The 144179-nt window shown below is 37.5% G+C and overlaps 1 protein-coding gene across 15 annotated transcripts; it reads left to right on the top strand.

Annotated features, from left to right (window-relative positions):
* The first annotated feature begins 49054 nt into the window (after window positions 1-49054).
* LOC144287740 (uncharacterized) lies at window positions 49055-109391 on the top strand. 15 transcript variants are annotated; one of them, XM_077855006.1, is made up of 7 exons: window positions 49055-49377; window positions 56323-56438; window positions 64606-64679; window positions 67440-67502; window positions 68038-68103; window positions 81839-81983; window positions 99591-100187. In XM_077855006.1, exons 2-6 carry the CDS (start codon window positions 56325-56327, stop codon window positions 81846-81848), a joined length of 327 nt encoding a protein of 108 aa, XP_077711132.1. In that variant the 5' UTR covers window positions 49055-49377; window positions 56323-56324; the 3' UTR covers window positions 81849-81983; window positions 99591-100187. The 15 variants fall into 15 exon arrangements, 14 of the variants coding, with proteins under 14 accessions (XP_077711132.1, XP_077711131.1, XP_077711127.1 ...); XM_077855005.1 differs by having other exon boundaries at window positions 67437-67502; XM_077855001.1 differs by lacking the exon at window positions 68038-68103 and adding an exon at window positions 54612-54764.
* The last annotated feature ends 34788 nt before the right edge of the window (window positions 109392-144179 follow it).

Below are 144179 nucleotides of genomic sequence, written 5' to 3'. Positions count from 1 at the left end.
ACAACAGCCAACAACTTCATTCAGAGAATTCCAGTATCTTCGTTTGTATCAGACTGCAGTTCAACATTTCCTGTTACACTTTTCCTAGTTTCCAAAGATAGTAATTTTCAGTATGCCCAGATCTCTTTGCATGATACTTTTGTTGTAAACTTTTCAAAATAGATTAAGTGGCATGTTTTTTAATTGGTAAGTTTCAGTCTTAAAATATAAAAATGAATGATTAAATGGGGAGAGAGAGCAGAAGGGAAGAAAGTGGAGGGAGGGAAAGAAATGGGGGAACAATCTTACCTGTTGCCCATTTAGTCCATTGTCCTCCTGGGGGCAGTGGTGGAGAAGAGAATAGGAGGCAATTAAGAAACATTGTTTCGGATTCTTTTAGCCTTTATGTAACTAGCACCTGAGCAACCTCTACCCCTTATCTTATTCATTAAAGAGAAACCATTTGTCATCAAAGCTTTTTCATTGTCTCCTTACCACAACACTTTGTTGGATCATCCCCAAATTTCTGAATCTTTTCAAGATTAGAGATCAAACCTTTTATTACTGAACCATGACCATTCCTTGGCATGGTGCAGCAATGGCTTCTACAGCATCATTTTCTATCTAGATTAATATAATTACATTTTACCCTCCCAACATTCTGTTTCAAGATTGTAAACTATTTTGACAGCTTTTACCAATAAGCATTTTTGTGATTTAGTTTTCTAGAAAAGTATTTCCTGTGCCTAAATTGTTCATGTGAGCCATTCCCACCCTTGAACTTTCTAAAACAACTTCACAGCTTTGCATGTAATTATATTCTTCCATGTAAAATTTTAAGACATATTAAACAATTGCTAGCTCCTGGAACAAACAAAACAAAACAAAACAAAACAAAACAAAACAAAACAATAACAAAAAAACAAAGAACAGTCCCACGTGTTGGGGGAAATAAATATCAGACCAACAAACCAAAATTTACTGCACTGTTGTTAAGTGTCAGATTGGAATACATTGAGAAATTTGCCTAATTTTTCACATTTATACTTAAAGGGTAGGATAAGTGAAAATCCAAGTATGGAGTTGTTGACAACAAGGACATAAAATTAAAGGTAGAATTTTTCAGTGAAAATAATATATATGATATTTTGGGTCACTATGACCATTGCAAAAAAGAGCAGAAAGTCTAAAATATTACTTAAGACTTTAATTTTCAAATATTTTCATATATTGCTCTCATTACAAAAATATTAATAGTGCACTACTGAGAGTCTAGAAGACAGAAAAATATTAAGAGGATATTGAAATTAGCATTAATTCCACTCTTTGGCTATAATTACCATTAATATTGCAACTTATATCCTACAAACATGTTTGATATACATATATTTTATGTGTTTTAGCCTAGTCTTCATATAAATAATGTATTGTGAACATTTTTTTCTTATAAAAAGCAAATCTGTGAAATGTAATGTTTAATGGCCACCTAGACTTGATCATATAAATAATTCCACAGACCATTTATTTTAATGCTCCTTTGTTGAGTATGTGCTTCTCCTTAGTAATTAACTATTATAAATAATACTTTGCTGAACATTTATGTCTATCTGTACACACATCTGGTTTTGAATGGCTCTATGTATTTTGTCATCATTCAACCCCACAAATAGAATTGTTTTGCCAAAAGGTACTAGCATTTAAAGATTCAAGGCTACTAAACTAAAAAAGATACTCATACTTTAAGGTCTTTTAGCCAGTATTGTACAACTTCCCTCCAGAGAAAGTGGGGTGAGCAGCAGAGGGAAAGGGAGAAAGAGAATCTCAACTGATTCCTGCTAAGTGTGAAGCCTGATTTGGGGCTTGAATCCCAAGACCCATGAGATGACCTAAATATAATAATTTATATTATTATTAAATAAAAATATTCATCATTCAAACCAGATAATGTCACATTGAGATTATTAATTTGTTCTTTTAAAATATGAAAACAATCTTTGGGCTAAAATTTGAACATTTTATTTTAAATATTTTATTTATTCATGAGAGACACAGAGAGAGAGAGGCAGAGAAACAGGCAGAGGGAGAAGCAGACTCCCTGCAGGGAGCCCGATGTAGAACTCGTTTCCAGGACCCTGAGATCACAACCTGAGCCAAAGGCAAATGCTCAACCACTGAGCCACCTAGGCATCCCTGAAAATATTTTTATCTCAAATTATATCTGACATGGAAACTGGTAATTAGATGTTAGAATAAGATTATTCTATTAGATAATTAGAAGAAGAGGAGGAAGAGCAAGAGGAAGGGAAGATAGGGGATGAAAGGAGGGGCAGGGGGAGGAAAAAGGGACACTGAAATCTTTTTGAGTTCCCACCATTGAGTCACCAACATCTTCCCCTCCTTTCCTAAACTCTACCTACCTCTGCAAAAATGGTATTCGCAGACAGAAAGGGGAATTACTCCTTTAGGGAACATTTTCAATTAAATGTCTAGCAAGTGAAGCAAATACAACACAAACCTAAGGATTATCAAGGGTCATCTCAACCATCTCCAGACAACTGCAGAATGCTGTAGTTACTAACACATCTGCACTACTCTGCTTCACGATCATGATGAACCCACATACACATTTGCTGACGAATCACAATCTGAGGTAATTGCAAACATTGTAAAAAGTTACTGCCATGGAGCTTAGTTTGGGAGACTACTCTTATGCTCCTGACTGTTGTTTTTATATTCTGTGTTTAGAAAACATTTGGCAGTTCCTCACTTTCACGCACGCACGCATGCACACACACACATCTCTGTGTGCGTGCGTGTGTGTGTGCGTGTGTGTGTGTGTATCTTTGAGGAAGAATAAGAATGACACAGATATTGTACATAGAACCTTTGGGTTCTAAGGATTTGGCTGTTAAAAGACTCTAACCTACCTCTTACCCAATTGGATCAACTGTATAAACAATCATAAGTTGTAATTGTTTGCATCTAAAGCATTGCCGAAGATATTTTAAGTTACAGAACTCATAGAAGTGTAAGTTACTGACAACATTTCCATTAGCGTTTGGAAAATATCCAACTATCAAAGCACACAGTAGTCACAGATAAGCAGATATGGCCAGGAGAGCTTTTCTTTCCATTGTCCACACAATGCTGTTAATTGATGTTTGTCTGACTATTTCTGCCTCACCCAGGGTTGAGGTGTGGAAATAAAATAAGGTTGTGTTCATGACCTCCTTTTAATTCAAGGTTTCAGACACTAAGGCTTTCAAAACCCCTACATTTTATTGGCTTTTTAAGACTTAGAGATGATAACCTTTTTTTTTTTTTTTTTTGGACTTTGTAGATATGGCAAACTCTAAAAAAAAAGGAAGTCAAATAATCCACAACAAGGATTAAAATCAAGAAAAATAGCCATTTCTGAGCTTGAAAATGTGCCTCTGCTGACAAACAACAAAAAAGGAGTAGAAAACCCTACGACCCTTACAACTACTCCTTAACTTTTTCCCCATGTTTCTCCAAGATTCACAGTTTAGACACTAAAGAAGATAAATGATGAGTGAGTGGTATCAGGTGTCCTTCAATATTTTCAGCAATGCCCTGGGGTTCCATTTGGATTTTGGTGTACTCAGCAGCTAGGTGAGCTGGGCTAAGCACTTACTGAATTGTAGTTTAGGTGCTAGAGAAATAATCAGTATCTGCATAGCCTATCTCTTGGGCAATACTTGTTAACCAAATGTATTTTCTTTAAGCATCTAATAGTGAATCCAAACAGCACTAAAAGAAACAAAAGGAATGAGGTAATTTCTTTCGACCTTTCCTCTATAGATTTATTTAAAATTGCTTTATACACATTTCAAATTTTCACAGAACTAACTAGAAGTGATCTGGGTGCCCTGGTTTTCCAATACTTCTGTCCCAAAATATCAAAATTGTAATGATGAAGTGCAAAATAAATGCAATAGAAACAGTGAAAAATGACAGTCATTTCCCAAGTAATAATTCACTCAAAGGGACCCGCTTATGTCATAAGCTGGGAAAGTAAAGCCTGAGTTATTTATACTTAGCAGAATTTTAAGAGTCAACTATCACAATTTATCCAACTCATGGGTATCGGTTGTCTTTTCTGTGTCTATCTATCTTGAAAATTGGTAACCAAGGGAAAAACAAACAAACATACAGATTATTCTTTCGAAGGTTCTTATACTTTGTGAGTGATAAGCAAAAGCTGTTGTATTGTGTACTAAAATCAAAGCTATATGAATATACTTTAAATATGATCAAGGAAAGTACCTAAGCAAAGAAAAAATCATGTTGGTTTCTGTAATCAATTCATATACGTTGTACTTTTTTTATCAGATAGTTTTCCTGATATGATAGTTTTGTTACTTTCTTGTAACTACTTCTCTAAACTGAAGGAAATGTTATTAAATATTTCAGGATTTTTTTTTCCTAGACACTTGTCCTAAGGAGGACACTACATAGTGGAAACATCAGTTAGTGGGGCTCCATGTTTTAGACTGGTTGTAGACTCCCGTGGGGAGGCCATCAATGGCGATGAGGTGAACCCCATCTCTGTAACACGTCAGCCTGCTCTCAGCCACCACCCTGACTCCCGTATTGGTCCATTTGGCTTCTTACATCCACTCTCTTCATAGTCGGATAATCTCAGCCTTAAATTGCTGTGTTTGGAGTCGAAGAAGTTGTCTCCATGCCTTCTAAATAGATCTGATCATCACAATCTAATCTGTTCAAAGGGAAGGAAGATCTCTGGGAATCCTCCCCCAGTAGAATCATGATTCAACTTTCTCTCTTACACCTACTAATCCTGATAGCAATATTAACAATAACAAAATACCTCCTGTTGTGAATGTAAATTCTAGCTCACTATCTCATCTTGTTTCTTATCTATGAGCAGCCCAATAGAAGGCTTTCAAATGCATAAAACCTCTAATGCTTTTCATTGTTACCAAATATATATAGAGTCTTCTACTCCAGTATTTTCACAAAGAGTACTCCCCTAGCAAATATGCTTTGTCCTTTGCCTTGTTTTCTTTCTGTTTCTTCTATGTCCCTTCACTCACTCTGGAAATAATTCAACATGGAGATAGCATTTTTCTTAGCATAAGCGCAAATCCTCAGGATTACAGTGTCCTTACATTCTTGACAAAAACGAAAATTTCTCTATACCCATTCAAACTACCAAACTGAGATCATTGGAGATAGCCATAGAAGAAGCATTTTAAGTAAATACCCAAATGTCATCCTTTGATTTCTCTTGAATGAGAAATGTGGAACAAATTAAAGAGTATATTCTAATCTAGGACTTTATTGATTTTTCCAGTTTTCATTCCTAATTCACCTACTGCAAATATCTGTCTGATCATAATTTGCCTGCAATCATGTGTTTGGGGGATAGGGAACAACCCAGTGGATAAAGTTTTACAGAAGCAGTTAATCAATTATCACAATAAATGTCTGATATACTGCCATCATCCCCATCATGGCTTGGGCTCCACGGATACCCTAAGCCATCCCAGTATCTCAAGTGTGAAAGGGATACAATATTTAAATATACTATTAAATAAAGCATTTTGGATTAAAAAAAAATAAAATAAAATGCAAGTAAAACATGAGAACTGTTTTGTAGTTTTGTTTTGTTTTGTTTTGTTTTCAGAGAGAGAACATGCATGTACACATGTGCAAGGAGGGCTGGCAGGTGGTACAGAGGGAGAGAGAGAGAGACTCTTAAGCAGGCTCCACACCCAGCTGGGAGCCTGATGTCTCATGGCCCTGGGATCATGACCTAGTTCCCAAAACCAAGAGTAGGATGCTTAACCGACTGAGCCACTGTACTGTATTTTAGACTAGATAATTGATTCCCTAGTATATCAATCATTTAAAACTGTGTTATTTTGCCACGTGTTCACTAATGCTGAACTGGTGCTATATAAAATGAATTTGTCACTGGAAAACAGTATTAACCATTGCTTCTCAATTACAGTTTGTACTCAAAGTAACTTTTAAAATACCCTTTTTATCTTTAATTTAAGCCAGTTCCTTTGTGTGGTTAAAAAAAAAATATAGCCAGGAACTATATTCAAAACACAATGCAGTCTACCCTGATAAACTACTGCTTTATTGAGTACATTCAATTCATAGAATCAATTCTATACATCAGGTAGATTTATCACTTTTGTAATAAATAGTGCTATATTGATTATCCATTGTAATGATGTCAGTATACTTTATTATGCAGTCAGTGGCTTAACACTAGTATAATTCAAGTTTAGCCTTTTATATATTTTTTGCATTTTCCATTTCTTAGGACATTTGTGTGTTTTCAATAATATACTGTCTGTGTGGTTCCAACTCTAAATCATAACCATAATCTACTTCTCTCTTTAGGGTGCAAAGATGCTGGATCATTGGTATTCCTGGGACTACTTTTGATATGCTGAATGATCAGACATTAGGATTTCCTTCAAAAGTTGTTATAAGACTACCAGGGAAGTACCAGATTCTTGGTCACTTCCTATGTAACCTTGTACAAGTGCCCATCTCCCAAGGACAGGGCTGCCTTCGGTGAGGGTACTACCTGAGCAGATGGACAGTCTTGGGCTGACAGGGATCCCATACCTATTTTAAGTTTCTGCTGTTGCCATCCTATTTTTTTTTTAATTTTTTGAACAGAGATTCTTGCATCTCAGCTTGCACTGAGTCTCGTAAATTATGCAGCCAGTCCTGAATAAGGGTGTCATAAAAATTGGACAAAATATATAATGTATAAGAATACCAAAACCATCGAGTATAATTTCTTGTGTCCTCATAAAAGCACTTAGAGAAATACTTAAATACAAGGAATAGGCAAATTGTTCACCATTGAGCCATATTTCAAGGTCCAGCTAAAGAAAATCACTCTAATTTTAAAGTTGTTTTATGATTCTTAAGTTGAAAGCTGTTAGCAGTAAGCACTTTAGTTTTGAAAAGAAAATCGTAATAGCTAATTTTAGCAGAAAAAGGATTTTTTTTCTCTCAACTTATTTTCCATGTGACAATTAAGATTTAATCTGCTAAGGCATCTATTATAGGCAAAGAACGAACTTCCTTCCTATGTGTGTAAAATGGTTTGATTATGGACCATCTTTGGGAGAATTGAGTAAATACACACTGAAGTCATTATTGCATTGTGTAGTGCAGTTGAAGAATCCAGTTAAGGTAGTACTTGAAGTCTCAGGAGCAATATCCTAAAAGTGAGACAGGATGTCTCCCAAACAGCCCACCTATGTTTCAGGCACTCAGCTCCATGGTAATGCCAAGCACCAGGTAGTAAACGTGTGCACCATTGCTGCTCCTTAGGCAGTTCTCTCTCCTCACCCTTAATGGAATGTGGATCCCACCAATAGCTGCTTCCTAGAGCTGCCTTTCCAGACTCTAATTCTATTCTGGTTCCTCTTCTTATTTATTTATTTATTTGTTTTGTTTTTGTTTTTTGTTTTTTTTGTTTGTTTTTTGTTTTTTTTTTTTTTTTGGTTCCTCTTCTTAGAGGAGCCTAGGTCACAGGCACATGGCTTCAAGAGAGGCTGGGAAATTGAGGTTAGGGCTTCTACATGATGTAAGAAAGAGTCATGAAGCAGAAAATAGTGATCTGCTATAATCATGAAAACTGTCTAGTAGAGAGGAAATTACTTCTTAACCCAGTGGTTCCTAACTGGGGATATTTTTGTCCCAGGGACCATTTGACAATAACGAAAGATATGTTTAGCTTTCACAATTTGCGGGGGTAGGGGAGAGGAAGGGCCATCATGGGACCATCAACTGGCATATGGAGGATAGAGATGTGATGAAATGTCCTACATACACAGATTCGCTCCCCACAACAGGAGAGTATCCAGCCCAAGACATCAATAGTGTTACTGTTGAGAGACCTTGCTTTAATTTGTCTTTCCCCAGGATTTACCATGGATTTCTTACATCGTAACAACTGGGGGTGAAACCCAAGAATCTGTATCATTTTAAGTTCTTCAGGTGACACTGAAGTATCTAGGTTTTGAGTTCAGCACAGAGCTCCTCAACGTAGGGCACATGTGTGTGTTCAATCTAGAATAATAAGTAGTAATATTTATCTCTGTCAAACTATAAATTCTTTATCTGATTAATCTTTGTCAATGACTAATCTATATCCTCTAGAATAACAGATTGCACCCAGTGGTACCCAAAGGATTTTTATTTCTTGGGTGAGGAAACTAAGTTGCGTAGCTACTATGTGACAAACATTGTGCTAAATTTAGTTTTTACATAATAATCCCACCTAAATCCACAACAAAATTCTGCTTTAGACTACCTATTTGTAAATGAAAAAAAAAAGGTGAAGAAACAGATAATTTTATAAGTGGACCATATTTGCAATGATGGGACTGATATTTAAATCAGTTCTTGTAGAATCCCCAGTGTTTTGTTTTGTTTTGCCTATTCATTTATTCCTGTTTTCCATTGATTCCAGAAGAATTTTTAAATATTGAAGAAGAAAACAGTTGTCAGGTTGCATGGGAATCTCATTTGGAGAGGCAGAAAAATGAATAGGCCCTTTTCAATTTATTGTGGAAAAATCATGGAATTATGAGGTATGAAGGGTTCTTCTAGAAACTGAAATTAACTCCAGCCTGGGGGAGTGTGGAGGGGTTGAGGAAAGCCCTAGGGGAGGAGAGGCTGTCTGCACTGATTTAGAGCCAGAAGAGTAGCCAGCAGAGAGCACAAGGGAGGGCACCACTAAGTAGGTGTAAGATGATAACTTCTAAGGGATTGTATTTGTCCCTGCAAAGTGATGCTTTTAAATGTCAAATGTCATACAGACAGAAAATAGATCAGTCAATTTAAGAAATGGTAGAATAAAGCAACTGTCCAATTTAGGCAGAAGATAGAGTAAGTATTAATCAAGCAGTAGTAACAGGTGGGATTTGGAGTCTGAACACGAGGTTAATAGAAAAGGCAGTAGGCTAAGATGGTGCCCAGGTTCTTAGTCACCTGGATGGATGGTGATAAGATTCACTGCTAGTAGGATCAACCTCTGCATAGTGAAAGGGAAAGATGAGTTTGCCTTCCAGAGCATTGTGTGACTATCAAGTGAATACAGGCCCCCTCTTGGGGCTTTCTCTTGGATTTATTTCCTTTATTCTGGAGTGTTACTCTAATATTTATTCCAAATACAGTCTTTATGTTTCCAAGTCTGAGTCTTTTATGCTGAAAGATATTTGTTGTTGTTGTTGCTGTTTTTTACTTTTTCATTTAAATATGACTTTAACATCATATAAAACGTTGAACTCCACATTCTTTCCCTTCAGAGTTTGAGAATATCCCCATCTTGAATATAGTATCGCTGTTCACATAGCCAATGCCAGTTTGATTCCTAGTTTTTTTTGCATACAAATCACATACAAAGGATTGCATTTTCATTCTGGAAGATCCCAGGTTCATTTCATTTGTGTCTGATTGTTTTAAAAATTCATTCAAATGGGTTGAGGTGTGTTTTTGTTTTTGCCTTTCATATGTAGTGCTATGGGCCCATTCAATTTCTGACTATTTAAATACTAGGAAAACGTCAGTTTTTAAAATATTTGTTCTTCTAAAAACTATTATTTTCTTCTGAGATTCTGATTATAAAAATGTCAAAATATCTTCTTTCATCCACCATATCCTATTAGATTTTAAATTTTACTGTTCATCTGTCTTCTGGGAGTCTTTTTCAACCTACTTTCCCAGTGCCTTACTCACTTATTAACTTAGCCCGTTTTGTTATTTATCCCACTTACAGATTTCTTTACTTTAAGTAGCATACTTACGATATCCGGAATCTTCATGAATATTTGTTCCTGTTCTTCATGAATATTTGTCCCTGTTTCATTTTTTTTCGATTTCTATTTCTATTCATTCAAAGATATTATTATTATAGGCTTCTACTATTCAATTTGCAATCACTCTGGTCTGTTACTTGTGCTACCTCCCAAAAGGTCATCCATTTTGGTTTCTCTTTTATGTTATATGTACATTCCATAGATACTTCAATAATTTTTCTTTCAAACTCATATTCTTTTGGAGTATTTACTGCTATTTCTGGTTTTGGATACCCATAGAGGTGATCAAGTTCCAGGATCTAAAAATAGACTCTGGCCAGACTATAGACATGGAAGTGTCCTTTGTGCAAGACAGCTTCCGTTGTGACATCAAGGAGTCAGCTATTCTGTGTCTCCTCTGGCTGCAAATACACATATAATCCATATGGCTCATATGAACATCTCATCTCTGTCCTAGATGCTTCTTTTTTTAAAGAGATGCCTTCTGTATTTCAGAAAAGAAGATGCATGTTACCTTTTCATGTCCAAATGAGTTTGCATATCAATTTATCTTGCCTTCTCTTTTTGACACTAGATCTTGGCTATTATATTACTGCTTTGGAGGTGATAGGTCTGGAAAATTTCCTCTCAGGTCAAGATCAAGGGGGAACGTGGGACAACGGCTGTCACTAGAACCCCTTTTGCACATTGCTGCTATCCTCCTACTTAAGAACGCTCCTTCATCCATAGCACACTCTGGACCCCTTTCATCTTTGGCCTCTTAGAACTTCTTCATAGAATTTCATAAAGGATCTTAACAAGACTCACCTATGCCTCCTCCCATGTCTGTGGTCGTTCCAGAGAGAATTCAAGAAGCAACTGGGTTTATCACCTTTTCCAGAACTGAATTTTTTTTAAGATTTTATTTATTTATTCATGAAAGACACACACAGAGAGAGAGAGAGAGAGAGAGAGGCAGAGACACAGGCAGAGGGAGAAGTAGGCTCCATGCAAGGAGCCTCATATGGGACTCGATCCCGGGTCTCCAGGATTATATCCTGGGCTGAAGGTGGCACTAAACCACTGAGCCACCCGGACTGCCCAGAACTGAATATTCATATCATCTGTCTGATTGCTTGCTCTCCTACAATGTTGGTCTCACTCTGTGGTCTGCCTGATATTTCAAGAAACCCTCTTAAATAAGGGTATTTAAATGTTTCTCTTTGTAAATGCTATTCTCCATTGGAGATGGGATAATTACATGTGATAATTATACTTGAAGTTCTTGGAAACAATTATCCAAACCACTCTATTGTTTTACTTGAAATGACTAAAAAACTTTATGCAAAAAGATTTATTGGTAATGTTCTCTGCAAAAATATTGCAGTTGGAATGAACTTCTCAAAGAACAGGGTTATTCACTTTTACATGCCTAGCGTCTAACCTAGGTCCTAGGATGTGATTGATACAAGATGTACTCTCCAATAATGTCCATTTTATTGAAATGCTGGAAAACAAAGGGGAGTGGTGCTTGGTTTCAGGACTGGGTTTAAGTCCTTGCTGATGAACTAAGCCAGATGTTTGCTTTGCTAAACCTTAATTGTCCTAAGATAAAAGGGTAACTGACTTTAAAAACAGGATGCATTAATGTATATATATAGTTCTTAATAAGTACAGTTATCAATGCTTAATAAATTTTCATCATATGGTAGCCCTTATTTCTGTAATAGTAAGTATTGATTTATTTCAATATATGTACATTCACAAATCTGATTCTCCATGTACTATATGAATCTCTGACCTGGCTTACAAAATTCCACAATCATCTAATTGATCCTGAATACTGCTGCCAAATCCCTCTTTCTTAGAACCACTTTGATCATTTCGCATTTCTATTCAAAGGATGGTGTCATTTCCTATTATACCTAGTCACAATTTTTCTGCTCAGTTTTCATGACTCACCATGATGTGGCTTCATCCTACATATCACTGCTAGTCAAGATTCTTTGGTTACAAGAAAACAAAAAGGAAAGGAAAAAATGAAAAGAAAAGAAACAAGAAAACCACTTGAGAAATTCCAAGCAAGGTTGGTAGGAATAAAAATTTTCATAGTTCAATAGCCCATATGATGAACCCAAGATTTAAACCACTATGCTCAGTGAGAATATTACTGGGAGGAGGCTGGGAAGCAAACCTCTTTTTCTATTCTCAACCAATGACAAACCATCTGCCTTTTCTGCTTCAGAAATTCTTCTACTAGGGAATGGCAATGCATGAACTCCAATGTCAAATCAACATGACTTCATAAAGCCAACAATTCCCAACAACTAGTTAAAGCCTCTTCATCTTTTTAGATATGTCAACTGGACATGGCATCTACCTCTGATCCAGTGTGCTGAAGAAGTGGCAAAGTTAGGGAAGTAGCAGTGGGGTGGAGTGTGCTTTCCAGGCAATGGTTGCTAAGAGCATCTCTACAAAGTTTATAAGTTATCTTTTTATTACAGATTATCTCTATGCACATTTTTTGTGAAGTATCCAGTATAAGTTTCCAGGATACACCCTCTGTGCTGTTCAGTCATGTCTATCCTATAATCAGGAACCACACACATTCCAATCCTCATTGTATTTTCTCCTGATACCCAGGTCTTAACAAACAAGTAACACCTCCCTTTTCTCTTTTACTTCTACGAGCTTGCAAGGGTCTTAGACTAGGCTTAGATGTAGGCTTGCTAAGTTGAGTAGATGAGCAAATGAATAACACCAGCCAGGATTGTTCCACTTTCCACTGACTCATTTCTGTGCTTCCAGAAATATTTCTGTCTACTCCATAAAATTTTTTAAGCCATTCTGTCATAGACTTCCTGTTTTTGATATGTGTTAATTAGATCTTCTTTGAGTGTTATACATTATAGTTTATATCTAAACTTCCATTACCTCTTGAAATCTCTTATAAAACTAAGATTGTGGTTTATATAAATAAGCATCTGTTAGACCAGGCCAATATTGGTCAAAACCAGACCAAACTAATTTACAAAAACCGGATCTGCTTTTATATTTTATGCAGGAATAATGATATGAAAATCATTGACAAAATCATAATTTTCTAAGTTATAACAGTCATTGATCATTGTTCATTATTCACAAAACAACAACTTGATAATAACATTTGTTTTTGCTTTTATTTAAAAATGATCTTAATCAAGTGAAATTGAAGAATTATACAGAAATTAGAAAATGACCTGGATTATCACTTCAGTTTTTAGTCAACATAAGAATGTGAAAGTAGGACTTCAGTGAGCTCCATTTGATATATCACTATCAAGGAATTTGTTAATATACATCAAAGCCTTAAACCATATTGTTGCCCTAGCTATTAAGGAAGAAGAAAGAGCTCTAAGAGCTCATGTTTTTAAGTACCTAAAAAGAAATTGAAAAGAAGAGGTGTTTTTTTTTTTTAAGATTTTATTTATTTATTTGACAAAGAGAGAAAGAGAGAGTACAAATAAGGGGAGCAGCAGGCAGAAGGAGAGAGAGAAACAGAGTCCCTGCTGAACAGAAAGCCTGATGTGGAGCTCAATCCCAGGACCCTGGGATTATGACCTGAGCTGAAGGCAGATACTTAACTGACTGAGCCACTCTGGCTCCCCAGGAAGGGTTTTTAAAAAATATTTGTTTATTTGAGAGAGAGAGAGAGAGAGAGACAGCATGAGAGGGAGAGGCAGAGGGAGAGAGAATCTCAAGCAGACTCCATGCTCCACACTGAGCCTGATGCAGTGCTCCATTTCATGGCCCTGAGATTATGACTTGAGCTGAGAACAAGAGTCAGACACAACTAACTGTGCCACCCAGGTGCCCCTGAAGAGGTTATGAGGCATGTACTCACAAGTCTGTAGCAATCAGAGCAGCAGCAATGCTTACTGAGCACCAACTATTTGACATGTACTACATTAATTGCTTCATATAGATAATCTATTTTATCATCATAGCTATGTAAGGATTTACTAAATTTTACCCCATGAAACTAAGGCTGAAGCAGTTTGAATAGTTTGTCCAAGGACACAGCCAATTAGTAGTAGATTTTTATTTAAAGGCATTTGGACTTTATAATCCATGTTAGCTCCAGGCAAAGCTGACAATTGAAGGTTCATGATGAAACCAAATAGTTTTTTTTTTTTTTTTAGTAGAACATAGTTGACTTTGAGTATACTTATTTTTCAAAATATAAAAGTTAAAACTATTATGTTGAACCCATAGTAATTTTGAATATAGTTTATTGAGAAGATACTAAAAGAAAAATCATTATATATTTTACAAATACCAAATGTGGGAAGATATTATTTTTAAATGATTTTCTCTCCCTCTATTTTCTTTTATTGTATAAAACTTTTATTGAACTTAATGGTTCAGGGGGTGGGGCAAGATGGCAGAAGAGTAGTGTCCCCAAGTCACCTGTCCCCACCAACTTACCTAGATAACTTTCAAATCGTCCTGAAAACCTACGAATTTGATCTGAGATTTAAAGAGAGAACAGTTGAAATGCTACAGAGAGAAGGGTTTTCACTTCTAACAAGGTAGGAAGGCAGAAAAAAAAAATAAATTAATTAAAAAATAAATAAATAAAAAAGAATCCAGTTGGGGAGGGCCCCCGTGAGGAGCCGGGCTAAGGCCAGGTGGCAAGAGCCTCAGGGACAGGAAAGCCCAGTCCCAGAGAAGCAGGAACTTTAAAAATCCACGCAAGATTCTTCCAGGATATAAAGGTGCTTGCAGGGAAACAGGGCAGAACCGCAGGAGGGGCAGTGGAGTCTCCAGGCTCCTGGGGTCACTAACAGAAGAAGTGCACCCAGGAGAGCAGCCACACACCACAGGCCGAGCTCGGTAAAGGGCTGGAGCCGCCAGGTGAGGCCTCGGGGAGAAGCTCAGGCATTGGCTCCAGACAGAGAGGGCTGCACCCTGCTGCCTTTGGGCAGCACAGGCCCTGGACCCCAGGGCACCGGGGGACACAGCCCAGGATCCTGTCCTCCCCCCAGGACAGGCAGAGGCTGGGAGGGCACAGGACAGCGAGGGCCATCCTGCCGCCGGGGGCCCTGGAGCTGTGCAGGACAGAGCCCCTGCCAACCAGGAGAATCTAGGCCAGTGCGGACTGTGAGCTGTGGTAGTTACTACTGGAGCTGACTCCAGAGCTGGAGAGCTGCCCCCACCAGTGCAGTTGTTTCTCCTGGTGTCACCCTGTGCCTGGGATGGAGCAGGGCCACCAGGGAACAAGGGCCTCACAGGATAAACAGCTCCCACTGAGCCACGCACACACCTGAGAATCAGTACAGCAGGCCCCTCTCCCAGACGACCAACTGGAAGGACAGGGGAAGAGCAAGTTATTGGTGGAGCAGTGCTAGAAAGCTCCCAGGGAAGTAGAGGGATTTGCAGTACGTAGAACCAGAGGGTACCCCTCCCTGTTTTTTGTTTGTTTGTTTTGTTTTTTCCTTCCTTTTCCAAGTACAATTTGTTTTTAGCCACTCTGTACTGTGCAAAATGACTAGAAAGAAGAACTCACCACAAAAGAAAGAATCAGAAACAGTACTCTCTGCCAGAGTTACAGAATATGGATTACGATTCGATGTCAGAAAGCCAATTCAGAAGCACAATTATAAAGCTACTGGTGGCTCTGGAAAAAAAGCATAAAGGATTTAAGAGACTTCATGACTGTAGAATTAAATACTAATCAGGCCAAAATTAAAAATCAATGAAATGAAATGCAATCCAAACCAGAGGTCCTAATGATGAGGGTTAATGAGGTAGAAGAAAGAGTGAATGATATAGAAGACAAGTTAATGGCAAGGAAGGAAGCTGAGGAAAAAAGAGAAAAACAAAAACCATAAGGAAAATTTAAGGGAAATAAATGACGGCCTCAGAAGGAAAAATCTAAGTTTAATTGGGGTTCCAGAGGGCACCAAAAGGGACAGAGGACCAGAAAGCATATTTGAACAAATCATAGCTGAGAACTTCCCTAATTTGGTGAGGGAAACAGGCATTCAGATCCAGGAGATAGAGAGATCCCCCCTAAAATCAATTAAAAAGTTCAACATTTAATAGTGAAATGTTAGACATTTAGTAGTGAAACTTGCAAATTCCAAAGATAAAGAGAAAATCCTTAAAGCAGCAAGAGACAAAAGATCCCTAACTCATATGGGGAGAAATATTAGATTAACAGCAGACCTCTCCACAAAGACCTGGCAGGCCAGAAAGGGCTGGTAGGATATATTCAGGGTCTTAAATGAGAAGAACCTGCAGCCAAGAATACTTTATCCAGCAAGGCTCTCATTCAGAATAGAAGGAGAGATAAAGAGCTTCTATGATAGGCAGAAACTGAAAGAATATGTGACCACCAAACCAGCTCTGCAAGAAATACTAAGGGGGACTCTGTAAAAGAAAGAGGATGCCCAAAGAAATAAGGCACAAAAACAGGGACTGAATAGGTATTATGATGACACTAAATTCATATACTTCAAAAGTAACTCTGAACATGGGCTTAATGATCCCATCAAAAGACGCAGGGTTTCAGACTGGATAAAAAAGCAATACCCATCTATTTTCTGTCTAAAGGAGACTCATTTTAGACCTAAGGACACCTCCAGCCTGAAAATGAAAGGGCGGAGAACCATTTATCATTCAAACGGTCCTCAAAAGAAAGCTGGGGTAGCAATTTTCATGTCAGATAAATTAAAGTTTATCCCAAAGACTGTAGTAAGGGATGAAGAGGGACACTATATCATACTTAAAGGATCTATCCAACAAGAGGACCTAACAATCATGAATATTTATGCTCCTAATGTGGGAGCTGCCAAGTATATCAATCAATTAATAACCAAAGTAAAGACATACTTAGACAATACACTAACACTGGGAGACTTCAACATTGCACTTTCTGCAAATGACAGATTTTCTAAGCACAACATCTCCAAAGAAAAAGAGCTGTAAATGATACACTGGATCAGATGGATTTCACAAATATTTACAGAACTTTACATCCAAACCCAACTGAATACACATTCTTCTGAAGTGCACATGGAACTTTCTCCAGAATAGACCACATACTGGGTTACAAATCAGCTCTTAACCAATACCAAAAGATTGGGATTGTCCCCAGACCATAATGCTTTGAAACTCTAACTCAATCACAAGAAGAAATTTGGAAGAAATTTAAACATGTGGAGGTTAAAGACCATCCTGCTAAAAGATGAAAGGGTCAACCAGGAAATTAGAGAAGAATTAAAAAGATTCATGGAAACTAATGAGAATGAAGATTCAATCATTCAAAATCTTTGGGATACAACAAAAGCAGTCCTGAGAGGGAAACACATTGAAATACAAGCATCCCTCAAAAATTGGAAAAAACTCAAATACACAAGCTAAACTTTCACCTAAAGTAACTGGAGAAAGAACAGCAAATAAAACCTACACCAAGCAGAAGAGTTAATAAAGATTCGAGCAGAACTCAATGAAATAGAGACCAGAAGAACAGTGGAACAGATCAACAAAACCAGGAGTTGGTTCTTTGAAAGAATTAGTAAGATAGATAAAGCATTAGCCAGCCTTATTAAAACAAAAAAGACTCAAATTAATAAAATCACAAATGAAAAAGGAGAGATCACCACCAATACCAATGAAATACAAACGATTTTAAAAACATATTATGAGCAGCTATACACCAATAAATTAGGCAATCAAGAAGAAATGGATGCATTTCTGGAAAACTACAAATTACCAAAACTGGAACAGGAAGAAATAGAAAACCTGAACAGGCCAATAACTAGGGAGGATATTGAAGCAGTCATCAAAATCTCGCAAGACACAAAAGTCCAGGGTCAGATGACTTCCTAGGGGAATTCTATAAAACTTTTAAAGAAGAAAACTATTCTACTAAAGCTTTTCTGAAAGATAGAAAGTGATGGAATACTTTCATTCTATGAGGCCAGCATTACCTTAATTCCAAAACCAGACAAAGACCCCACCAAAAAGGAGAATTATAGACCAATACCTATGATGAACCCCGATGCAGAAATTCTCACCAAGATACTAGCCAATAGGATACAATAGCACATTAAGATTATTCACCATGACCAAGTAGGACTTATCCCCAGGACACAAGGCTGGTTCAACACTTGTAAAGCAATCAATGTGATAGATCATATCAACAAGAGAAAAAAACAAGAACTATATGATCCTCTCAATAGATGCAGAGAAAGCATTTGACAAAATATAGCACTCATTCCTGATCAAACTCTTCAGAGTGTGGGGATAGAAGGAATGTTCCTCAGTATCTTAAAAGCCATTTACAAAAAGCCCACAGCAAATATCATTCTCAATGGGGAAACACTGGTAGCCTTCCCCCTAAGATCAAGAACACAACAGGAATGTCCACTCTCACCACTACTATTCAACATAGTACTAGAAGTCCTACCCTCAGCAATCAGGCAACAAAAAGAAATAAAAGGCATTCAAATTGGCAAAGAAGACATCAGACTCTCCCTCTTCACAGATGACATGATACTGTACATAGAAAACCCAAAAGATGCCACCCCAAGGTTTCTAGAACTCATACAGCAATTCGGCAGTGTGGCAGGTTACAAAATCAATGCCCAGAAATCAATGGCATTTCTATACACTAACAATGAGACTGAAGAAAGAGAAATTAAGTAGTCAATCCCATTTACAATTGCACCCAAAAGCATAAGATACCTAGGAATAAACCTAACCAAAGAGGTAAAGGATCTACACCCTAAAAACTATAGAACACTTCTGAAAGAAATTGAGGAAGACACAAAGAGATGGAAAAATATTCCATGCTCATGGATTGGAAGAATTAATATTGTGAAAACATCAATGCTACCCAGGGCAATTTACACATTTAATGCAATCCCTATCAAAATACCATGGACTTGGAACAAATCATCTTAAGATTTCTGTGGAATCAGAAAAGACCCCAAATAGCCAGGGGAATATTGAAAAAGGAAAACAGAGCCAGAGGCATCATAATGCTGGATTTCAGGTTGTACTACAAAGCTGTGGTCATCAAGACAGTGTGCTACTGGCACAAAAACAGGCACGTAGATCAATGGGACAGAATAGAGAATCCTGAAATGGGCCCTCAACTCTATGGTCAACTAATATTTGACAAAGCAGGAAAGACTATACACTGGAAAAAAAAGTCAGTCTCTTCAATAAATGGTGCTGGGAAAATTGGACAGCCACATGCAGCAGAATGAAACTAGACCACTCTCTTACACCAGACACAAAGATAAACTCAAAATGGATGAAAGATCTAAATATGAGACAAGAATCCATCAAAATCCTAGAGGAGAACACAGGCAACACCCTTTTTGAACTTGGCCACAGCAACTTCTTGCAAGATACATCTATGAAGGCAAGGGAAACAAAAGCTAAAATGAACTATTGGGACATGATCAAGATAAAAAGCTTCTGCACAGCAAAAGAAAGAGTCAACAAAACTAAAAGACAACCTACAGAATGGGAGAAGATATTTGCAAATGACCTTTCAGATAAAGGGCTAGTATCCAAGATCTATAAAGAACTTATTAAACTCAACACCAAAGGAACAAACAATCCAATCATGAAATGGGCAAAATACATGGACAGAAATCTCACAGAGGAAGACATAGACATGGCCAACACGCACATGAGGAAATGCTCCGCATCACTTGTCATCAGGGAAATACAAATGAAAACCACAATGAGATCCCACCTCACACCAGTGAGAATGGGGAAAATTAACAAGACAGGAAACAACAAATGTTGGAGAGGATGTGGAGAAAGGGGAACCCTCTTGCACTGTTAGTGAGAATGTGAACTGGTGCAGCTACTCTGGAAAACTGTGTGGAGGTTCCTCAAAGAGTTAAAAATAGACTTGCCCTACAACCTAGCAATTGCACTGCTGGGGATTTACCCCAAAGATACATATGCAGTGAAATGCTGGGGCACCTGCACCCCAATGTTAATAGCAGCCATGTCCACAATAGCCAAACTGTGGAAGGAGCCTCGGTGTCCATCGAAAGATGAATGGATAAAGAGGGTGTGGTCTATATATGCAATGAAATATTACTCAGCCATTAGCAACGACAAATACTGGGATCCCTGGGTGGCTCAGCAGTTTGGCACCTGCCTTTGGTCCAGGGTGCGATTCTGGAGTCCCCGGATTGAGTCCCACGTCGGGCTCCCTCCTCCTGTAGACACAGGAGGCAGAGACTTGCCTCTCTCTCTCTTTCTCTCTATGTGTATCATGAATAAATAGTAAATAAATCTTTAGAAAGAAAGAAAGAAAGAAAGAAAGAAAGAAAGAAAGAAAGAAAGAAAGAAAGAAAGAAAAGAAAGAAAGAAACGACAAATACCCACCATTTGTTTCTACGTGGATGGACCTGGAGGGTATTATGCTTAGTGAAGTAAGTCAACAGGAGAAGGACAAACATTATATGGTCATTCTTTTTGGGCAATATAAAAAAATAGTGAAACAGAATAAAGGAGAAAGGAGAAAAAATGAGTGGGAAATATCAGTGAGGGTGACAGAACACGAGAGACTCCTAACTCTGGGAAATGAACAAGGGGTAGTGGAAAGGGAGGTGGGTGGGGGGATGGGGTGACTGGGTGATGGGCACTGAGGGGGGCACTTGATGAAATGAGCACTGGGTGATATGCTATATGTTGGCAAAATGAACTCCAATAAAAAATATATATATTTATACAAAAAAAATAAAGTCAAGCTAGTCAGCTTCAAATATCTTTAAAAAAACTTAATGGCTCATAGAACCATAAACTCTGAATCTTTATTGTACTTATTGGATAATTTTTCTGTTGTTTTAGAGGAATTTCTTAATGCAAAAATGTCCTTTGAATTCTGACTTCAAATAACTGCAGTGTGTCACATCATAGATGACTCAAAACTTTTGCTGAGCCCAATGAAGTGTAGAGTCCCTTGCAATGGTGAGAAAGATGCATGGTATTGTGCTGTCTTATGTTTTCTCCTTTTTTCTTAATGACTAAAGAAGTTGAAAAGACTAACTTGGCAACCTGAAAATATTCCTTCATTCATCTGATTCTCTTCTGGCTAGTATGGCATTTCCAGTTTGACTTTATAGCTTAACCTAAATATTATCTTTCTCTGCTTGGAGTAGGATGGAGTGAGGTCTATGACTTCTCTTGAGTGTCCTGTCAAAATAAGAGGAATAAAGAAAAAAAGAAAGAAGAAACATACTCATCTCTCTATTCTTTCAATTTCCCTTCTGTGATTCCAAACTTAGTCAAGCAAGTTTATGCAGATATTGCTAAATGTCTAAAAGGAAATTTAAAGAACTTTGCTATATATTTTATTTTAAATCAACAAATGAAGGAAAGACTATTCAAAGGCAAAGCGATTATGTAACCTAGGGTAAGATTTTTCAGATAGCACTTCTCAAACATTAAGGTGCAAAAACTCCCCTAGGTCTTCTTACAAAAAAAAATAAAATCTGAATTCATAGGTCTGACATGAAGTTTGAAATCCTGAATTTCAGACAAGTGTCCAGGAGATATGGTCGATGTGTGATCCACTTTTTCAGTAGAAAACATTTAGCTGGAATTACCTGATCACTGCGGTATTTTAAAAGCAGAAGTTATAGCTATAAGAACGGAAGTAAATTTTCATTTTGACAAAGTAAATGTCCCCTTCTTCTGCTCCTGGACTGTCACTTTGTGTTGACTGTTAAATCAAGGATGATAAGAATAAGCAACTCTTTATAGATAGAGGGTTTTGTTTTGTTTTGTTTTGTTTTTAAGTTACCAGTTTTACTTCAAGATCTTTTAATTTTAAGAAATTCAGGCACCTAGTTATACTTTTATCACATTGAAGTAGGAACTAGAGTTCTCTCAACTCTCAGGTACCCATGGATGAGGCAGGGGATGTGAAAGCTTCACAGACATTATATAAGCAGGAGAGTCTTAAACTGTATGTATTATATACCTTGTAGAATTCTCATATAATTCCTCATGTGCCATGCCTGTGTACTATCCTCTCTCTGAGTATGGGCAGGAGCTTTAACTTGCTTCTAACCAAGACGGTTTGGTGAAGATGGGAGGGGAGCTCGTTCTCCTGATCGATGACCTTCTATGGCAAAGTTGAGAGGATTTTGGAACTCTTCCAAAGCCCTTAATCAGTGGACTTTATGTTAATCAAAAAGGAGATTATCCTGGATGGCTCTGGCTTAATCGGGCGAGTCCTTCAAAAGGCAGTCAAAAGGTCAAAGACCAAACAAGAAAGATACTCTACTACTGGCCTTGAAGAGGTAAAATGCATTGTGTGAGGAGAGCCACACAGCAGAGAATGGTGGATGTCTATGGAAGCTGAAGGCCTCAATCCTATAGCCACAAAAAAAATCAATTCTGCCAATTGCCAGTAAGCTAAGAAGAGGACACCATGTATCAGATGAGATCACAGTCACAAAAGACACCTTGATTGTAGCCTCGTGAGGCTGTGGGCTGAAATCTCATTTGAACCTCACCCAGACACTGACCTCAGAAGCTATATGATGATCAATGTTGGCTGTTTTAACCACTAAGCTTGGGGTAATGTCTTCTCAGCAATAGAAAACTAACACAAACATCATAATACCTTCTTATTTAAGTTCCATTGTGATATTACACGCTGGCCACAGAAGCTGTCAACATACCAACATGCATGTGACCTGAACCTCACTCTATCCAACACTCCTCTCGACCTTAGACTTTTCAACCAATACATCAGGTTTGGTTATAGTCCATGACTAGCAATACTTTTATTCTTGTGGAATATTAATCTTCTTACCTGTAGAATGAAGGTGATGAGATAGATATATTCTACAGCCTTGCTGTGGGTTGTGTCAGGAGGGGCTCCAGCATTCTACCTGCCAGGGTGAGAGTCCCTATCCTAGATTCTGCACTAGCCAGTTGGCAATACTCCCTACACATTTCTTTCTTATGCTCTTAGATGCGTCACCAATATCTGCTGGGGTATATCATCTCAATTCACCACTTTATGCTAACTATCCCAGTTTTTTTTTTTTAAGATTTTATTTATTTATTTATTCATGAGAGACACAGAGAGGGAGAGACAGAGAAATAGACAGAGGGAGAAGTAGGCTCCATGCAGGGATCCCGATGTGGGACTTGATTCCAGGACTCCAGGATCATGCCCTGGGCCGAAGGCAGGCACTAAACTGCTTAGCCACCCAGGCTGCCCACTTTTGACTACAAGATGTTAAGGCTATCCCTGGTCTCCGGTTCTAATGTCCAGACAGACTTGTAGTCAGTGTGGAGACTTCTTCCAAGGACTTTACTCCTCTCCTCTTCTTTTTATTTATTTTCTTTTCTTCCCTTCTCCATCCATCCCTCCTTTTGACACTCTCTTTTCGCTCTCCTACACACCCCTGTCTCCCATTCATCTCCCCTGTCTTCTTTCCTCCCTCCCTGCATCCCTCCCCCTCCTCTCTCTTTCCCTCCTTCTACATACATATATATGCATATAATTACCTGAAGAGTGTGCTCGTCCATAAATATGATCAATAAAGGTGACTTTCCCTTCTCAGTTCATCCCTTATGGTAGTTGTGGGAATTTAATTAAATTGCCTATGTGATGGTAACTGGAACACAGAAAACTCTCAATTTCTTGGTTTCTTTAACCTCTAAATGAGATATGCTAACTAGCTAGTGGAATCAATTAATTAAGGATAGTCATGGAGATTCTGTTATGGCAAAGTTCCATGGTGGATATACAAATATATTCAACTATAGTCTACCATTGAGATCAAAGTTTGTTTATGTGAAATGAATTGGTAACCAAACTCATTCACACATACGTTCTTCCCCCCCCCCCCAAACTGTGTGTATTTATGCAGCTTGACAGCCTGAAGACTTGCTTGAAATTTAGAAATGGTTTGTGCCTAAACCATTTTTCTTGCCTTCTCAGAAATATTTTTCATATATGACTATATCAGCATAGGCCTTAAAAGACAGATTGTTCCCATCCTACACTATAAATTGCATGGGGTTGTAAGGGTGATGTTCTTTTTTTTTTTTTTTAAGATTTTATTTATTTATTCATGAGAGACACAGAGAGGCAGAGACACAGGCAGAGGGAGAAGCAGGCTCCATGCAGGGAGCCTAATATGGGACTCAATCCCGGGACTCAAGATTATATTCTGAGCTGAAGGCAGATGCTCAACCGCTGACCCACCCAGACGTCCCGTCAGGGTGATATTCTTGCCTACACTTTTCTGAGTTTTCCCAAGAGCACCTCAGCCTTTTCATTGTCATCTACACTGACAAATACACTTTCCGTTGTTCTGTTCATCCAAAAGGTCAGATATTTGGTCATTTGACAAATATTATTTGAGTGGCTTTAGATGTCAGGCATTATTCTAGACCTAGGGACATGGCATGGCATAAAATGGCACCGAGGTCCATGGCTGTAAGCTTAGCCACAAGGAGGGCTTCAACCCTAGGAAATCATTTAAAGAAGGTACACTATATGCAGGAGATGGGAGAGAAGGACAGGAGACCAGGGGAATTTTTAGAAATGAAGAGGTATATAAACAATACTATTACTTGTAAAAGCCAGCACACTGAAAAAACAAATACACAAAAGAAGCATGTATCAGCACCGTGTGTGTACTACTGAAGTTTTGAATAGTTAGCAATAATCATGGTAAATATTTATTTTTTTTTTGTAAATTTGAGTCCTACACACACAATTAAAAGCAACAACAGCATTATAGAAAGTCCCCATTTAAATTCTCAAACTATCTTAGGTAAAACATTTTTTTTTTCCCAAATAAATTTTCTCAAAATGATAGCATGTAACTCTCTGTGAGCCTGAATGGATTTTTTCCAAAAAACTGTCAAGCTGAAGCAGTCATCAATAAGGTCTTGTGGTTTTTTCAGGAGAGATCAAAGGAGACTTTCATAATGCATAAAACATGTATGTTTATAATGTATCATAAACATTAAAATGGATGTGACTACAACACATTTAGCTCCTTAATAAGGCTATATAGCAGACTTTAAGTTAAGCCATTTGGGTTGGTTTTCACTTTTGATTTGAAACATTCTATCTTGGGTTTTGCTACACTGAACATTGTTTTTAATCCAACTGGATTCCTTGATTGGTTTATTTCTTATATGCTCTTTCCATACCGTATTCTGACCTACAGCAAGAACTTTCTAGCTGTAAGAGCACTGAAGAGATTGAGAGATTCTCAATCAATTTACAGAATGCCATCAGCGTCATGGTAATTTTCAATTCTTATGCATGAATCTCATGCCAGACCATAAATATATTTGTTGGAAAGATGTTATTTACTTTTTTTTTTTTTTAGAGTACCATATAAGAATAAAGTTAAAGCATACGAGGTCTTGTAGTCAGGAAATTAATGTTCTTTTGTTCTATCAAAACCACACACACAAACTTGACAGAAATTTCTTATGAGTTACTAATGGAGGTTTAATCCTGACAAGGCTTTATTTGTTCAAGAGTCAGCTCCTGGGTCTGGTTGCTCAAAAAACCAATTATCAGAAAATATCCTCTTGCTGCTGTCATTCGGAGACAGACACTGAGGACAGTTTAGCTTGGTTTCAGGGCAGCTTTCGGGCCACAGCTGCCTGCCAGGCAAGCCAAGGACCACTGGAAACGGCCGGTTGCATATTGACCCTGGGGAATTGAAGTTATTATGAATAGGCTCTTGTTCTCAGAATTCTTGAATGAACGCTTCTCCCAGAGGGACCCCGCAGGGACCCTTGAGGAGGGCAGACCATCTTGAAATCCTGAACTGCTCAGAAGCTCAGCCCTGGGCCTAGTGAGGTCAGGTCAAGAACCAAATGTTAAGGATGGGTATCCGAAATGCCAGAGAACGGCACATTCATCTCAAATCCTCAATTTTGATTCTTTGCATTGTTTTGCTGGCTGTTCTCTTTCATCAATTCTGTACCAAAAATAATCACAGGAACTAAAATCTGTTAGCACTTTAACCTGAGTGTCATGTGGAGACCTTCTTTTGCTGAGTTTTAGCCACCCTACCACTAAAAGTGAGGGAGTGGTTGCTGGTACAGATTTCCTTGGTGCAACAAAATGACCCATGTGCTGAAACTTCCAGCTTTCTATCAGCGGACTCGGGCACAAGACCAACAACTAAACCTCTCTTCGAGGTAATTGTCTCATGGTAATTGTCATTACTGTTAGGTGGGAATTAACGGGGAAGTGGTCAAGGAAAATAGGGATAATTAGCCCAATCAAATGAATTGCACAACAACATTTTTAGAAAAGCATCTCCCATCAATTAGTTGTGCTATTATCTATGATTGATGTGATAATTTTTTTTATTTTAATTAGTAACAACAATTACCAGGAAGGAAAATTATTGATGGCTCCATGGGTTTTAAAGGTCAAGATTAAATAAGCTTGGTTTTAAGTATGATATAAAAGATAAATAGATGTAGTGTGAATACTAGTCAGTCTTTTGTTTATGTACTACACAAATAAAAAGTAAACTTTCTGTAAATATTATCTGGCAGGTAATTGTTTTATATTTTAAATTATAGTGTGAATATATATGTCCATAGTAAAAAAGAAGAAATCAGTTTGTTTATTTATTTAACAAATATTTATGGTGCTTCCTTGCTATGTTCTAAGAAGGATGGTAAATGCCAGAGACACTAGTGTGGGAAGATAATGACAGTCAAAGCCATCATGAGGCTTGAATGCAGGTACCACTCATCTTCTACTGGAACTTCATTATAGTGAAATGCTCAAGATTACTCTGTAGTTTTCAAAATCTGAGAAGTTGATACCTACACACAATAAAAAAATTTGTGATAAAAGGAGTAACAAGCTGATTTACAATTCTCTATTGAAGTAGTTTGGACCCTTGCAACAACATCCCAGTCAGCAGGGTCATACTTTAAACACGGGGATTTTAGTAAGATAGAAGTTCTAGTCATCATATTCATTTCTAGCTTCTCATCTCTCATGATCCTTGTGAGGTCAAGGAACAAGTGCATTAACGTGGTCACTTTGAAAATTTTTTCAGATAGCTCACTAGAGCAGCTCAGTAACAGCTAAGGTTTCCTTATAAAATTCTGGATAAGAACTTGCAGAATTCATGCAAGACTAAGTTCAAGTTGAGCTCAAAATATGACTTAAGGCTTCAAATGTCCTAAATGTAGAATAGTGCTTCTAATAGTGAAGAAGTAGTTAGCATAAAACAGTACTAGTCCTAGGGATCAGGTTAACTGAGGTGGTTGCAAAATCATATGTGCATGTCGTACTGTCCTGTGATTCACTTTCCTTTGCTATGAATTTATTATACTGCAAAATTAACTTCCCAGATAGTTCTAATATTTTGAAATTAAGTAAATGTATAGACCAATATATATATGAATGTAGGTAACTATGTGGGGAGGGTACATGGAGAGGGAAGATGATTGGTAGTTGGTAGGCTGATAGTGTAGAAGTTATAGTAATATTGTCTAGAAAAGGTTAGATAATAAAAATAATCTATATTGTGATTTTAAAATACCACCACATACAGTAAATTTAGACAATTAAAAAATCTAATTTGTTTTTTCTCTTATGAGTTAATTCAAATTATGTGCACAACAATGTAATGAGAAAATTAAATATTGTACGAAAACTGCAATATGGTTAAATGATTCCAAATGGTTAAAGTCAAGATGAGGTTTATTTCATTTATACTTTCTCTCATTCCTCCTTTGTGAAGGTTAACTATAGTACAGTTAATGGAAGAATCATTTGCTGTTATTTATTATGAAATATTTTCCCTTTATGGTTATCCCCTACTTCATAAAAGTTTGTTTTATGCCAATTCGCTCCTATGAAAGGCCTACATTAATTCCTTTATTTGTCGGTTGCCTGGGTGGCTCAGTCAGTTGAGTATCTGACTTTTGATTTCAGGTCAGGTCATGATCTCAGGATTGTGAGATTGCCCCCCAAACCCCACCCCATCCAACCAGCTCTTGGAGCCTGATTAAGATTCTCTTTCTCCCTCTCCCTCTGCCCCTCCCCCAACTCATGTGTGTGCCTGTGCGGACACACTCTCTCTAAAACAATAATGATTCCTTTTTTTTGCTAACTGAAAGAAATCCAAAAAGGATTTTTGCTTTTATAAAAAAGGTGAAAAACAGAGTGTTCAGTCTTTATGGTGAGCCCTCATAGAGCCAGTGCTCACCCCTAGCAGTAAGAATAGCGCTGCCAAGCACCTTTCCCCAGAACTACACTTAGCATCTCAGCATTAAGCTGTCCATCTTCAAACTTTGCCTGTGAGCATCTGGGCATTGTCAGGATGTATTTTGTGTATCCATTTGCAAGATGTTTACTAAGGCATCATAAAAGCCTAGGAAAGGTGATTTTTTTGGGTCTAGGAATGCTCATTTTTCCGTGTAAAGAAACCATAATTTCTCCTTTACTTTCTGCCATTTTGGTTTATTAAAGTTTTCATGGAATGCTCTATTTTCAGATAGTGGGGATACCTGTACTGTTTAATGATTATTGATATTAAAATCAAGTACCAGCTGAATAAGAATGATTTTCAACTTATTCAGAAGATGCTGGAAGATGATTTGCTTTTTGGTAAGAAGTAGAATGTATATTCAGGAAAGAGCTATTTGGGAAAATCCCATGCAAAGTTCTCTTACCTTGTTAGTCTTCTGAGCTTATAAGGATTGTTGATATAACCCCTTCCCACCTCCATATAATGATACTCTGGGATACCATCTTACTTCAACAGAAAATAGGTAGTTTTAACATCACAAATCCTATATACAGATATTTGAGTATTTCAAATCTTAAACTTCCAACAATTTTGTACTTCACACAATGTTACATCTGAATTCAAAACTGAGTTGAAGTATTGGAAATAGTAAGTTGATGTTTATATAAATTTGTTACTTTTACCATTTCAATAATAAATACTATCACAGATTAGTTGTAGGTATTTCTTGATAAGAAATGTGAATGAATTGAATAGAAAATTGTAAATTTATTAACATGAGAATATCATCTGAATATTATCCTATCCCATTGCACTGGCATATTATAAATGGAGAAGACATCGAAGCCTCAGGGAAGGACCCTGCATTTACCATTGGAAGAAATATGAGTCTGTGTTTCTGTTGTTACTCTTTTTCCTCAAAACTTCATTTGCCATGTGATTTTTTTTTAAGATTGTATTTATTTATTCATGAGAGATACAGAAAGAGAGGCAAAGACATAGGCAGAGGAGAGCAGGCCTCCTGTAGAGAGCCCAATGCTGGACTTGATCCCAGGACCCAGGATCAGGACCTGAGCCAAAGGCAGACGCTCAACCACTGACCACCCAAGTGTCTCTTGCCATGTAATTTTAAACTCATAATATACCCTTACAAATACTTAAAGGCTTTTTATCTTTGAAATCTAATGGTATTATGAGTGTTTGTCTCAGAGTTTCTTGCTAGGAGCTAAAATTCTCATGCATGTTGTGGGTCTTTCCAATGTATTGATTCAGGTCTTATTTCTAGAAAGTTTTCTTAGATTGCAATGCCAATACTAGTTCTGTGTCACTGTTTTGTTACTATTTCCCAGGGGTACCAACAATAGAAATCCTTTCCCTCCTTTGGCTCTTTTATTTCTGCTATGTTTTCCTTAAACTTTTGGAATATTTTTTCCTTTATCACATTCTTATTCCCTGGGTTATTTTCCTACTTTTCTTCAAAGATCATTTGAAAGTTATCTTTTGAATATGTTCACTTGAGTGTCTTGAAATTTAGTCATTTTTTAGATAATTTTGTCATTTCTTCTGCATTTCTTTTAAGTTCAATAAATTCTCATTTTTAGTCTCCTTTCCTTTTAGTTTTGAATTTCTATTCAAGGTGCTTTACATGTCCTTGAGTGCATTTAATTTAGTTTGAATTGTAGCCTGACAGTTTTGCTCTGCTTCAAGATGAATTGTTTTGGAGGGCAATTTTCATCATTTGATATGTGTTTGACATAATTTTCTGGTTGTTTCTAATAAACCTTTATGGATTTATTTTTTTCCCCCTGTTCACTTTTGTTATTGGTGCAGTTTATAAGGACTCTGATTCATTGATATACTCTTCTGTTAGCATAAAAAAATCCTGATTCTTAATGGATTTTTTTTTTTTTTTGGTAGTGGTTTTGAGAAGTTGTAAATTTTTTTCATTTGGGTTATTTTGTTCATTGAAGACCATCTATTTTCCTCTTTTGCTTCTTTTCATTTTCATCATTTGGTAAAGAGTGAGTCACCCTTCCCTCTTTGCCTTCTTCTCCCCAGAGACATAGACTTTGAAACCTGCCACTTCCAAAGGCCATCTTTCAAGTGTGTTGCCTGTGGACTGTGATTTGGGTTCTGAAAGCATCCTTATTTCTTCATTGATTTCAAGGTGGGAGGAAATTCATTCTTTTATGCTAGCTTCACTCTGGTTGCTGGCATCCCTTCTCTTCTTGCCACTTTCTCTTGTCCTAATCTTACTTGATGCAGAGCTTGGTGGTGGAACACAGCCACGAGGGCTTGCTCACCTAGCTTCAGGTACCACTGAGGGTGTAGTTTTTGTTATATATAATTTATTTTTATATAAATAAGTATATACAATAAATATAAATATATAAACACACGCCTAGAAAAAAAAAAGATTTTATTTATTTATTCATGAGAGACACACAGAGAGAGAGAGAGGCAGAGACACAGGCAGAGGGAGAAGCAGGCCCCACGCAGGGAGCCCAACCTAGGACTTGATCCGAGTCTCTAGGATCAGGCCCTAGACTGAAGGCGGCGCTAAACTGCTGAGCCACCAGGGCTGCCCTAAACACATGCTTTTGATCAACTCTCATTCTTTTCACCTGTAACTCTCTAGTCATCTTTTTCTTAATTTAAAAAAAAAATAAGGAAAAACTAAAAGTTATCACATAAAATTTATTTGGAAAATAAGAAGAAAATAAAAAATATTTCACCACCCACAAACGATGGAAGCATATCCAATTTAGGATGTTATAAAATACAAAGAAATCTCCTAATGCACACACTTTTTATAACCAGCTTTTTATATTTAACAATATATTTTGAAACATATCTCCTTAAAGTTAAATGGAATCATTTTTATAACACTATATTAGAAAATCCTAATTTTTCAAACTAATTTCTTTTTGGTTGGTTTTGTTTTTCACCCTTGTAAACAATAATGTAAAAAAGGAAACCCTAACCAGCAAGTAATGTGCTTCATTAATCCCAAGAGACAAATTCCTTAAAGTGTTTTGAACACAAATAATCACTTACTAAAAATATTTATTGTACATACATTACCAAATTGCCTTCTGAAAAGTCAACATAATTTATGCTTTCCTATTAGGGAAAAATGATCATTTATTTGTCATGGATCCTAAGGGCACTAAATATTGCGTATTGTAGATTCAATTTACAGATATGTTAGACAAACATTTTATGTATTGGATATCTTAGTTTATGTTTCTTGAATAATTGGATATAACCATTTGTATCCATTATTGGACCTTTTTTTTTCCATTTGTGATTTGTATGCTCATATTTTCAAATTTCTATTAATGTATTTTTTTCCTGATTTTGAAAATGTATACATATTGGGTGGCCTGGGTGGCTCAGTGGTTTAGCGCCACCTTCAGCCCAGGGCGTGATCCTGGAGACCCGGGATGGAGTCCCATGTTGGGCTCCCTGCATGGAGCCTGTTGCTCCCTCTGCCTGTGTCTCTGCCTCTCTCTCTCTCTTTGTCTGTCTGTCTCTCATGAATAAACAAATAAAAAATCTTTAAAAAAAGAAAAAAGAAAAAAAGAAAATGTATACACATTAAATTATATAACTAATATTTTGATCTTTGTTATTCTTTCTTTAGTTTAACACTTTTGAAAAGTTATTATGATGATTTTTCCAGACAGGAGTTTTTAAACAGCAGAATTTATCAATATCCATGTTTTATCCTATGGCACTGTATTTAGATATATTTTTAAAGCAATGTGGTATAAGGGCTAGCAATTGGGAAAAAATGTTTCCTTCCTTCACAGTTTTAATATCAAATCAGGCTACCTCCATGAAATGTGGTTTAAATTAAATAGAATTGTAACTAAAATTATAGAATGCTAACTACAAACTAAGCACTCTGTCTCTAAACAAAGATAGAGAAAGAAGAAAGAAATATGGAGTGATAATCATTCTATTTTTCAATCTCTTCTGTCTTTTTCATTCTGTCTTTTCCAAACGCTTTATGTTTTTTTCAAAAATAGGAAAAACAAGCACATATATCTGTATATTCATATAATATATATGCATGTGTATCTAATACATATGAAAGAATCCCACAGAGGTTCAGAGAGAGAAAACTATGGGGTGAATGCAGGAGGCAGAACCGGAAACAAACGCTCTTTGGCAACTTTTAGATCACCTTCAACATACCCTAAACATATTATCTTCATTTTTGTTAAGCACAGAAAACAAACACTTCCCCCTTTTCCCTCTTCTGCCTGATATCAGTTTATCTTAAAAAGGCATTGCAGGAAATCATGAATGAGAAGATAAAACAGTGGCTTTCAGCTTCCTCAGTAAAACATGAATACTGCCAACATTTTTGTCACCAATAATTCTCCCATAAACATAGGTCTCTCCTCTCATTATGCAGGCTGTCATGCTTTATTGAACCACATAATTTCACCTAATTAAAATAAGCAGTATGTAGTTTCCTCCTCCACTTTTTTCCTTTGGTTGGACAAATGCCAGTAATTATATTTAGAGTACTCTAAGTGGACACCATATTAAATATTCATTTTGTTGCTCCTCTGAACAATCAAATATAGTCCCTGCTGCTCTTTTAAATATTAATATTCATTTTATTTATAAGATCTAAAAAATGTGCACTTTCACAGAGACACAATAAGGTAGGTTCATGTAGATGTTTGTTTTGCTAGCAAAGTGGACATAAGTTGGTTGGCCTCTGTCAAGTTGGTGATGTGACTCTTAACAAAGATCTCACATATAATTAGCTTCTCAATTGTTTAATTTATTTCAACTCATATAAGTTTTTTTTTAGGCAGCCTGTCAGATATGTGAACATTTGTTTTTTCCTTGTGTTGTTTTGTTTTGTTTCCTTCTCCATAAATAAAAAGGTGGGTCTTTGGCCTTGTCAGTGACTGTGATGGACTTGCCTGACAGCTGCCCACTAGAGAGTCCATAAAGATCCTCTAATACGTTCAGCAGACATGGAAGTTGATTCACAGCTGGAGCTGACCTTAGCTGTGGCTAGTCTGATGGAGGATACAACCTAAGAAATTATAAAGGTGGCCTTTTTTGGTGCTTGAAATCAATATGATTGTCTATAGGAGAGAAAATGCAATTTAAAATATGCTCCCTGAGTTGAAAGAGGCAAAGATACATAGCCTAACACCTACTAAGCATTCTTTCACCTTGGCCGTGCACCGAGGTGCATCTAGCTCTGCATAAAGCCTCAGTGGTGTCCTGGGTCACAGGTGAACTCACCACAGGAAAGCACTATTACATGAGAGTTCTTACAGCCAGAGGTTACTCTCCTATTAGAAAGAGATACTCCATGTGAAGTTAGCTTACAACTTAGCATATCAACACCTTTTTATTCCATTTGTTCACTTCTATTAACAGTTCTTACCTTGCAACTGAATTTCATTTTCAGACAGACTTAAGATCACACTGAATCCCATTTGCACAGATGGGTAGGCAGAGAGGAAAAGAGGCAGCCTATGAATCCCAGCAGGTGGAACTGAGCCACAGCCGTCGCCCACGGTGAGAGGCAGCCCGATGCCTGTAACCCACGGATGGATCTTCCTTACCTGGAGGACCACTGCCCTTCCCTCCTCTTTGGAGTGTTGCCTTGGGACAACCATTCCCTTTGAATCATTCCTAGAAGTCCAATAATGATGAACTCGAAGTGTTGGCCAGTGTGTAACGTGTGCTGGGAGACCCACTCACACTTTCCTCTGGCCTTTACAGAAACCATTTCAAGTCAACACAATTTCACAATTTGACCCTTTTATTTGTTGTTCTTTCATATCTATTCTTTTCAACTAAATGCTACTTAGGAAGTAGGTAACATTTCCTAAAGCCATCCTATGAATAGTGGGTTTACGTTCTTTCAGTCTGTATATCTTTTCATTATAACAAAACAGAAGATTCTGCATAGCAGAAGCAATTGCAGAAGATCTTGGTGAATGAACCTAGTATATAACGAAGGCGTCAGTTTTTACAATAGAAGATAAATCTGCTCTCACTCTTCCTCCAACCCCCTTTTCTTTTGGGGGATAACATGCCCACTGTTTTCACACCGTAATGCAAAGCAGACTTTAATGGCAGTTTTGAATCATCCCCAAAGTATTAGCTATTCAGACATTTTCTGTTGTGTCTACTTCTGAAACTGCCAATGGCGTGATGCTGAGATTAATTATTTCCTGCTTCATCTGTTCATAAAACAGCAAGAAACAGGTTTTCTAGCTGACAAAATTCACTTCAACTTATGACGAGTTGCTCAGCCTACAACTTGTATTTTTTTTTTTTTTTGACAATGATAAAGTTAATTTGTTCAAGGGGAGGTAATGCTCTTGTAGACCTGTGTGTGTAATTTTATTTTGTTTTCTGTTTTAAAATTGACTTCAGGTAGTCTTAGTCATGTTTATAATTGTTTCCCTTCCTGAACAGAGCAGGGATGAGAGAGGGAAAATTATTTGGGTTCTAGAAGTGTTAGCATAAGATAACCACAAGATGCTGAGAAATGAAATGTATGCTGAAACTTCTCAATAAAAATTTATTTAATAAAATTCTGCCAAATTGAGGGTACAGTTTTATAATAGCGATTCTAATAATGCTCACTAAAATGAATCTTCAAAGAAGTAAGCACATAGGTTCATGTAAAGACTGGGGTCACTTGAGAAAAAGGACATTGTGGGAGAATCATCTTTTTTTGAGTTTGGATACCAAAATAGTACTTGGGGTTAATGTTTCTTCCACACTTGAGACTTCGGAAGGCCAAAACCTCTATGCATAGGATAGGCAGGTAACAGGCAGTCTCACGTGGAGAAGAAGTTATACTCCTTAATAACCCCTTTGGCTGTCTATAATTAGAGTGTTAGAAGCAGAGATCATCTCATCTATCTTCTCATTAACTCAGTGTACAAGCACATCAGATTTTGCTGTCCACCCTGAAGAACCTTGCTGTGTAGGAGAACTAGGGGCCATATTCGAAGGAGCTATAATTTTGTGCTTTTTTTTCTAATATTTTATTTATTTATTTTTGAGAGACAGAGAAAAACGAGTGGGGGGACAGGGCAGTGGGAGAGGGAGAAGCAAACTCCCTGCTGAGCAAGGAGCCCAACATGGGGCTTGGCTCCATCCAAGGACTCTGGGAACATCACCTGAGCTGAAGGCAGATGCCCAACCAACAGAGCCACCCAGGCACCCCATAATTTTGCTTTTTGAGAAAGGTACAGACCCCTGGAGGAAGATAGATAAACCATCAGTGACAGAGTTAAAATACAACCTGTTAAAGAAAAAAAAAAAGTATATTAATTTTCTTTTGCTGCTATAGGAAATCTGCTTCCTATCAATTCCAGAGATCAAAAGTCTGAAGTTAGTTTCACCTGGCTAAAAACAAGGTGTGAGGAGGGCCGTGTTCCTTTTGGAGGCTCTAGGGAAGAATCTATTTCCTTACCTTTCCAGATTTTTGACATTGCTCATGTCTCTCTCCTGGGACACAGCCTTTTTCTCCTCCTTCACATCCAGCAGGGTGATGTTTTATTTCTGTAACTGCTTCTCAAGCAACTGACCCTCAAGCTCTCCTTCCTCTGCTTTAAGATTTGGCCTACCTGGATAATATAAAGTCATCTGCCTATCTTAGTTCACATAATTAGGAACTCTAATTTTATCTGCAGCCTTAGTGCCCCTTTGCCATGTAATATAGTTTATTCACAGATTCTGGAGATTAGGAGAGTTGAGCCTACACAGCACGTAAACGTGACAGGTCCTCTGCAGTGTCACTCTGACCCTTCCAGGCAAGGATGTGTTTCCCAGGAAACCCACACTGAGATGCTGAGGTTTAGGGTCTGGGGTTTTACCAGAAAGCATGTTCAGAAGGAAGCTTCTCCCTCCAAGGCTGAGGGAAGCAAGATTGGAAGAAAGTAAAGGTAGACTTCCATGTGGTTGGAATAGAGGACAAACAAATTCAAAGATCTTGGGCCTGGAGCCAGGGTGGTGGAGTGTTGACCTGGCACCTTGGCACCCTCCCCAGGTCCCCCTGCAAAGACCAACTGTTGAACACAGACTGGCTCTGGGACAAGCAAATAGCAGTGATTCTCCTCTGCCTGAGATCAAGTCCTGGAACAAGTCTCACCTGTAGTCCACTAGCAGTGGGTACTACTGGGCTGTAATCATATCCCTCTAAGCTGACTATATGGAGGCATTACTGTAGGCAGGACAGGCTACAAATATGGGCCTGATTACTCCCACTCCAGATCATTCACTGGGAGGAAGTTTTAGAATGGGAGAGCTAAGTGGGGAAGACCCAGCAATTGAGCCCATCCAAGGATCCAGAGCAGTGGCTCCAAGGTTTTCCCAGGGAGAAAGGTTGGAAGGCTATCAGAACAGAGAGCTCCTAAGTCCTCACCAAAAGGACTATGTAAAACAAAGGAGGTGGGGGAAGTTCATGTCTAATGGGGCATTTGAAAATGATGGAAATTTTGATGATAAGTTATTAAGATGACACTGGTAAATATATTAGAACAACAAGATAAACCATAGGAAGGTCAGTTTATCAGAGAGAACAGGGTGGGGGGTAGGCGTGGGACCATGGAGCAATCAGCAAACAATTAGTCAGTGTAGGCTAACAGCTGGGCGTGATCCCAAAGGAATCAGCAAACATACCAGAGACTAGAAACAGCCATCAAAGGGGGCAACCTGTATACACTTGTTAATTGGAGCTGCAAATGCCCTAATATTGTAGTCCTTTCTCAGATTAGGTGTTAGAGACCCGGGGGTGCACCAGCACCGGGGCTTCTATGACTCACCCTTAAATAGAAACCTCTTCTAAAACTTCTCATTGTTTATTTTGTTAAATTGTGGTAAAACATGGGATGCCTGGGTGGCTCAGTGGTTGAGTGGCTGCCTTCAGCTCAGGGCATGATCCCAGTTCTGGGATCAAGTCCCACATTGTGCTTCTTGCATGGAGCCTGCTTTTCCCTTTGCCTGTGTCTCTGCCTCTCTCTGTGTGTCTCTCATGAATAATAATAATAATAATAATAATAATAAATCTTTAAAAAATTGTAGTAAAATATATATAACATAAAAGTTACCATTTTAACCACTTTTAAATATATAGTTCAGTGGCATTCATTGTATTTCCATCATTGTGAAAACCTGAAATTTTGGGATCCCTGGGTGGCGCAGCGGTTTGGCGTCTGCCTTTGGCCCAGGGCGCGATCCTGGAGACCTGGGATCGAATCCCACGTCGGGCTCCCGGTGCATGGGGCCTGCTTCTCTCTCTGCCTGTGTCTCTGCCTCTCTCTCTCTCTCTCTGACTATCATAAATAAATAAAAAAAAATTAAAAAAAAAAAAAACCCTGAAATTTTTATAATCAAACTTCAGATTAAAAACCAGTTAGCATGAATCACACACATACACACCTTTTAAGAAATTCAGTTGAGCATTTGGAGTCTCATCCTCCATTCCCAACTACTTTGGATATGCATAAAAATTATATATATAAAACTACATGTGAAATGTTCCTGTACATATATGTATATGTAATGAAAATGCAGTTTTGTACATATTTTTTTTTTTTAATTCCCATAGTATTTTACGCACAGAGACTCTTAGATTATGAGCTAGGAAGATACCATTTCCCATTCAACTCACTCTGGTCTCACTAATAGACTGGCTTTGAGGTCTAAAGTTAACTTTTATTGACAGCTTCCTCTGTTGCTGCCACTTAGAATATAATCCACTTACAAGCCCTGGGAAGTAGATGTGCTTCACAGTAATATTCCATTTAACAGATGAGGAGGCTGAGGCACTGAAGTATATTTTTATTTTTATTTTTTTTAAGATTTTATTGATTTGAGAGAGATCGAGAGTTTGTTGGGGGAGGGGAGGAGCAGAAGGAGAGGGAGAAGCCTACTCTGTTGAGCAGGGAGCCCAATGCAACGCTGGATCCCAGGACCCTGGGATCATGACCTGAAGTGAAGCCAGACACTTCACCGACTAAGGCACCCAGGCACCCCGGCACTGAAGTTTAATTAAGTGGCCTAATGTTGCAGAGTTATGAATGGGCCCATCTAGGATTTGGCATCACTGTCTTAGCTGCTTCTCACCTCATCACCAGTATGCAAGAGCTCCAATGGTGGTGGTATTGTCCTACCTGTCATCTTGTTTGGTTTTTTAATCCCTTTAAATATGGATAACTACTTACCTATTTCATATATATTTCCTTCTAGTTGTTTTTCAGTAATATTCCAAAAATATACTAAAAATGTTATATAATAACACGAATGATGTGAGAAAAGAAAAGTCCTCAGGTTGTCAGTCCTCCAGTGAAGTGTAACTCAATTTTTAAATACTCAGAATGATAATTCAAAATGTTAAAATCTTGTTCCACACTTCAGATATTTAAACCCTTCATTTTTACCTTGGACAGACGGACAAAATTAAATTATAGAAAGTAGGAAAAGTGATTCATTTTCATATTGCCTCCTCTATATTTATTAAAAAAAAAAAACTGTGCAATAACACTTTATCCCTGGTGAGAAGAATTACTGTGTGCTCTTGCTGGGGTTTTGGGGAAAATTATATAGGATGATATAGTATCTCCTTTGAAAAAAAAATGGATATATAAAATATAGTTAGGATCAAGTCTTAAAATATATTTAATTACTGTATTGTTAGGCATACATTACAAGAACCTTCCAATCTATTTCTGATAGTATCAGCCATTCAATGATATATTTTATTTGTATGTATTTGTATATATGTTACATAATCTATTTTGAGGGGTGTGGAATGTCTTTACCATGAGATTAGGCTCTTTATATATAGTTGAATAAATTGAACTTTCACCAATGAAGTCCTTTCAAATGGTTTCTTTTATTGAAAAGAACTCTCCTTTTGCTTTATTTGTACTCTATTCTCACATACCTCATAAGCATTGTAACCATGTCTATATGCTTTAAAAATACTGAGCTTCAGATACCAGAGCTATGGAGTAGGGATAGATGAGAAAGAGAGGAACACAAACCTAAGCAACATGATATAATGTCACTGTGGCAAGATAAAGGGTCTACAGAAGACTAGAGAGGGATAAATATTTTATATATGTTGAGAAGTGATTTTTTTTCCTAATTCAACTGGTACTTCTTGTGGAGTAGGGCCAATGCCAGGTCCTGCTGCTATCTCCTTTAACCAGGGACTGTGGAGAGAATACCCAGTGGGACCTCAGATGATACTTGTTATGTTACTCCTCCAAGGCTGAGTAAGTTCCTCCCATGATTAGATCAAATGATCCAGTGATCTCACCCATAGGTGTGTACCTAAGAGAAATGACAACTTATGACATAAACTTTGACATTATTCATTAGAGCCAAATGGTGGAAACAACTTATATGTCCTTCAACAGGTGAATGGGTGAACAAATGTGGTATGTACATAGTGTAGAATATTAAATCTTATTAAAAAGGAATGAAACATTGACACATACTACAACAGGGATGAACTTTGGTGATATCATTCTAAGTGAAAGAAGTGAGTCACAAAAACCCACTCTATGATTTCATTCATATGAAAGTTCCAAATGGAGAAATCTATAGAGACAGAAAGTAGATGAGCAGTTATCTAAGGCTGGAGGAAGGAAAGGGGGAAAAAGGATGATAGCTAAACGTTTGGAGTTTTTTTCCTCAGGTGATGAAAATGTTCCAAAATGGACTCTGCTGATGATTATAGATATTTGTTAAAAAAAATATGGAAATCTAGGAGTGCATGGGTGGTTCAGTTGGTAAGTCATCCACCTCTTGATTTTGGCTCAGGTCATGATCTCAGGGTCCTGGGATGGAGCTCAGGTCAGGTTCCCTGCTCAACAGGGTGTCTGCTTGAGATTCTCTCTTTCTCCTTCTGCCACTCCTCCCTGCTCATTCACTCTCTTTTTCTCTCTAAAAATAAAAAATATTTCTTAAAAATTGAAAATCTATATTTTAAATGGACCAATTGTATGGTGTGTGAATTATATCATAATAAAGCTATTTAATTGAAAAATGTTATTTCATAATTTATATGTATAATAAATAGATAAGTATCGGCAGTTTTTGGATCCAAATGTTAACATTAGATATCTTTGAGCTTCAGAGTTCCTATTGATTTCTACCCCTCACTCTGTGCTTCCGATATATATCCCATTTTTATACTTATATTTTATATTGTATTGCATTCCAGTAATTAGAAATCTCATGTAAATTGATGATCAAGATCTGACATGATCAAAACTAAGTTTTGATGGGGAAAAAAATGAAACAAGCCTTTTGAGACCACATGGTGGGGAAAAATAGAGGTTATGGTACTACAGCTGTGTACAACATATGCTCTATTTGCAGTTGGCTTTTTCTGGAGGAAAAAAATGCATTATCTGGCTGTATTAACTCTGGCAGTTCTTGCTTTTTACTTGTCTGTACATAAAGCTCAAATGTAGATATTACACTCTAGCATTTGTCGAAAATCACAGGAAGAAGTTACCCATTGTGTGAAAGTATAGAGAATTACAGCTTATAAATAAATACCCTAGTGGATTTTCTTTTGTTTATAGCTATTGTCTTTTCACAGTAAACATGGCTAAATGAAACATAACCACTAGCTGATTACCTACTTTACACAATCTGTAATATTTCTAAAAGCAATCTGAGGACTGAGTATGGAGAAAAAGTGTTACTTTTTACCAGATTTTATCACTAAAAACTGAAGAACAAATATATTAACATGTTGAGTTGAATAGTATAAAATTGCCATTTTGTATGATAAAAACAGAAAACTAGTGGCAATTTCATATGGCTCAACTTAATGTAAATATGATTAATGTGTAGTTTCCCTGAAGGAAATATTTTAGTTTTAGATACTTTCATTTGATTAATATTATTAGGGGGAATGCTGGTCTTTTAATTATTCACCCACAGACATTTTGCTTTTTTTACCCTTCTTTGGCAGTTACTATTTTTTTTTTATGAACAAAATATCATAACCAGCTTGATATAGTCTTACTGTTGCAGGAATTAATCCCTACAAAAGCTAATTAGTTTTTTAAATATAGAAGTACCTAAAATTAATTTTAGCTAGTACTGCTGTATCTCTGACCTCTATCCCAATGTGTAAGGAAGGAAAAGATGTAATTTTCAATATGACTCCTGGTTATTCTCAAACTAATTCCATTTAAATCAACTTATAATTGTTAGATATCCACAGAGTAGAGCTACCATGAAAGATACAGAGACAATTAAAACTCATTGCCAATCATCAGTCCAGCAGAGAATTAGACACGTTAGCACCAAAGATAAATAAAGCACATGTACACAATGCATGTATACAATAAAGTACAATACACAGCAGGAAACAAAGGTTTATTAGAGGTAAATCAATCTGTCCTCAGCACATTGTCGAAGTTAATGAAGATAAGCTGAACTTATTTTTAGGGATCCATCCTTGGGTGGAGCCCAGGAATGAAAATAAGCTATTTAAATAGCAATTGTTGAACTCCAGCCTTCCTTTCTAGTCATTTTACCCTTCATCTTCTTACCCTCTTACCCTTCATTTTGGGTGCTAGGGAGTGGCCGGGGACATTAGTGAGTGTCAACTGGGAAGAAGCTGAGTCAGGTGTACATTTAATATCGATTTGGTGGGACAGTTGTGTTGTTTGCAGTTACTTCCACGTGTAATTAACTCAAGCTAGGCATTCTTGGGTAGAAAACTATTCCTCTGTCACCAGGCACTCACCCACAGTCATGACACAGTTGTCTGATACAGGAGTCCTATGGCAAAATCAGGGTGTCCTCAAACACATACCCTCAAAAGTGTGTGTGGAGTGGCAGGGCAACTTCTTGAAACTTTTAGAGTTGGAATCTAGTCTATGTAACATTCTTTAAAATAGTCTAGGTCATATATGGAAAAAGTTGATAGAATTCCTCAAATTTGATAATCCTATAATTTTTCATAAGAGTAACAAGTTTTTAGACAGAAGGAAATTCTAAGCTATCAATAATCTAAAACATATTTTGATCAATCATGATGAAATACTGAATTACATTTCTACATTCTATAGCAGAAAAGATTATAATATATACTATTATACTTGATATTATAATATATAATGATGTGTTACATATAGCTACGTTATAATATGTATATATTAAATTTATTATATAAAATATTATCATTGGTATTATGGAAATCTGGCAGGTTCATTAATGAAAATATTACAAAATATTGCATGATTTGTGTTTTCTGCAGTTTTCATCAGTTTTAAAAAATGTTAAAATCTTATGATTTATTTTCTCACTTTGACAAATTTTACTTTCTTACCTAAATATTTTACTCCGAGTTTGCTACTCTTTTATCTTCTCTAGGATTCTAAAAATTATAAGAACTTCAGGCTTTTCAAACGTGAATCTGCCTATTGTTTTGAGAAAGTTGGGGAGGAAATTATTTTATGGTAACTCATGGAATAAGTGAAATTTCCAGTAGGAAAGATAAACAGAATGTGGAAATGTGGAAGAAAGGCAGCAAATACGTCATTTCAGGTGAATCACATTTGAGCAAGGGCATGCCTGTAGGAGGTTATTGCATAGTCTGAAGCAATAACTGAAAGACAGAAAAGGGATATGACCAGAGGTGGGGTTAGAGCCAGGTGTTGGAGAATACTGACTACCACTGTGACCTTTAGTCATGCAGCCATGGTGAGTCACTGGAATTCTTTGAACAGATAAGTGACTTGATATTATCTCTATTTTATTAAGAAAAATCTGGCAGCAGTGTGAAAGATGAATAAAGAAAGTAAAAGATTTTATCCAGGGAAAGCATTGCAAAGCAATTGAAATAGTTCATGTAAGAGACGATAAGCATCTGACCCAGAGAGATAGTCATGGGTATAGAGTCAGGCTAAGATTATGAGGCCAGTATAGATTAGCAATTTTCTGGATCGTGTGAAGGGAGCCTGGTAGACAAAGGCCAAATGAGAGCGAGGAGGACTTAAATATAAATTCAAGTGTGTGCAAGTGAGAGAATGAGGGAGAATTGAGACAAGGAACATAATAGTCGGTAGCAGAGTCTCCCGCAAAAGTATAATCAAAGTATGGGGGAGGGGTACCAAATTGAGTAGGAGCCAGGGACATTAAAGGTTCACATTAAGTGTTCACATCTGTGATGGCAAACAGATCAGAGATCTTAGCTGGAGTGGAGATGATTTAGAATAGAAAGATGTTACAGACGGGAGGCTACAGGAGCCTATAGACAAAAATTCTGAAAATGTCTACAATTGGAGAATTGAAAGAATCGCCAGAATTTTTTTTTAAGCTAGCCAAGAATTGTGATTTGCATTAATACTTTTTCCTCCAGCTGCTTAAGTAACGTGTAAAAAATATACATTGAACAAAATCATAAAAAAATAGCTATAGCATAGATAATTTGTGACATGAATGAAAAAATACTTCCCTAGTCTTTAATTTTAGATCAGTAAAAGGTGTTATTTATTGAATACTCACTATGTGCCAGGCATTATTTTAAGACCTTTACTCACACTTATTGGGTCACTCAATTCTCATAACAATCCATAACAGTACAATTTTAAATATTCCCACTTGCAAATGAGGAATCAGCAACACAAAGAGGTAAATTATCCTGTCCAATATGGCAGTGAACAAACCGAGGAACCTGAGTTTCAACACCAGCGTCCTGGCTTCAGAGTCCATTCTTTCCACTATGGCAGCAAGCTACCTCCTAAAACTCAAACATTGGAAAATGTTTTGAGTGATAGATAAAAAACAAACAATCCATTTTCACCAGTAGACCGGAGTCTGAAACTAACCACCCCCCACCCATAGTGTACTCATCATGGCTTTACCATTTCAGGAGACTCTTGCCCCAACAAGTGGCCTGACTGTTCTTTATAGAAACTCCCCATTGACTCTTCAGCAGAAAGATCAGCAGACAGTCCATGTCCCAAGGTTCTTTATATCTCTTGCCTCTGAAGTTCTCACTGTGCTATTGCCACAAATAGTCAAAAGTTGTGTTGTAATTAGCCCCTGCTTTGGAAGACCTGCCTAAAACTAAACCTCAAATTCACACCAGTTTCCACCTTTCCCTCCTGCCTCAGACATGCTGCTAATGGTCTGGGGAGTTGGTGTTCTCTCTCACTGCACTAAGCAATGAGCTTAACTGTCTTATCCTCAGCTTGCTTAGTGATTTTAGGGAACTGGCATTTGATATTAGTGTACTTGTTGCTATAATTCCAGTAAAATGGCAGAAATTCAGAAGCAAGAAGGGACATTCTAAAGAAAGAAATTATAATTTAAAAAAAGAAGTGTTGGGCCGGTGGGATCAAGGGGGATCGGGAGGCACCAACAAAATGGCGGTGGACCCCCCCCACCTTGTTGCCCCCACCTCAGAACTTTCCCACCCCAAGCAGATTGCCCAAGGGCATGTCATCAGGGGGAGCCTGGACCCATGCAGGAAACCTGTACCGTACTTTACCCAGACCCCATATAAGGGCATAGGCAGTTATTGCCCCAGGCCGCTTCCACCAGTAATATGCCTAATACCTATCATCCCATACAGACACCCCACCCTTTACCCCTCCCCTCATAAAAAGCCCGCTTGCTTGCCCTCCCCTGCCGCCTTGCCCTCCCCTGCATGCGACTTCCCTGGCCCACAACTTCCCTGCTCTCTCCCTCCCCTGTGGGCCGCGGAACCTCACCCAAGAGCACGTCCCATTAAAAGCCTGTTTCGACCAACTTTTGCCTGGCCTCTCTATTCCATTTCACTACAGATCCAATTAAACCTGACATTTGGCGCCAAAACCCAGGAGGAGATCAAGGCCCCACGCTGGTAGGGAGCCTCTCTCTTCTCACCGCAGGCTCAATGGCCCCCTGGGGGTACTTTTGACTAAACCTGACATGGTGCGGAAACCTGGGAGGAGATGGAGGCCCTACACTGGTGGGGAGCCCCTCTCTTCTCACCACCAGGACCTTAACTGAACCCAGCGCTGGAAATGCCGGGTAGGTTCCCGGATTCTGGGCCTCCGTCCAGGTGGTCCTGCCTGAGGCCGCGGCCACACCAGGGCACCTCCACTGAGCCACCAGGTGGCTCTGCTCTGGTCCCTGGGGATCAGGAGACATCCTCATCCTCACGGTGACCTCTGTTTCTGTCCATAGCCCTGAGCTGTAAACAGGGATGCCTGTTTTCAGTCTCTGGGTTACCCAGCAAAAATCATGGGAACTGCCCAATCCAAATTTGACCCCCAAACCCCATTGGGCTGCCTACTGGCTAACCTTGAAGTCTTGGGATATTCCCATGATCTGAGGAAACGACGCCTTATCCATTACCGGACTGTAGCCTGGCCTCAATACCAACTAGACAGTCAGTCTCAATGGCCTCTGGAGGGTACTTTCGATTACCAAATTCTTAGGGATCTCGATAACCTTTGCAGACGCCAAGGCAAGTGGCTCGAGGTTCCTTATATACAAGCTTTTTGGGATCTGCGCTCTCGGCCCTTCCTCTGTTCTCAATGTTTGATTACCCAAGTCCTGCTTGCCCGTACCCCACCTCCCAACATACCTCCTACCAATTCCAAGGACCTCAACTCTTCCTCCCCTTCTCCCCTTTAGAAAACCCCTGAAAACCTCACACATCCTCCCACTCACTCGGGGCCAGCGGCTCCTCTACCCCCTCCCTTTCCCTGAACCTAACCCTGTCCCTCCTACTCCTTCCCCTCCGGCTTCCCCATCTCCTCCGACTTCCCCTCCGGCTGCCTCCCAGACTTGGTCTCACCAGTCAGCATTGGGCCTTGTCTGTCCCTTGAGGGAGGTGGCAGGGGTCGAGGAGTGGTCCGCGTTCACGTTCCTTTCTCTTTACAACATCTCTCTCAGATTGAAAAATGGCTGGGCTCTTTTTCTGCCAACCCAGATAACTACATCAAAAAATTGCAATATTTAGGGGCAGCCCCGGTGGCGCAGCGGTTTAGCGCCTCCTGCAGCCTGGGGCGTGGTCCTGGAGGCCCGGGATCGAGTCCCACATCAGGCTCCCTGCATGGAGCCTGCTTCTCCCTCTGCCTCTCTCTCTCTCTCTCTCTCTCTCTCTGTGTGTGTCTCACATTAATAAATAAATAAAATCTAAAAAAAATTATAAGACAAAAAAAGAATTGCAATATTTAGCTCAGGCCTCTGACCTTACATGGCACGACCTCCATGCGGTGCAGAGCGGGACCGCGGTGGGGACACGCCGACCAGACCCTGAAACGGTGAGTCCGGCTTCCCAACTACTGGGTGTGGAGGACGACTGACGGCGCCCAGACTCGGACACCCCCTCACCCACGCCGAGCCCTGGGGTGTGCTCCAGGTAGCGGGTAAGCCCGTGTCCTTCTTGCTGGACACTGGGGAGACCTGTTCTGTCCTGCCCTCCTACTCGGGACCTAGACAACCCTCCCCAGTGATGGTGATGGGAATTGACGGCACCTCCTCCAGTCCTAGGTCAACCCCGCCCCTCACTTGTAGCTTGGACGAGTTCCCTTTTGTTCACTCTTTATCATTCCCTCTTGCCTGGTGCCGCTTCTTGGAAGGGACATTCTCCATAAACTCAGGGCCACTGTACGGCTCTCCCCCTCTCCCACCACCTCTAGCCACCTTATTCTTCCCCTTCTGGTGTTGGAACCCCCCGCATCCTCTGCCCGCCTTCCATTTGTCAATCCCCTGGTCTGGGATACCTCCAAGCCAGTTGTGGTGTCACACCATCAGCCTATAAAAATCAGACTCAAAGGCCAATCTACCTATCCAGCCCTTCCTCAGTTCCCCATTTCCCTGACACACCAACAAGGATTAAAGCCCATCAAAGACCACCTCAAACAACAGGGGCTCCTCATACCTACCAGCTGGCCCTGTAGTACCCCTATTCTCTCGGTAAGGAAGCCCACTGGGGCAGATCGCCTCATTCAGGACCTAAGAGTCATCAATGAGGCCATTATACCCCTTCATCTGGTAGTGCCCAACCTGTACATTCTTCTTTCCAATGTCCCACCCAACACCACTCATTTTTCCATCCTCGTGACATCAAGGACTCCTTCTTCACTGTCCACTCACACCCCGATTCCTACTTTCTCTTTGCCTTTACCTGGGAGGACCCAGACACACACATCTCAGGGCAGTTTATGTGGATGGTCCTCCCTCAGGGCTTTCAAGATAGCCCCCACGTCTTCGGGCAGGCCCCGGCCGAGGACCTCCAACAATGTTCTCTGAAAACTAGTACCCTCCTTCAGTATGTAGACGGCCTCCTTCTCTGCAGCCCTTCCCTCTCTTCTTCAGAGGACGATACCACCACTCTACTGAACTTTTGGGGTCCAGGAGATACAGGGTCAGGCCAGCCAAGGCTCAACTCTGCACTCCAACTGTCACCTACGTGGATATCTCCCTAACTCCCACTTCCAAGTCCTTGACAGAGGACTGCATCCAGCTGCTCCAGGACCTCCAACCCCCTCAAAGCTCCGCCAAAATCCTTTCCTTCCTGGGATTGGTGGTTTTTTCCGACATTGGATACCTAACTTTGCCCTTCTGGCTTGACCCGTATATCAAGCAGCCAAGGAAACCCCCCACAGTCCCCTGACTGACCCCATGACAGTCCAGAACCTGTTTTCCAAACTCAGGGACCAACTAATCTCGGGACCCACTTTAACCCTCCCAGATCCTTCTAGACCATTTCATCTTTTTACCGATGAATGATCTGGGTCTGCTACTGGCCTCCTTGCCCAACTGGCTGGGCCAGCGTACTGGGTGGTAGCCTTTCTATCCAAACAGCTGTACCCCACAACTAAGGGCTGGCAACCCTGTCTCAGAGCCCTGGCAGCAGCTGCCTCCCTCACTAAGGAGGCTCTAAAACTAGCCTTGGGGCCGCCCCTCACTGTTTTTTCCCCACACCAATTAATAGACTGGTTGGCTACAGATCCCTGGCCCATTTGATCCCCTCACGCCTCCAACTCTATCATCTACTGTTCATTGAAAATCCTCAAGTCTCTTTATCCACTCCACCTCTCTTCTACCCACATCTTTTCTGGTTTCTGAACCAATGCACTCCTGCCCACAACTTCTGGACGATCTTACCCCTTCTCATTCAGATCTCTCCGATCAGCCTCTTCCTGATCCCGACGGAGTACTGTTTGTAGATGGGAGTTCCGTCATGGCTCCAGATGGCCAGTGGCATGCTGGATATGCAGTGGTCATTCTGGAGACGATTATTGAGGCAGCTCCCCTTCCTCCAGGAACTACCTCCCAGAAGGCTGAGTTAATTGCCCTCACCAGGGCACTCCATCTCTCCAAGAATTTGTGGGTTAACATCTATACAGATTCTAAATACGCCTACCCAATTGCACACACACATTCTATACTTTGGCAGGAATGGGGGTTCCTGACCACCAAGGGTACACCCATAGTTAATGGACCCCTTATCTCCAAGTTGTTGGAGGCCCTCCACTTCCCTACCAAAGTGGCCATTATACATTGCCAGGGACATCGGACATCCCAGGACGTCGTCTCTCAAGGGAACAACAAAGCTGACACTGTGGCCAGACGAATGGCTAAAGAAACTTCCTCAGCCCCTCTCCTGTTCCTAAACACAGCCCACACACCTTCATAGACAGATGAGGAACTTAACACCCTCAAACAAATTGGGGGCAAACCTGGAGATAAGGGATGGATCTTTCTCTAGAAAAAAAATGCCCTCCCAAACAAACTCCTCCACACCCTGCTTACTGAAATCCATAAGTCTCTACATATAGGACCTAAGGCTTTATATCATTTCCTGTCACCCCTCTTATATTACCCCCACCTCCATAGGACTATTGAGACTGTCCACCATTTGCCTGTAAAACATGCTCCTCTGTTAAGTCACAAGGAGGGATCTGTTGACTGGGACCCAACCACCAACTGAGGGGACACCAACTGGGTGAGGACTGGCAACTTGACTTCACCCATATGCCCCACCATAAAACCTTCTGGTATATTTTAACCTTCGTGGATTACAGGTTGGATCGAAGCTTTCCCCACTGCCCAAGAGACCACTGATGTTGTTGCTGAAATACTCATCGAGCACATCATCCCCAGATTCGGCCTCCCTCGAACCTTACAGTCAGATAACGGGCCGGCTTTCACATCCAGCATCACCCAGCAGGTCTCCGAAAGTCTCAACATCAGCTGGAAACTGCATGTACCCTACCATCTCCAGTCCTCAGGTAAGGTAGAGAGGGCCAATGGCCTTCTTAAGGAACAGCTTATCAAATTAATCCTTGAAACATGCTTGTCATGGCCTTCCCTCCTCCCCCTTGCCCTAACCAGGCTTAGGGCAGCCCCAAGGGGACCCTTGGGACTTAGCCCTTTTGAATTACTGTACAGGCGACCCATTCTACTTACTCATAACCTTCCTTCATCGCCACCCCCTCTCCTCTCCTATCTACCTTACCTGACTCTTGAGAGCCCTTCTCCAGGCCCACGCTGATTCTGTCATTCCTGACCCAGGGCCACTGACTCCTGATATGTTGTGAGGTCTGTCCCCCAGAGATAGTGTTTTACTAAAAGAATTACACCCTAAGACTCTAAAACCCAAGTGGACAGGCCCCCATACAGTAATCCTTACTACTCCAACTGCTGCTAAACTTTTAGGACACCCCTCCTGGGTCCACCTATCTAAACTAAAATGGGTCCTCTCAAGATGAGTGGACAGCCCGACCTCTGGAGCCTACCAAGATGCAGCTTTCATGCCATCCTCCTCCTCCTGACCCTACCCCCCAGCCACCCCACTTCTGATTATTGGTTTTGATGAAGGTTTTATATGACAGAATCCTGGAGCCAGGGAAACCGAAGCTGATCCAGCCTCATTTCTACCACTGATTGCCAACCTTTAGGTTGCCAGGCTAGTGTCAATTTTACTCTCTCCCTCCACCTGACCCTAATCCTAGTTCTGATCCTGTAATCTGTTTCACCTATGATCATACTCATCCTAACTGTGAAAATTATTTGGTCCAAACTAATGGAGGCTGTCTTTATTCTTACTGCAATATCCATCACCTTTGCCAAGGTCCTTTCACCAGTCCTTTTACGGCCCATCGTCAGCCTTGTTGTTTTTATCAACAGTCCGGTAAATATGGGCTAATGGTCCCAGACCCCTGGGACCCCCACTGGGCAATGGGGGTAACGGTGAAACTTTACCAATGGGGTTATTCTTCGTATCCTACCACCTGTCTCCAAATCTATAGATCGTACATAAGAGTCTTATAGAATCAATCCACCCTAAAAAATCAAGCTGACACCATACGTGCACAGGAACACTTACAGACTAACCCAACTCAGGACCAGGATCCCTTCTCCTGGGTAAAGCTTATCCAACAAGGCACTTCCCTTGCCAACCTTTCCAGCATAGGCTATCTGTCCCATTGTTTCATTTGTGCTGCTTTAGGCAAAACTTGTGGCTGCTCCCCTCCCTAATGCATTCAGCTGCTCGAGCCCCACACCCACGACCCCGGCGCCTCACCTCTCTCTCACTGATTTTCCCCTATTTACTGACCCTCTCAACCATCAATTCCCCTTATGTTACTCCACCCCTGACTCATCCCTTTGCAATGCCACTTGGTCAAACGTCACCTCTCATTACGCTCCTATCAGCGGTTTCTTTTGGTGCAATGGTACCCTTTCTGAATCTCTCAATACCTCTGCCTCTCTCCTCTGTCTGTCTCCTTGGTTCTGTGATTAACTATCTATAGTCAGGCAGAAGTAGCTCTCCTGGGCAGCCTGGGTGGCTCAGCAGTTTATCGCTGCCTTCAGCCCAGGGCCTGATCCTGGAGACCCAGGATCGAGTTCCGCGTCATGCTCCCTGCATGGAGCCTGCTTCTCCCTCTGCCTATGTCTCTGCCTCTGTCTCTCATGAATAAATAAATAAATAAATAAATAAATAAATAAATAAATAAAATCTTAAAGAAAAAAATAGCTCTCCTCACAGCCCCCCAGAAAAGCAGAAATGAGTGATCTTTCTCCTACTGGTTGTTGGGGTCTCCCTGGCCTCAACCCTGGTGGCCCCAGGGTTGGGTACAAGGGCCTTAATCCATTCTATAGATTCTTCCAGAGACCTATCTGAAAGGCTTCAAATGGCCATCGAGACCTCAGCAAAATCTCTGGCTTCCCTACAACACCAAATAACCTTGGTGGCCCAGGCAGCTCTTCAGAACCGATGACCCTTGGACCTCCTCACAGCCGGAAAAGGATGAACTTGTATGTTTCTCAATAAAGAATGCTACTACTACATCAATGAAACAGGTGTAGTTGAAACCGATCTCCACACCCTCGCCAAAACTCATTGAGTCTCTCCAAAAACTGTCGACCCAACTACACCCCAATGGTGGCAGACCCCGCTAACCACATGGCTCCTCCCCCTCCTAAGAGCACTCCGAATCATTGGCATACTATTAATGGTGGCCCCTTGCTTTCTCCAATTCATCCAATGAATCCACAAAATATCTCGGGTATCAATCAACTTCTTTTACACCCCTGTGCTCGCCTGCCCATCTCCGACATGTCCCACAACACCCCTATATCAGCAGAAAATAGCCAGATCTGAGTCATTGCCCCATTATAACAAAATAAAAAGATGAGAATGTTGGGCTGGTGAGATTGGGGACCTCAAGATGGCCAACCTGGGGCCGGCATCTTCCCGCCAGGCCTCCTTACAATGCCACCCTGCCCCATCTTCCTGCTGAAAACTTTTATAAACCCCTCTGCGGTTTGCCTGGGCGTGACTTCCCTGACTCAAGCCTCTAAGAGTCATGGAACCTCACCCAGGAGCCCTCGAACTAAAGCACGCTCGAACCTACTGCCTGGCTCTGCTGTTTTTAATTTCTCTGCCATTCATTTGGGAAAAATCTAACAGGAAGCTTCTACTAAAAGGAAAAATTAAGAACAGGACAGATGATACACTGCTCTTGACCACTGAATGAGTGAGGTTTCAAGGAGAAGGGAAATTTCTTTAGGATACTTATCTACTGAATAGGAATTAAGAAGGAAATAAATCAATAGTAAAATTTTTACTAGGATAAATTTGCCCATCACATTTAGATTAGGGCCTTTACACTGTGCTTACTATGAGTTAAAAGTTTCTAATGCTTTGTAAAGGTTAACAAATTTAATCTGCATAGCAACCCTGTGGGGTAGGCTCTATTTAATTCCCATTTTACAGAGAAGGGATAAAGAGGTTATAGAGCCCGCCCAAGATCACATGGCTATTGAGGCATGGAGCCTGGATTTAATAAGGCACCCTCTCTATTAAACACCATTCACTGCACAACTTTCCTAAGTCATGAATATCCATCAAATATTGCTTCAGTTGTAAAGAACTGATACACCGCTCTGGAGTGCATCGATGGCTTCAAACACCAATTTCTTTGAGCTATCTTTTCCACCTTTATAAATATTTGCTATATTCCATCTGGAATATAACTACCATCTTTCAAGATCGAAACAAGTGTTACCTCCCCCAGAACGCTTTTCTGGCTCTTCATATAGAAATACAGAACAAACATTTCCTCCCTGGGTTGGTGCTGTGCCTCTGTATGTGTCCAGCTTAATTGCTTATGGTTTTTTTCTCCCTATACAATTGTAAGCTTTTTGTATCTCCTATCTCTGGTACATAACACATGAGGATTGAATAAAAAATCATCAGTTCCTTTGGGTGGTCTTTTACCCACTGAATTTGAGCACATAGGAGAAAAATACATGCAAGTGCAGTGCAACATGATAAAGCCATGGACATTTTCTTCTCTGTGGGCACTGCTGCCTTGGGCCTCTCCCTATCAAGTCCCAGATTCTTAACATTCCTGCTTCTTCCATACTTCCTACCTCATCTTCTAGGCTTCTGTATTTGGTGTGGCAATTGTATGGTGGAACATATTTCTGATCATATGGCTTATTTGTTTTACCTGCCTCGCCCCAGATTCTGAACTCCAAGCTAAGGGAGCTGGCCTGGTGATCCTGACTGTTCTCTTTATTGTCCAGTTCAGACTGATGTTCTACCTTCAAATGGACTTTGATCTGAATTAATTTTGCCTAAGTGCTGAAGCGAAAAGAGCCTGGAAACCAACCCCTGATAGCTATTAACAATGCAAACATAAAGGTCATATCAGACTTTCTTATGAGCAGAATAAACAAAATAATGAACTCATTAGTAAGGCTTTGTGAAATATTCAAGCTATGAGAACTTTGACATAGAAAGGCCTAAATACATAGTAGAACTAATTCTTTTATTCTGCTTGTGGCATGTTAAAGACCATTCTTAATGGTTATCATGATTAATTTAGCATTCTCTCTGACATTTATTTTTCAGATGTCCTATAGGAAATGAAATAATGAAATAATGAAATATGAAATAATGAAATAATGAAATAATTTTGTATGATCCACAGTAAAGATCCCAGATGCCATAATCTTAATTCAAAAATTTCTGGCTGACAGGTGTTGGGAAAATGATTCTAGACTGTAGTAGAGGGACATTGGATCTAAGTTCTACCTTGCCACTTGGAAAAGCCACTAACTTTTTTCAATCTCAATTTCCTAATCATTACCTCTCTCTATATATGAACATGTATAATCTAATCTGTTTATTATTGTGTGTATTTTTAAAAGTGACACATATTTGCAATATAAAAGGGGTTGTTATTAAACAACCCTGTGTCTTATTTTTTTGACAAAAGCACATGCATTAAATAAGTTAAGAAACATCAAAATGCTTACTTCTACCTCAACCATGATTAGAGTCAGGATTTGTTTCATTGGGTAGGTCTTTCTATGGAAATTAACTCTTGAATTTAACTCATTGACTATTCTCTTAAATTATATACAATTGTATTTACTTGGAGTATATCAGCAACATTAACATTTCTTAATCAAAGAAACTTATAAAAAATGTCAATTAGGTCAAGAAAGAAATCTTTTAAAAAGTGAGCTTGTGTAAACTGTCCAGATATGCTATATTTTATAATTAAAATAAAATAATCTAGTCTAGGGATGCCTGAGTGTCTTCAGTGGTTGAGTGTCTGCCTTCAGATCAGGGCATGATCCCTGGGTCCTGAGATCCAATCCTTTGTCAGGCTTCCCACAGGGAGCTTACTTCTCCCTTTGCCTATGTCTCTGCCTCTCTCTCTCTGTCTCTCATGAATAAATAAATAAAATCTTTTTAAAAAATCATCTAATCTATTGATTTTAATATATTAGCTGCTCTTATGGTTGATCTAAATGAAAATTATGGACTTTAAAATCATTTTTACTTCTCATATACACAGAAGGAAAAGTATTATCAAAGCTTAAATCTTTGACTCTACCTGTAGGTCACAGTTCAAGAAAAAGAGCAAATTTAGTAACTTCATGAATGGAGATAAAGTTAATATATTTATTTCCACCAACGACATTTCTTTTTTCATTTTTGTAGGGAAAAATGAAAGAAGAGAGCAGTAAAAACATAACATTTGATTTAAAAATGCAATTTCTGCTACAAGCCACAGTTTCCACTCAGGAAAGCTTCATCCTCCATGGTATTATGTCCATGGACTTGAACTCCACGGAATTAATCTCTATAACCTATGTGAGTCTTCTTGGAATACAGGAGCCATTCAATTCCTGTTTGATAATTTTCAACATCAGTTAGACGTACAATAACCTGGAGAGTGTTGGGCTTACTCTGATGTAGATAAAATTATATTCTGATTTTATAGCTTCTAAGCATCATTTCCATTTCTATTCAGCTTATATAATTTTTCCATCATCCAAACTCAAGCCTGACTAGACACAGAGATATTTGTTTGCTACAAAATTGGGAGTATTTAATGGGGAATATACAAAGAAATTCATAAGATATTCATTTTATAAATAACTAATAATGGCCATGTGTATCCATCTACAGTGAAAAATATATACATTCTATGGGATTCCAAAAACCTTCATTCAAAATTGTGTCACTACTTCCTAGATATGTAAACTTCACTCATCCTATTGTTTCCTGCCATTTCTTGATCTGTTAATCTGGACAACAAACCTCAACCTTGGAGCACAGTTGTGAAATTTAAATGATATAAGTAAAGTGTCTCATATTTTGCAAGGAAAATGTTAGGCAAGAAACAAATCTCAGTCCCCCTCACTGCTTTCTTCTTTCATTCTAGTCTTTATTCACATGATGCTCTGTGAAGTAGAAGCCAGGACCTGATATTTTGAATTCAAAACTTTTTTCTCAGCCTTCACTCTCCTCAACCTATTTTCAGTTGTTCGACAACTACTGACCCCTCTGTCCATTTTAACAGGTTTGCCTACCTATCTATATTAAAATAAAATTTGCCATTGCAAAAGAGAGAGTGTAGACATTTCAAATAGGCAGTCTTATGCAGCTTGTACCGTCTGTATGATCTTGGACAAGCTATTTCAATTCCAAAGCCTCTTCTTTATTTTTTTCCCCTAGAAAATGAGGATAATTTCTCTCTGGTAGGTTTATAAAACAAACAAACAAAAGATCCTAGTATAGTGTCTGGCACAGCATAGGTATTTAAGTTTTATAAAAGGCAAGATAATAAAAGTGTTGATAAAATCCACCATTCCTGAGTGTCTACTTTCTGGCCTGCATGCTCAGATTAGAATGTTTTAGAATAATCTGAATGAAGCATCTTTAATCAAGATGGAACGTCTAACTGATTTAGGGATAGACTTTGATAAGCCCTTAAGTATTAACTAACAACAGGCATAAAGTTCTGAAGTTCCTTTTCCAGGTCTCAAAGCTCTGATTTTACTCACTGGAGTATTTCACTGATGAAAAAAAAAATCCATTTGGATGAAGAATCTGTCTCTTTGTGAGATAATAAATAGTGATAACATCTCCAATGTCTGAGTAATAAATTTTAACTTATTGGTGATTAGAAAATACCTAGATAGGTGCCAGATCCAGTCAATGTAAGATGTGGCTAGGTTTTCCTGTGATCCTATTCGATATCCCTCCCCAGTTCCATTACTAAACCAGCAGAGCATTTTTTATGTATATATTTTTGGTATGACTTTGAATCTAAGTATTTTTAGAGTTTATTAAAATGCTATCCTATAGGAAGGCTTTTTGTATTTTGAAAAGAAAAGTCTTCCAAAATATTCTTTATCAATTTCAGAAATGGGAAAACTGAAGAACAGGAGCAGCAGATGTAGCTGCCTTTTGAGGACCTCTTCCACCTGCAGAAGCATCCCTTCCATCTACCAACTGATATTTGTGATTCAGCAAATTTGGGTATTAAAAAGGATTTGTAGGATAAATAAAATAATATTTTTACAGAAACCTTATTATTAAAATATGTTTCTAAAATCAAAAAGACAAGAAATAACAAATCTGAGTGAGGTTGGAGAAAAGGGAACCCTCCTGAACTGTTGATGGGAATGCAAGCTGGTGCAGCCACTGGGGAAAACGGTATGGAGGTTCTTCAAAAAATTGAAAATAGAATTACCATATAATTCAGTAATTCCACTACTGGGTATTTATCCAAAGAAAACAAAAACACTAATTTGAAAAGACATATCGATGCTTATGTTTATTGCAGTATTATTTACAATAGCCAAGATATGGAAGCTATCAAAGTGCCCGTCAATAGATAAATGGATAAGGAAAATGTGGTATATCTATTCAATGGAATATTATTCAGTCATAAGAAAGGATGAGGCCTTGTCATTTATGACAACATAGATGGATCCAGAATGTATTAAGCTAAGTGATATAAGTCAGACTGAAAAAGATAAATATCATATGATTTCACTTATATGGGGAATCTAACAACAACAACAACAACAAATGGGTAAACAAAAATCAGAATCAGACCTATAAATGCAGAGAACAAACTGATGGCTGCCAGAAAGGGGTTTAGAGATGGGAAAAGTAAAGGGGGTGGGAGACTGAGGCTTCCAGTTATGGAATGAATAAATCAGGAATTAACCTCACAGCATACGGGATATAGTCAATTATACTGTAATAGTGTTGTATGATGACTCATACATACCCTGGCTCACCTAATTGTGTATGTATATGTACATATGTATATATGTACATACGTATATACGTACATACATATACATACATAATTCTATATACATAAAGAATTAGGTGAGCATATCTTTGAATATCAAATGAAAAGCTAAAACATTTCTAGAAACATAGGGAAAAGAAAAATGAATTCCCAAATGGAATATTCCATTTACAGCCAACCCAAATTGGGGGCTGGGCTTCTTGGATATAATTGCACTATATCCTGAGGACAGCACTGTGCTGCCAAAAGGAGTGGTTTTCCTGCTGATGCCCAGGCAGTTCCTACACCCACAGCTGCTATAATGTGGCACAGCCGGCCTCACCCCTCAGTAGATGCTCCAACAACAACACATTGGTGAAGACTCCATGGAGGGATATCATGCATGTTACCTTGGATGATGAGAACTGTATTCCCATCCTGGAGCACGTTCAGGGAAAGGAGGCTGAAAAGAAACAGAGCAAGCCATGCCTCCAGCCTAACTTATGCACCTAGAGTCCAGATCAGCCAGGGAAATGTGGAGAACAGAGCTACCCTCAGAACATCCCACTGACCCTCTGACAATTTGGGGATGCCTCTCCATGCTGCCATCATCCCCCAGGAATACACACTGTGACTCTGACATGCTGGACTACAGCTTGGGCAGCAAAATGTTTAGAATACTTTGAAGACTCTGCCTTGGGTAGTACTCTGACACTTAGACATCCTTTGAGCCAAAAACAAGTAATGAGATTCTTCAATTAAGCAAATAAAAGAACTTCTCTTAATAAGTTAACAGTGTTATACCTTATTATAGTTTGCAAGAAGATACTAAAAACTTAACAATTTTCAGGAAAAATCCCCCCAAATAAGATCAGAGATGATTTCTTTTCATTATAAGAAATCTATCCACAAAATCATAAGATATGCTTTCCCCAAAACACATTTTGATTTATGCATTCCATATATATAAACATATGTATATTTGTGTGTTTAAAGATAACAATGATAACATTTGAAACATATGAAAGAGCAAAATAAGAAAAGGAAAAATTATCTCTTTAACTGACTTTATGCACTTTCAAAAGAATACATTGATAATCTAAAATAATCAACACTTTTAATACTAACTAGGTTGTTACAAGGTTGTAATTGCCTGTGTGTCTAAAATAGGTCTCAACATCATACCCAATAATGTTGCTCAAGTAGAAACTTCAGATTTATTTGAAGGTATAAAATGCCTATACTTTCTGGTAGCCTTGCACAGCCTTATATAAAACAATTGGCTTTCTGGTAAATCTAAAAAAAATCTAAATATATAACACAATTCAGAGTCATAGAAATATTTATTGGCTTATACCTGGGTACTACTGGAACACTGTATGAATGAAGTGCAAATCAGTTTTGTAACACTTATTATGAAATAATCAATACAGATCTTCCCAGTTAATACATGCTTGTGCTAAGTAAGCAGTGTTGTTTATTCGAATAACTCCAGCAACATTTGGCTTTCCAAACACAGTTAGACAAGAAGCCAAAGCAAGGGAAGGAGAAGGAGGAGAAGGAAGTTCTCTATCCCCACCTCCATTCTTTGATTTTATGAGTCACTGCATACAGCATGCACAACATTTTGTTATGCCTTGCGGTCTACCATTATGTTGCTCAGTTTGTAATACGAGGAGCAAGAAGAGGATGTGTTTGTGAATGTTTCACTTGTAACACAATACCCTGAGTTCTCCCTCTCTCTCTCTCTCTCTCTTAGTAAGTGGGCAGGTATATACACAACATGAAAGTGACTTTATTAAATGGTGCTCCCATGAATCTCTTCCAAAATCAAACACCTCAATTAAGCCCCAGTGTTTCAGGCACAGTGTTTTGAAATGTCTCTTCTTGAATCTCTACCTGTACAGCTGTGCCTCACCTGTGTCTCTGTTACAACATCTGGTGGTTTCTATGCACAGCCTTTGGCAGTAGTGGGCAGGTTAATAGGGAGAGTGTCCTCCCTGAGTAATCACACTGAGAGATGGGTGATGATTTAGCTTGACCCCTCCTCTGATTTTCCTTCAGCAGGAAAATTTTATGCTAGAACAACTTCATGCAAATAAGGCTCATTCTTCATTGGAAGAGTTTTAAAGATGGAAGGGACACAAGGAAAAAAGAATTTCAATGGACTGTTCCCCTAGAATTAAAAAATATCTTTTTTTTTAGAAGATCTTATTTATTTGTTCATTATAGACACAGAGAGAGACAGAGATAGGCAGAGGGAGAAGCAAGCTCTCTGCAGAGAGCCTAATGCAGGACTCGATTCCAGGACCCCAGGATCATGACCTGAGCCAAAGGCAGACACTCACCCACTGAGCCACTCAGGTGCCCCTAAAAAAAAATGTTTAAAGGTCGTTATGCTGAACAACTTGTAAAAACTGGTATAGATAGATAGAAATATCTATCATCTATCTATCTATCTATCTATCTATCTATCTATCTATCTATCATCTATACATATAAATACACACAGAGAAAATATCTTTGAAAATTTAAAAAGTAGGGCAAAAACTATAAAGATACCCATGCATGAAACTTCTCCATGAGGTTGTTCATATCGTAGGTGGCGGTCAGTGGCATTCCCATGCGTGGACTCTGAACCTGAGCATTTCCTTTCATCTTAAGGAGTACTGATGCTTGATAATAGTCTCTCTCCTCCATCCCTCCTCCCATCTTAGTGTATGGAAGCAGCCAACTGGAACTAATGGGAAAATTAAGAATAAAAACCAGAAAACACTGCGATGCATCCCTGGGTACATTTGAGTGACTCAATCCAGGGATGCCCCTGGTAAATCCTGCCTTATTAGGAATATAAATGAACTTGTTGAAGAATGAAGGTAATATATTTAGTTGAGTAGTTTTCATTGGTATACATTTGCCAAGTTTATGGTATTTGAAACCACATTAATCACCTTCGCTGCTTTCTTGCAGTCATAAAGAGGGAAAAGGAGGCAAAAAAGATCCCACAAAAAAAACCCACAAAAGCACCTAACACCTTTTGTTTCCTTAAACACTTAAACTCTTTTCTTCATAAGCAGTTGGAAGCATTCTACAGCAATGTGTAAGCATTGGGATGTCATGCAGACACAGCAATATTTCAAATATCTAGTTTCTTTATAGGGCATGCCATATATCATATCTTTTCAGAGAGAACCAGGACATGAAGTGTCCCATTAAAGAATTAAGTGAGATGGCATTGAACCTCAATTTTTTTCAGCCCATTTCTTCTTGCTCCAAAGGTTAAACATCTAAAGGAACATGAATCAGACTTACGTAATAGCTTGCTCTTACTGCTGCTCTCCTAACAAAAGCATGTTCAGAAACAGGATAAAGGGGGAGAAAACCGTAATGAAGAAAATCTGTGCTGAGAAAAGACCAGAGAGCCAATAAAAAGCCTCCCTTAATTGATGAGCAGCTGCCTCAGCTTTGAAAGCATTTATTCAAGTACTTTTTTTTGGCTCGTGCAGTAAGTTGCGCAGATCTACAGACTCTTCTATTTTCTGTGGTAAATCAAGGTGCAGAGATATTAACCATGAAAAGGATACTAAATCATCCATTTCGCGAATGAAATATGGGAAACAATCCCCTCTTGTTTCAAAGGTTCCAAAAACAGAAAACAGAGTCTGCAGCTTCATTTGAATTGAAAAGGAAGTTCTGGAATTGACCTTGTCATTCCTTTTTGTGAATGCACTTTCCAAGGGTTCTCTCACTGGAGATCTGGAGATCAGATCCCCCTCTCCCTCCCGTAAGAGAGCCTGAAAGCTCTTGGAATTTAAATAAAGACAGTAATGGAACCATTCAATGCTGTTAAAGGCTATAGTTAAGACAAATGATTAAAACGCTGAGTTATTAAATTAAATAATATATTTGTGTTCAGCCACAAAGTTCTAATTCTGTTTTTGTCATGCATCTGGGGTTTAAGATACAGAAACTTTATAATTTTAGTCACATATTCTTCTTAAAATATACATTCCTTAACTGGCTTTCAGAAACTTGCTGATTAAGGCAAGAATGTTGTCGAATATTTCTGAAATAACCAATGTGGTTCTTCGGGAAATTATGTTAAAATTCACCAGTGAGCATTTATGGAATTTTCCATAATATTGTTTGCTTCTGTAGTCAAGAGCCTTTGTCATTATTTGGCTTCCTCTCTTCATTTGATTTTCACTTATTTCCTCTTTTCTCCCTTCCTTCTTCCCTCCTCCCTCTCTTCCTTTTTTCCCCCTCCCTCTTCACTTCCCTCCCTCTCCCTCCTTCTTCCTTCTCTCCCTCTTTCTGTCTTTTCTATCAATCTTTCATTTCCATTCTTCCTACTTGATTTATGCTGCACTTCCTGTCTCTACTAAAATTGCAACTCCCAGAGAAAGGAATCTTTTCTACCTTGTTCACAAGTGTATCTTCAACACCTACAATAGTCTTTGGCTTATAGTAATCCATTGAAAAAATCCATTATTTTCTGAATAAATGGTTGAAGAAAATTTATAGGTAATCTTTCTATGTGCAATTAGAGGCTAAAAGTAGATTATAAAAATCGGAGTTACTTATGGCAATAAATGTAAAACCCACCAAAGCCCCATATTCTACTACCAGATAACTAATTTGGGAAAAGAGGTAAAAAATTTTTCTGAAAACATCTGATAATCTATAAACCTATAAGCATTTTCTAAGTATTATTTAAAATGTTGAGTTTTTAAAAACAATAGTTTTCAGAAACAATCTACGAGTAGAAATAAAACTTATTAGGTACACAAGGATATCAACATTAAAAAGTGTTTTTGCAGCCATTAAAACTATAAAGCAGTTACAATAACGTAGAAAAAGGCTTACTTTTCTTGTTAGGCAAATAAAGCAGACCATAGAATTTTATTTTACTGAATAATTGCAACTATGAATAATTTTTTAAAAGATTTTATTTATTTATTTATGAGAGACACACAGAGAGAGAAGCAGAGACATAGACCAAGGGAGAAGCAGGCTCCTCATAGGGAGCCTGATGTGGGACTCAATCCCCGGACCTGGGATCATGCCCTAAGCCAAAGTCAGACACTCAACTGGTGAGCCACCCAGGCATCCCATGAACAAAAATTTTTATAGAAAAAAGAGAAGACAAATTAATGTAAGCAGGAGTGTTTTTGTATTTTTGCTGTTGCTTTTATGAGACTATGGGATTTTTAGGTATATTTTCCATACTTTACATGTTTGTTTGATTTTTAAAACTTTTAAGTCTGCCTATGAAGTGAACAAATTTATTTAAAAAGATAGAATAGAATAAGTGATAGTTTCAGTGATAGCGCTTGCATACAAGAACAGCTTAAATCCAAGGAGAAGTTGGATTCTCCATGAATTGGAAGAAAATAAAACTTAGATCATTAAATTTTGAGCATAGCCTCTTTGGTATTGCTGGGTTTAAAAGTGGAAGGAAAGTCTTACTGTAACACCATGATTGTCAAATTTAGGGTAGCAGTCTTCAAACTATTGAATTTCTTATTGCTTTCCTTCTTTAGTATTATTTTCTTTTAAAACACAAAAAATTGCATTTTCACATATGAGAGTGTAGAGAACTTGAAAGACTAAGTTTGTGAAGTTTCCAAAGGCAATGCAGATAGTAGAGGTAAAGCAAAACATTAATTCTTGCTGTGAATTCATCCAAAATCTGGGCTCTTGACTATTTTTCTCAAATATTCTTACTCTTAATTCCCAAGCGATGGAGAGGAGGTTTGAGTTGGGGGTGTGCAAATAGAAGAGTTACCTCTCTGTTCTAAGGATATCCTGGAGCTTATTAGGAAAGGCTGGTTTTTTTTTTTTTTTTTTTTTTTTTTAATAGTAGGGCTTGGAGACTAACCACCATGACTTGGCACCGAGATCTGATGACTCTATTCCTCCAGAACAGGCAACCAACATTCATCTTCCAATTAGCTGTTTGTCATCAAGTCTTGATAAGCATGTAAGCTTTTATGTTCCTGTTGAAAGTAACCACGATGTCCAAATATTTATGACCAAATATTTGTAGTTAGTTTTAGCAGTGAATTGGTGTTACCTGTGCTCTAAATTTACCCTAGATCATTGTGATTTTTCTGTAGTTCTACTTGACTGGATTATGTAGTACAGAAAAATGGTAAGAGATGAGTTTGGAAAGAGTATCAAAGGCTCATTCACAAAGGACTATTAGTGCCATTTCAAAATAGTTGGCTATAAACATGGAGAAATCAGCAAAAATGGTGAGTCACAGGCAGTAGGAGGTGAACGAGAAGCAATGCCCATGTTTCATGAGAACTTCTGTGGCTGCATTAGGAAATGTGAGGTACGTAGGAGTGGTCAAAAACCGTAAAGCCCGGGAGGAAGTATAGGGTTTTAAAGGGATGATACAGCCTCTTAGTACGACAGTGTTCTAGTAACAGAATAAAATGTGTCTGCAAGATCCAAGACACTTGCTGAAAGCCATTCGCCCCAGGCCCCTACACTTGGCTTACCAATAGAATGGTTTTCTTATTACTTGACTGCACCTACTTTCTCCTAATATTTTTCTGTTTGGATTTGTATTTCTATATGCCACCTGAAGAGCCATCAAGGAAATTCAATTCTGAAGTTCCTGGATTTCATTCTTTTCATTTTTAAAATGCCTTTTTTAAAAATATTGACTTTGGAGAGAGCAAGAGAGAGAGCACAAAATGCACATTCAGGGTTGGGGGGAAGGACAGAGGGAGAGGGAGAAAGAGAATCTTCAAGCAGACTACCCACTGAGTGTGGGGCCATGAAGGGCTCCATCTCACAACCCTGAGATCATGACCTAAGCTGAAATCAAGAGTCAGAATGCTTAACAAATTGAGCCATGCTGGTGCCCCTAAAATGCTTCTTCTTTCAGGGAAGAAGAAAAAATGAAGGCAGCTTAAAATATGCAAAATGACTGATTTACATTAAATACTTGGATGATACCAGATATTACATAACAGCACCCGCAGATGCATATGGATGTATTTATATATATTGTTGCTAGAAATTTGCAAATTCATCACTGATTGAATCACAGTAGTCTACTTTTCAATACATCTAAAGAGCTTCAATGCTTGTGGAATTAAAGCTCTTATCCAGCCAGTGAAAAAATGCTGTGTGCTACTATCCTGCAATAAAAATCCATGTCTCCAGTTAGACCAGTGTACCCCAGTCTACCACACAAGCCACACTTATCATTCTTTCCCCTTTGCTGTCCCTCCAGGTCTACATGTTCCGTATAATCCCTAACTTCTTAAGCATTCTTAGTTCTAATATCCTAGTTTACATGTTTCTCTACCACATATTTTGACACCCGCAGACCATCACAAAACAACTTTAATGTGTCTCTCATTGTACTTTCAAAATTTACAGGATGAAAAGTTCTTCCTGTGTCCCTGGATGAAAATTCAGTCTGTCTCCTGTCTCTCCTCAATGACTCTTGTGTGGTGAGAGTTATTTTGTTGCCTTAAGAAGCATTCACAAAAATCTCAGATTGATTCTTAAACTTCCATTCCCATAAAACGGTCAGACATATAAGTTTTTTCAAAGTGGAAGCCACTGCACTTCTCTCGCCCCCTTCAGATTGTGCTGGCTACCTGCAGCCTGAGGAGGACCTGTACTTGGCTTCTCTGTCCCTCCTCATCTTCTCCCTCCTCACTCACTGTGTACTATTTCTCACAACTAACATATTACAGGCTATGCTCAGAGGACAGAAAGGGAGGGCAAGAAAATCTTACTTCACAGAAGGAGCTGCTGAAGGCTGACTTTTAGGGGTAACAGCGTGTATATATGGCAGCCTCCTCTTCTGATGGCTACTTGGGGTGCTGAGAAGTCCTTGTTCCCTTTTGCCAGGACCATGTCACCTGCTGCTTTTAATGCAGTCAGTGTAGGATTCTCCAGTTCATCATCTACTCCCTTCTCATTCTCTAGGGATCCTGTGATGCCTTAGCAGCTCTGGGATGAGGTCTGCATGCCCTTTGAGATAGTCCTATGTAGCAGAATTTAAGATGACTTCATTCTGGATCTCTCTTAGGTTGATGAGGACCACAGATTCTGTGTCCCAGAAAACTCCAGTGGAACAGAGCAATCCCAGTGGAGCAGCAACCTTTTATTTATGTTTACTGTCATGTCCAAGGATGTTGCTTGTTTTTGAGATTCTCAGGCAGAAATGCAAATTCCACCTGCGATGGTTAGGTTTATGTGTCAACTTAGCTAGGCTGTAGTACCCAGTCATCCAATCATTCAACCACAGGAATTTAACTATTCCTGTGAGGCTATTTTGTAGCTATGTTTAACATCTGGAATCAATTAACTTTAAGTAAAGGAGATGATCCTTGACAAGGTGGGTGGGCCCCATCCAAAGTGGGAGCTAAGTCTTCCCATAAAAGAAGATATTCTGCCTCAATAGTGGAGCATCAGCTTCTGTTTGAGTTTTCAGCTTGGAAGACTACCCTGTAGATTTCAGAATATTCAGTCTCAGCACGATCATGTGAGCCACGCCCTCAAAATACCTTTATCTATCTATCTATCCATCTATCTATCTATCATCAATCCTATAGGAGACCCTGACTTAAACACCATCCTCTCCTGTCCCCAACTGTAGGAGACAGGATTTAAGCTTTACAAATGATCCTACTGAAGCCTCTTTCACTTGACTTGAATTAAAAGATGTGAAACCCACCCACCCATACTCCTTGAGAGGCTCTGCAGGAGCAACAAGCAATTCCTTTCAGAGAATCCTCCCCAAATTCCCATAATTCTTTCGTATCTTATTATGAGTACCTATGAATTGAGTCCTGGACCCTTAGAAAAATTTCGATATGATCAGATACCTACTTCTTTTATCAGATATGTACCATTTAGTATCTTAGTAAAAACTTGCTTATTCTTTTTTTTTTAAGATTTTATTTATTTATTCGTAGAGACGCAGAGAGAGAGAGAGAGAGGCAGAGACACAGGCAGAGGGAGAAGCAGGCTCCACGCAGAGAGCCCGACGTGGAACTCGATCCAGGGTCCCCAGGATCACGCCCTGGGCTGCAGGCAGCACCAAACCGCTGTGCCACCGGGGCTGCCCTGCTTATTCTTAAATAGAATATCTAATTCACATGAATACATGACACAGAAGCATTGAGACAGATGTTATGATGCAGCCAACCACGCATCTGCCATACAACTATGGCACAGTCCTAGCTTTCCAGGACCTTATAGTGCATTTGGCGGAGACAAAATTCACAAACACTTTGTGATTCTTAAATAGGAGTTAAGGAACAAAAGTTTAAGTGGCCTAAAGTGATTGTTGGTGGCCAGTGAAAAGATGATTCTCATTTGGAATGATGGAGAGGAGGGGAAGAGGAAAAGCATTTCAGTTGTGCAGAACAGCAGAAGTAAATGTATGGATGGGTGAGATGTAAGTTTAGAATGGGGGAAAAAACAGTGAGATGGGAATAAATGCTGCCTTATGAGAAATAGTTCTCATATAAGGAATATAAGGTTAGAATGATATTTTGAAAGTCAAATCCAAAAGAAGTCAGAGAAGCACCTAATTGATGTATGATAAATTAGGGAGCTATATGCAAGAGGAGGCCTGGTAGGTTAGGGGAGAGTTTGGAGAATGGAATAAATATGTGAAGGGCTGTAAGCAGCTAGAATTCTGTTGCAAAGATTCAGCTATGTTGACAGCAGGCAGGCAGTGAGTGCTGGAGCACAGGAGCTGAAGGACACTTGAATGGATCATGGGTCCCAACTCTCTGTATTATTATTGCAAGATTATGACATGGCCTGTTCACAAAACACAGCAGTTAGTGTTAGAGCTGCAACTGCACACAGTTAAGCAGATTTCTAACGTGTGTTATTTCCCCATGGTTTTAATTGAAATATATCTGTTTGGAATAGTTTCTAACTAATCTTCTGACATAAGATGTTATTCTCCCAACTGTCATCCAAAGGTGTTGATGTTATACACACTCATCCAAAAAAAAAATGCTAAAGGTCATATCTATGATAAATATGGTGAGCAAGCATAGGTCTTTTTTATTCACCTATGCCAACTTGGAGACATTTTGTTCTCAGTTCAGTTTTCTTTTATTTAAACATCTATGAATTAGCTAAAACAATATACTGCTGCCATTAAGAAAGAAAGTAGAGCATAGCACCTGAATATAACACTAGGTGGTAATTCTATCTTTTTTTTCCTATTTTCTCAGCAGGACTGTTCCATCCTTTGTGAATTTTTGGCAGTCAAAATATCAAGTTCTAAGAAGGAAGAACAAGTGAGTACTTTGCTTTAAGAAGTGCTTTTGAAATGGGTATTTAAGGTTTCTGAGAAGTTATTTACAGGAGTAGATTGGATAAAATAGCAACATACAACACAGAAGTGGCAGCAACAGCAGCTTCCTTTCTCACTCTCAGTGGTGGGGAAGCACTTACGATAATTGCTAGACAAGTGGTAAACTCGGTTGGAAAGATGAGATTGATTTCCACTCCACCCCACCCTCGATGTGTTATGTTTTTGTAATTATATCATGTCTTTAATATTTCTTTTAGGTGGAACGAAAATTTTTAATACTATTTTTTAAGATTCCAAAGGAAAAAAAAATCATAAAGACAATGTATTTTGAGACATAATATTGATGTAACAAACTTGGCCATTCAACAAATGTGCTTAATAGAGTTGAACATTATTTATGGAGTAACTATAGATTAGCGATTTGTTTAATAAAGCAATAAAAATTTACACATAATATGCCTAGTGATTATAGAAGATCTCCCTCTTTCACAACTAAAAACATGTTTGTGCTCTTAAAGGCAAGGTTCTACTGGAGATCCTACCCTTCTCATTTTGACTGGCTTTTGGTTCACTTTAGGGACTAGGTAAGAGCTGTTTTGACCCTTACCTTTATGTTCTGGCATTCCTGATGATATTGAAATTATAATAGTTTGAGAGATAACATTGAATTTTTATAAATGACAGTTTAGAAGGTAAGTGTTCAGTTTTGATACCAAAGCTACGCAGTTGTAAGTTGTGGAACCATTGGAACCAGAAGCAATCCGCCATCTGGAATTTGCACAGTGTTGGCATGGTTTGCCAATGGTGCTTCATTTAAAAGGTTTGGATGTAGAGACAAGTACACACATTATCATACTCATTATTTTAGCTCATGTGGGATCAGAGGCTTACAATGTAAGCCTTCTTTGGCAGATAGGCTTTTCAGGACATGAATACCCTTCTATAGTTCAGGCATGTCAGGTACAATAATGTACCTCTCATCATGGGATATTCCTTCAGCTCTCCTAACTATAGAAATCTGGAATAATCACCCATCTATACTCCCAAGACCTTTAATTGGAGACATTTTAACATTTTTACCTAATGTGTTAGAGAAATAGCTCTTAGGAAACCAGTGCCCCTGTTGAGAGCAACTGGGAAGAAAACTGTCATCTCAAAACAAAGAAACAAAGCATTTGTTGATTTGTGAACTTATACTTTAGTAACATTTTTACTGAAATATGTTGGGAAAATTTTCTGTTGAACCAGAGTAATGGGGCCCCCCCCAAAATGGCATGGCTAATATATGTCCTAATGCTTGTGTGCTGGAATTCTACTATAAGCTTCTCCTCTTTCAAATGTTGGAAGTTTAACACAGGTTGCCTCTGACCTCCCCAGTAGGGCTGGAAAAAAATGTGAGAAATTCAGTGAACCCACTTAACATGTAGCACAACCCAAGAGAAACAAATTACAGGGATTAAAATAAATGGTGATATGTTTGATGTGCTCAGAGCAGCATGGCAAAGATAAAGCCAAAGAGAAATGGTGGGGTTGCTACTGGATGGGGAAAAGTATTGATGTGGAACTTGAGCTTGAAATAAAAGCAAGGCAACACTGGAAGTCTCTCCTTTATTGTATAAGGAAGCTGTGGGCATGGGAGAGGATGGTAGAGGTGAATTCATGGTATGCCTGACAAAAGAGATAGAGGTTGCAACAGCCTGAAATGCCTCAATAAAATGAAAGAAGTAACTAAGAGTAGCATTATGGAGGCACTGAAAATCCAAAACCTAGAACATTTTGAGGTCTGGACAAAAGTTTGCAGTTGTGGATGCATTTTGGATCACATAACTGAGTAGAAATGCAAACATCTCTATGGATTGGTGAAAGCATGACCAAGTGATTGTGTCAGCAACGTGGCTAAATGACCACCACTGAACCAGTTAAAACCTAGATGCAATCACTGGGGGAAAGAGGAAAGTAGGAAGCCCTGAAATAGAAGATCTGGCATTGATTGAATTTGACTCAAGATCAAATGCTTTTCACTAGTTGGTGGAATGAGGTGGTTAACATAGAAATAGTCTTGAGATGAAAATCTATATGTACAATCCAATGTCTTACAGACTGTATATTGTAGAATTTCACAATGTAAAAAGGAGTGCTAGTAAGTACCAGGTGTTAGACAAGTCTATGTGGGTGCAAGAGCAACAGAAAGTACAAGGAGTAGAACGTGTGGATGTAGGAGTTAGGTAATGAATCTAGAAATTTGTGTGGTGAGAATTATAAAAAAAAATATATTTTAAAGTCCAGGGATCCAATGCAAAACTCCTGCCCAGTGTCCTTTCCAGTGTGCCGTGTCGCACTAGAATTTTTAAAGACACAACAAGTTGACAGAGAACAAAAAAGGAAAAATATAACTCAGATGTGACATGTTTAATCTAGTTGGAAAGATAACATATAGGCACAGAAAATCATAATACAAAGTAGTAGACAGGTGATCAATGAGCTATACATCAAAGACTTTGGAGACTAGAAACAAATCATGGAGAATTTGAACAATTAGGGAACTTTTCATGAGAAATCAGTTTTGTATTTCTACCAGAAGGATGTGCAACATTTAAATAAAAGGAGCCAGGGTGATTTTTGCATACCTGATATGTTATAGATTTAGAGACTTAATTATGAAAGCATCAAATGGTGGTACAAAAAGCAGAGCTTATGTCTGGAAACAGAGATTGAAGAAATGGTAAAATTACAATATAATAAATATACAAATTGTATCATAATACAGAAATCTAAAACACCATTTCAGAGCATTTCATCTATATGCTATTGGTAAGAGAGAGTTAGTAAAAATTCAGCGAGGCAGTCAACAAATAGTTATTGATAAATTACTCATTTTTCCTTAGAATGGTAGTGGCAAGCTGAGTTTTTTGAAAATAATTTGGCAGTGGTATTTGTGAGTTCAGACAAGACAGCAAAAAACTTTTGCAACATTTTGGAAAAGTGGCAAAAGTCTAGAAAGTGGTGAAGATGGGAGGAATGGAAAGACATATTGGAGGAAGAATCAATTATAGTTGTGTATTGGAGAGCCCTAGAGACAAAACCATAAATACTGAGCAGAAAAGACCAAGATAATTATGATAATATCAACAGAAATTGAGAACCATGGAGGGGAAGAAGCTGGTGAGTAGGAAATTACAATAAAATTTATTTGGAGAATTTTGAGCATGGATCCATAAAGAAGAAACAGAATTTGGAAGAATGGCATTGATATGGATCATCTAGCATGAAAAGGACAATGGAAACCATGCTAATATAGTAAGACAGAAGACTGTAAGAGAAAATAAAAAAAGCCCTGTAGAGTGTTCTTATCCCTACAGTTCTGGGGCAGGCTCCAGTTAGAGAGCTAGAAAGAAGACAAGCTGGTGTTCCAAACAGCATTGCCAAGGGCCATAGCAATATGGAAAGCAGACAGCCACCCCTGTGAATACTCAAAGTCAGGGAGAATTAAGACTCAGGAAGATCTTGGAATTTCATACCTATGGCTTTATGTATTTCCTTTTAGACATATGAAAAGAATTAAAAGAAAAGTGTGCTGAGATGAAATAGTGATTTTGAACATTTCTGGTACACTTTTTTTTTTCCTCTTGTGGTCTGACTAAAATTAAAAGGCAGAAAATTGTGTTTCTGAATGAAATAAAAAGTTTACTGTGGAGAAGGTTAACACTCTTTCATGTAATTTTTTTTCATAAAGAGAGGAATTGCTTTGCTTTTTAAGTAGTGTTCATTGTTTTATAGTGTTCATTGTTTTACATCGTACCCAACACAGATACAGCAAGAGAATATTATTAAATACTTTTTAATATATACATTATATATATAGTGTATAATTATTACAAACTTTAAAAGGAGGATTACTGGTTCAACTCATGTAAAGGGAAGTAAGTTCTACATGCATTGCTTCAGTACAAATTTCATTTTGGGTACAAATATTTGTCTGAGTCTTTGGACAAACACACAGCCATGATTATTGTCTCATGTGAGTTTGGGGGAGGGTATCTGGAAGCTGGAAGGTGTGAAGATGCAAAGGAATTATGACAGTGAATAGCACAGGGAGGAAGAGGTTCCCCCCCCCCCACCGCACACACACAAGCACACACTCACAAGAATGTGGTATAAACTCCTGTGGTAATGAAAGGATGTGGTCTTGATGAAATACATCGCAAAGGAAGGAAAACATCCAAGAGCAAATCCAAGTATATACAGAATGTTATGAGATGATAATGATAACACTTCATATCATGAAATAGCTGATGGATGAATTGTTAAATAAATGGATCTGGGAATATTGGCTCCTCTTATGGAAAAATTGAGGATATCTGACTCTGTTAACCAGTTGCACTGAATTTCAGTTGAAGAATATATATTTTATATCTATCTATTCATCTATCTGAGGTTTGCTTTTCAAAATTTGAATTAAAATTTATAAGCATGATAGAAAACGTATGTGACATAAATAAAAAGATTAAAATATAATTATTATTAAAAACAAAAATTCATGTGTCACACAACATAAACTTAGCTTAATAGAAATACCAGTTGAGGAAAGGCATTTGTAACCCTAATAATAAATAGTTGATACATAAAATATATCAAAAGCTACTCAAAATCATTGAGAAAAATACAAATAACCAAATGGAAACACAAATTTTATAAGCATATAAATCTCAGAAGTCACGAAAATTGGTCAGCCAGAAAAAGAACTGAGAACATATTGAAACAAGTTATGACAGTTCTCACTCAGAAGGAAAAATATTATGGAGTTATACATACAATATTGTTGAGAATATAGAGAGTTTGGTATTCTCATATTCAATGTAAGGAACATGATGTAGCAATAACTCTCAGAAAAACCATAAGTACTATCTGCTATTTTTTTTTAAATGTGTGTAGACTTAGACTTGGCAATTCTACTTCAGAAAATTTACCTATAAAGATATTCCTATGAGATTGCAAAGTTATTCATATGATAATCTTTTGTGGTAGTACTCTAAAAAATAATGAAAATGGAATCATAAAAATAATGGAATGATGGCTCACACATGCATAGGCAGAAACACCAGAAAGTTAGAGGAATAAGTAATTCCACTCAATAAGACTAAAGAAACATTGCTAAATAATAGTAATGCAAACAACACATCCCTGTAGAACAACTTGTGATAGTCATAAGTATTCAGGAGAGAAATCCTAGGAAAGTGGAGAGTGGGGAGTGTTTTCTGGGAGTTGACTTTTTAAAGACCCACTGTAAAAGTGCTGATGTCAGATAGATCTAAGTGCTACAAGGACAAATAGAGAAGGGAAAGACACTGGGGTCCTATAGAGAAAAACTGAAGTTTATATAGAGTGGTTGTGGATGTGGACACTGAAGCAAACATGAGAAGTCCCAGGACTTCTACACAAGCTGCCTGTCTATGGGCGAGATCGAGTACTCCAGGTGAGGCACAGGCCAGCACAGAGGCCCCAGGGCAGCTAAGAGAGGAGCCAGGGCTAGTGTGGGGGGTACGGTGAGACCAAGCAAGTAGGCAGACACAATCAGACTGCTAGAGGGATGGGACTTGGGCAGATATTGCTGGTCTTTAGACAACTGAAACTATTTCCTCCAAAGGGGAGGAGAAGCCAAAGAAGAATATAGAAACATCTGACTTTTACTCCTGGGCTGAAAATAAGCTTTAGGTGGAAATAAGCTTTAGGTGGCATATATATATATAGCCTACTCTAATAATTAAGGTAAGCAATGAAGGTGACCAGGATCTGGGTGGAAGGGCCAGTGGTGGGGAGAAGTGGTCAAATTCTGAACATCACTTGGAGGCTGGGCAGGAGAATGTGCTGAAGAGTAGGATGGCTGGCCTGAAATAAAGAAATTGATTTGTGGCCTGAGCAACCACAATAGAGGCACTATTGACAGAGAATAGTTTGAGGAGCCAGCAGGGGAGGGCGTCTGCATATGGTTGTACAGACTGTGCGCTACACATTTTTCCAGCCATGGCGGTGAGTGGTGAATAAAATATAAATCCCATTCTCTTCAAACTGTGCACTTTACTCCTGTTTTATGCCAGTGCCTTTTTTTTTTTTTGATATGGTAATGCAATGTGCAGTGTAGTCTGCATGCAGCCAGCATTTTGGTCTGTATCTGGCCAAATTTTTTTTCCAATTCATAAGCAGACATTGTGATTTGGGTAGTGTCCCTGAATGAAGGCCTAGAGGGAAAAAACAGGACATATGACATACCTTTTGACATATGAAATTTGACATATCTATTAGGCATGCATGTGGGGTTGTCAAATAGGCATAAGGAGTGGCTTGTGTGGAGGAAATAGGCCAGATATAAATTACATCAATTTGGGGCTGAGTCTTAGAATAAAATCTTAGGATCGGATAAGCTCCCCAAAGGTGAATGCATAAAGAGCAAAGGAGACCATGTTTCATCTCTGAGGCTCCCAAATGTTTGGACTTCAGGAAATGAGGAAGGAGTAAAGGATAATGAGAAAGAATGGCCAATGAACACACAAAACCTAAGCTCACATTTAGGAAATCTGCAAGAGAATATGGCCCCTCATTTAAGTATTCTTAATTAAAATCACTCTTGTGCAATGTGAATGGATTATGACCCTTTAGAAAATACTTTATGAGACTTGAGAACTGGGGCACATGAATCTGCATATTTTAAAAATATTTTTTACAAGATAAAAGCCTTGTGTTTTTAATGTAAAACCAGAATAATGAAAATGAGGACAAAATATTTTAAACTTCATGATATGAACCAGTAGCAGATAACAGGATCTTTCCAATGAAATTATATAGGTATGCATGTGAATATAAATGTGTGTGTGTGTATATGTGTATATATATATATACATATATATGTACATATCTTCCATTTGTTTTGAAACAATGGTTTGTGGCATTCTGATGTTGGCAACCTACATAACATACTGGACCAAACTTTGTAACATTTTAAGATCTGGGGTAAGTATGGAGACTTAACTTAAGAAGATATTACCATTAATTTCTGCACAAAATACCATGTCAAACATATCATCATATCTCCAAAGAACCAAAGGCTACATTTCATATAGAACAAAGGAGAAATTGTTCTATTGAGATATATCTGGAAACCTCAGGAACTTTTGAGGAAAAGCAAAAGTGAAAACAAAATTAATACTGCCTAAAAATAGTCATCTTTCCAGAAAGAAAAATGTATTCAGGATGAGTGTGGTAAATACTTATTTATCATCATTGCTATATAATTTTGATAACCTCCTCCCCAAAATAAGTGAATAATGTTTTGTATGTATAAATATGCATTAGGGAAATGTTTATTATTTCCTGATAGAAATAATGGTTATAGACTTCCTATCAGCTATAGAAAGTACCAGCCATACATCATGGCTGGTGATACTCAAGATACATTAAATGAGGAAAAATGGAGTTTTATCACTTATATGAAACCCAGAAGGATTGGGAACCCTGGGTGGCGCAGCAGTTTAGCGCCTGCCTTTGGCCCAGGTCGCGATCCTGGAGACCCGGGATCGAATCCCACGTCAGGCTCCTGGTGCATGGAGCCTGCTTCTCCCTCTGCCTATGTCTCTGCCTCTCTCTCTCTCTCTCTGTGACTATCATAAATAAATAAAAAAAAAATTTAAAAAAATAAAAAAAAAGAAACCCAGAAGGAAAGGGTATTCTCTGCAGAAATATACACTAATGCTGGAAGTATGGCAGTCAGATGTTTGTGTCTTATAAATGATAGGATTATAAATTAAACTTTTCTTTTACCTTAATTAAACATGTTTAGCAAATATGAATTTCTTTGTTTGTCAGCTCTGAAGCTACAAATGTCAAAAATTCTCCCACCAACAAAAGTGGTGGACCATGGACCATGTTTAGAACAGAAACAAGAGCACTGACTTGATATATCAGTTTCTGACTACCAACTCTGTGAGGAAAGGGAAGTTAATAATTTTACTACAATTTGAGGTGATAAAACAAGGGTTCGAAATTCTTAAGGGACTTCTCTAAAATTTACAATGCTTAGTACAGGTGTTACATTTAGATCCCACAAGTACAAGTAAAATTACTGCCATTGTATTATATATCCCATGATATTTGACCAAGTCATCGCTGTGTACCTTGATCAGAGACATATGCAACCTGCCTGACTTGGAATGGCATTTGCCTAATTTCTAAAATCAAAATAATTCCTGAAAGTAAGATTTCCCACCAGTGATATGACTTAAAAATTTGAAAATACTCCTGAAAACAGTTGTATGGAAAGAAAAAATGGAGTTATTTGAGCAAATAAAAGAATGGCAAAATAAAATATCATCTTTCAAGATTAAAATATGGGAGGGATCACAAGCTTTTGACCTTGTGTGTTCTGATACACTTGCTAAAAAAAAAAAAAATCGCTAAAACTGTCCAGTTACCATTTGTATTAGTCCACATGGACTATGAAGTTTCTTGTACTTTCCAGAATAGAACATTGTACTAAATAATGCCCAAGTGACCCAGTAGAGTTAATTTATCTACATTAGTGTCTAACTTAAAGCCAGGAAGTGATTTAGGGTTTGACAAGAATAAAGACCAATATGCACTCTATATATTAAGTCACTAAAACTCTAAAAAATGCAATTCCCCATTCCTTTAACAATTTGTATAGCAACTATTCTTTCTGACTACATAAGCTATAGGAAAATTCAAAAACTGAAATAAACGTATTTTAAGTTCCTATATTAGAACTATATGGATATAACCATAATTAACATGTTAATGTCTGTATCTTTTCAAATTCTGTCATATGGATGTTTCCTAATTCATATATAAAGTCTCTTCATTCTAATAGACAAGCTCATTTCCCTTTCTGTTTGCTTATTTATTTATTTCTATTTGCTAATCACATTATTTGGAAATAACTTTTTTAAATGTTCAGTTCCAAGATGTACCTTATTTGCTGTTGATGTTGCCATCCCTGAAATTTTGTTATTGTCGTGCTGATATGAACTTCCAGAACATACCCCAGACTCTGGTGAACTTCATACTTTAAAAGAAATTAATTTCAGCTCAGATGGCACCAACTATTTATCTGCAGTAGATATGTTTTTCTTAAGAGGAAAGAAATTCTGTTTTAGCCCAGGGGCTTTTCTTCAGAAATGGAATATATTTTTTTAGTAGCTCCTAAATTAATATAACTACTTAACTCTCCCTTGTCCTCCTAATATAAAAAGTTCATATTGGTAGCTGTCCTTTCTAAACAATGTCTATGTCACTTGGAATAAAGAATGCATGACATTTTTATTATTAAAATATTGTGCATAATTATTCCATGTACTAGAATTTTGTTTAAGATTTTGCACACTTATCTAGAAGCATAAAGAGCCAATAGCTTTCTTGTTTACCTGGTCTTTTTTCTAGATGTTATTTCTCTCCACATAATGAAGATGACATAAGTTTGTAGATTCTCTTATCTTCCTGGCAGAAATTGAGTTTAGAATGGAGACAGACACACAGTTGTCTCAATTTCTTTCTTCTTTCTTCTGCACTTTTCTGGTTTATTTATTTCATAAATATGTATAAATGGACACCTTCATAGAAACAGGTAATACGAAGATAAGCATGAAAATATATGGACCCTGATGCATGAGATTAAATTAATCACACAGATAAATATAAATGTTTTGTCTGATCAGGAGAACAAGGGCGATTTTTTTCTCTGAGGATGTAACAATACAGTTAAAATCTGAAAGACAGGCTGGAGTTAATGGAGTGATTTTGGAGGCAGAGTGGTCCTGAGAGAGAAGCAAATATATTTTAAGACCCTAAGAGAGTGAACAAGGAAAGAACAGAAATTTAGACAAGGCCACCATACCTGGAATTTGCAGAGGGGGCCAAATACAACTAGTCAGTATCTGGACTTAAGGAACCCTCTAGGTCCTATTGATGAGTGCCATCTTTAAGTAAGAGCAATGAGAAGCCACTGTGGCCTGTAAACCAGTGGGTGGCACTATCCAATTTGCTTGAATCAGTTAACTGGGTGCAACGTGGTAAATGGATTGGAAGGGGCTTGACTGTAGGATTGAATGCAAAGACAATGGTCTGCATGATGCTTCAGTAATTCGGGAGATGAACCGTGTTATCCTGGAATCCAGCGTTAGTGTTGGCATGAGGGCCACTGGCATGCATGGTGGTAAAGTGGATGTGGCACACAGAGGAGTTATAAAGATGAGCACTACTGCTCTGGCTTAGGAACCGGAGGGGGGGAACCATGCACCAATAGTGGTGGTGCTGAAAGAGGACTGAATCTGGAGGGGCCACCGCGAATTGGATTCTGGATGTTGCAGCAGTGCTTTTAACTGCTCACTTGAAACTTTTTATTTTATGAACACTACCCTGTTTTTGTGGGATTGTGTGTGGGTAAACACGTAATTTTCCATACTTCTTTGCATCTAGGGGTGGCTAATGTAATGCATTTCTGGCCACTGAGATAGAAATTGAAGCCTATTGCCAGAACTTCCCAGAAAATTATTATTCTGCTAATTAAGTAATGAACAGTATTTCCACCTGCCTTTTGCCTGTCTCCCTTCCCCTTCCTCAAGCCTGAAATAAAGATACATTCCTTGAAAGAGCAACAGCCCTCTTATAGCCATGGGGAGATAAGCTCAGCATGACAAAGAAAGGAGGAGCTGTAGGAACACTGGACTGTCTGCCCTTGGTCTTTTTATTGTCTGAAAAAAAAAAATTCCTAACTAGTTTAAACTACACTTCGTTAATGGTTGTTACATGGGACTGACAACCCTCCCCATTCTTGTTGCCCTGTTTAAGGCACCATCCACATGAAACTATCTAGAGAGACAAGGGCTTTCATTTCTGGGAGCTCAGTGTGGGCTAGCCAAATTTTGGGGAATCTGTGAACAGGTAGTAAACAAATCCCCCATTGTGGATGAGATGATGCATGGAGAAAGCAGAGAGCCAGAATGCCTATGGAGGAGGATGTATTGGCTTATAAGATTTATTGGATAGCTAGAGGAGCAGGAACTTTTAAAGGCAATAGAGCCAAAGCGTTAGGAAGAACATCAAGAATTCCCATTTTGCACACTTTTCTCTGACTGGTCTGCCAAATGTCGCCTTCACTGTACGATCCCTCTGCTTAAATGTCTATGATCCCTCTTAATTTTATACTGTATCATTATTTAATGAAGCTGAATGATTTAATACCCCTTCCCTTCATTCTCTAAAGACACAAGCATTTTTTATTCTGCTGTCTTAACCACTTCATAGTATTTTTTCTTGCTCTGTGGATTAAGTGCGCCTTTCTTCACATCCTGTGTATTTTGTATTGTCTTCTTGGCCTGAACTACATTCTTCTCCACTCTACTTTTTCAAATACCACTGCTAAGTCTTTGCTCAAATCCCACTGCCTCCATAAAGCTCTCTTTGATACTCTAGTCCAGCTTTCTCTCCTCTCCTATGGCCCATAATACTTGAGAGTTTTCAGCACACAGTGTTGAGAGTTAATGATATGTGTTGTTCACTCATAGTTTCATGAATATTTATCAGGTGTCCCAAGCAGATTTTAAGCACTCTGTCTTATATTTCTCTTTTGTATTATTAAGAGCATTTAGTGAAATTTTACCCAAGGGAGGCTTGCTCTGCTAGGTTAGAAAAATGTTGATTTAGAAATTCCCCTATACTCCAATCCATGGGATTTGCCCCTATATGTTACTCTTCCCATAGCATTTCCTGCATTCTGCAAGGTCAAATAGTTTACTAAGAATACTGTGGATCACTTACATGACTTGTTTTCCAGAGGATGGCTAGTATGTCCCACAGAAGGATAAGAGAGACTCCACAGGATGGATCTTGTGCTTAGGAGTAGATCATGACTGAAATGAATCATCCTCTTTAACAATGGAGATAAAAATCATGCCTTTGCCAGTTCATTTGGAAAAAAAACAAATGCCAAAGTTTGTGTGAATACCACATCCAGTGTTGGAGCTGCAGTTGGGGTAGCACTTGGATGAGAGTAGTCCTTTATCATCTATATTACCAGTTGAATATCACAGGTACACAAGAAGTTGTTGAATGGGTATCTAGTGGGACCACTGCCCCTGTAGACTTTAAGTCTTTGATGTTGCCCTAATTTCTGCTGTTCTTGCTGAGATGTAGTATTATTTCTGCTTTGCCATCTTGCCTGGGGGTGGAAAGCTTCAAGGATTTCCATGTGGTCTTGCCCACCATATTAAGTTACTCAAGAAGTCAGGAAATCAAGGGGAATGCATTGGGTTCCATTCAGCTGCTAAGAGTATCCATCACAATTATGCTTGCAGGGGTCAGGGAAATGACAACACAATAAGGTGTGGTCCCAGTGGACTCACTTTAAATGAACCTTGGGTAGGGCTTGATGATGTGATCAGCCTCCTCACCAGTGAATTCTATATTGTCAGAGTAAAACGAGTGACCACTGGGACTTTAGGGGATATAATCAATCAAGTGGTGGGTTCTCTGGTCTCACATAATATATCAAAACTAATATCTTCCTGCTAGCCTCTTGAGCCTTTCCTCAATAATATGCAAGGATGTTTTCAACATCTTTACTCCATTTTCTGTAGGTTACAGCCATATCTGAGCTTCAAGAAATAATACAAATAGCTGATTAGAACCTGCACCAGGTGTCTTGGCTGTGATATCCAAGCTTGAGTCAGTATATTGACTCCAAAGGCCCCATGTCAATATGTTCCACTCTTTCCAGCCTTATGCTCTGGCCACCTGGTCAACAATCCCAAAAGCCACCCTAAAACATGTCCCTCCCATGTCTGCTGGTTCATATTAGCTATATACATCTTCCTTCTTAGAACCAGGATCTATTTCCTTCACAGATTAAAATTTAATCCTCTCCATTGAGAGCAGTGGTTTCTCCAATCAGCCCTGTCAGCAAAACCCAGGAACTTATTGGTGATGCAAATTCTCAGCCCACCCAAGACCTACTCTGTGGTTGGGTCCTTGAAATGATCTTATCAAATCCTCTAAGTGACTCTGATGGATTCTAAAGTCTTAAAACTAACAGGTTGAGATCAGTGGTCAGTAAACTATGACCCAGGGGCCAAATCCCACCTGCTGCCTGTTTCTGTGTGGCCTGCAGCCTAAATGTGGATTTAACACTTTTAGATGGCTATGGAAATGACCATATAATGGTATCAATTTTGCCTTTTGGCCCACAAAGCCAAAAGTGGCTATAATTTTGCTATTTATAGAAAAAGTTTACCAACCCTTGGTCAAGAGGCAATGTGGGAAGATAGGATAGACTTTGAAGAACAAAGATCATCTTGTAAGACATCTGTGTCAGGAGATGTCTTTTTCCATGGTTGCCATCTGAGGAAAGGATGTTCTCCCCCACTAACAGACAGGGAGCTCAGTGACAACTGGAGATGATTAAAGATTCTCGGGCTAAGTAGTGTGCCTGTGGCAGGTCTCAGGGCCCGAACCGTACCTTTATCAATGTCTTTGATTTAGCAAAGGAGACCCATTAAGGGTTGTGTTTAGTCTACTTATAGCTCCGCAATCCTTACAATTAAACTTGGGGCCTGATTTCAGGACCATCTACGTGTGGCTGCAGAAGATAAGCGTCTTTTTGACTGATGTCATGGAGGTTTCTGACTTTCATTATCTGTTTTGAATTCATGGCTCCATTGATCAGGTCATTTTGTATTTTCAAAGTTTCAAAGCCATTTGAAAAGTCAGTTCATCATCCTGCTCTTCCACTTACCACTGGCTATGAAATTGAGGACTCCTGCTTTGCCTCATCTCAAGCCATCATCAGCAAGAACCCTGCAATTGTGGCGTTGCAGCCTGCCAGACAGGATCTCCATTGCACACCATCAGCAGTGTGCAGGCTTTGGGGGCAGTGAGTCTCTGATCCAGAAACAACTCCCAGTCTTTGTTCAGGCCACTTGCTGTACCAGCCACCATGGATGGTGTGATTCCATCCAGGTGCAGAGCTGAGGCTGAGGATTGTGCGTGGATCTTTTACTTAAAAAACTAATCTCAAGTAGCAGACTTAGAAAGGAAAACTGAGAAGGAGAAAAATAATTGATCAAAGGTCTGCTATTGATCTGATTCCTACTGTGGGCACGTGGGTCTCAGACTCATGGGGATCCTCCATGGAACAGTGTGCCCAACCGTTTCTTGTTTTTTGTTTTTTCCCCCAGATTATGGAAGAATAGAGCATTTACAATCTGGATCCATCACCCGTTGGTCAAGGGATGTCCCAGCCAGCATGTATAACTCTAGATTTGAATAAGGGTCAGCATGATTGAGAAACTCAAGAAGAGAAGCTCTAGAGGACACAAGATGTTTCTGAGCTGAGAACTCACCAGGCTACATTGCAGGTCTCTGGTTACATTAGGATAGACCTCTGTATGGCATCAACAGAGAGGTAAGTGAAAAGAAAATGAGAGGAGAAAAGAATGTCTGGCATAGGAGAAAAAATACTTACAGACCTACAGAAGCAAATAAACATCTCAGAATAGTGCTGTCTTTAGATGAATCCAGTGGTATATCAATACTGCCTGACATCCTCAGCTGTGTTAGGTTCCTGTAGCTGCTATAACAAATGACTGCAAACTTGGTGGCTAAAACCAACAGAAGTTTATTCTCTCACAGTTTGAAGATGCATAAGTCCAAAATCAAGGTAACAGACCAAGAGTCCTTTTGAAGGCTCTAGGGAGAATCCACTCCTTGCTTCTTCCAGCTTTTGGTGGCTGCCAGCATGCCCTGGCTTATGGTTGAATCCATCCAATCTTCAAGGCCAACATTTTCAAATTTCTCTCTGTTCCATCTTCATATCACCTTCTCCCCTGTATGTGCCAGATATTTTGCCTCTGTCTTCTAAGGATAAATGTGATTATATTTAGGACACACCTAGATAGACCAAGATATCCAAGATCCACAACTTAACCATATGAATAAACATACTTTTTCCATATATGGCAGCATTTGCAAGTTCTAGAGATTAGGGTCTGATCTCTTTAAGAGCCTTTTTTTTTTTTTTTTTTTTCCAGACTACTACATGTCCCAGTCTGGAACAATCATCAGGGCCTAATTTGAGATTGAAGCAAAATGTAGACAATATACTATGTTGAATGCTTATTTCATTTTCTTAAAGTTTAATGTCACACGATTTAATATTTTTTAAGAAGATTTTAAAATGCATACACTAAGATACTAATACGTATTTCCAGAATTTACTTCTGCCTTTTATAAAACTGACCAATAGAGATAAATGCTGTTTTTACCATGAGCTGGTGTTAGGTGATTAAAAGTATCATGTGCCAGAAATTTGATGACCTCATTCAATAAGAAATGACAATTAGGAGAGTAAAGAAATGCTAAGAAGCAAAAGCAAAAATATTGCACAGTAGGGACCAAAGTATAGAAGAAAGAGAAAACCCCAAAGGGCCATGGTAATGATAAAAAATTTCTTACCTAATAGCCAACATTAGGGTTTTTTTCCTGGTGAAACCCTGTTTGAACCTGATTATGTGCAGTTACAAATTCACACATTGGAATGATTATCAAATCTTCATGCAAAGTTATGCTGCAAAAGTTATATCATGAAGGCATGTTTCTTGGTAATTAGTAAAAGAGAGATTTGAAATTATTTAGTACTGATAAATATAGTAATTTGTTAGTTGCTTTTTTTAAATAATTTTAAGGAAGAGAATAATTTTGCTGAAGTCATTTTTAATGTCTGAAAACATTATTTTAAAACATTTTCCTTGTTATACTTAAAATAAACTGCATGTAATATATGTTGCCAATTGTTTTTGTTATGAGGTCTCTTTTAGTTCCCTGATGGTGATACAATGTATCATGGGGTGATTATCATGGCAGGGTTACTTTTTATTCTTTAACAAGTACGTATATGTGCAAAAGCCCACATAAATTGCTAGCATATTTGTCATGCTTGTCTTTGACTCCTAAGCAATCTCAGGTTCTTTCACATCTCCCTAAGCATCCTTCTGTATTCCTTATATTTAACTATGAACTTAATCATACAAAAGACAGGAAAATTCAAGACATTTCATTTTAGAGTACAGAGACAATTATAAATTAAATGCTATATTATAAATTAATAAATAATTGAAAGTGCCAAGTTAAATTAAAAAAATAGATCTTTAAGCTATTTTTAAATGTTCATTTAAAGTCCTGAAGAAAAAAATAAATAATTCAAATATTGCCCATATTTGGTTCAGTTATCACTATAGCTACAGAGCATAATTTTGTGTTTATTGGGTTAATAGATGGTGTACAGTGGTAATTAAAGAGTACTTATGAAGCCTGAATAATTGAACATCCAGCTGTTGTGTTTGATTTTGATATGGGTGTAGGGAAAGAGGAGATGGTGTTGTTGCAATATTACAAAGTACCATTTCCAGATGGTAGGAACCCATCCTTTGCCCTTTGGGCATTTCCAGGACATCTGGCAAGCCATATGAATCTAGATAAGATTAAGGAGATGATGTGAGATGCTTGAATACCAAGGCCTTCTGATTGCATCAAGGCTTCCTTATGAAGCTCAAATATTAGGTGGAATTTAGAAAAAGATTCCCTCCTCTGTTGAGCAGAAGAATATTTTTATAAACTAGGCACTCTTTGAGGGCAAGGACTGGACTTATTTCATATTTTGTCATCAGCACCTAGATCAGCACTTATGGTGGTATACTGGCACCATTTATCCTATCCTAAATTAAGATTATTTAGGATGACCAGCATGGTGCCTGACACATTAAAAATGTCCAGTAATTTCATTTCAATGATTAAATCTTCAAAAAATATATATAAACTATCTTATTTCTGAAATTGATTCCAATACAAACGATTTATGATATCATGTAGGTTTTGATGCTAAAAAGCGTCCCCTATCACCATCTATGTGTTTACTCCCCAAAGAGGCAAAATAAGAGAGTTATCAGAGTACCTGAGTAGAAAGACATCTTTATGTAGGACAAAAAAAGAAAACCCCAGGTTAAAACAAACCTGATGGAAATAATGAAGGAGGATTTTGCTTACTTTATTTTTTTTTTTACTTTTGAGGTGACTCATTACCTTGGGGAGTAACTATATCCCAAAATAACTCAGGAAGCCAAATAGCCTCTTATTTTTTGAGATCTTTATTATTTGAGGTCAAGAGCAGTTATGTAATTCCTGGAGCAGTGAGCAGACAGTGGAGAAAGCAGAGCGTTTGTAGAGAGAAAGCATTTTAAGCCAGTGTTTTCACATATTAGCTATAAGAATAATGGTACATCAGTCTCCCCAAGACTGCGGGTAGGGTACTTGTAGACTCAGTTTGGCTTTATTTTGTTTTGTATTTGCTTGTTTACTGTAATTATGATGAAATACTTCTCATAGCATCACTTTGAGAATTATATTCTTTTTTAAAGCACTTTTGAAATGGAAAATGCAAAACAGAGGTTAGTTATAATTAGTAGTAGTAAGTACAATGCGACCCTGGAGTTCAAAAGAGAATATTGCTAAGTCTGCTTTCTGCTAGGCTGACATTCACCAATGCTCTCAAGTACCATAGAAAGCATTTGTGTGTTCGTAGAAATTCAGCCTTGAGAATACCCCTCAACTCGTCCATGAGCAGAGGACGAGCTGCCTTTTTCTTCTGATATGAAGGATGCAGAGAATCTACCAGAAAAAGAGTGAAAAGAAAAGAAAGCAAAAGAAAACAAAATCCAAAAGTGCTGATGATCAGAGTAAAGACTGGTACAGTGCAGCATCATAATTACTTAGAATAAATATGACTACCCTGCATTAAGGGCTTACTATCTGCTTCTCTCTATAATTAGTGTCTTAAATGTATTATCTGAATTAATACTGACAAACCCCGTGAAATCAGTATCTTTGCTTCCACTTCTTCCAGACTTGGAAAACAAGTTTTCCCATTTAGTTAGCAGATGTGCCCATACCAGTAAAAGCAACTTCATTCACGCAGCTGCTCCAGTTTAACGATATGGAGTCAACCTTGACTCTTTTATCAGTTGTTTTAAATAAACAGAACTGAGTAAGATTAGTGTAAGCACTGTCTTCAAAATACATCTTCAATCAACTCCCTTCTAGTTCTCCCAGAACTATCACTTGTGTCCCAACCATTGACATCTCTTGCAGGGTTAGAAGAGCCTCCCAACTAGTCCTACTGCTTATTTATACCATTGTTCCTAAACAGCAACCATAGGACCTTTTCAAATGAGTCTAGTCTTGAAGTCTCTTAACTTCATAGCACACTAAGGATAAAATGCCAATTTTTGTTCTATCCTCTGAGGGTTTGAAGGACCAGCTCCTCACTCACTCTCATACTCACCCTTTACTCACCCCCATCCACTCAGTGCACTGATTTCCTTGCTCTCTGGGCTGGAGGAGCACAATGTGACCTCAGGAACATGGCCTGTGCAATCTCCCTTACCTAGAACGCTATTATCTCAGATAAATCCTATATTTCATTCAACAATTTGTCTTGTTTGTTCTTTAAAAGTCATTCTGGTGGGCAGCCCGGGTGGCTCAGTGGTTTAGCGCCACCTTCAACCCAGGGCCTGATCCTGGACACCCAGGATAGAGTCCCATGTCAAGGTCCCTGTATGGAGCCTGCTTCTCCCTCTGCCTGTGTCTCTGCCTCTCTCTAGCTCTCTCTCTGTGTCTCTCATGAATAAATAAATAAAATCTTTAAAAAAAAGTCATTCTGGCTCAATCGGTAGAGCATGTGACTCTTGATCTCAAGGTCATGAATTCAAGCTCCACGTTGGGCATATATATAGCTTACTTAAAAAAAAAAAAAAAACATGGGGATCCCTGGGTGGCTCAGCAGTTTGGCGCCTGCCTTTAGCCCAGGGCCCGATCCTGGAGTCCAGGAATCGAGTCCCATGTCGGGCTCCTGGCATGGAGACTGCTTCTCCCTCCTCCTGTGTCTCTGCACCCCCCCCCCACCGTCTATCATAAATAAATAAAAATCTTTAAAAAAACAAATGAAAATAAAACAAAACAAAAAAATACAAACAAAAAGGCATTCAAGCAGACCTGAGCATCCTATAGAAAACAGAAAATATTCCATCATTTTTTCTCTTTGTTCTTTTTTTTAAAATCTTAATATTTTTACAAGTGGTGGTGATATATTAAAAATTAATGTATTACATTCTTTATTCTTTCTTTTCCACACAAGCTTGTAAATACTATGAGAACAAAGAATTCATTTGTTTTCTTTATGGCTGTTTTCTGCACCTTGAAGAGTGCCTGTCTCATAGTAGGCACTTGGAAAACATTTATTGAATAAAAAATAGTAGAAAATCTGGGTATTCAGACTTGGGTCATTTTTGCTCCAATGCTCTTGTTCATAACCATTTTTTTTGCATACTGCATCTAATAGGTATATAAATCTAAATAAAATAAATTCAATACAGATATTCTCACAACTAAGGCAGCATGTACCGTCTGCTAGTATATGGGTGTTGCTGTGCTACAATTTCCATTTATATATTCATCCAATTAATTACATGACAACTTGAATAAATGGAGACAGCCAGCTGTCTCATAACTTTCAGGCCTTCCTGGCATTGATACTGAAAGCTAAGTTATGCCGATTGTGCCTCTATCAATGTACAGTTTGAAAAAATAATTTGTTTTTAGTTTTTCAGTTACAGGGTATTTATTTATGCAATTTACTAACCTCATTAAAGGTTTTTAAAAAATATTATCAATATAAAATAATTAAAATGAAGTTTTTGTATTTTTAAAAATATTTTACTTGTTTATTCATGAGAGAGAAAGAGAGAAAGAGAGAGAGAGAGGGGCAGAGACATAGGCAGAGGGAGAAGCAGGCTCCCTTCAGGGAATCTGATGTGGGACTCGATCCTGGATCCTGGGATCACACCCTGAGCCAAAAGCAGATGCTCAACCACTGAGCCACCCATGCATCCTAAGAGTTTTGTATTTCAGAAGAGATACAGAATAAATTTCCCACTTGAATTTTTTAAAAAGATTTACTTATTTGGTGGGATGGGGCAGAGAGAGAGAGAATCTCAAGCAGGCTCCATGTGCATCACAGAGCCCAACACAGGGCTTGAGCCCATGACCCTAAAATCATAACTCGAGCCAAAATCGAGAGTTGGTTGCTTAACCGACTGAACCACCCAGGTGCCCCTCAATTTGAATTTTTAAAAGAGCAATTAATAAACATTTTATTATAATACTAACATATTAAATGAACAATTGTGCAGAATTTTGTTGAATGCTACCAGATTGCTCTAGCATACTCTCCCATAAAATTCTTTTTTATGCATTATTTTTCCAGACAGCACAGTACTTTTCAGTTAATATATCCTCAATCAGTTTAACTAAAAGGACAGCCAGGGGCAGATGTGGGGTAAAGAAACACAGGACTGTGTATTTATCAATAAACCTGTATATATAGAGAGATAATTGATTTAAATAGCTACTATAGGATGTACTTCCCAAATCAATAGGGACCATGAAATCTTACTGTTAGCAATTGCTCGTTCTAATTCAAAAACACCATTTCCTTTGTCATTATTGATCTTGAGACCCATTATTTGGTTCAAGATTAGTAACTATATTTGAGAAAGCATCCTGGGTATAATGCCCTCTGACTCTAATGATGCAATTTTCCATAGGAAAAGTACTTTTTACCTCCCAAAGATAATCACAATGAAATCTGCAATGTGTACAGTATCTATACGAACACTGTTTACTAGGCAGACACCTGTTCCATTTAGAAACAGGTTAGGTTCCAAAAGGCAGTTTATCTATTTCGCTGGTTTCTAAACAACATAAAACTAAAATGAGCATTGGGACACCTGGGTGGCTCAGCAGTTGAGCGTCTGCTTTCTGCTCAGGGCATGATCCTGCAGCCCTGGGATGGAATCCCACATCAAACTCCCTGCAGGGAGCCTGCTTCTCCCTCTGCCTATGTCTCTGCCTCTCTCTGTCTCTCAGAATAAATAAAAAAATCTTTAAAAAGTAAAAATAAAAGGAGCATAGACATGGGACCCCACATGCATGTCTTCAAAATAGCCAAAGTTTTCTATCCTTCAAAGTGTTGAAAACAATAATTCTCCTTTTGTATTTCTTCAGGCATCTTTATTCAATGTAGAATTTTGGCAGTTTTCTTTATATTGAGAAGGTACCTTTTTTTCCAGTAATATTTGCATTTTGGTAGATATGTCAGCACTGATGTTGTCCTTTCAAAATCTGAATGACCCTCATATAAAGTAAAATTATCTATGGTTCTTGAAGGAAAAGGAAAACAAAAGAAAAAAGAAGACAATCAAACACATGTTTTTACTATACATGGTATATGAGTTTTCAGTGAACCAGGAGCCTTTACTTAATATGAAGTAAACAAGCATCCAGCATCTATGCTATTTTTCTAGCATAGGTTAGAAGAAAGTTTTCTATTTTATCAACTGCATTTCCTTTTTTTTGCCGATAATTAATAATTCTACTACGACTATAATTCACATTATTTCACATTTTGCTCCTTAAAATACCTCAGAATTTGCACCAGGTATTAGTTTATACTATATACCTCACAGCTTCATTAATTTGTTTACTGCTTTTGATTTTCTTTATGTTCATTTCCAACATAACAATTTTTATGGAGTAATATCTACAAACTCAGACAACACATTTAGTTGTAAAGTGACTCTAGCAATATTTTAAACATACACACTGATGTGAGGAATTAGATTTGCCAGAGACAATATTCAAGAAAATTTAATTGCAGAACAATCAGACTTGTATAGTATTCAACCGTAGATTTTGATTATGTCCCTCTATCCTTAACATAACCAGTTGTATATAAAACAAAAACAGAAAAAGAGGTTTATCTGCTCTTTGATTTCCCAAACAAATGGCTTAACCAGTTATCATTGGTTTGATTGATGACCAGTTTTGAAGAATTATCAACTGTATCTTACGATTTAAGTCCCAACATATGTGTAAAAAATGAAAAGTTTGAGAAAGTTATGTTTTCCTTCTTTATGTTGCTGTGCTAACCATGTGTAAAATGAAAAATATTTGTGGAAAAAATTTCCTATAATAAGTAGAAAGTATATTTTATCCATGGATTTTCTATATTAAATCTTATTTTCAAATTGCTAGACTTATTAAAAGGCACATTTTACTAGTGTTGAAATTATATTAAAGCTGCTAATTGAATAATGTATGTTTCCTCTTTGAGTAATAATACTGTGTAGAAATTTTGATGCATTTCTCACACGAGTCCCATTTTTTCAGTGCCAGCTATTTAAGCCTATACCATTTAGTGCAATAAATCACCTCCTACTAGCATAAAATTATTCTGAATACATTTGCTGATACATCATTTAAAATGGCATTTTAATGGTAAGGATGGATTCATAATGAAATATGCATTATATTTGATGTTGAGGAAACAACCTCAAATAGGTCTCATCATCTTATGAATATAGTGTGTGTGTGACTTTCTCACAGACTATAAGAAATCACAAAGCAAACACGCTGTCTATTTCAGATAGAAAAGGTCACAGCTGAGCATTGATCAAATGACTCCCTATAGATGTACCAATGATAACTCTGTCTCTAATGCTTTAATATGGAAAATGAAGGAGGCTTGTCTATCTCTCCCTTCTGTCTTTGCAATTTATGCTTTGCACTTTGCAACCTTATTCCTAACAGTATCAGTTTTCACTTTGGAAGCTGTCCATCATAGTCCTTGAAAGGGTATATGGTAAGCACCCATTCTCCAGACTTCCTCCCACTGGGACTTCTTTTCCTTCACAATATGTCCTGTTCTTGGCCTCTCACGATAGGCTCAATTCTCCTCACAGAGGAAATTAAAAAAAAAAAAAAATTCGTTTTGTGTTTAGTTGAACCAAGTTTATGTTTTACATTGGTGATATCTAATGAAATAGCAGCCTCTGAAGACAGATCCCCGTCTGGTCTAATTATGATTGGAAACCAGACTGGTTAGTGAACATCATGACATTTGCTAGCCATATTCTGGGGTGATGCATTCACACACATATTTTAGTTCATAGGCTTAAGACAGCACTGGATGCCCTTCTTTGAGGCATCTCCTTCTGTATTTTGATAGATCTATACATGACTTGGACATATGGTCGCCTGGGATTACTTGTATTTTTCAGCTTCCTTATAACCAAACTGGCTTTGAGAATGTACTGGCTGATGGTACCATGTATACCATTTTTAGGCTGTGTTCTAAAGATAAGGAGTGGGGGCAGAGGGACATAGTATCTTGCTTTATTGAAAATATGTTACTTTCCCCCTTTACTTCTTCTGAAATTTGATTTTATATTACTATTCCCAATTCATTTTGTGGACCATTCCCAACCAAGTCTTAACAAGTATGAGGCTCTATTATATGCAGATAGCTTTTCTCAGTTCATACAAAATATCAAACTATTTATTGTTTATTTAACATTTATATCAGAACATTTACTATTTACTTACTATTATTTATTGATTTATTTATCCCAGTCAGACAACTGAGATGCTGCCTACCTTATTACCAGGAAATCCAAGATGTTTTTAGGTATTCTCTGTCCTTCACCTAACTTTCCTAAGAACTCTGGGTGTTATGGAATTCAAAAAAGTGTGTGTGCAAGAATAAGTACATGGATTTATGGAATCCAAATAAGTGTTATGGAATGTTATGGAATCTAAAAAGTGTGTGTGCAAGAATAAGTACATGGATTTATGGAATCCAAATAAGTGTTATGGAATGTTATGGAATCCAAAGAAGTGTGTGTGCAAGAATAAGTACATGGATTTCCACAGCCAGGTGGATATCCAGCTGTATGTGAATCAGTCTATCAGCCATTCTGGCCCTCTTACCCCTACCTTATGGCTGTGATTCCTAGGTGTGTTTGATCTTGATTCCTCAAGGTTAAGCTTCTTATAGGACAGGCTTCCCAGTGATTTGAAAATTGAACCATTAGTTCCATTGGCACCGTAGTCTCAGGGTACCCCCCATCTCCAAGGATACCAAGTCAGTGAAGCTGGTGAGTCTCCACTAAATCCAGGGACACTTAGAAGCAAAATTTCCCTTCCTCCCTCAGTGAATCACACCAGATGTTTAAGAAATTTAATTTTTAGGGATCCCTGGGTGGCGCAGCGGTTTGGCGCCTGCCTTTGGCCCAGGGCGCGATCCTGGAGACCCCGGATCGAATCCCACGTCAGGCTCCCGGTGCATGGAGCCTGCTTCTCCCTCTGCCTATGTCTCTGCCTCTCTCTCTCTCTATGTGACTATCATAAATAAATAAAATTAAAAAAAAAAAAAAAAAAAAAGAAATTTAATTTTTAATTCTTAAGATCCCAAGGTCCTATTACCCTCTTTCACTAGAAACCCTTCTAAGTTTACTTACCATGCAGGGGAGGCTGCTCTTATACACTATATGGAACCTACATTTTTGAGGGAGTAATTCAAGGGTGACTTACCTGCTAAGGGTAATTTGTAGGTACTTCCAAGGTGCCTCGATGTATGAATAATGGTGGGGTGGGTGGGTTATTGAGCAGACCTCAGTGTTTCCCCAGTGCTTTTCTGGCATGGTCACTGTTAAAGAAAAAATAATGAAGCAGGATAAATATCTTAGAGGAACATCATTCTGCAAAAACCAATTCACTCATAACAATGTCTCAAAGTAATAATAAATAATTTTCCAGTCTTAATTTTGATTTTTTTTGTAATATGTATTTCTAATCTATTTGGAAAATTATAATTTTGATGGATTTATGTTTCAGGGATGGGATTTTTTTTCCCCACAACAGGTTTACTAAACCCTAACTTAAAAAAATCCTTCCAAAGATTATATCCTTCTGGAGGCAAAATTAGTTACTTTAATATCCAAAGTCTATTTTGAGCTTCCTGTGGGTGTATATGCAAGGTTTCTAAAACAAGAACAACGTGAGATTTGCTCAAAGACCTGAGGGAGGGTTTCAGAAAAAGGAACCATATAATGAAGCCCTTACTTTATACCACAAGAATACTAATATTTTCACAGCTATATTTTTTATGATATGTTTTCATATATTTATCTTAAAAATTATAATAGTTGTTATGGGTTGAATTGTGTCCCATCAAAAGACATTGAAGTTCCAACCTCCAATATTCAGGATGGCCTTATTTGGAAATAGGTCTTTGATGATGAGCAATTAAGATGAGGTCCTCACCCAATGAGTCTAATGTCTTTATAAAAAGAGGAAATTTGGACACAAATATAGTCAGGCACACACAGAGAACACCATGCAAAGATGAAGGAAGGCAGAAATTTGGATGATGCTTATTCAAGCCACTGAACAGCCAAAGATTGTCAGGAAACCACCAAAAGCAAAAAGAAAGGTCTAGAACAGATTCTCCCTCAGAACTTAAGAAGGAATCAACCTTGCTGATGATGTAGGAATGAGTTAGGGGCAGAAGGGGCTAGGCATGGAAAGATAAGGGAAAGGCCCCAGAGTTAGGCTCCTACCCACCCCAAGAAAAAAAGAGCTAAATCTGACAGTAAAAACAGAAAAAAATAAGCCTAGTTCCCTAGCTCCAAAATGTTAGGGAGTATTCCCTTTAATGGCTATTAAGTCATCACAGAAATCCCAGATGTGGAGAAATGTTATGGAGGAGATATTAACCAGAGAAGAGGGAACACCTTGTTTGTGCTCATGATATTTACAAAGAAATATCTTGTTTGTTGCAAGTCCACCATGTTTGTTCTAAATATAGGCATGAAATTTATAAATCCACTCTGATATTGGCAGAAATTTACCAAGTTCCCTGGTCAATTTCCTATAAAAGACAGACCATAAAGCCCCCCAGTGGCATCCCTGTCGGACCCCTCTGGCTTTTGAGAGCTTTCTCTGTATCTCTGCTTAATACACTTCTATTTAAAGTGCTAGAGTGAGTTAAAGTGCTCACTCTCTGTTGTCTGCAAGGTTCATTCTTCATGAGACAAGAACCAAGCTTTCCCATATTACCAACCCTTATATTGGACTTGTGGCTTCCAGAATTGTGAGATAATAAATCTAAATAAATAAATCTAAAGATAAATAAATCTTGTGGCACTTTGTTGCATCAGCCCTCCAGAAACTAATACAACCATTCTGTATTTATTCTCTAAATTTGAATAAGGAAAGTTCCTTTAGTCTATGGCTACCTCTTAGTAACTGAATCTTTGATCAAATGTGAGCATTTCCCGATGTAGTTTTGTTCTGTACAAGATAGTTGCATTATTTTCCTTTCTTTAACCAATGGATATGTACATCTATATTTCATATTTTTCCAAGAGCACTGATTTTTCAAGGGGACAGAGGTTCAAGATAAATCAGTGTGATGTAAAGAAAATAACAAGCAAGCTATTTATACTCTTAAAATCTGTTAGATGCTGGAGTTTCAAAATTAGTATTTTTTCAGTTTAAGGTGTTAGACTTTATGAAGATAATTAAGAAAAAATGTTATTTTGCCATATTCCCTCAGTTATTTTTGAAATAATGTATTTTGTATAATTAGGTTTTACAAGTTTATTGTAGATGCAATATTTTAAAGCAACTAAAACACTAGATGCAGACATATTCTCCCGATAACCATGAATTGTGATTTCATTATAACTCTGCATTACTATGTATTGTTATTAAATATTAAGTGATCAATTAAGTGAATATGCTTAATACAAATCAAGATACAGCCAAGAAAAATATGCTGAAGAATTAATTTATCAGTTAATAATGCACTTATGCATTTCAGAATGCATAGGAATTACCCAATTAGCTTTTCCCTAAATGCTTGCGTTAACGTGAGTTTGACGTTTAACAAACCACTTTGTTGCAGTGTTTTTGATCTGTATTGTTTTAGTCTTCCAAATACATATATTAAGTCAAAAAGGAATATAGTTTCTAAAGTAACACCAGAAAGAAAAGGATTTAAATAGCCTACCAAGTAATATTTTAAAAATCTTTGATCAGACTGGCTCAATATCTCTATGTATCTCTATTTCAAAATTGTGTATAACTGTCAAGAAGGATAAGATTACATATCAGATATTGTCATACTTCTGCCCTCGCTGGTGATGAGATCTTATCAAGGTGAAGCTCTTCAATTTCTTTCTCTCTCTTTTATTGTAAGTGGGAGATGCATTACAAGCCTTTAGGCCATAAGAAATGTTTTATATTAAAAAAAAGAAGAAGAAGAAGAGAAAGAAAAAGGGGAAAAATAGTTTCTAGGTATTTTTTTCTGGACTCATCAAATTCCTTGTCCTTTTCTTTAAAATCAAACCGAAGCAACCTGACCAATGTATGCATAAAGGCATCAAGAAGGTAAGAAGCTTTCAATTTTTCAGGGTTGCTAAAATGCAACTGTCTAGCATAAGCCTCTTACATCTGATCATGGACTGAGTGGAAACGTGTCATCATCCTCCTGTATTGTGGCTTTGCATCGTGAAAGTAAATTTGATGATTTGTTTGAGATGATTCATTCATTCATGCTTATTTAGAAGGATGAGAGTATTTGAACAATCAGAGTCCCATAGAACAGTTTGCTGTAAATAATGTGCTGTACTGGGGCTCCTTGGACAGAGTGCTTTGTATATAATTTTTTAGTTGGCAGATAGTTCTTCATTCTACTATAGATCTCAGTTCACAGAGAAGGCCAAAAATTTGGATATCAAGCCTTCATGACTATGTTTCTAACCCCACCGATTTCTTTATATGAAGATAAACTTTTTTGGTTTCTTTGGAGGGATTCCCAGGATTGTGAAAGAACATCAAAAGGAGCTTTTATGTCAGGTTAAAAAGCTTACATTTAATTATGTGATTAATGAAAATCCATTCAAAGGATTTAAGCAGAGGAATGTCTGGTCAGATGAGGGTATCAGGTCCTTCTGGTGGCACCCTGAATGAAAGAATACAGCAGGGTACCCTAACTCAAATGACTGAAAAGAAAGTTACAAAATTATTCCTCTATTTTATAGTAATAGTATGATTATGCTGACCCAGATTTGAATTTTTTAAGTTTTTTTTTTTTTTAACTTTCATTACTTCTCCTTCCCAAACGTGTTCTTCCTTCCTCTGTTCCTATTCATGTCTTACCTTTCATGGGGCCATACAAGTAAAAATGTCATTTGTATCTTGGATTCCATTCTCTCCTCTATTTCTTATTCCTAACACATTTCCAGTTCCTCTGCCTGAAACCTACTCTTTCTTGGTCTATAGTAATAGACTGCAAATGTGTAAAATCTCTGCCAAGTGTTCCCAACTCAAAGTCACTTCTAACATTATCGCCAAGACATCTTTTTTGTTGCCATTCTCTACCTCATCCCATTTCCTTACATGAGAAACTTTTTTAAAGTCCTATAGGTCCATTCTCTACCTGTCAACAATATTCTGTTTAATGGATCCGGGTATTGTGCTCTCCGGTCTAATTGCATCAGATCTCAAACTTTCCAGAGCATGTCATGGTACTCTTTACATCACCATGCCTTCCTCATACCATTTCTTCTAGTTAGCCTACCCTTTTCTTCTTCCACCTCGTAAAATGATTCTACACTGGGAAACTCAAAAGACCTCTTTCACAGGAAACCTTCTGGTCCTTTCCATTAAGCACCAAGCAGAATAATAGGATGAATATGTGATGTTACATGGCAAAGGAGAATTAAAGTTATAGGTGAAATTAAGGTTGCTAATCAGTTGACCTTGAGATTGGGAAATTGTCCTAGATTATCTGGGTGGGGCCAATGGTCTCACAGGGTCTTTGTAAGTTGAAAATACAGGCAGGAGAAGGAACAGGAATGAGATGGAAGCATGAGAAAATCTTGGTCCAAAGCTGCTGGCTTTTGAGATGGAGGAATGAGGCCATGAGAAAAGGACTATGAGAACTCTGAAAGATGGGTAAGGCAAGACATGGATTCTCTCCCAGAACATCCAATCAGAATGCAGACTTTTGATTTTAGCCAAATGAGACTACTATCATAATTCTGACCTCCAAAACCAGAACATAATGCATTTGTGTTCTTTAAGTCACTAAGTTTGTCGTGATTTCCTAGAGCACACTATTACACAGTAGGATTAACATGTCCCTCTTTAAGGTGAGGAAAACTATGCACACAGAAAGCACGAAATATGCTGATCTCTTTCGTAGGTGCTTTCCCTCATTTCATCTTTGCGACCCAGTGATATAGATGCTGTTATTCTTACTTTAGAGATGAGAAAAGTACTGCTTGGAAAGGTTTGGTACTTTATCATTCTCATAAAAGTTGATGATAGAGCCAGTGCTGGAGATGCATGAGAGATGAACACCAATCTGGGTTGATCTGATTCTGACACCATTTCCTCCATACCATGCTGCCTCCTGATCATATTTCTGTATTGTTTGTTTGTTTGTTTGTCTCATTTACAGTCTCTTGTTCAGTGATCAAAACTACTGAGGGGATCTTCTTAAGATCACACAGCTGGCTGTTCAGACTCTGCACACCATGTTCCCACTGTGCTGTCACCAGCATCTAAAACACTGGCTTGATAGCTGTGCACAGCTGCTTCACTTTGGCAGAGGTACATAGGGAAATACAAAGCACAGATCTGTTTCACATCATCATTGATGGAAAATGGTTGAAAAAAAAAAAAACCATTGGCATTAATTCTCACTTCTCCATCATAAAGCAATAGCTGGACTTTGAAAATTTTTTAAAGCAGGCAAACTAATGTAATGGCTGCCCAAGTTTATTCTACTGGCTATGAAGCATTTTTGCACAGCTGCTAAAACATTTTGGCAATATGCAACTGTGTGTCTTTCCTTTAGGTATAATGTATCACAGATGCATCTGAAGGTATTATCTGTTTTCTCTAGCAACCATTTCTCTATCCTCACTCCCACCTACTTTTTGAAAGGAGGCAGAGATTGATGACAATTTGATAATATTAGTATAAAATAAAGAACATCAAGATGGGTTAATTATTCTATTCCCACTTTCCTATCCATAACATTCTTCCACTCATCTTTTTCAACATTCTTCAGTTCTGTGGATTATTCATTAGAATCACATTAGAATGTGATTTTATTCAACTGAATTCAATTCTATTTCTATTCAATTGAAAATATTAATTTGTTAGTGCCATCTAGCAAAGAGAGGTAATAGATATCATTAATGTTAATAGAAAAGGAAAAAGATAGTGAAGTTTTGAGAAAACTTTGTTCCTTTTGGAGATACAGGACTTGGAGAAAGTATTGTATTTTCAAGAATGAAAGAAAGACATGTGGAAAGGAAATTTCATAATCCCGAATGAGTTAAAGTGCTGAAAAATGTCATGGTTAGAAAATGGAAACTTGGAACTGTGGATTCCAACAGGTATATGCTCTCCCTAGCTCAATGTCAGTGTGCCATTACATTATCCAAGATCTTAAGCCATGCTTCCCCTTACAAGTTGTACCAGAAGCTTTTCTGCAGATTATATAGAAGTATCAGGATTGATGGGCAGTGACTTCATGGGATGGCCATGTGCATAAAGAATAAATAACCATTTCACGTTTTGATTATTGACTAGAAACAAAGTTTTATGATGAGTTCTCAAGATGAGAGAAAATGAAATTATGAAAAATTGGAGGTGAATGGCACTCTACCTAAATCTAACAGATTGATTTTGAGCCCCAATAGAGAGATGATGAGCACCAATGCTTGAAGATACTGTATACTTGAGATTATTTGTAGAACTCTGAGATAAACAGTGATATTTAAAGTATCAAGTTTATGTGTGTTTTCAATTGAGGTAATAAAGAATGTCTTTTCCTTTCACTTCTTCCTCAACTTTTTTTTCAATACTTAAAAGTTTGAGTAGCAGTGGGATCTACAGAATTGAGGGGGAAATTATTCTTCTTGTATTCACACAAAACACAACACCATCAGGTTCCTCTGAGGCTGAAAAATATTTTGTGGGAAACAGAACCCTTAGCGTGGACCTTGTTGCCCTCACAAGGAGCTCCATGAGCTTGGCATCCATGTGTCATGCTGCTTTCTGGCCAGGAAACACTGAAATGGAAGGTGGAGGTGGTGGCTGTGGCTGACATGCCTTCAGGATGGCAGAGGAGAAAGCTCTTGTTGATAGCTGGAGGGTAAAGTCCAAATGTATGGTAAAAGTCAAATTGCATCAAACCAGCTCTTAGGGAATTCAGCCTTGGAATGCTACCAAAATATGTTAAAATACTATCCAACTTAATTCTATAGTAATTTATACAGTTTTGTTTTTGCTACAAATAACGAGATTCTTACTGGTCTCATTCCTAAATAATAAAGAATAAATGAAGAAGAAGAAGAAAAAAAAAAAAACCTAGTGATACATGAGAGTTTCTTGTAACATATATGTATCTGCATCAATAAAACACAAGGAAAAGTCCACTGGTATTGTCTTTAGATGGAAGAGACCTGTAAGTTGCCACAAAATCCATGTTGGGGAATTAACTAGAAATTTCAAAACTGTGTTATGTTGAACACTTTCAATGTGCCAGGGGATATCTACATTTGTTACAGGTAGGTATTAGGTCTTCTAACCCTACTTAAGAGAGGTGCTATTACTCACCCCAGTTTTTCCATGGCAAGACAATGAAATAATGATAAATAAAAAACTTGCATAAAACCCAACATTTGATAAGTTGTAAGGCTGGGATTTAACTAAACCAGCCTGGGTCTTAAAGTTACTAATTTGCTGCTTCTAAAAATCTTTGGCTGAAGGTAAGAGGTAAAACAAAATCTATGAGATGGATAACAGTAGTCATACTTGGATTTTTTTTTTATGAATGCTTACATATACACAGTAACTAAAATGATTATCAAGCTCTGAAAATATTTTTTGCTATCAAAATATGTGTGTAAATTTTTGAATATAGGTACTCCAAAAAAGGGAAAGGAATGTAACAGATCCCATGTAGCTTTTAGTTAATTTCAATAATTATGGAATTATGGCCAATATTGTTTCAATTCTATGTACTTCCCACCCCCAGATCATTTTGAAGCAATTCCCAGACATCTGATCATATTTGAAGATGTAGTTAAGGGAAAGTTCCTACAGAGATCCAGGTGTGAGATATTTGGAAGTAAGAAGAGACACTTGTTGGCAGACACTGTAAAGAGAAAAATAAGGGGAGGATCAGGACACCCAGGGGATCCAGAGGCTTGCAGAGCGGAGGGCATCTGGCAAAGTGGAAAATGATTGTAGTCAAGGGAGTCTGCTGGAGACTGTATGAACAGAAGCAGCTGGAAGTGACCATGTGAAGTCCAGTCACTCAGTGTTGACAGAAGCAGTGTTAATGCCCCAACAACAAAGAAGACAGGGATCAATTCAACAAATGACTTGGACTCACAAGGCCACTAAGCTTCATTCCTGGTAAACATAATCTTCTTATCCAAGGGTAGTTTTTCCTCTGTGAATCGTCAGACCAGCGGAGAGCCCCATGCGAAGGATGAGCTGAACTGTAACTAACTTCAGAAACGGAAGCTGGCTAATGTTTAATAGCACACTGAGATATGTGCACACCTTGCAGAGTTGTCATTTTTCCTTAGTGCTGCTTGCACTGGTAGAAATAAAGGTGGTAATCGTTCTCCCTAAGATTCCTTCTGACGCTTAGAACAAAATGAACTTAAGCGCACAGAAAGGTTTCACCTTATACTGTTTCTGACACAAATTTGAGTGTTATATAGTAGGAAGTGTTTGACACTGTAATTTAAAATGACAAAGGGAAGTGAGCTGTGAGATCCACCTGAATGTGATATTCCCCTTGGATGTTATGGTCCCAATATCATTGTCTGAAACTGTCACATTGTGTGAGGCGCTAAATGGTGATTAAGGTGGGGCAAACATTTTCACAGAAGGTTAAGTACATAGAGTTCTGGGAATAGGGACCATGTTTAAACTAAGCCTTGGAAAACTGTCTATTGATCTATCTATCTAGACATCTATTGTTCCCAGCTTATTGAGTATACCAGAACATATGGATGGAGAAACCTGTTTCAGGTTTCACTGCATTTAAGCAAGAAGGATAAATACTATATACATTTTTGAGAATTTAAGTTTGATGTCTGGATGTTGTCTTCAGCCTAGAACATATTTTCTAAATTAAGGAGAACATGGCCATTTTCCGTGTCAAAGAAATAATGAAAATGATACAAAAGAAAACGGATTTAAAAAAATTAGGAATTGCAACTATTGACTTTAAATAGGATTAAAAAGTTAAATGATAAGATGTTAAAACACGAGAAAGCCCAGGTGGCTCAGTCAGTTAGGTTCAGGTCATGATCTTGGGGTCCTGGGATCAAGCCCCATATCAGGCTCCCTGCTCAGGGGGTGCTCTGCTTCTCCCTCTGCTGCACCTCCTGCTTGTGCTTTCTCTGTCAAATAAATAAATAAAATCTTAAAAAAATAGGATATTAAAACATGCTAAAAATGTGGATATTTATAATGGCAACATAATAATACAGATCATCGTTACAGTACTTTGGTTAGAAACTGCCATATTTTTTTCATGCCAAACTAACTCCAAAATAAAACCAGTTTAAGTTCAATACAAATTTTGTAAAGGGAAAGGAAAAAAAAGCCAACATAAAGGTGCCATCTTAACTAAGGAAAATATTTCTGTAAAATACTTTAGAGAAATGGTGCTGTATATTCAAATCCAAAATATATATTTTTAATTTTTTAGGAAACACAAACATGATAAAATAAGACATTTGAATTTTACAATTTTTAATAGGTAAGGTTGAACAGAATGCCGTTTGTGATTAATTGGTGATGATGGTGATGATGGTGGTAATGGTGGTGGTGGTGGTTGACTCAATCTGATTTGGAAAGGTGTACACTATTTAACATGTATAGAAATACATGTATTTTATTACAGCTGTCTTGAAACTCCAGATCTTGTGGTTTATTTATTAATTAATAAATTAAATTGATCTATACAATTAGTACATGTGAATGGATTAAACTTATTTGATTGGTTTAAAAATTCAGGTAATGTTATATAGTAGGATTGCTTCTACCGAGTATTATTAACCTTCTTGGGGAAAACATCTTATCGCTGAACTGAGCACTATAAAAATATGGCACAGTGGGAATAGATCATCTCATACTGTTCGAAGAAGACTGGGTTCATTATCCATGCTACAAATACAAGGGAAATGTCTTTGAAATGTAAGCTGCACATTGGTTTGTTTTTAGTTGTGATCTCACATAAGTTACTATGTGATCTTTGGGAATATTCCTGATGCAAAATGCAGTGCTTGCTTTTGAAAGGCACTGCTGGGGCCAAGATAGGTGAATTTTCATGTAAATACCTAGGGAGTTCTGAAACTTACATTAACAAGTGGAAATGCTTTAGAACTCTCTAAGCCTAAAGAGATTGCTACTAATTGGAAAGTCGAATGTACATTAGGTTGAATTATTCTCGGTACAAAATAATAGTTCTAATTTAATAATCCCATATTGTGTAATAAAGCACATCAACATCATGATCCAAATTTATCTTATCCTTCTAAAACATGTTTAGTGTGTGAGTTACAAAGAACAAAATATAGAGAAAATAAATATTTGATTTACTGGTAATTTTCTTATAATTATTTCATTTTGTCCTTTGATAGATTCCATGTGAAAATAGTTCAAGATTTGTACACTATTGAAAACTTTTTTTTAATTTATTTTTTATTGGTGTTCAATTTACTAACATACAGAATAACCCCCCGTGCCCGTCACCCATTCACTCCCACCCCCCGCCCTTCTCCCCTTCTACCACCCCTAGTTCGTTTCCCAGAGTTAGCAGTCTTTACGTTCTGTCTCCCTTTCTGATATTTCCCACACATTTCTTCTCCCTTCCCTTATTTTCCCTTTCACTATTATTTATATTCCCCAAATGAATGAGAACATATATTGTTTGTCCTTCTCCGACTGACTTACTTCACTCAGCATAATACCCTCCAGTTCCATCCACGTTGAAGCAAATGGTGGGTATTTGTCATTTCTAATAGCTGAGTAATATTCCATTGTATACATAAACCACATCTTTATCCATTCATCTTTCGTTGGACACCGAGGCTCCTTCCACAGTTTGGCTATCGTGGCCCTTGCTGCTATAAACATCGGGGTGCTGGTGTCCCGGCGTTTCATTGCATGTGTATCTTTGGGGTAAATCCCCAGCAGTGCAATTGCTGGGTGGTAGGGCAGGTATATTTTTAACTGTTTGAGGAACCTCCACACAGTTTTCCAGAGTGGCTGCACCAGTTCACATTCCCACCAACAGTTTATGAGGGTTCCCTTTTCTCCGCATCCTCTCCAACATTTGTTGTTTCCTGTCTTGTTAATTTTCCCCATTCTCACTGGTGTGAGGTGGTATCTCATTGTGGTTTTGATTTGTATTTCCCTGATGGCAAGTGATGCAGAGCATTTTCTCATATGCATGTTGGCCATGTCTATGTCTTCCTCTGTGAGATTTCTGTTCATGTCTTTTGCCCATTTCATGATTGGATTGTTTGTTTCTTTGCTGTTGAGTTTGATAAGTTCTTTATAGATCTTGGAAACTAGCCCTTTATCTGATATGTCATTTGCAAATATCTTCTCCCATTCTGTAGGTTGTCTTTGAGTTTTGTTGACTGTATCCTTTGCTGTGCAAAAGCTTCTTATCTTGATGAAGTCCCAATAGTTCATTTTTGCTTTTGTTTCTTTTGCCTTCGTGGATGTATCTTGCAAGAAGTTACTGTGGCCGAGTTCAAAAAGGGTGTTGCCTGTGTTCTTCTCTAGGATTTTGACGGAATCTTGTCTCACATTTAGATCTTTCATCCATTTTGAGTTTATCTTTGTGTATGGTGAAAGAGAGTGGTCTAGTTTCATTCTTCTGCATGTGGATGTCCGATTTTCCCAGCACCATTTATTGAAGAGACTGTCTTTCTTCCAATGGATAGTCTTTCCTCCTTTATCGAATATTAGTTGACCATAAAGTTCAGGGTCCACTTCTGGATTCTCTATTCTGTTCCACTGATCTATGTGTCTGTTTTTGTGCCAGTACCACACTGTCTTGATGACCACAGCTTTGTAGTACAACCTGAAATCTGGCATTGTGATGCCCCCAGATATGGTTTTCTTTTTTAAAATTCCCCTGGCTATTCGGGGTCTTTTCTGATTCCACACAAATCTTAAAATAATTTGTTCTAACTCTCTGAAGAAAGTCCATGGTATTTTGATAGGGATTGCATTAAACGTGTAAATTGCCCTGGGTAACATTGACATTTTCACAATATTAATTCTGCCAATCCATGAGCATGGAATATTTTTCCATCTCTTTGTGTCTTCCTCAATTTCTTTCAGAAGTGTTCTATAGTTTTGAGGGTATAGATCCTTTACATCTTTGGTGAGGTTTATTCCTAGGTATCTTATGCTTTTGGGTGCAATTGTAAATGGGATTGACTCCTTAATCTCTCTTTCTTCAGTCTCATTGTTAGTGTATAGAAATGCCATTGATTTCTGGGCATTGATTTTGTATCCTGACACGCTACCGAATTGCTGTATGAGTTCTAGCAATCTTGGGGTGGAGACTTTTGGGTTTTCTATGTAGAGTATCATGTCATTGGCGAAGAGGGAGAGTTTGACTTCTTCTTTGCCAATTTGAATGCCTTTAATGTCTTTTTGTTGTCTGATTGCTGAGGCTAGGACTTCCAGTACTATGTTGAACAACAGTGGTGAGAGTGGACATCCCTGTCTCGTTCCTGATCTTAGGGGAAAGGCTCCCAGTGCTTCCCCATTGAGAATGATATTTGCTGTGGGCTTTTCATAGATGGCTTTTAAGATGTCGAGGAATGTTCCCTCTATCCCTACACTCTGAAGAGTTTTGATCAGGAATGGATGCTGTACTTTGTCAAATGGTTTCTCTGCATCTAATGAGAGGATCATATGGTTCTTGGTTTTTCTCTTGTTGATATGATGAATCACATTGATTGTTTTACGGGTGTTGAACCAGCCTTGTGTCCCAGGGATAAATCCTACTTGGTCATGGTGAATAATTTTCTTAATGTATTGTTGGATCCTATTGGCCAGTATCTTGTTGAGAATTTTTGCATCCATGTTCATCAGGGATATTGGTCTGTAATTCTCCTTTTTGGTGGGGTCTTTGTCTGGTTTTGGAATTAAGGTGATGCTGGCCTCATAGAACGAATTTGGAAGTACTCCATCTCTTTCGATCTTTCCAAACAGCTTTAGGAGAATAGGTATGGTTTCTTCTTTAAACGTTTGATAAAATTCCCCAGGGAAGCCATCTGGCCCTGGACTCTTGTGTCTTGGGAGGTGTTTGATGACTGCTTCAATTTCCTCCCTGGTTATTGGCCTGTTAAGGTTTTCTATTTCTTCCTGTTCCAGTTTTGGTAGTTTGTGGCTTTCCAGGAATGCGTCCATTTCTTCTAGATTGCCTAATTTATTGGCATATAGCTGTTCATAATATGTTTTTAAAATCGTTTGTATTTCCTTGGTGTTGGTAGTGATCTCTCCTTTCTCATTCATGATTTTATTAATTTGAGTCTTCTCTCTCTTCTTTTTAATAAGGCTGGCTAATGGTTTATCTCTTATTAATTCTTTCAAAGAACCAACTCCTGGTTCTGTTGATCTGTTCCACAGTTCTTCTGGTCTCGATTTCATTGAGTTCTGCTCGAATATTTATTAACTCCCTTCTTCTCTTGGGTGTAGGATCTATTTGCTGTTTTTTCTCTAGCTCCTTTATGTGTAAGGTTAGCTTTTGTATTTGAGTTCTTTCCAGTTTTTGAATGGATGCATTGTATTGCGATGTATTTCCCCCTTAGGACTGCTTTTGCTGTATCCCAAAGATTTTGGATGGTTGTATCTTCATTCTCATTAGTTTCCATGAATGTTTTTAATTCTTCCTTAATTTCCTGGTTGACCCTTTCATCTTTTAGCAGGATGGTCCTTAACCTCCACGTGTTTGAGGTCCTTCCAAACTTCTTGTTGTGATTTAGTTCTAATTTCAAGGCATTATGGTCTGAGAATATGCAGGGGACGATCCCAATCTTTTGGTATCGGTTCAGACCCGATTTGTGACCCAATATGTGGTCTATTCTGGAGAAAGTTCCATGTGCACTTGAGAAGAATGTGTATTCAGTTGAGTTTGGATGTAAAGTTCTGTAGATATCAGTGAAATCCATCTGGTCCAGTGTATCATTTAAAGCTCTCGTTTCTTTGGAGATGTTGTGCTTAGAAGACCTATCGAGTATAGAAAGAGCTAGATTGAAGTCACCAAGTATAAGTGTATTATTATCTAAGTATTTCTTCACTTTGGTTAATAATTGATTTATATATGTGGCAGCTCCCACATTCGGGGCATATATATTGAGGATTGTTAAGTCCTCTTGTTGAATAGATCCTTTAAGTATGATATAGTGTCCCTCTTCATCTCTCACTGCAGTCTTTGGGGTAAATTTTAGTTTATCTGATATAAAGATGGCTACTCCTGCTTTCTTTTGAGGACCATTCGAATGGTAAATGGTTCTCCAACCTTTTATTTTCAGGCTGTAGGTGTCCTTCTGTCTAAAATGAGTCTCTTGTAGACAGCAAATAGATGGGTCCTGCTTTTTTATCCAGTCTGAAACCCTGCGCCTTTTGATGGGGTCAATAAGCCCGTTCACATTCAGAGTTACTATTGAGAGATATGAATTTAGTGTCATCATGATAACTATTCAGTCCTTGTTTTTGTGGAATGTTCCACTGAACTTCTTCTTAAAGGGGAATTTTAAGAGTCCCCCTTAAAATTTCCTGCAGAGCTGGTTTGGAGGTCACATATTCTGTTAGTTGCTGCCTGTCTTGGAAGCTCTTTATCTCTCCTTCCATTTTGAATGAGAGCCTTGCTGGATAAAGTATTCTTGGTTGCATGTTCTTCTCATTTAGGACCCTGAATATATCCTGCCAGCCCTTTCTGGCCTGCCAGGTCTCTGTGGAGAGGTCTGCTGTTACCCTAATACTCCTCCCCATAAAAGTCAGGGATTTCTTGTCTCTTGCTGCTTTAAGGATCTTCTCTTTATCTTTGGAATTTGCAAGCTTCACTATTAAATGTCGAGGTGTTGAACGGTTTTTATTGATTTTAGGGGGGGATCTCTCTATTTCCTGGATCTGAATGCCTGTTTCCCTTCCCAGATTAGGAAAGTTTTCTGCTAGAATTTGTTCAAATACATATTCTGGCCCTCTGGCCCTTTCGGCACCCTCGGGAACACCAATTAAACGTAGGTTTTTCTTCCTCAGGCTGTCGTTTATTTCCCTTATTCTATCTTCATGGTCTTTTAATTGTTTGTCTCTTTTTTCCTCAGTTTCCCTCTTTGCTATCAACTTGTCTTCTAGGTCACTCACTCGTTCTTCCACCTCGTTAACCCTCGTCGTTAGGACTTCTAGTTTGGATTGCATCTCATTCAATTGATTTTTAATTTCTGCCTGATTAGCTCTAAATTCTGCAGTCATGAAGTCTCTTGAGTTCTTTATGCTTTTTTCTAGAGCCACCAGTAGCTGTATAATAGTGCTTCTGAATTGGCTTTCTGACATTGAATTGTAATCCAGATTTTGTAACTCTGTGGGAGAGACGACTGTTTCTGATTCTTTCTTTTGAGGTGAGGTTTTCCTTCTAGTCATTTTGCTCAGTGCAGAGTGGCCAAAAGCATGTTGTACTTGTTAGAAGCACGAACTCTTCTCACTGTTGCATTCCAGGTGTTCTCTCTTTAATTCTCAGGCCGAATTCATAGATTTTCAGGATAATTTGAAGGTTTTCTAGGTAATTTGGTGGAGACAGGTGATTTGGAGACCCTACTCTTCCGCCATCTTGCCCCTCCCTCTATTGAAAACTTTTGATGTCAGGACTTTCATGCATAAAATATTTTCATCAAAAATCTTTTTTTATCCCTCTCGTTCATATCACCAGTCAATGACAAGCAGCTGATAGACCAGGTTCATCCATTCACATGGGTGGTGATTTGCAGTCTAGTGGTTTCTAAATCTACTCACCCATGTGCTTTAAAATTGTATGTTCTGTGAAGTTATTAAGAGTAGTAATAAAGAAACAAATTCAATTAACTTTGATGTCTTACTTTTTTTTTTTTTTTTTTTTAATGGGTAGTAGTGATTTGGAGCTTGTCAACATCTCGAGCAGTAATGCAATCTGTCTTCTCCAGACGTGGAAGTCTTGAGTAACTGGAAGAGATAGCCATGATTTGAGAGTTTCTCCCCCAAGCTCCTAATTGTACCATATACCAACCATGCCCCCCATTTTCTCTTACTTCTTTAACACATGTATAAAAGAAGAAGAAGAAAAGACTTCCAACATGGATGAAATGAAAGTTTGTTCACGATTCAATAGAACAAAGTTCTTCTGGGGCTGAATTCAGTACAAGACAGATTCGCCTCAAAGTCAGTTCAAAGAATCTTATTGAAATTACCAGAAAGACATAATTATAGGATTGTCACGTGGTCTAAACCTTGAGGCCAATTTCATAGTGAAGACTCCATTGAAATATGAAGTCTGATGTAAAACTTACTTTTTCAAGAGCAATTTCATTATTCTATTGGCATAGAGAAGGCTTTTTTAGCTATTATATTATTTTACCTCAATTAGCAAAAGTGACCTTTTTATCATAATGAAGATCGCTAATATGAATACTTTATTAAATCATGGGATACATGAACACCATAAATTCATATCATTTTTATATATCTAATTGGAAAGATAATAAGAGTATAGTTCAATAAAATATATTTTAATATTTTAAAAATGTTTTTCTTTCTCTTGGATTGTTACACGGCTGGAAGAACAACTAGTTTTTTGGGAGACTGAGAGAAGACAATATCATTAAGCCACTTCTATAATCACCATGAAGTAGTGTAGGGCCTTTTCAATGGTGGGTCTCTGTCTTTAGTACAGATACAATCTTAACATATCCCCAGTTTCCTTGAAGAAGAGTCATGGAATTCTACAGCTAACCCCAAACCCCAGAAAATGTTACCTGTTAATATGTCATCCTATGGCAAAGTAAGAAACGGCATCTAGGAAAAGAATCATTTTATAAAACAGTGTTTGTCTCAATGCCTGATTTACAAAGCATAACACCTTTGTACTATCTAAAAGCACTAGGCCTGGCAGTTTGGTCTTTTCATGGCATTTCCTTTCTTGTCAATAGTAATTGATTTCAAATATATGCAATAGGTCAAGAGGTAAGCAGGTATGAGGAATCAGACACATGGACACAGACACAGAGTCAGACACAGAGTCCTCTGTTTTAAGTTAGGAAAGATACCTTCTCAGATTCAGTGTCTGAATTATCACATCTTCCTTTGTTGGCTCAATCTTTCCTATTTACCTTACAGTAGCCTGGCTCATGCCCAAGCCCACTCAGACATTGCTCAGGGGTAAGGATTCCTTCTCGTGTTGCCCTTGGCTCTCCCTGTTTCAGAAGCATGTAGAAGATGGAGCTACAGGAGCAGAAGGTACCCAAAGCCTTTTTCCTTCTCCTTTCCAGCCATACACCTGCCCTCAAAGTCCAGTGAGGCAAGAGAGGGAACAACGTTGTTCTTCTACATCTCCTGTAAACAGTTGGTTGCCTTCAAGGAGATCCCAGGACATTAAAAAATGAAAAGTGTTGGGATGCCTGGGTGGCTCAGTGGTTGAGTGTCTGGCTCAGGGTGTGATCCTGGAGTCCCAGGATCATGTCCCACATTGGGCTTCCAGTATAGAGCCTGCTTCTCCCTCTGCCTGTGCCTCTGCCTCTCTGTCTCTCTCTCTCTTTCTCTCATGAATAAATAAATAAAATCTTAAAAAAAAAAAAAGAAAAGTGTTTCTCCATCTTACTTATTTTCACCAAGAACAGAATAAAATTACTCTCTGGGCATTGGATTCATATTGCTTTCACATAATCATGTATGGGCTCCCTAAATACAAATTTGATTCATAAAGACATTGAAACTTGAAACAATAAATATGAAGGTCTTGCGGAAGGGATATTGATACCGCTTCTTAATTCCTTCTATCTGATTCAACACGTGAGGTCCCCTTTCAGCTATGATCCACTAAGGTATTTTTCCTACAGAGAGCTCCATAAACACATGTTGTGTTTGTGATTTACACAATAAACAGATTTACGATAAATCTTGATAACCCCCAAGAAGGAACAATGTTGGAATGCTACATACAACTTCTCAAAAACAATTCTTGTAATTGATTTTTTTTTTTCCTCCAGGGGTAGGTGGGTCCCTGTTTTGTTGGGTAAGCACCTGATTCAGGAGTGGCTTGCATTTATGGCCCACACAGCTCCCAAATACCTGTCTTTAAAAGTAGAATTCCATTTGTTCCTATCAACCAGTTAACCTAAAAGAGGCCAGTGGGAACTGGATGTGTCAGGGCCTCACAGAATTACGTTTCCCTTCTCAGGCTAACCCAAGGTGTGGGGCACAAGTACATCGCTGTTTTACCAAAACCAGCCAAACTATTTAAATAGATATTTCTCTTTCTTGTGCCCTGCTCCTTCACTTGCCTTCAACCTTACCCCCATTCTAACTTGCTCTTCTTTCCCTAGGTGCATGGAATCAATTTAAATGTTTGTGTAGTGTGACATTCCTGGTCTGATATTTGAACATCAGTTGTGATTTCTTTTTACTGGGTACTATCTACCTATTAGGTGAGAAATCACAAATATTTTCTAAGTCTGTAGGTTTAGACATGTTTAAGTTTTCATATTTTACTTAGTTTGTTGTAATAACTCCATAAATAAGTTATGATTACATCTGTTTCCCCATATATAAGTTATAATTTCATCTGTTTTCTAAGTAAAACAAAATCAGAGAAAAGAAACAACCTTCTAGAATCTTTAAGTGACAGAGTTTATATTCGGTTTGGCTAAAATACATATTTGTTTTGTTTTATTTTGTTTTGCTTTTTACAAATAACAGCAGCTTTTTAAAAAGTGTTATTCATGCATTATTGATAAAGTAATTTCATAATATCAATGATACACTTTTTAAGAAAATGCTTAAGTTCTGATTATGTGCCAGGTATATTTTAGATGTTAGATTATGGTTATAAAATAAATGTAGCTCTGCCTTTATGTAACTTAAATCCTCCTGGTGGGTGATAAATAATAAATAAATGAGTAAAACTATAATAAGTCAGGTTGTATAAGTGCTGTGAAGAAAATGAAGGGAAATGGTGTGTGTGACATGTTATTGAGGGGATCAAGTGGAGTGAACAAAGAACACAAAGCAGTGAAGGAAGAGCCAATTTGGAAAGACCATTTCCTACAGAGCAGTGAGCCGGCACACGTGTCCTGAGTGGAGGTGGCTCCGTGTGTTTGCAGACAGCATGAGAATGGATAGAAAATTGTGCTCTGGGAAGAGAGTGGAAAGAGATATGGTCAGAAGGCTACAGGAGGCCAGAAGAATGCCTTTTGTTTTTATGCTGAATGAGCCTGGAAGCCACTGCAAGGCTATGAGCAGAAAAATGATAGCCGGGGATCCCTGGGTGGCTCAGCGATTTAGCACTTGCCTTCGGCCCAGGGCGCGATCCTGGAGTCCCGGGATGGAGTCCCGCGTTGGGCTCCTGGCATGGAGCCTGCTTCTCCCTCTGCCTGTGTCTCCGCCTTTCTCTCTCTCTCTACGTCTATCATGAATAAATAAATAAAATCTTAAGAAAAGAAAAAGAAAAAAAAAAGAAAAGAAAAGAAAAGAAAAGAAAAAAGAAAAGAAAAGAAAAGAAAAGAAAAGAAAAGAAAAGAAAGAAAAGAAAAAAAGAAAAGAAAAGAAAAGAAAAGAAAAGAAAAGAAAAGAAAAGAAAAGAAAGAAAAGAAAAGAAAAGTGATAGCCTTTCCATTTTGAAAGAATAATTCTAGGTGAATTGCTGTATATTGGGAACTGAGAGTAAAATCAGGAGAAAGGAGTAGGATGCTATATAACACAGGCAGGAATGAGAGTATTTGGGATGCCTGGGCAGTTCAGTCAGTTAAGGGTCTGACTTCTGCTCAGGTCATGATCCCAGGGTCCTGGGATGGAGTCCCACATCAGGTTCCTTGCTTAGTGGGAAGCCTGCTTCTCTCTCTGCCTGCTATTCCCTCTGCTTGTGTGCACTCTTTCTTTTTCTCTTTCTTGGACAAATAAATAAATAAAATCTTAAAAAAAAAAAAAAAAGAATGATGGTCTCCTGGACCAAAGCAAGACCAACGGACCGCTGAACCAGAATGACATTGAGATACTAAGGTGGCAGATATGGGACGTATTGTATGTACATGAATTTTTTGGGGTGTGTGTGTACATGAATTTTTAAATCACCCAAGACTATGGCAGGGATGATAATGAAAAATGAGACAGTAACCCAGGTAATACATTTTGATGGGATGAAGGAAAGAAGGCTAGAGGACCATAGAAAAATGGAACAAGAGAAATAGCAACCTGTTGGATGATATGAGCAGATGTTGTGAATTCCTAGAGAACATGCAGCCATCGGCCTTAAGTCCTTTCTTCTTTTCAGCTCTGTGGCTGGAAGTTCACAGACTCCTGCAGTTCGCACAACTCCATGACCATTTTCCAAGGGCTTTCCTGTTCAAATGACTGGTTCTTATAACTTGATTTTCCTCTTACCTTAACTCAATTTTCCATTCACTTTTCTTTCTCCTTGGCAAAATTTCTACTCCATCTCCTTTCTATTTCCTGCAATTTCACTCTCTGGTTTACACCAGAAGAGATATATGTCTCTCCTAAAAATACTTTTCTTGTAGTATTTACTTTCTTCTGGGCTTTTTCTGCCCAATATATTATACTTATTTTCACTGTAGGCAACATGCTTTTTCTCTCTTACACACACTCTGCTTTCTGCAAATAGACTTGCCTTCAGTTTCTTAATTATTTATTCAGGTAATAACAAGTCAGAGAATGCCAATGGACAGTAGTTGCTGCTGACAGATTAAGAAGTAAATATGTAAATTCAGTTTCTTTGGCCCTTTCCCCCAGACTCTGTCCACCTCCAAAGTCTACAATAATTCTTCTGTGTTTCAAAGCCTGCCAAATTGTATCTTTTCAAGTTATTCCAAGTGTCCTAAACATCTTCCTTTCCTTATATTTTTCTTTATCTTGCATTTTCTCAATATTCTTCAAAAGGATCTATCATAAACATCTACATTTTCATTTAAAATACAACTTAAGAATTTAAGTCAACTGGATCATTTTACTTTATGGAAAAAATACCATAAATCTTGTTTTATGAGGATAGTAAATTACTGAAAGTGAAAGGTAATCAGGTGATTCTTAACTTCTAACTTGCTTTGTGACTTGGGGCAATTTTCTTCATATTTCTAGGACTTGTTCTCTACATGTATAAAATGTGATGATTTGGGCAGAACACATCGCATGTTCCCAGGGTAACTCTGAAGGTGGAAGGCTGCTGATCACTTGTCCAACAGCAAAAGGTGAGAATACGCTGAGTTCACCTTACCGCCTACACATTAGCTTGTCCTTGAAAGACAGAGAGAAGCTTAACTGTGTGGACAGCCTTGGCCAATGTGGTGCTATCAGCAATGTGCCTCACACTTCCATCTTCCCGTGTTCAGGTGGAGACCATGCCCTGCCTCCTGAACTTTTATCCACTCTCTGCTCCACCCTACAAATCCTATACCTGCTCCAAAGCAAGATCACCCCTGGGCTTTGGCTTTCCCCAGCCTCTTGAGCCCTGGGGATGTGCTTGGCTGACTCAACTCTACCCATAGATAGATTTCCAAGTTCAAGATTCAGGTTGTGAGTTGAACGTGCCTCTCTGGCCCCAGGCTCAAGTCAAATCCATCACTTTTCTTGATACCACAGAGGCCTTATTATAAAATTGAATTTTAACTCCATCACTGGGTATTAGGAAGATTGATATTTTTGTAACAACTTAGTTTGGAATACTTCTGTGTACAATGGGGGGATAAAGACAGATAGATCAATCGGTTCCTAAGGCACTGCATTATTCCCATCAAGAGATGTCTCTGCCTTAAACCTGGGAAGGTTTTCCTTTGTGTGCCTTGGAAGTTTGCATTATAGACTAATCAAGGATCACTGGCTTTCCTGCCAAATTTCTGTTTGTTTTGTTTGTTTTTAAATAAACTTTAAAAAATAGAACAGTCTTAACCTTACAGAAGACTCCTGAAGGTAGCACCATATGTTCTCCACCCGATTTCCTGTTAACATCTCATGTTAAGATGGCTCATTTGTTAATAGTTAATGAACCAATATTAATATGTTTTTATTGACTAACATCCGTGCATCACTCAGACTTTCTTAGTTGCCTAATGGACTTTTTCTGCTCCAGAATACCACATTATATCTATTAGTCGTGTTTCCTTCAGTGTCTTTGGTCTCTAATAGTTTCTCAGGCTTTCCTTGTGTTTTGGTGACCCTGACAATTTTGAGGAGTATTAGTCAGGTATTTTATAAAATGGCCCTTAGTTGAGGTTGGTCAAATGTGTTACTCATTATTAAAATGGGATTATTTCTTTTGTGTACAGAGACCATACAAAGATAAAGTGCCATTCTCATCACATCAATATCAAGAGTATATACTGTTAATCTGACATATTACTATTGGTGTTGATCTTGGTCACCTGACTGATAGGTTTCTTTACTACTCAAGTCACTTTTTCCCCCTCTCTTTTCATATTATACTCTTAGGAAGAAAGTCACCACCTGCAGCCTATGCCTAAGAAAGGGGTGTTATGCTTCAGCTCCTTGAGAGTGAAGTACCTACACGCATTACTTGGAATTCTACTGCACAGGAGATTTGTCTTTTTTTTTTCCCATTTACTTATATATCCAATCATTTATTTATATCAATATGAACTTTTGGATATTTTCTATATACTTTGGGTTATAACTAAATATTATAATACTCTATATATTGTTACTAAAAATATTCTACCTTTACCTCATTGGGGATTCTTTCATTTGGCCTCTGTGTTTCTTTGACATACCTCATACTTATTGTTTTATTTGTTTGTTTTACTGTTTCCTTACTTGACACTATGAGATTTCCTCACCCAATTCAAGAACCATTCATTTCACCAAGAGCCTGAGTACCTGCTACTTGGAATGATATTAGAAAGCAAGATCTGCCTGCTGGATGTGCTCATTTCTACTCAATTGCTATTGTTTTAGGTGCTAAATGAAGACAAAAAAACAATCTTTTCTATAGTCTTGTTCTTAATTGATCTTACAGATAGATTTTGTTGAAAATAACAGTAACAGTGTTTCAGGTGGTGATAGCATATGAATAAAGGAGATTAAGGAGAAGAATTTTATAAGGGATGGGAAGGGTGACTAAGTTACTGTACTACATGGGAAACAGTATAGTGTTATTTGAAAATAGATCTTGATTTTTTATAAAGGTATACTGAAAACTCCGGAGAAACCACAAAAAATTTTAAGAATATGTAATTCACATATTACGAAAGAGTACAACTGAAATAATTTAAACTACCCAATTAACACCTGAGACGACATAGAAAAAGAGGAAGAGAAATAACCCAAATAATTGCAACAAATAGTAAAACAGTTACAGACATGATAGATATTAACTCACCTATATGCATAATTACTTTGAATTTAAATATTCTAATACAGTAATTGAAAGACAGGGGGCACCTGGGTGACTCAGTGGTTGAGCATCTGCCTTGGGTTCAGGGTGTGATCCCGGGGTCCTGAGATCGAGTTCCACATCAGGCTTCCTGCAGGGCGCTGCTTCTCCCTCTACTTACGTCTCTGCCTCTCTTTCTGTGTCTCTCACGAGTAAATGAATAAAATCTTTAAAAAAAAATAATTGAAAGACAGAAGTGATCAGAAGGACTAAAAAAAAAGGCTGAACTCTATGTTGTCTGCAAGAAAACCTCTTTAAATATAAAGACATAGGGATCCCTGGGTGGCGCAGCGGTTTGGCGCCTGCCTTTGGCCCGGGGCGGGATCCTGGAGACCCAGGATCGAATCCCACGTCGGGCTCCCGGTGCATGGAGCCTGCTTCTCCCTCTGCCTATGTCTCTGCCTCTCTCTCTCTCTCTCTCTCTGTGACTATCATAAATAAAAAATAAATAAATAAATAAATAAATATAAAGACATAGGTACAGAGATGGGTTAGATGTAAAGGGATGAAGATAAACAATGCTAATACTGAATGTGATGTGATATTTTTTTGAATCCTGGAAAAGAAATATTGCATTGGTAAAAATTAAGGAAGTCTGAATAAAACATAAAGATTGCTTAATAATAATATAGCAATATTGGGTCATTAATTTTAATAAATGTATCATTCTAAGGAAAAATGTTATTAATAAGGGAGATGGTTTATAGCATACATGACAATTTTCTCCACTATTTTGGCAACTTTTCCATAATTCTAACCTAATTGAACTTGACTGTTTATTAAATATACTGCCAGAAAGTAATCTTACTAAATAATGATCACTGACAATTAGGACCAGATAAGGCCAGGTAGAACTGTATATCTGATCATCAGAACTTTATTATAAATATATTGTGTTGTATTCTGAAAAGGCTTTTACTTTTTAATATAAGTGCATAAATATCTCATCACTTAAACTTATATCCTTATTTTGAAAGATTTAATAACTAAAATTCACATACAATTTACTGTATTAAAATGAATTTTGATGCATATGAAGAATTGAGATGCATCTGAACCCAAAGTACATATTCCTGGTCTTCTGATTAGCACAAAGCTTTATGTTCAAATATGAAAATAACTGGAAACTCGCCAGCTATTTTTATGTTTACATGATGCAAATCTTTAATAATTAAGAGACTAGGAACCAAAAATCTTATTGGAAAAGACACAAGAAAAGAAATAAAAAATAGCCCTCATCTTTTGGAGAAAGTTCAAACTCAAAAATGTAAATTAACACAACATTGCGATGCCCTATTTCACTTATTAGTATAGCAAAAGTGGAAAAGTATGACAATACACTCTGTCAGCAAGGTTGTGGGGAAAGAAGAGATTTAATACATTTCTTGTGGGACAACTTTGCCAATACTTAACAAACTACAAATACAAATACAAGTACAAATGCATTTTTACCCATCAATTCCACTTTTAAGAATCTATTCTGAGAAAAAAATTAAAAGAATCTATTCTGAGGATATACATTTAATAGTACAAAAATATATATCACAAGAGTACTCATTAAAATGTTGTTTTTAATCACAGCATACTGGTAACAACCTAAATACAAATGCATAGAAGAATACTAGAAAAATTTTGTTTGGTACGTCTACATCATGGAAAACAGATCATCTGTAAAAAAATAATGAGAAAGATATTAATGAACTGCTATGGGGTGATTTCCAAAATATATTGTTCAATGAAATAAAGCAAAATGCAAAGGGTATCTATAATATCTTGCCTTTTATTTAAGAAAGAAATAGAGTTTAAGAAAATATTCATGTATCTGAAAAATAAATATAAGAAGGACAAACCAGTAAGTAAAATGATTTGCTGAGCTACTGAATGTTTGCTGAGCTACTGAAGATAGGAGAATGTGTTTAGCAGCTAGAGGGATCTGGGTGGGAACCCTAGGTATCCCACTAAGGAGCTCTGTGACACTAAGCACATCACAGCAGCCCCAGCAGCCTCTTTTTAGCCATTGTAAGCCTGAAGCAGTGTGTACCAATCTCTAAAGGTCTTTGCCAACATAAAATGAGATTATAAGAGCTCTTAGGGACACCCAGGTGGCTCAGCAGTTGAGCAGCTGCCTTTGGCTCAGGGGGTGATCCCAGTATTCCAGTATCAAGTCCCACATTGGGCTCCCTGCATGGAGCCTGCTTCTCCCTCTGCCTATGTCTCTGCCTCTCTCTCTCTATGTCTCTCCTGAATAAATAAATAAAATCTTAAAAAAATTAAAAAAAATAAGAGCTCTTATTTTCTTGTGTAATCTTGACAGCAATGAAGGCGCTTAGTACATGCCACTGTGGCCAGTACTTCTCTGAGCTTAGTCCTATCACTGGTACCTACATTTAATAGGTGAAGATAGTAAAGTCTTTGAATTTAACTTGCCTAATGTTAGAAGGCAAAATGCATTCCAACCAATGCATTTTGATTCCAGAGCTTGTCCTCTTAATTATCACTGAAAGGAGAACATAATATATGTTCCCCAAATGCTTCCAGTTTGAAGTAGTATAGATTAGTGAATAACAGTCTGGGCCATGGAGACAGAATGGTTGGGTTTGCATCCCAGTTCTGCCACTCATTCACTGTGTGATCCCAGGCAAGTTACTTAACTTCTCTGGGCTTAGTTTCATCTGAAAGAACAGTAGGAGAAAGAGTATAAAATTAGCAGGGCTGCTATAGAATTAAGAGTTACTATATATTACGAACCCTTTAGAACTTACCTTCCTGATGCCATCACCTATGTATTAAGTACTTAAGTGTTCAGATGTGTGGTGTTATTTTTGCATTAATTCACATGTCTTCATGGGTAATACTTCATGGGTAATACTTCTGTTGAGTGATGAGGACATGAAATGACTCCAATGACACAATGTACATTTAATAATTTCCAGAGATAGTCTTCAGCCTTATTGGCCAAATATTGCTGATTCTCAGCCTGCTGGCCCTACTGGGGAGCTCATAACTAACTTTGGGCCATGAGCTGTGGGTAAAGCATCAGTCTGTAATATTTAGTTGCCAGCGAAACAGCTTTTTTCTTGTGGTCTACTAACCAACTGCTTGATTTGCCTGAGATCCTGAGTGACTACAGTGGATATAACCTTTGGCTGACTCACAAGAGAAAATGGGCTTTTGTGGGAATTAAACCTTATTAAGCAAGCAAACAAACAAACAATGACATTTTAGGGTGTTTCCAGCATTCTAACCAACATGGCTCTTGGCTGAATCATCGTTTGACTGAATTGTCAAAACTTGGCAAAACCTAACCTAACCCAAATGATATATTTAACAAAACAGGAAAAAAATAAACCTCACCCTAAGAAAGCAACATTGCTAAAAGTTGTTTCAGTATACATGAGAGTAGCTACAACCTGCACATTCTGCTTTAAACCATCACATTCATTTACATTGCAATTGCCCATTTGAAAAACATAAATGTTTAGCTGGGCGGGTTTTGGGGACAAATATGTAAACTAAACTTTCACACCGTTTTCATTGAATTTCAAGAAGTATAAACACTGCAGAGTAGTGCAAGAATTCAGAGACCAAGGAAGTCAAGGTATGTAAATATAACTTTGAAAATATACCTGAACCCTGACAATCATCGTGTGCCTCTCAGATCTGGAATCCTGTGTTCTGATTGATCTTTTCCTTCTTCTCTATATCGGCATGAAGTCACTGACCGTGGGAAGTCAACATGCAAGTTGCAAACTATATGAATAATTAAAAGTATATATTTATATTTTCAGCTATAGCCTATTGAGTTGAGAATGAACCCTATTTCAAATCCAGAGGCTTAACATATAATTGTCCTTTCATTGAACACACATACACACACAAACATGCACACACATTAATCTTCAGTTCATACGATTATAGAGGAATACAGAAAAATGTTTTGTTCCATTAATTAATCACATCTTATAACAATTTTCTTTGTTAATACCTGGCTTTAGAAAGTAATGAATATTTATTTTTAAAATACCTTTAAGTTACTCTACACTCACTCCAAAATCGCTTTCCATTAGAAGGCTCTGTATGTTGTAATGGGTCAGCCAATAATACTTTTAATGACTATGGTGAAATACTACCCTTGGTTAATTGGCGCTATGGCCACAGCTGTAAGAAATTATATGCAAACACTTATGTGTGTCCTATCAGGTCAGTTACATGAAACAAAATGAAAGTTACTTTACCACAGGCATATAAAAATCATATAAAAACCATATACCAGTAGGGGATTAGAGGTCTGTAAATGAGGACTCCAACTTCATCCAATGTGGAATATAAATCTTATTTACTTTTTTGGTCTATCATGTGAGCCTTGGGAGTCCTTTCTGATTTGAACTAAATTTTTCTTAGTATGACTTCCAGAAATTCTACCTGAGTGATTCTGGAATTCCCCTGGTCAATAAAAGGCAATAGAACCATACTTCAGGTCAGAAACTTCAATCCTGTTTCTAGAGCTGCCATTACTTAGCTGAATGGCCACAGTTTTTTATTAAAACCTCCCAAGACTTGTTTCTTTGCCTATAAAATGAGGGTATAGATAAGAGAATTGCAAAGAACAGATCAAGCTCTGATGCTGTGAAACCTCATGCCACGGTTCTTCAGTTGGATGTATAAATAGCTCTACTCTGGGCACCGGTGGTTTTCCATCACAATCGGCCCAGTCCTTCTACCAGAAGCACATTTGATTCAATGTCCTCTTGACCAGGTTGGCAAACCCATTCAAGGAAGATGATCTTCGTAGGTATATAGTCAGATCTAATCGGTAAGACTGAGATGCTATGGCTCAACCAGAAGAACCATGTCCCATTGCCGATGTGAGGCAGCAACTCAGGAGGATGAGCAGGACCCAAGCTATGCAAGGAAGTAAGTCAAAGTATGACTACAATTATTTTCTAAATCATATGCTCCCCAAGGTAAAGGAATTGGAAGTTGAAATCAGTAGCATCCAGCAAATCCTTTATTTTTTGTTGCACCCATCTCTAATTGATTTTAATTATTCTGTAGAATGTATATACTTCTCAATTTGTAGTGCAGTTTCAGTTATCCTCAATTAATCAATGTATTTTTCTTTCCAGTTGCACATTCATCATGTGCAATATCTGCACTCCAGTTCCTGCCAACACCAGAATTTTGTTCATTAATTCTTGTTCAAACTCAAACGGATTATTCTAATTGTTCTTCATCTTTTCTAGCTATACTCCATGTCACTGACATTCATGATGCTAAAAAGCAGCACGTATCATGCTATTTTCCAGATTAAAGCAGTATTTTTTTTTCACTTAAGATTTGCATAAACTACCCATGGAGTGACTTTTGCATTACCTTCCATCTACATTTTTACTACTCTCACCCCATACCTATGGTGGTATCATACTGAATTATGCAATTATCCCTCCTTCTCATTAACATTACTTGGCTATAACTTGTCTGGGTCTTGGGCTGCACTGTCATTGCTCCTCGCTATGCAGAGGTATCATTAGAGACTAAGATGTGAATGTCATCTTCATTGCCAAGAATCTTTTCCTGTTTCCCTGAGATTTTCTGTATTCATTCTTTTATAGCCAATATTATACCAACTGATATGTCTATCACAGCACTTTTATTTTTATAGCACATATGTTTATAATGCCTAATCTATATATCCCCAGAGATAAGAAAGTATTCTTAAAAAAAAAAAGTTTTTGCATTCCTAGCACCCACCAAAACAACTGACATACACCAGGGTCTCAAAATTATTGAATTAATTTCATAAATATATTATCTTCAGGAAACCATAGGTTAAATAGTTAATTCAGACTGAGGATATATAGGGATATAAATCAAATTCCTTGTCCAGAGTGGGTAAATTAGGAAAGTGTCATTACACTGAATAGTACCTGACCATACTTTCTTTCTGAAAATACTCCCTGTTCCATTTATTAAAGATGAGGTACATTGATCTGCCTTTATCAGGGTAGATATTGCAGAAAAGGTATAAGACATCTGAAGTTTGCACTGGGAAGTGTCTGTGATCTACAATTGGAATAATATTAAAATCAGATTTATCCATGCTATTTTTTTTGTACCTGGTTGAGTCACAGCTGTACTCAATTTTAGCTTCTTTATCTAACTTCAAATCATACCCAAACAATAATAATGTCACAAAAATTCAAAAAGATAACATTAACAGTTTGCCGATTCTCAATTACTAAAACTTAGTAAAGGCTACTTTTATAAATAAGCACAGCAAATTAGAATGTAGGATGTGCCCTAAATAACACATAGGTAGAATACAAGAGAGAGAGTTGTCTGGTTTACTTTTTATTTTTCATTTAAATTCAATTTAATTAACATATAGTGTATTATTTGTTTCAGGGGTAGAATTTTGTGATTCATACAACACCCCAGTGCTCATCACATGGCATGCCCTCCTTAACGTCCCTCACCCAGCTATCCCATCCTCCCGTCCCCTCCCTTCCAGCAACCCTCAGTTTGTTTCCTACAGTTAGGAGCTCTTACGGCTTGCCTTCTTCTCTATTTTCATCTTATTTTATTTTCCTTCCCTTTCCCTATGTTCATCTGTTTCGTTTCTTTTTTTTAAAGATATTTATATATTCATTCATTCATTCATTCATTCATGAGAGACACAGAGAGAGATGGAGAGAGGCAGAGGGAGAAGCAGGCTCCATGCAGAGAATCTGATGAGGGACTTGATCCCAGGTCTCCAAGATCACGCCCAGGTCTCCAGGATCACGCCCTGGTCCGAAGGTGGTGCTAAACCACTGAGCCACCCAGGCTGCCCTTCTGTTTTGTTTCTTAAATTCCGCATATGAGTGAAATTATATGATATTTACCTTTCTCTGATTGAGTTATTTTGCTCAGCATAATACCTTCTAGTTCCATCCACATGGTTGCAAATGGCAAGATTGCATTCTTTTTGATGGCTGAGAGGAATTGAAATAAAAATATACAAACATTTGGCTTATCATAATTCTTTCTTTGACCTGTTCTCTTTTCTTCCTCCTGCTTTCTTTCCATTAATTCCACAAAGGCCTGACCTTTCCAGGAAACATGCTTGTAGTTACCTTTATTGTCATATATCAATCCATGTGAAAATTTGCCTGAATAAATATATGAAGGAGTCAACAAGATAATAAACTTATTTAATAATCAAGCAAGTCACAGATCTAGTTTATATGTGAGGTATATCTTTCACAGCTTTTGACATTTCATAGATATTCAATAATTATTTGTGGAGGCAAATTGTCTTAAATTGCTCCAAGTGTTAAAAAAATCTCTATGAATGTGTCCCTATATACAAATTAATTTACAGTACATAATTACATGTTGTGATACATCATGTCTCCTAAGGATCTATCGGGATTGGTTTTCTATAATTCTTTGATTATATATTTCCATTGAGACTTTTATGCATTATGTGAAGGGATTAGTTCTTATACTGAACACCAAAACCAAATAGTATTCTATTCCTGCAATTATACATATAGAAAAATACTAATTATTTTGAGAGAATTAAGGACTAATTAACCTTACATTCCCTGAAGGCCACCAAATCGGAAATTCTTCTTAATTAGAACCCGTGAATTCTAATAAGCTCAATTTTCTTACACAAGAAATCAAATTCATAGGTGATAAGAGAATGTGAACTATGCCAAGTCACCTATCACCTTGTTGCATATTTATATTTCTAAGAGTGAAAGATTTTTATGTTCAGAGATACATTTAATAATGACTACCTGCATTTAAAAATATTTGAGAGGTAAAATTATTTGATCACAATAGAAAATTAGATCCTCAAAATCTGGTTTGGACTTCTATAAATTCACTGTGCGACCCTGACGGAGTCACCTCCAACCTTCCTGTGTGTGTGTTCCTTCATTAATGAAATGGAACACAAAGGCACACTGCTTATCAGGGCAGTCGTCAGAATACATTAACATTTGGAACGCGCTTTTAGATCTCCCTTTTAAGATGTTTTCAATGTGCAAGAATGTCATTATCATGGTGAAATGCCGTCCTCATTTCTATCAACGCCGCATCCTAATTTTGTGTTAAACTTTCCCATGAAGCCCATTTCAATAATTGCTTAGTAAAAAGTTTCATATCTCTATTCTTTAGTCCATTAGACATATAATTTTATTTATTTGAAAGTCTACAATTCTGTTGAGTTCTAGGGTGGTCCCAGTCTGGACATTGGTGACATACGGGGCTGGCTAATTCTTTCTTATGGGGGCAGTCTTATACATTGTGATGTTTAGTACCATTTCTGTTCTCCATCTTCCAGATGGCCCCACAGGACTTCCCCAGTCACGACAATCAAAATGTCTCCAGGCATTTCTAGGTGTCCCTTAAGGCATTTGAGAGCCACTCCTTCAGTTTTTCTTACATATTCATTGTTTACAGAAAGATTTTTACCGTAAATCTCATATTTGTAAACAGAATAGTGAAAAAATATTTTTTGTTTTTAAATTCATATCAGAAACAAAATATTTTAAAGACATGTTTGTAATTTACATTCTTAACTAGATCATTTTCTTCATGATTCAGCACATTTAAAATAATTTTTTTTTTCTATGTGACTTGCAATAGATTTTTTTTTTAGCAGAGCAAACTCCTAGATCTTGGTGAGTAATGTCTCAAAGTTCACCAAAGTATGCCTAACAACTGTTTTTTAAGTTTATCAGTTTTTGAAGATAATCAGAACAATAGAAACTTCACTGTTTTACTTGCAATAACTCCTTCATAATTTTATAATAAAAAGGATTCAGAAGAACCATCACACTAAAAGTCACAATATAGAGTCCCATCATTTATTATGAACACACCCTCACAAAGCAGCACATCCCTTACATTATTCACGAGCAACTCTAACTCTGTATAGCACAAACTATCATTGTTTCTGGAAACTCCACAGCCACAATACCATCTTTTCTATCGCCAAATACATTCTCATTAAGGTAGATCTTTCAGTGCTGATAGCCAAATATATTTACATATTCCCATCATTCTTTCTTTGAGGTTATTTCCGCAGCAGGAAGTAGCATTCTATGACTAAATTCTCCAGGTTCCCTGTTACCATTTCAACACTCCCCAGGCTCGTTCTCATCCCTGCATATTCCTTCCCAATGATTGCCTCCCTAGAGTAGTAGTAGACATCCTACTACTCTTCCTTCTACTGATGTAAATCCCAGAAATCCTTAAGACTGGGTAAAGTCTGTGATTAGCCTTGAGGGATGCTCTACTGGCTGCCCCAGTCCTCATTTACCTTCTCTGTCAGCTGAAGGAATTTACAGAGTGTCCCCCATAATTAGGGTTCAATTATATTCTATTTTTTGTTGTTTTTATGTAGATCTCCAACTAGATTTTAAGTGGCTTGATGGCAGACGATCTATTCAGAATATTTTACCTTAGCAACTCACATAAGAATGTCAACATAAGAATTCCCTCAAGGTATGTTCAGTTGAGTTTGGAAGGAAACTAAAGCTACTGCGAGGGAAAGAAATACATGACAAAGTACTGAGTCGTGCAGTTCTACTTAATTACATGTTAGAATGCAGGGAAGTGAGGACACAGCAAGGACTGAGTAATGAAAAAAACTTGGCAAAGAAATACAAGAAAATGTATTCTCAAAGAAAGTTTCACATTCAGGTAATTGGAGGGTAGAACACATTCTGCATTGTGTAGATGAAAAAGAGTTTAGGGTTGCTGATGGAAGTTTCCAGAAAAATCCAGGAAAATGCACTCTTGAAGGTCCAGACTGAGGTTTGCAACTCTGGGCTGACTTGCTGTGATGAGTCTGACTGGGTTAATTTCAAGAATACCAAGAAAGGGATATAGGATATAAAAGGCATGAAACTACCAAGGAAGCAGTTCCGCAGGAGAAGATTCCAGAAACCTTAGGGAAAAAATCTTATCCTGAAATTAAGAGTCATCATTTGGTCCATGGTTGAACTGCTGTAACTGTGTTGGCTGCTATGGAAACTCAAGTTCATAGGAGAGACTATTGAAATCCTCCTTGATCAAGTTTAGTTTCAGGATCCTAAAGCAGAGTGTTAACCACCCTCCCAATAAAAGTCAATTTACTTAATAGTAGCTTTCTTTCTGATTGGATGTGTTGCTATGGCTGAACTTTAGCTAGTACTCACTGGAACCTCCTTGATGTTCTCCTTTTGTTCTGCTAGGGTACTGTCCATATCTTCCCAGGCAATAAATATTTTATTAAATATCTAAAATATTTCCTTGCATGTGATCAATGCCTCATCAGCATATGGCTCAGCCTCTTTCCCAGCTGATCTCAGCACTTATAATAGTTAATTAATAAAATACAATATACTTTTCTACCACATGTAATTTTTGTGATATATAGGAAAAAATTGTGAAAATATTCTCCCTTAGATGCTACAAAGTGCTGCTTCATAATCTATACATCATCATGAAAATTGATTTTATTTCCCTTTAGAATAAAATGCCTGCTTCCACATATCTGGAGCGTAACTGCTCTTGGTTCTATGGCATCGGTATTTTGTCACTTCCAATGATGCCATTTAATAGAGCAATTTCTGTCAATAGCTTCTTCTGATTTCTCCCTGAGCATATTAATGTTAGCCTAGTGGCTAGCTTTATGAGCTTCTAGGTAATACAGTGTCTTGTACTTCTTGAAAGGAAGAGTGTTAATTTGAAGAAGCCTGGGTGATTTTGTCTTTTCTTCTCTATACTTAGTGAAAACACAACCAACTTGGTTATGTAAATAATGTTTTGAATTGGTGGCAAAAGAGTCAAAAAACAATTGTGTTAGCACAAAGGATGGTGCATTTTAAGGAGGTCAGTGTACCAGTGACATCTGTGTGCAGTTTGGTGGAGTTTAATAACAGACTATATCGTAGGGCATGTGCAGATGGATCATGGATTCAATAGAATCTATTTTTTGGGCAACCTGGGTGGCTTAGCGGTTTAGCGCAGCCTTCAGCCCAGCTGGGGATCCTGGAGACCCGGGATCAAGTCCCACATCAGGCTCCCCGCAGTAAGCCTGCTTCTCTCTCTGTCTGTGTCTCTGCCTCTCTCTGTGTCTCTCATGAATAAATAAATAAAATCTTTAAAAAAAAAAGACTATTTTTCTTATGCTTATGGTACCTTTGTGCACAGCTTTTTTGTATGGTGATTAGAAGAAACCATTGTATTTATATATCACTTATCAATGTACATACAGATTCATATTTCATTTTCCCATTTCCCTTTTTTATGTTTATGATGGTTTATGCTGTTTGGGTCCTTGCGCTGCAATTTTCATCATTACTTTTATGCATCACTGACCTATTTTTAAGCCACTCACCCAATTCTTACGAGTTAGAAATGTAATGCAACATAAGAGTAAAAAAGATATCAAATTTAACAAATAACAGGACATAAATCACATAAAAATCCCATTTGCATGCATCAGAAATATAATGCAACATAATAGCTAAAAGATATCGAATTTAACAAACAACACAAAAATCACATGAAATTCAATGTCTTAAGACAAATGGCGTATTGTTCAAATGGAATATGATGCAAAACAAATCAATACTGCAGTATTTGTAGTAAATATTCTACCTCAAGGCATTGATTAGTAAGAATATAACCAAAAGAGTATGTATGTAATCTTGTTTTGCAGACTTCCCACATTATGCAAGAAAAAGACCATCATGTTTTACATACTTTAGGAATCATTGCCTGAAAGAGAGGATGATGGTGGAATAAAAATTGCTTAACACTGTAGTGATGCAGAGGAAGACACTGAGCGGGGAGAGAAGGGAGTGTTTTCTGTTTGCTTGTTTGCTGTGTGCTTGTCTGCTTTTTATAGGAAAATTAAAATAATGAGAGTTAAAGGGGAAAAAAGCCAAATAGTCTGAAAGATACCCACAAAAATTCTCATTGCTGTACTCTTTCTCATTCACTCTATGACTCTGCTGATTCTCTCCATCAGGAGGTAAAATCCATTTTCCCAACCCTTATCTGGCTGGCCTTGTGATTTGCCTTAACCAATAAAATGTGGTAGAGGCAATGCCCTGCAAAGGCAGAGCCTAGGCTTCAGAATGCTCTGTGGCATCAGATTGTATGCTCTCAGTGCTGCCACATGAGGAAGAACCATCTAGCCTGTGCAGGAAGACACCACATGGAGCCAGGTGCACCAACCCAGCTGAGCCCCCCTGGGACAGGCACAAGGTGACTGTGGGCATCACTTGATTTGGCTTGTTCCATATGATGCAAAGGAAACAGGATCTCAAGCCTAAGCCTCAACCAGCCTTTCAGTTTCCATTTGGCATTCTTGGCACAATCCTTTGCTACCATGGCAGGAATGAGAAGTTGAGGCCACATGGAACTACCTCTGCTGAAGCCCTGAAAATGGTCTCCAGTGACACCTCAGAGGATCACAGTCACATGAATGATACCAGGCAATACCAGGAGAATCCCCCATATGAGTCCACCTCAAACTGCTTATCTATATTATGAGCAAGTATAATCCTTGTAGTTCAAGTCACATACATTGTGAGTAAATACAGTGTTGTGGTTCTAAGACATGTGTGACAAGGATAGCAATTTTTCAGAGGAGCTGAGTTACCATTGCTGCCTTGGGAGTGATCCAAAGTCCAGTTGAGTCTGAGGAACTACCTTCCCATCATTCCCATCTGCCTAAGCCTGCTGTTTTTCAAGAAATTTGTCAGGCTTTTTATTGCTAGTTCTGAAGGAGACAGAGGGACCTACATTACCCAGGAGGTGAGCACATGGGGTTGGCTGGTTCTCTGAGGAAGAGAGGTTTTGTCCTCCTCTAGCAAGAGAATTGGTTGGAGGGGAGGTACACCAAATTGGGAAAGTTGCAGGGTGTATCAAGTCATAATCTGTTGAACATTATGAGAGAGGTTACCAAGAAGCCAAGTGGGAGGGGGCAGGGGAGTCAAAGCTTTTTATCCTGGAGGAAGAGAACCAGAAAGAAAATGTTAAATTTGTTTCCTTCAAAAATACAGTAAGAAAAAAAAATACAGTAAGTTTTTCTGGACTCCTTATAATTTTATGAAGATTCCTCTCCTGTGATTTTAAACAATCACACTCAATTATATTTTGTATTCACTGTTCCCAATATTAATATATGTGTTAATGTTATCTCCTATAAAGAAACAGACAAAATATTTCCTAATGCCTTACTTTTTTTGTGAGAGTAACCCGAATATATTTCCCTGGTAATTTCACAGTAGATTCTGGATGAGCTGAGCTATCCCAGACTCCAGGAAACTGATACCCCCAGTCTTTGAGCTGTATAATTCTTCCTTACCATATTTCTTCCTCAATAGGATATAAAGACATTTCATTTCCCCTTTCTCTGAAACAGAATTGAGAGCAAACTAAAAGTTCCCTCAGCAACCTCTAGAGTTGGTTTTTATTTATAGCATGCAAAAAAAAAAAAAAAAGGTAGAAACACTATTTGTGACAAATGACAACAATTATGTCCACTTTTCTCCATTGAGATTTACAATATATATTCAGTTCTGACTGCCCACATCTTTTGGATATATATGAAATCACCTACAGCTACATTTGATTCCAAAATTGTGAACCTTATCATCTCAGAGGCTCTTACCTTGGCTGCAAGAGTGCCAGGACTCCTTTCCTAGGAGGGACATTATTTCCTATACAGCACCCTGACTGTCAAGGTCACCTGAGGCACTTGCACAGCAAAGTTAAAGACCTTACTCTGTGGAAGTTTGTTGAGTGTATTTCAAATGAAGGGCCTTGCTCATGACCTTCAAAGACAAACACACAAATAAAAAACTCCAACTGATCTTGTGGCATATAATTCAATAAGCAGGAAATAACGAAATATATATATATAATGATGGAAATGAAAAAAATGATGGAAATGTATGAATATTGAGCTTATATGCATGTGCTATATTGTCTCCAGATCCATATACAAGAAAGTTTGCCTAATAATAGATCCTATACACTAAGAGCATCTCTGCCAAGAATATATATCATACACTTTGCATTTAATTCCCTATATAAATCTGCAAGGTAAAGATTGCAGCTTATTGGGGCATTTGGGCAGATTGGTTAAGCAATCAACTCTTAATTTTGTCTCAGGTCGTGATCTCAGGGTAATGGGATCGAGCCTCGCCTAGGGCTCTGTGCTCAGTGCAGAGTCTGCTTGAGATTCTCCCCTTCTCCTTCTGCCCCTCCCTCAGCTCATGCTCTCTGTCTTTCTTTCTAAAAATAAGTAAATAAATAAAATCTTTAAAACTACAAGAATGCCAAGTTTACAGATTTTGTCATAAATTGCCCAATCTCTCTCCCTTCTTCTCTGTCTCCTTCTCATCCTTCTTCCTCCCCTTCCTTCCTTTAAAAAACACATCTAGTGTCTAGAAAGATGGCATACATACTGGAACACTTTATATGTGTCAACACTTTTTACCAGTGTCTCTCAGTGTGGAAACAAATCCATTTGGGCAAATCAAAGGAATTTCTTATTTTCCTGTATCAACACTAAGTTTTGGAGTGGAAAATACATTGATAACCTAATTAAAATGTTCAGTTTGTCCTTGCCTTTGTTTTCATATTCAAAAACTAAAGGGGATGTTCTATGGCAGTGGGTCAGAGAGTTACATTGGCTACTCAAGCCTCACGATGCTACTAAATTTCCATGAAAAGGGATTGTCATGGGTAAGTTGTGGCAACAGGAGGTAGAAAATGCAGTAGAGTGAACGAGAAGAAAAGTCAGGAAAAACCAAACAAGTGGAAAATATTAAACATGGACTTGAAAGTTTCAGGTTCTGAGATTAAATTATTTTTATTTCCATTACCTTGAGGAGGGAAGGTTTTCTAAGGATATTGTTTCTCTATCAGAAACCTCAGAGCAACATCTGTATCACATAGATAAAATTATACAGAAGAAATGTTTGTCTAGGGAGCACTGAACTATTGCATTTGGGACTGGTTGAGCTTGAAATGGATTTCAGAAAATGTGGTCCCATTCCTTACTTTGTAATTAGAAATAATTTATACACAGCTATTAAAAATACACAAAAAATCACATCTCTTATTTGCTATCTGCTTTATCCAGTATACATAAAATATTACAACTGGATTCTGCATTCCTGACTTACCCTTCTCTATCCTTCTGATATATATCATGAGTAAAATGAGGTGATTACTTGAATACACTCTGGAGAATAATTTCTGCAACAGTTTTATGTTTCAGGTTTTCTGTGTTTTGCTATCGTGGCTCACACCTGAGATGAAAACAGAAGGAAATTACTGTCTTGATATTACTTGTGAATGCTGTGAACAGTTTAGATCAAAGTTTGACATTCTGAGCTGTTTCACTGTCTCAAGGGACAAAGTTTTCCCAGTTGAGAAGCATCAGAAGTAAACCTCCACATCCCATGTCTTTCTGAGAAAAATCTGGAGCCTTCAGAAGCTTATGTTTAGATACCTTAGCACTTGTATGGGGATGATGAATAAATTGTTTAAATAAGGGCCTCAGGCAAGGATTATAACCCAATGCCTGTATGTGTGCTGTGTTTAGAAAACATTAAAAAAAAAAAAAAAACAGCTATTTGACGTGGAATGCCTTCTTTAACCAATAGACAGACATGTATTCCTAATAAGGGCACAATTTTTGTGCACACATTAACAGTTCTTTTTTCTTTTCTTTTTTTTTTTAAGATTTTATTTATTTATTCTTGAGTGACACAGAGAGAGAGAGAGTGACAGAGGCAGAGACACAGGCAGAGGGAGAAGCAGGCTCCACGCAGGGAGCCCGACGTGGGATTCGATCCCAGACCCCAGGATCAGGCCCTGGGCTGAAGGTGGCGTTAAATTGCTGGGCCACCCAGCTGCCCTACAGTTCTTTTTTCTGATGACATGTGACTGATATACAAATTGTTGCCCTTATTGGTTATTGATCTTTACTTTCTGGAGTTCGTTGGTAATGTTATAGCACATTTGCATATCATTTTAATTATTCCTAGAGCTGTTTTACAGATTGAGAAAATAAAAGTCAGCATAGGAAATGACTGAGCCATCATATACAAGGTGTGGGGAGATCAATGTGAAATTAGATTAATAGTTTGACATGTTACTTACAGATCCTATGGCTCACGGTTATATTTGTTAAGTCAGGAGTAAGGAATGTAAATATGCTTAGGCTGAGTACTTGATCTTTCCCCAAGTGTTGGGAGAGCAATTAATAGAAAAGGGATTGGAGGACCATTATATTCCTGGGATTTCAGGAACATAAGGATTAAAGAGGCTAGATAGAGGTGAAAAAAATCCTATTGCAAATTAATTAATGAATGCATGTTTGGAGACTTGATTGAAAATCTTCCTGATATTCTCACAGTTCTTCTTGAGCAGTTCAGTTTCAGATATCCATTCTATATTGTTTCTTTAGTAAAAAAGTAATAACAGAATACTCCATTTTTCCATAATTAGTTCAGTCTTTTTTAATCCTCGCAATGGTCCTATGAAGCAGGGGATCTTAGCCACATTTTACAGTTAATGAACCTGAGGGACAGAAAGCTTCACCTCAGATCTCACAGCCAGTAAATGAGGACAAGATTTCAATCCAGGCAAGTTGACATCTAAATATATTGATTTAACCACTAAATTATCTCTTTTATAGATTAAGCCATGAGAAATTGCCAACATTTAGTGATGTTCCCATATAAAAACAGGCATTCCCTATGGTGCAAACGAGTATTATCACAATGGTAAATGTAGTTTCTATTCAATCCACTGGAGCATTATGGTATTTAAACCTGAAACATAAAAGATCAGGTACTGTTTATTTCATTTATCACTAGTTTAATTATAGCAAGTGAGTTATAGGTCATAAGATGAATAGATTCAAGCTGTAAATCAGATGTAACCCTTTTATATCACGTCGCATTTCCTGTTGTGGCATATACTCAGGTTCCTATGTGTCCTTTACCCTCCTTGTTCTCCATACAAGCAGAATAAAGATCGAGGCTCCCATGCATTCAAATTTAAACATAATTTGATCCTTAAAGTTTCAGACTTAGAACTTAAAACTAGGAAGTCTGTCATTCTAGTATTAGAGAGGTTTTTTTCTTTTTTTAACTTCTATTCACAATATCATTTAAATGTTTTGCCAGTGTTTTTTTGGTAGAATTAGAAAATTTTCAAAAATCATCATTAAAACATCTTTTAGAAAACATAGAATCAGTCATTCGTGATTAATATAAATATATTTTGGATTCAGATTTTGTATATTTTTCTTAATGTAGTCTAAGATGAAATAGTTTCCAAATCCCTGAAGAGAGTGATCAAACTATTTAATAGTAACATGAAAATTAATATGATTTAAGTATTATATTAAAATTTATCAACTCCTATAATAATGCAATACAAAAGTTCTACATTCACTTAACTTTTTGATGTATCTAATTTATACCTTCATACACTAACTTCCAAACAAAGAAATACCAACATCAAATTAAATAATATGTTGAGGTCAATATTATTTTAAAAATCTATTGCTTGGTTATTTTCTGATTGTATGAGAATAAATGTCAATAATGTTGTATTTAAATAAAGATTGTGCTATTGCTCTTTTGGCCTCCCACCCTAAACTATGGGACAACAGACAAGTGGTAAACTGATTAATTCCCTGCCATGGGTGAATTAAAGCAGGGAGGTTAAGCAATCAGCACTGATGTACAAAATATCATAATTTTAATATGTGCATTAGAGAAGGAATAACTACTTTTTAAATGATACAGTCCAAAGACATTGCACGTGGTTTATACCATACTGTAAAAATAATATCCTTTAAGTGTGATCTCTATCATTTAATATTACCCAGGAAATGAAATACTCATGACAACCTGTAACGAAAGGAAGAATTTGTATTAGTTCCAAATTGGCAATAGAAAATAATGAAAAGCTTACAGAATGGTTATTATTTATAGTGGAGAAGATAAGGCTAAGAAAATATTTAATGTCATATAGACTGCAACTGAAAAAAATGATTTTAAAGGGATTTGTCAAGCTGATATTTTTTAATTGAATTTTTTTTTGCATTCACCAGGACTATACATGCAGACATTTTCAATCATGTCTCCTATTTTAAGATATACATGGTCCTCAAAGTCACAATTCAAACCATAAATTTTCTGATTTAAAATAGCCAAAGATGGTTGAATGGTACTCAGTTAGAACTGTTCTTTTGGTTTTCTGAGTAGAAAATATGGTTTTCTATATGTTATATGAAATTTAGTCACTGTTAGAATAAAGACAAATGCAATAAGGGCCTGGTAAAAAATGACCAATAAGATAAGTTCTTTTAATGAGGAGATATCACCTATTGTCTCTTTAAATTCTATAATGTCCAAAGTTTCTTCCCCAATTTAATAATTGTCAATTACCAATTAATGTTAATTATTAATGAAAATAATTTTGGATATTTTTAATTCAATGTTGCTAAGAAAAAATGTGCATCTAAAAATAAATGGCATTTTCTTAGAAAAAGCTTGTCTTTTAACAACTCCAACAAAAATACAATATGTATATGGTTAAAATATATAAAAAAATAGAGTGCCAATTCATTGCAACCTACAGATTGTCAAAAAAACAACATGCATTTATTATAATCAGAAAGAGAAGGAAATCAGAAGACAGGTAGAAAAATTTTATGCCCAAGTGTTTAAGTGTTTTTTTTTTAGAATTTTATTTATTTATTCATGAGAAACACAGAGAGAGAGGCAGAGACATAGAGGGAGAAGCAGCTTCCCTGCAGGAAGTCTGATGTGGGACCTGATCCCAGGACCCCAGGACCATGCCCTGGGCCAAAGGCAGATGCTCAATCATTTAGCCACCAGAAGCCCCTAAATGTGGTGATTTTGTCCATGTATTTCTTTCTATAAATCTAAATATACAATTGTATATGCATATATATATGCATATATATATATAAATACACACACAAATTTGCATTTGACATAAATTTACTCAAATGGAAATTGAAGAGGAGCATCTAAGATACTGGTTTGAATTAAAATTAGTTTTTGTACACAGAGATTCCAGATTTATTGTAGGATTATATTTCCTATAATCTCCCTAAAAAGCAATCATTCTTTTCAGTTAATAAATTATTCCTGAGGTCCCAAACACATAAGTTTTATTTGGTTGAATCCATCTCTTCAGAAACTGGAGCCTCAAGTCAAAACCAGTGGCTTATGCCAAATGAGGGAAATGCGGTGCTACTGCCCACCCCTCCAGGTACCCAGCAGTGCTGGGCTTATGCACCACCACCCCAAGGTTCAGGGAAGAGAGGGTGTCTTAAAACAAATACATGAACCCCAAATCTTTTGTTGCTTAATACATTTTCTGAAACTGCCTTCTAAATAAAATCATGGTACCAGATCAAAGGTAGTCTGTAAAAACTGAATGCAAACTTGGAACCTCCTCCAGGACATGCATTTACTAGCATCCCACTATCTCTACCTCCCACCAAGCAAGGTTGAATACAGCTACTTGACATTCAATTCCCACTTCCCTTATCCTGCTCATTTCTGTTCATTTCATATTATTGCTTCTTATCTGCAATCTATTCTCTGCAATCCACTAGAAAAACATATTAGAATATGGTGTTTAGCAAACCCACCTTGTTACAACAAGGTAAAAGTTGGCTTTCCTTGACATGCATGGTAGAAAGCCACAAATGTAAATGCTAAATATGCAACAAGAGCATATTTCATGTAATAATTATTATTATTGTCATATGAGATATTTGTAAGAGGAAGTCTGTTTTGCTGTTGTGTTTTTATGAAACTGTTTTCTCCTTCTTCAAAGCCAGCTCTTTCTTTTCTACCAAGTAATTGCATGTTATGCTGGCCCTGTTAAAAAATCTTACTCTCCTCCCACATAGCAGATGGACCTGCTCTACAGCAAGGCTTTGCTTCGGGAAGAAATTATTGTCCAAAGCTATTCTATTTTTGGTCACTTGGTTGTGGATATTCCAAACTACAGCATCCTTTATTAACACTGTGAATATCATTCATGTGGTATATAAATCAGGATTCTTGTATGTGTGTGGGAGTGCCAAAACCATCTGCAAACGGAAGTTCTCAGTAATACATCCTTAATAGTCGAAGCAAGCCATCCAGCTGACCCAAGGCATCTATTTAACTTGCTAGGTGCCATTTCCCTGGTCACGGTGGGATCTGTCAGAAAGCTGTAAGGCAAGCGGTTCTGCCTGTCAGGTTATAACAGTTTGAAGAAAATGAACTTCTCAGAAATTGAGCTCAACTAGTGATCGCTTCTGATTTATTCTTTGCTGTGGCAGACCATGGCTATGCACGATTGCTTTCTTCATCTATACCATTTCATCTAGAGGCTTAGTCAAAGGAAAGAAATGGCCCAGGTTCTGTACCACAACTGCTTCTAGTAAAGTACTATCATAATTATGCTATAAAAAGACACACACACACACACACACACACACACACACACACACGGAGACACTTCCCTTCAGATGTTCAAGCTGGATGTTGGAAGGCTGTATTAATCATTTTATTTAAATGGTCCATGTCTCATACTGATTTCCTGGGCCAGGACGACCAGGATGGAGTTACCCACAAATCACGTTGCCATTGGGCTATATAGCAAACAAAATGAAATATTGATCTCCATTAAAAAAAATCATGTTCATATAGTTTGGAGTAGATATAATAATCTAGTGATTTTCTTGAAACTTATGGCTACACGTGAAAGACGTCCTTTCCTTTAAGGTAGCATTGTATTAACTCCCAGTATCCTTACTTCTAATAGTTTTTAAAATCTGAGAAAATGTATTTTGAGAAAAAAACATCATGTAACAGATAGAAAAAAGTGGAAAATATCATTTAAAGGAAAATCAGTAAGACATACTTTATCCAGAACATTCAAGAAATGTAATTCAGATATATCAACCTTCCATATACTAAAATCTAGAACTCTGAGCTACTTGTCCTTTAATGATACTTACTTTGTTACATATAACTCCAAAATGGATTGTACATTGCCTCTTCTTTTATCCAAGTGCACTAAATTCTGTATGGATACCAGTTAGCTTAGAGCTCCATTGAACACTGTGATTTGAGGGCCTTCTGAGAGAGCAGGATGTTTGCCTCTACAATGCATGCAACAGAGTTGTTGTGCTTAACAGTTTATGCTCTTCATTTCTTGTGACATTTTAATTCCAACAGAGACTGTCAGTGTTATAAAAGTTAGTGTTCACTGATGTTAAGTATTTTCAGGCTTTTAATAGCACTCTGAATCTTCTACCTGTTTCCTTTTCTTTGTTTACTACTATTCACGTGTTACTTCCCATGATTTTCCAACTAGCTGAACATTAATTTTGATAGACATCATCAGCCAATAGGAGTGTCTACTTTCTTGACCCAGTGAGTAGGTAACACAGAATTCTCAAATGGCTTCCCATCTACAGGGATTCTTGGCTATTTTGATCATCGTTCATATTTAGACATTTTTCTCTTATTATTAGAATTGAGCTATTCTGGATGCTGGATATTTGAATGCAGTTGCTGTACACCTCGCTTGAAATATAAAACATCATGGTAAAGCCACGTCGATAAATACCAGCTGCTTGAAAAATATGATGACCTTTGCCTTCTTTGAGGAGGAGAAAAACAAAAAGAAAATGTCAATTTCTAGGACATTGGTTCAAGACACCTACAGCATGGCAACATGCAAAAACACCAAGTTAAATAATTGGAATGCTTGACACTTGGTTCTTGCACAAATGTCCATCTCCCTCCTGGGTTTCCCCTGACAGTAGAGCATCATTCTGGCTACAGCACAATTGGCTGTCCCTCCTCCCTGGATGCCCTTCAAAGAGATGATGTGCTTGTGGGACTGCCTTTCATTCTGCACAATCCCTAGAACAGAAATATCACTCAAACTGAACAAGGGAAAATTTATGATATGAAGGGGAGAGAGAACATGTTTAAAGTCTTAAAACATATTTTTGCTGAGACACATAATATTGATTAGTCTTTTCCTTTAACTAGTGGGTTCTTTGTGAAGTATACCCATAATAGTCACAGGAATTATATATAACAGTCAAAAAGAACACAATATTGAACATATATATTAATAAAGCATAATATACCTTGTAGCATTATCTATTTCCCATCTTATATGTAATTTAAAAATATATAATATTTCATATCTAATGTTACTATTTACAAACAAGTGGTTGGAAATCAACCCTTGAATACTACCCATTCCTTTTCCAACATGAATTTTTGATCATCCTAATACTCCTCAAATGCTTTAAATAGTATAAAGAACAGGAATGATCTCCATTTTAGAAAAAGTTTATCAAGTTGAAAAGGTAGCACATAACAAAAATATTGTGGCAAATATTGGACCTAGGAAATGTATCAATGATAAAGGTACCTGAAATGATGTTACAATCTCAGCAGAGTTGGCACAACAGGGAAAAAAAAAATCTTTCTAAAGGTTTGTTTGTTTTCCAAAAATACATTTCTAAAAGTCTGAGGTCCTTTTGAAATGCAAAGTACAGATTGATTTTATATGGTGAGAAGTGCTTCATTTGTTCTCCTGTTAAATGGAATGGATAAAAATGTCTAACAAAATGGGTACTTTTTTCATAGTCTTCCTTTAGAAACCTAATAAATGATTTCACAGCTATGGCTATATGATACAAAGAATGGGGAGAAGAAACAAACGAATACACTAGTGATAATTTAGAGGTTAGGCATTGTCACAGTGGCAGTAACATTCTGCAGAGCATAAGAAATGGAAACCAGCAGCCAACAAAACTGAGGAAAGAAACGTATAGCATCCTTAACCTCTCTGAGTTTGGTTCCTTTTTCTCTTTACTTTTTACTGTAAGAAGTCAAACCTGGAGATTTTTTCAGTTCAGAGGCTCCTCAAAGTCTCCCCCAACCCCCCCTTTTTTTCAATATGAAAACAAATGGAATTTCCCAAACTAGCAGAGACTATGAAAATGCCAAGTAAGGCACTTTAGCCAAAGGTAAAGGTCCATAATAAATGATTTTATAATACTCAGGAAGGATTAAAAGCATCAGACATAGATTACATTTTTTATCATTTTAAAAGCATATTTTTATAGTCTTTCCACAGTAGCAATAATACTTGTGAAATTATTTTGATTAACATTATAAAATACCAATATTTTATTCAACCTGAAAAAATCAGTTTTCATTATATTTCTAATGAAGATAAAGAAAATCATAAAGTGATAAATTTTAGGGACACAATTCTGTATTTTTATTTTGAATTATCAACATGTCAGATAAATCTGCATAGGTTTGAAAATAGCATGATATGTGTGCCTATGAATTTATATCCAAGCTCCTAGTTAGTCGCTTAAAATTCTGGTCACACATTAGGCATCTTAATGTGGATGTCACCATCTGAAAAAAAAAATCACTTTATATAAGAAATAAAGAGTCTCAACAGTCTCAAACATTTGCCTTATCAATATTACCAGTACCCTGTCAACTTCAGATTCATTAGATTTTTGGGAAAATTTAAGATCAATCCTCCCAATGTCCATGGAGTCCCAAAGTTTGATAATAGACCCTATTTAAATGAGGATCACACAGGCAGAAAAACCATGCAGCAGTGATCTTTATACCAGATCAATACCAAAATTCATGTTTCTTCCACAAAACAGGACTCTTTCTACCTATTAAAATGGTTCTACTCAACATTTTGCAAACTAGACAGGTTTAAGGCTTTTAACTTACTGTAAGTCTAACTGAGATTATAAAAAGTGAAATCTATTCACTTAAGTTTCCTATCTGTATCTTGTTCTAGAAATCCCTAACAACAGATAGCTTAAGTTAAAAAAAAAAAAAAAATAGGCTTTTGGAAAGCTTGAAAGACTCCAAAAGGTCAAAGTAATCCTAAGAAAGAACAAAGGAGGCATTACAGTCCCTGATTTCAAGCCTTGTTAGAGACCTGTCGTTATCAAAACAGTACGATAGTGGCATAAAAATGGAAAAATAGACCAACGGAACAGAATTGAGAGCCCAGAATAAACTCAAGCATATGCAGTCAACTAATATTTGACAGAGGAGTCAAGAATATTCAATGGACAAAGGAGAATATTTGTTTTTTGTTTGTTTGTTCTGGTACTGGGATAATTGGATATTCACCTGTAAAAAAATGAACCTGGACCCCATTCACAAAATTAACTAAAAATGGATTAAAGATCTAAATTTAAGACCCGAGACCACAAAATTCCTAGAAGAAAACACAGAAATAAGGTTCCTTGGCATGGGCTTTGGTCATAATTTTTTGAACAGGACACCTAAAACATAAGCAACAAAATAAAAAAAAATAAACAAATGGGACCACATCAAACTAAAAAGCTTCTGCATATCAAAAGAAACCATCAATGAAGTGAAAGGACAACCTATAGAATGGGAAAAAATATTTGCAAACCACATTTCTAGTGAGGGTCAATATCCAGAACATATGAAGTACTAATAAAACTCAATAGATGAAAAAAAAATTTAAAAAAAAAACTCAATAGATCAAATAACCCAATTAAAAAATGGGCAAAGGACCTAAATAGACATTTCTCCAAAGAAGACATACCAAAGGCTAACAGGCCCATGAAAAGATGCTGAATATCATTAGTCATTAGGGAAATGCAAATTAAAACCACAATGAGAGATGACCTCATGTCTGTTAAAATGACCATTATCAATAAGATGTGAGATAAACACTGGCATGGATGTGGAGAAAGGCAACCTTGTGTACAGTTGGGAATGTAAACTAGCACAGCTGCCATGAAGATCTTCAAAACGTTAAAGATAGAACTACCATATGATCCAGAATTTCCACTTCTGGGAATAGGTCCAAAGAAAATGAAAACACTAACTTGAAAAGGTATCTGAGCCCCCCCGTATTCAAAGCAGCATTATTTACAATAGCCACAAAATGAAAATAACCTAACCAAGAACCATTGGCAGGTGAATGGTTAAAGAAGATGCGGTATACATACAATGGAATATTATTCAACCATAACAATGAGGAAATCCTACTGTTTTCAACAACATCGGTAGAACTTGAAAGCAGTATGTGAAGTGAAACAAGTCTGATGGAGAAAATACTGTATTATTTTACTTACATGTAGAATCTGAAAACAAAACTGAGAAGATATTCATGGAAAAAGAGACAAGACTAAGGAGATGAAGAATTGGAGGAAGGTGGTCAAAGGTACAAATTTCAACTTAAAAATAAATTAGCACTAGGGATGTAATGTATCACATGGTATATTTGAAAATTATTAAGACAGTAAACCTTGAGAGTTCTTATCACAAGGATTTCTCCTTCCTTTTCCTACTTCTCTTTCTATTGTATACAAGCAAATGAATGTTAGCTGAACGTATTTTGGTCATTTAGCAATATAAATCAATCAGGCCATCAAGCGGTACGCCTCCAATTTATACACTGATATAAATATCAATTACTTCTCAATAAACCTGGGGAGGAAAGGTTTTGATAAAAAAAATTACAAATCAAAAATAAATTCTCTAATTACCAAAAAAAAAAAAATCACAGTATTGCAGGACATAAGTATGATTATCCTACATAAAACAAATTTGTTTAGTTATATAGTTGTCTTCTTCTGATCAATCTATGTCAAATCATGCAATGAAAAATTTAGATAAATTTTGCCCAAACTCAGGGGCACAAATAAAAAAAATAAATATAGGCAGAAAGTACTATTTTGCCCGTCTTTCATATTTGACTGAACAAAGGACTGAAGTAATAAATTAAAATTTTGTAACTTTAGGATGCCTGGGTGGCTCAGTGGTTGAGTGTCTGCCTTTGGTTCAGGGCTTGATCCTGGGATCCTGGGATCAAGTCCCACATTGGGCTCTCTGCATGGAGCCTGCTTCTCCCTCTGCCTCTGTCTCTGCCTCTCTCTATCTCTTGTAAAAATAAATAAAATCTTTAAAAAAATTTTTGAAACTTTCTCAGGAAAGTTAGGTGTGTCTCCTCCTCCATGTTCAAATAAGGCAAATATTTGTGTCTGTTATACCCCTTATTACATGATTCTAATTACCATATATAGCTGAATAGATTACAGGAAATTGTATTTTCTAGACTTTTTCATTACATGATAGTCACAATTATTCTGTTATGAACCACAAAAGTTGTGGGGTGGAGGGATATCATCCTGGGTTCACCTCAGTCTTAGGTGCTTATAAAAATACATTAAATATAAGGAAAAAATCTTGTCAAATTATATATTATTTATCATTGCATTGTATGATATGTAATTTAAACTATGTCAGCCTTACTAAACTAATGTACTAAGTATTTTAATTAGATTTAGATTTTTTTTTGTGCCTGACTTTTTCTTAAAAAAAAAAAAAGTTAAAAAATATAATATACACCACAAGCATCCTAAAGGATTATTAAATAAAATGTGTTACAATAACAGAACCATATCAACTATATATCTTGAAGATTTGGCCATATGATTTTGTTTCCATTCAAGTTTTGTTTATGCAACATTTTCCACTCCTTTCCTCTTCAAGATATGTGAGATTTTAGCTCTTCCCTCTTTATATTACCGGTAAGAGTTTTAGTTCTTATAGATTAAATGCAAGCATTCTGTGCCAGCTACTTTGGTATCTCTTCTTTGTTTTTCATTATTTTCTTCCAACAGGTGATGTTTCAACATTTATGCCTGTAACACTATGACTGGGAGATGTTTGGAAAAGAATGAGATTTGGAGGTTTCACCTTATATTTAAACATCTTATTTCATAAAATAGACCCCTCTCTTTCTTCTCTTTCCCAAATAATTGCCATCATTAGCTTCTGCTCCCTACTGAGAGGTCACTTGCTGATCATTCCGTAATTTATCCAATTAACTGACATACTGAGTCAGGATCTCCTGTAGAGGCAACACTTTTTGATGGGTTTTTTAAACTGCCATTTAGCTCCATTACATGCACATCATGGATATTAGCATTTGTCTAGCACATTGCTCTTGGAAAACTGTCTGCCTGAATCACACGTAGGATATGAGTCTTGACTTGCTGGCCTTTTGAAATTGAAGCTTTGACCATCAAGACATTTGAATGGGACTCATATTGTGACAAGGAAACACATAAAATCAGAAATTGTTTTTAAAGGATCAGCAATGTGAAGCTCATTCTTATTTCTCATTCTTCTTGGTACACAAAGTGTTTAAGGTTTTATGACCCATCTTTTGCTAGATTACATGTGTTTTTGTTATTCATAAGCAGAGCTCAGCAAGATGTTCATTACAAACTGAGTCAAGAGGAAAGTTTGCCAAAATCTCTCTGCTCCCCCAACCACCACCTGGATTGAGTTTTAAGGAAGCCTGGGAAGAATTATGGTTTAAAATTGAGGTTTTGTCTAAATAGGTGATTTAAGTTAAAATCTGAGGTAAAACCTGTCTACTGTGAATTTTTCATAACCAAAGCCTTCAACTGATGCCATTTTGAAACAAAATATTAAAATATACACGAATTTCAATGGAATCATGCAAATGATGTTTGATTTAAAAATAATATGTTACTATTTTAATTACTCATGGACTGACTAGAAAAGCAATGATCTCTACAGAGTTGAGTATAATACTCTTTTAAGTATCATTAAAGGGCTCTCTAAAGATGTAAAATAAAGAATATGCTTCCTTAAGTACATGTGATTTATTTTTATTTAATTTCTATTTATTTATTTTTGTCCTCTTTTTTTCCCTCCTTGAAATTTCCTTTAAAAAAAACTGCTTAAAATGATATATTATAAACACCCTAAAGTGTGGCTAAGTGTAGTGTATTGAAATAATGCAGGAAAAATTAAACTTTTGTTAACAAATTAATACCCTTCTATAAGGAGTCAAGTAGCAAAAATTACTATATTTAAGTAACAATATGATAGGAATATGTATTTCCTCCTTTATACATATATTCCAGTCATGAAATTTGGAAAAAGATATTAGGAGGAAATTGTATAATTAGCCAAAAATGCCTATACAGCTTGGGAAGTAAGTCTTCCCAACAAGAGTGGTCTGGCTCAAGGCAAGAATTGTTTGGTGTCTTCTGAAAGAGAAAAATCTTTACAGGCACATATGTGATCTACACGAGATAATATGAATGGTTATAGCAATTGCTTAAAAATATCGGATAAATCTTAATGAAATTACATTTATAAAAATATTGTTTTTTTAATTACATACATGTAAAACACAATCCATGTACATAGTAAATAATTCATATACATAATGAGAAATTAGGAACTCTCTGCCAAAACTTCCATGTGAAAATTTGTGCTTATAGAATTAATTGCTATTTCTTTTACTGAAAGCAATGTATTTTAGTTAGAAATTTCAAAGCAAAATGCATTTCTTTTTTAATTTGCTATTTTAACAAGTTTAAACACTAGGCAAATGATATGATTCATAAAACACATGAGAAATTTTAAATAATCACATAGACACCTATCTATAGTGAAAAAAGCAAGGGTAGACATATTTTAAAATTAAGTTATTTGGAATAAGGTTCCTATTTCTGTTCCATATGAAGATACAAAATTTCTTAAGGAGATTTTCTTATTATTTTTTAAAAAGGGATTTTATTTATTTATTTGAGAGACAGAGGAGAGGGGCTTGTGTGCACCCATGTATGAGTGGGAGCAGGGGCAGAGGGAGAGAGGGAGGGACAAGCTGATTCCTGACTAAGCACAGAACCCCATGAGGGACTCAATCCCAGGACACCAAGACTTTGACCTGAGCTGAAGTCATACACTTAACCAAAGAGGTGCCCCAATTTGT

Source organism: Canis aureus, chromosome 17 (genome assembly GCF_053574225.1).
Source record: "Canis aureus isolate CA01 chromosome 17, VMU_Caureus_v.1.0, whole genome shotgun sequence".
Classification (NCBI taxonomy): Eukaryota; Metazoa; Chordata; class Mammalia; order Carnivora; family Canidae; genus Canis; species Canis aureus.
This window is presented reverse-complemented; position numbering and strand designations above follow the sequence as displayed.

Excerpts from the sequence above, each read along its gene's own strand:
- LOC144287740 (XM_077854997.1), top strand. The coding sequence starts at position 49,210 with ATGTTGTTGCTGAAATACTCATCGAGCACATCATCCCCAGATTCGGCC. Across the intron at positions 49,378-64,605 it reads CTACCATCTCCAGTCCTCAG|GATGAAAAGTTCTTCCTGTG; the intron begins GTAAGGTAGAGA and ends CAAAATTTACAG. Across the intron at positions 64,680-67,436 it reads TCCTCAATGACTCTTGTGTG|CAGGACTGTTCCATCCTTTG; the intron begins GTGAGAGTTATT and ends CTATTTTCTCAG.